Source organism: Apodemus sylvaticus, chromosome 1 (genome assembly GCF_947179515.1).
Source record: "Apodemus sylvaticus chromosome 1, mApoSyl1.1, whole genome shotgun sequence".
Classification (NCBI taxonomy): Eukaryota; Metazoa; Chordata; class Mammalia; order Rodentia; family Muridae; genus Apodemus; species Apodemus sylvaticus.
Window position 1 is genome coordinate 83,053,024 of NC_067472.1, and position 144,179 is coordinate 83,197,202.

The following is a 144,179-nucleotide window of genomic DNA, read 5'->3' on the forward strand; positions in this document are numbered from 1 at the left end:
CTTGACTTAATCAAGATGTCTCCTTATGTTATGGGAGGGTGCTTTGAAAGAAAAGGTTGTAGGATGGGGGTGCTAAGAACCCTGTGGGAGTTTTCTTTCCTGAGATTTGGAGTGAATATGGCCTACCTAGAGACCAAAAACAAACAGACAAACAAACAAATAAAAGCAAAATCTCCACCTTTAACAATCAGTCTGGGGTCATTTGGAGCTTAAGAGCCTTTAGTGACCGACCATGCCTTACACAGAGCCTGACCTCTAGTGGCTCATGGCACCTTAAACCAACCGCCAGGCTCAAGAAAAACAACCTAGTCTGTAAAATTTACTATTTAACAAGATGATGAGAAGTGTGTCCCCTTAGCTATACACTAGCACAGGACTCATGCAATGAGACAAAGTAACTTCTCTCTCAGTTGCTATAACAAAACAACAAAACAAAAAACAAACAAACAAAAAAAAAACAAGGAAATTGCCTACTTCTCTCTCAGGGACAGGACGCTTTCTCTGGGAACTGGCCACCACAATGTTTTTCAATACATTCTTCTATTTCTGTCTTGGTAAATTCTTTTACTGCCAGTGACACCAGACTTCCCATGACATCTTACACAGTCCCTGTGACTTTGTGTTTAATAATACCAGTTACATTTCTGTGACTCTGTCACCAAAGACAGAATTTTTCTAGAAGTTGTCAGGGGAAAAGATTCTATGTAGTTAGTTAGTGGGTAGGTTAGGGTTTGAAGCTTATTAACTTGTTTCTGTTTCTTTAGGGCCATGAGACAGTGGTATACAAGGTCCCTCACAGGTTTGTCTTATTTAATCCTTACATATTCAAGTTAACCTTGTTGAAGGCTGGGCATGTATATGTGTATGTATATGTGTATGTATATGTGTGTGTGCTATGGAATAAAAGTGGTCTTCAATAGCAACAGAAACAACAGAAAACCCACATACACGTGGAAATTGAACAATACTCTACTCAATGACACCTTGGTCAAGGAAGAAATAAAGAAAGAAATTAAAGACTTTTTAGAACACAATGAAAATGAAAACACAACATACCCAAATCTATGGGACACAATGAAAGCAGTGCTAAGAGGAAAACTCATAGCCCTGAGTGCCTCCAAAAAGAAAATGGAGAGAGCATACATTACCAACTTAATGACACACCTGAAAGCCCTAGAACAAAAAGAAGCTATTTCACCCAGGAGGAGTAGAAGGCAGGAAATCATCAAACTCAGGGCCGAAATCAATCAAGTAGAAACAAAGAGAACCATACAAAAAATCAACAAAACCAGGAGCTGGTTCTTTGAGAAAATCAACAAGATAGGTAAACCCTTAGCCAGACTGACCAAAGGGCACAGAGAAAGTATCCAAATTAACAAACTTAGAAATGAAAAGGGAGACATAACAACGGAAACTGAGGAAATCCAAAAAATCATCAGATCCTACTACAAGAGCCTGTACTCAACACAACTGGAGAATCTGGAGGAAATGGACAATTTCCTTGACAGATACCAAATACCAAAATTAAATCAGGACCAACTAGACCATCTAAACAGTCCCATAAAGCCTAAAGAAATAGAAGGAGTCATAGAAAGTCCTCCAACCAAAAAAAGCACAGGACCAGATGGTTTCAGTGCAGAATTCTACCAGACCTTCAAAGAAGAGTTAACACCAATACTCTTCAAACTATTCCACAAAATAGAAACAGAAGGAACACTACCCAATTCCTTCTACGAAGCCACAATTACGCTGATACCAAAGCCACACAAAGATCCAACAAAGAAAGAGAACTTCAGACCAATTTCCCTTATGAACATCGATGCAAAAATACTCAATAAAATTCTTGCCAACCGAATCCAAGAACACATCAAAACGATCATCCACCATGATCAAGTAGGCTTTATCCCGGGAATGCAGGGTTGGTTCAATATACGGAAATCCATCAATACAATCCACTACATAAACAAACTCAAAGAACAAAACCACATGGTCATTTCATTGGATGCTGAAAAAGCATTTGACAAAATTCAGCATCCTTTCATGCTTAAAGTCTTGGAGAGAACAGGAATTCAAGGCCCATACCTAAACATAGTAAAAGCAATATACAGCAAACCGGTAGCCAGCATCAAACTAAACGGAGAGAAACTTGAAGCAATCCCACTGAAATCAGGGACCAGACAAGGCTGCCCCCTTTCTCCTTATCTTTTCAATATTGTACTTGAGGTACTAGCTCGGGCAATTCGACAACATAAGGAGGTCAAAGGGATACAAATTGGAAAGGAGGAAGTCAAACTATCATTATTTGCAGACGACATGATCGTCTACCTAAGTGACCCAAAGAACTCCACTAGAGAGCTCCTACAGCTGATAAACAACTTCAGCAAAGTGGCAGGTTACAAAATCAACTCAAGCAAATCAGTGGCCTTCCTATACTCAAAGGATAAGCAGGCTGAGAAAGAAATTAGGGAAATGACCCCCTTCACAATAGCCACAAACAGTATAAAGTATCTTGGGGTGACTCTTACCAAACATGTGAAAGATCTGTATGACAAGAACTTCAAGACTCTGAAGAAGGAAATGGAAGAAGACCTCAAAAAATGGGAAAACCTCCCATGCTCATGGATCGGTAGAATCAATATAGTTAAAATGGCCATTTTGCCTAAAGCACTATACAGATTCAATGCAATACCCATCAAAATCCCAACTCAATTCTTCACAGAGTTAGAAAGAGCAATTATCAAATTCATCTGGCACAACAAAAAACCCAGGATAGCTAAAACTATTCTCAGCAACAAAAGAAAATCTGGGGGAATCAGTATCCCTGACCTCAAGCAATACTACAGAGCAATAGTGTTAAAAACTGCATGGTATTGGTACAGTGACAGGCAGGAGGATCAATGGAACAGGATTGAAGATCCAGAAATGAACCCACACACCTATGGCCACTTGATCCTCGACAAAGAGGCTGAAAACATCCAATGGAAAAAAGATAGCCTTTTCAACAAATGGTGCTGGTTCAACTGGAGGTCAGCATGCAGAAGAATGCGAATTGATCCATCCTTGTCTCCTTGTACTAAGCTCAAATCCAAATGGATCAAGGACCTCCACATAAAGCCAGACACTCTGAAGCTAATAGAAAAGAAACTGGGGAAGACCCTTGAGGACATCGGTACAGGGAGAAAGTTTCTGAACAGAACACCAATAGCGTATGCTCTAAGAGCAAGAATTGACAAATGGGACCTCATAAGGTTACAGAGTTTCTGTAAGGCAAAGGACACCATCAAGAGGACAGATCGGCAACCAACAAATTGGGAAAAGATCTTCACCAATCCTACATCAGATAGAGGGCTAATATCCAATATATATAAAGAACTCAAGAAGTTAGACTCCAGAAAACCGAACAACCCTATTAAAAAATGGGGTACAGAGTTAAACAAAGAATTCTCACCTGAAGAACTTCGGATGGCGGAGAAGCATCTTAAAAAATGCTCAACTTCATTAGTCATTAGGGAAATGCAAATCAAAACAACCCTAAGATTTCATCTTACACCAGTCAGAATGGCTAAGATTAAAAATTCAGGAGACAGCAGGTGTTGGAGAGGGTGCGGAGAAAGAGGAACACTCCTCCACTGCTGGTGGGGTTGCAAATTGGTACAACCACTCTGGAAAGCAGTCTGGCGGTTCCTCCGAAAACTGGGCACCTCACTTCCAGAAGATCCTGCTATACCACTCCTGGGCATATACCCAGAGGATTCCCCACCATGTAATAAGGATACATGCTCTACTATGTTCATAGCAGCCCTATTTATAATTGCCAGATGCTGGAAAGAACCCAGGTATCCCTCAACAGAAGAGTGGATACAAAAAATGTGGTATATCTACACAATGGAGTACTATTCAGCCATTAGAAACAATGAATTCATGAAATTCTTAGGCAAATGGATGGAGCTAGAGAACATCATACTAAGTGAGGTAACCCAGACTCAAAAGGTGAATCATGGTATGCACTCACTAATAAGTGGTTATTAACCTAGAAAGCTGGAATACCCAAAACATAATCCACACATCAAATGAGATACAAGAAGAAAGCAGGAGTGGTCCCTGGTTCTGGAAAGACTCAGTGAAACAGTATTTGGCAAAACCAGAACGGGGAACTGGGAAGGGGTGGGAGGGAGGACAGGGGAAGAGAAGGGGGCTTACGGGACTTTCGGGGAGTGGGGGGGGCTAGAAAAGGGGAAATCATTTGAAATGTAAATAAATTATATCGAATAAAAAAAAAAAGAAAAAAATATGTGTGTGTGTGTGTGTGAGAGAGAGAGTATTATGTGTATATGTATTTATATCTATTTTCTCTCCTACAAGGGTGAGGAAATTATTTGTTTATTTGTTTATTTATTTATTTATTTATTTTAGACTGCACTGAGAATGATGGGGTACCATCAACCTCAGCTTTTTGGAGTCTTGACAAAAGTTTCAGGACTACAACGGGAAGGGACAAAAGCACGGTGGTCCAAGAGGCATGCACAGTTACACCTTAGTGAACTCATGGTCTGGCTACCAGACTCTGGTTGAATTGATGGCTGACTTAGATCCCGCTGGCTCCAGAGAATGTGTTGCTACAGTAGGGAGCTGGGCTTTCATTACAGGACGATGCTCTCCCCGTATGCAGGTGGCTTCCATTGTTCTTATTGGATGACTTATTGACCCTTCTGGGAAGGTCCCATTCTGCCATGGGACGATTAAATTGCAAAATCCATGGCTCCATAACCGCTCCCCCCAAGTCTCTGGATTACACTCATCTTGATGTGTTCATCTTTAAAGGGAAGAGACGGTCAGCACGGGCCTAATTGGCTTTGTGTTACCAGACGTAAATGGTTAAATGACACCCCTTGAATGATTAGCAAGTCTTGGTTCATAAAGAGTGACTCAGAGTCCAAGGCAGCAAGAGAGGCAGCTGTGGTCCCACAGGCCAGTGCCATGCCCTAATAGCTCCCAGCCCCTCTTATGGCATGGAGAAAGATTCTATTGGTATTATTTTGTAATATACAGGAAAAATATTCCCCCCACCTTCTTAGATTCAACATCTGGGCTCCCCAAATCAAGTTGATAAAAGACAGATGAAAAGAAAAGAGAGGAAGCATGCGATTCTCTACTTACTGTTAGCATTTTAATTTCACATCTTCCTGGAGGAGGACGGAGGACTGTTTCTGGATAGAGAGGAGACAGATGTGACCCATAGGAAAATGGTGATTTATAAAGGTAAAAGAAGAAACCCTGTGTTAGGATGAGGTCTTTCATTTTAATTGGGCATGTTCATTAGGTGAGCTGAGGGGGGCTTTTGATGGCTGAACTTCAATACTGTGATATTGCTGGACCTTGGTAGTCAGCCCCAGGAGGAAGAAGTGGGCAAATAAGAGAACAGACCTTGGTGGCTAGCTTTAGGAATGTAGTTAAATGATTTTTAGCAAGGCAGAGGGAATGGGAGAGAAGGGCAAGGCCTGCCAGAGTCATATTTGCCATTCTCAGGCTGGCTAGAGTTCTTTCACTGAGAGTTTCTGTACTATTAATAAAGAGCAATTCTACTGTGGAAGGGTCCACTGGAAGGTGAGTGTTGCTTCAGTGAAGCTTATGTGTGCAGACTCAAGTTGGTGCCCTCCCCAGAGGCAAGCCAGTGTTTCATCCTGGGACAGAAGAAAGGAGGCTGTTTATGCAGCAATGGAGAAGGCAGCAAACTTTTTCCACCTCAGCTGTGTCTCAGTTTAAAATATTCTTCATGCCGACAAGGCATATTTGCGGTTGGCCTCTGATCCCGTTCAGCATGAGGGTAAATCAAGGCATAGAAAGCCACAGAAATCATGGAGAAAGGACTTGAACAGATCTGTTCTTCAAGTCAGGCATGGTGGGGCTATGGCAGCAGGGGCTGAGCGCTTTGTAACAAGGTAATCAAGGTCATATAGTTAAAAGACTCTACACGCAGGATGCTCAGCTCAAGAGAAACAGCTGCTGCAACGTGGAGGCGAGAAGCCGGCAAAGAAAAGAAGAAGCAGAGGAGAGGACTTGAGTCAAATCAGCAAACTTCTATCAGGGGACCTGAGAGTTAAGACCAGAGGGTTAAAAATCAGAGAGGTGTCAACACCAGAGGAGGGTAAGATGTGTGGCCACAGGGACAGGAAGGGAGGGAAAGAATATAGACTTTTAAGGTCATGCCACCAAGAACTGTTTATGTGGCTGTGGGGGCCGGCTAGGTAAGCCTGAAATCTATGGGGTAGGCTACAAGGAAGAACAGGTGGGTGCTCTTGGGAAGGAATGGGTGTTTCTGCTCACAGGTGGAATCTCTCTCTCCCCCTCCCCCTTCTGTCTCTTCTCCCTCTCCCCCCTCTCTCTAACTTAATATTGACTCTTTATGAGTTTCACATCATGCACCCCAGTCTCACTCATCTCCTTATCCTTCATATCTGCCCTCTGTCCCTGCAACCTTTCCCTTAAAAGAAAATAAAAATAAAAAAGCCAACAAGCCAAAACAAAGCATAAAATAATCTCATCATGGAAACTGTCTGTGTCACAGTGTGTCCCACAGCATACCCATTTGTTCAGACATCTTTACTTGCAAATGTTCACTGAAATGAGCCATTGGTCTGGTTTAAGGCCTCTGTGTTCTGCTATACTATCAATACTGGATTCTCACTTGGGTCTCCTTTTAGAATCTTGTTGTTGCCCTGTGTCATGGAGATCCTGCAGCTTTGGATCTGCAGGTCTGGCTCTTCTACTTGCTCCAGCAGTTCATAGATGTTGGAGAGGACCAACTCAAATCCCTGGGATCTGGGCCTGGGTAGTAGCTAAGTTAGTCAGCCTACCAACTCTCCCATACCTACACCACCAGAGCCAGCCAGCCCTATTTTGCTGCCCAGAAGAGGTGCAGGGTTCATTATCCTGAGTGCTGTAGCAGGTGAGGGGCAGGGACAGTTCTCCTGCTCTCATGACCCTGGGACCAGTTCTTCCAACTACTAAAGGTGTCAAGAGTCAGGGAGGTTATCTCAGGACTGGCTCGCCTGTGCCTGCATCACCAGAGCCAGCTCTACTGTGCCTCCCAGGCAAGGTATAGGGCCCCAGGGCTGTATCAGGTGAGAGATGGAGCCAGCTCTGCAGAGTGCCACAGCCAGTGAGGGGTGGGGCCAGCTCTGCATAGCCCTTGGCCTGTGGTCAATCAGTGTGGTCCCAGCTGGCAGCTCAGACCAGGGACATCCACATCGTAGTTGGTGGTAATCTGAGCCACAGACATCAACACAGGCTCCTGCTGATATATGGTCATGGACCTAGACATGGTCCTCAGAGGCATCAGGGCTGCGATTTCACCATGGCTCCTAGTGGTGGAGCAGGCTACTCACAACAGGCTGTTTCTCTCCACTCTTGTGTCTCCAGCTCCATCTCTTTTCATAAAAGTCAAACTGCTCCACTTTTCTTCCTTTCCCATCTGTTCACATACTTGCACATTGTAGAGGCTTCCACTGCGGTGGGCAACGTGGCCGGAGGGGCTCTGGATGCTCTCCTCTGCCTGTGCCAAGTGGCGTGTCAGCAGACAGGCCTCTGGATGTCTACAGCTCACCCGTGCCTCATGGAAGCAGGCTGGCCTCTGGGTGTCCTTTGCTTGCCCGTGCCCACCACCTACCTACCTGCCTGTCTGTCTGTCTGTCTGCCTGTCTGCCTGTCATCTATCTATCTTCTCTAAAGAGAAGCCTCAGTTAAATGTTTGAATCTTTTCAATGGATCGCAACAGGTCATTGAGCATAATCCCTTTTATTTAAAGCCAACTTTAGAATTAGTCACAGCTGTGAAAATCCTTCCCAGCAACATCTAGATAAAGGTTTGTGTGATTCATTTGGCCCTATAGGTCAGCCAAGTTGTGATGGTTCATCTTGACTGTCAATTTGATGGGATTTAGATCGCTATGGAAACAAACCTTTGAGTATGTCTCTGGGGGAATTTCTAGATGAGATTAATTGAGGTGGGAAGATCCACCCTGAATAGGCAACATCATTCCAAGGGCAGGGTTTCTAAAGAAGAAGGCAAACAACATCAGCTCTCTGCTTCTGTACCATAGTTACAAAGTGCTTCAGGCTCCTGCCACCATGCCTGCACTCACCTTAATGGACTGACCATACATGAGGGCTCAAACTGCAAGCCGAAATAACTCCTTATTTCTTTAAGTTGGTTTCATTATAGCAATGGGTCAAGTTACTAATACATGTACTGAAACATAAGAATCAACCACCACACTGTGGTTGAACTGTATGTTCAACATACAATGTGCCACTATTCTGAGAACTTGGGTTCACTGATTCTTTTACTCTCTCCAACAAACATACAAGGCCAGAACTGCACCTTGTGTTTGAAAACTGTTCTGTGTTCTTACTGGTATTCACTCTCCTCCCTTTCCCAGGCCTGTGGTGGGTTTTATGTTGCTATATACTTCCCATTTGGGATGGCTATGGCTAGAAGCATGTTATAACCTGTCTATCTTTTTGTCTCCTGCACATTCTCCTGAGCCATGTTCAGATGGTAACTTCTATCAGCTGTGGCTTCTGGTGCAGGCAACCAGAGCAAAGCCCAGCTGCTTTTGTTGGGTGCAAGATATGGGTTTTTAGCTACTAGTCTTTAAAGGTTGTTACCAGTTAGAAATTACCTATGTAGGCATCTGTATTGAAGACTTAATTTCCCTGTGAAGCTAGGGGCTTTTAGAAGGATCTTGGACTCATCAATGGGTTAATCTGATGGAATCAAGGCTTGATAGGCCTCATAGAAGAGGGTGGTTCTCATCTCATAGAACTGGGAACTTTAGGGGGTAGAGCCTGGTGGGGGAAGTGGCCACTGTGGATGTGGCCTTGAAAGATATATTTTGTCCCCGCCTCACTGCTGCTTCCTCACCATCCTGTGGGAAAGCAGCATTGCTCTACCGCTGTCATGTTCTGTCTCCCCACCACCACCACCACCTGCCTCCACCTCCCACCCAGGGATGGTAGAGCCAAGTGACCATGGACTGAAGTTCTATGAGTCAAGAGAAACTTTCCCCCTGTGGTGGTTTGAATACGTATGGCCCCCAAAGATCATGTGTTTGAATGCTTGGCCCTGTATAGGGAGTGGCACTATTAGGAGGTGTGGCCTTGCTGGGATAAGTATAGCCTTGTTGGGGGGAGGAAGCGTCATTGTGCGGGCAGGCTTTGAGGTTTCCTGTGCTCAAGCTCTGCCCAGTGTGCTACACAGTCTCCTTCTGCTGCTTGTGGATCAAGATACAGAACTCAGTTCCTTCTCCTGCACCATGTCTGCCTGCATGCTGCCATGGTTCCTGTCATGATTCTAATGGACTAAACCGCTGAAACTGTAAGCCAGGACGGATTAAATGTTTTCCTTTGTAAGAGTTATTTATCATGATGTCTTTTCCCAGCAATAAACTCTAACTAAGGCATTCCCTCTACGTTGGTTCCCCCCGCCCCCAACCCCAGGTATTTTGTTACTGTGATGGAAAGCTAATTCAGGGGTTGTTTATTTCTGTCATATAACACATCATAGCCTGATCATGCCATTTTATGGATGAAGAAACTGAGCCAGAGAGAAATTAAGTGAACTGCGAAGTCACATTACCTGCCCATGTTAAGCGCAGGACTCAAACCAAACCTGTCAGCTTTCTGCACTGAGTGCTGTCATCACTCAGGTTGCCATCTTTCTAAGGTGTAGTGCTTTCGTCTCTTCATCTTTAGACCAGTCAGTGCTGTTCAGCTGGGAGTGACTTCTGCCTCCTCCTTTAGAAAGACATTTGACAATGGCTAAAACAATTGTTGCTTGTCACAAGTTGGTAGGCAAGGAGAGTAGGCACCAGTGGTGGTATGTCATATCCTGCCTTGTACAGGACAGCTTCAAGAGGGTCACCCTGCCGCAAATATCAGTGCTGCTACTGCTATTGGGCAGTTGGGATAGCCTTCCACACTAAATTCCATGTTTCTTAAGTTACCCACTGCGGCACCCCACTACCACCGTCCTGTCTTCCTCTCCTTCCCATCCTGCCACTCTCTCCCACCTATTCTCCTCCTCCTCTGGCTTCCTTCTCTCCTCCTCACAACTCTTCACTCTACCATCTCCTCCCCCTCCTCCTTGCTTCCTCCTCCTCTACTCTCCTTTCACCTCCTCTTTTCACCTCCTCTCTGCCTCCCCTCCCCACCTCTTCCTTCTCCTCTTCAATGTCCTTCTTCCTCCTCTATTCCTTTTCCCCCCTCCTCTTCCCATGCTTATCTTGTCTCTTTATCTGGCCAGGGATCTCAGGCCACAGAAAGGTGCTGCTCTCATTTTGGGGGTGTCTTCTTTTCATCTCAAATAACCCAATCTACAAATTCCCTCACAGATTACGAGAATGAGCTGTCACACTCCAATTTTTGCCTGCTTGCAACCAGTCACATGGCCGGGCTGTCGGAAGTTACTTAGTGGATTGACAACAGCCGATGGATGTCGGTGCTGGGACTGGTCTTAGCTGACATTTGCCTAGCTGATCTGGAGGTGTGAGTGCTGATGGCTCCCCATTTGCAGATGACACTTAACTGTGCCAGGTAGTGAAATGCCAGGCGGCTGCTGCTGAGCCACAGGGAGATCTCAGCAGGCTGTGTGAGTGGGCAGAGGAGTTGCCAGGGATGAGCTTCAGTGTGGGCAAGTGCTAGGTGCCGAGCTTGGCAAAAAATAATCCTATCTATACTTAGAGGTTAGAATGGGAGGGGGAAATTATGAATCAACTGCAGGGACTTCAGCAAGAGACTCCAAGCCTACTTGACTGTGAGATTCACCTGAGCCTTGGCTAGCTCTACAGGTCTCTGGACTCCTGACTCAGGGGTAGTTTCCCAGAAGTCTAGGCTTGGTTTGCTTAGGTCCACTTTGAAATCTCTGCAGGAAAACTGAACTGGGTTTTCTAGATGTCCAGAGTTTTTTGAGAGAAGCCAAATTATCTTGTTTTTGTTTATTTGTTTTGTCAAGTTCCCATTCCCACTTTTAAATAACTTAATTTGATATAAAGTCTATCCACAGGAAATATTTAAGAGACCAGCGAGAGCTCCTATGTGCTCTGTGCCCAGATTCATCACCACTTAACATTTTGACCCTGTTGCTTTCTCTTTTCCATTTGCCAATTTAAAAATAAACATGCCACTGAACAGGCTGATTAAGAATGAATAGACTTTGGCCAAGCTATCAGCTGGTGATTTCTGAAGTCCAGCCCCATTCTGAGGCTATTTAGGAGTGGCTGGGGTGATGGGGAGTGGGACATAACTCAGTCGATAAAGCGTCTACTGCACAAACATAAGGATCTGCATTCAATCACCAGCACTCATAAAACAAAAACAAAAACAAAACAAAACAAGAAACGGGCATAGTGGCATGCTCATAATCCCAGCATTGGGAAGGCAGAGACAGGAAGATCCCTGGGGCTTGCCAGCCAGCTAGCCTAGCACACTTAGTGATTTACAGACCAGTAGGGAATATTGTCTCTAAAGACAAATGGCTAGTACCTAAGAAACAGCACTCCAAGTTGATTTCTGGCCTTCACATGTGTGTGCAACCCTGTGTGCACATGTGTGCCTCTCACCCCAGGAAAACCTCTCACACATAAAAGAGTCACTGGGGTGGAGACTGGATCTTCTTTGTTTTTTAAAAGATGTATTTATCTTTATTTGGTGTGTATGAGTGCTTGTCTGTATATATGTACTACATGACTATCTGGCGCCCAAGGAAGCTGGGAGAAGGTGTTGGACCCTCTAGAACTGAAGTTACAGGCAGCTATGAGCTGCCATATGAGTGCTGGGAATTGAACCTCGGTCCTCTTGAGCCCTGAGCCATCTCTCCAGCCCAAGACCTTTGGTGATGCTCCCAGGTGCAGATGAGGCTCAGAATTACTGGCTGTGCTCCCTTAGAGTAAGTCCACTCCACCAGTTACTGGCTTACAGGTGGAGGCCTGATTCAGCTTGGCCCAGTAAGAACAAGAAAGAGGCAGGTCTCCCAGAGTGATCCTGGGCAAGTTTCCCAATTCAAGAGAGGTGTTCCCTGCTGGATGCTGTCTCTAGATATTATGGGATATCAGCTGTGTGTGATGGGACATATGATATCTGATACATATGGGATGGGATTCTAGCCTGAGGATGTGAATTCGTTACAGAGCTGCTGCTGCGACAGAGTTCCTGACTGAACAGCTTGAGGAAGAAAGGGAGAAGGTGTAGTATATGGTGGGGGCAAAAGCATGGCAGCAGAGACCATGCCAGCCCGCATCCAGTCAGGAAGCAGAGAGAGCTGAGAACTGCTCAGGCTGCTTAGTTCTTTCCATCCAGGCCAGGCTTTTTGGCCTGGGCTTACCCGAGTTTAGCTGAGTCTTTCCACTTCAATTGACGGAGCCTAAAACTTTCTCACAGACACGCCCACCAGTTTTCCTCCCAAGTGATCCTAAATCCTATCAAGTTGTCAATCAATATTAAGCACCATAGAATGAAAATAGGGAAAAGGGAAAGACTCTGGCCCTTGGATTTATTGTTAAGCTGGTGAATTAATTAGCCTTGGGGCTCTTTGTCTATTTTCCCACCCTGGGGAGGGTATACTTTCCTTATTGAAGTTGTATGGCAGAGATGACTGGTCACCTGCCAATGATATGTGCACATGTTAGATGATGTAGTTATTATCCAGAAGCAGCTCTCCGCCAAGGATGCTGTTTTCAGCATCCTTTCCTCTGGACTGTACACAGAGGCACATGCTTGCTCTCATCAGCGGATGGGACATGAAGTTCCTGAAGTACGTAAGCCAAGATGGCGAAGTTTGAGTTCATGATCCTTTGGCTTCTTACCATCTTCTCTTCCTATCTCTTCCCATCTTCCAGGTGACATTTGCCAGTAAGATTCCAGAGTGCAAGACAGCACAGCATTGATGCTGAGTCACTGCTGGGAATGGAGCCACCCAAGGGACCACTTGACCAGAAACACTTGTTCTGGTCTTTGTGGAGTCAAGAAATGAAGGTCTATTGTGATTTTGGTGTTGATTTGCCATGATATAATCTAAGCCTCCCTGATTAGAGGTTAGTGTTGATTTGCCATGATATAATCTAAGTTTCCCTGATTAGTGTAAGCTGGCTAAGCAGAGTGAGGTGTTGACTAGTGCCAAAAGCATTTCACCTCAGGCATCAGAAGTAGGAAGTGATCATGAGGTCCAGACCCCAATCATTTTACACATTTAATTTAACATCTTTTGAGACTGGATCTTGGTGTGTAGCCAGGTGTGGCCTTGAACTTGTGGAGATTCTCTGAATCTGCCTCTGAGTATTGGGATTACAGATAATGCACCACCATGCCCAGTCTAAAGATAAATTTTAGGAATTGAGAAGATAGCTGAGTGCTGGACCACTTGCCAAGAACATGCAAGGCCATGTTACCGATCCTCAGCACTGCTTTCTTGAGGCCCTTTCTAATTTTCTTTTTTTTAAACAACATTTATTTATTTACTTATTTGAGTACACTGTAGCTATCCTCAGACACACCAGAAGAGACCATTGGACCCCTTTCCAGGTGGTTGTGAACCACCATGTGGTTGCTGGAGTTGAACTCTGGACCTCCAGAAGAACAGTTGATGCTCTCAACCACTGAGCCATCTCTCCAGCCCTCTTATTTTCAAAGAAACCATCAGGAGGGCAATGGTTATTTCTCAGGAGTCACTTGCTTTAGCTTGGTGGCTTGGGCCCCTCCACTGTCATTGTGATGTCTTTGATTTCATAGTTGACCAAACCCTCAGACCCTAACATCTGAGTTCCTACATCTCTCTCTGTCTTAGCCCTCTGTGGACTGGGCTGGCTTTGAGGCTGTGTTCTCCTGACTAGATGCTACTCTGGTTGAGCTTCCCAATGTCTTTCAGAGGGACTTAGCTGCCCCAGTAGTGTTGGGTTGTTTTTTAATTCTAGAAACTTGTGGAGATATAAGTCCTGGTCAGTGCTCATTCATTAATTAGTAACAGAGACACAGGTAGGCATTCTCAAAGGTAGGGAGACTGTGAAGGAGTATAAAGCACCCAGGGATTTGAGAACAGACCTTGAGGAATAAGGCAGCAAAGTTTTAGAAACCGAGATTATAGCCGTGGCTCTGATGTCCTCTACAGAGCTTGCATTATACCCTTTCCCTCCCTCCCTCCTTCTGTCCCTCTCTTCCTTTCAGTGTTTGAGATCCATCAGGCATTAGGCATGGAGAATACAGTAGAAAACAAAATAGCCAAGAAACATCCTTGCATGGGAAACTTATAAAGAATTAAGTAAATTAATCACACATTAAAAGATTATATATATATATATATATATATATATATATAATGAACTATCAAGGGAACAAATGTAGGTTATAATATAGAATAATCATGGGCCATTAACCTTAGCTTGTGAAGAATTCCTCTCTTAGGAAGTGACTGGTTAGCTCAGACCAGAAGGCCACAGGTATTTAGAGAGGGGAGATTTCAAGTTGAGGAAGCATCAACTGCAAAGGCAGGAAACTCACTTAGCTTGATCAAGGACTAAAAGACTGGGGTGCAAGTCACAATATGCATGGCATATATGGGAGTAGGCCAGCAGCCTTTTGGAATGCATGATCCTTCTGAACATAGGAAAATGTGGATTTATTTACTTAAGCACCTTTGAAACTTTGTAGGTTGTCATATGCTGTTCACATGGACTGTCTCTTACAAAGACTTATGTGCTTAAGGTCTGTTCCCTGACTGGTGGTCTAATAGTTGAGAGGTAATTGGGTGCCAAGGACTCTAGCCTGTAATCAATCCCTTGGTGGAGTCACAATACAATGGTGTATTGGGAGGTAGTGGTTTGTAGTAGGAGAAGTCTGGCTGGAGGAAGCAGATCACAGAGCACTGGAAAGACAGGCTTTGGCCCCAGCACCGTCTATGTCTCCTTGCTTCCTGGCCATGAGCTGGGCTGCTCTGCTCCACTGCAGTCCCATCACCCCAACATTTTGCCATACTAATGCCTTGGGTATTTTGTCACACAAATGAGAGGCTGTCATTCTCTTTACCATGTGGGTCTTGATCATTTTAACTTGCCCTTGGTCCATAGTTAATGTTTTCCCTTCAGACTCTCCCAAATCCTTTCTGTTCCCTATAGCCAATTAGTTAATATTCCCAGGAAAGATAATTGATTGGTCCATCTTATCTTATGTAGTGAAGCCTTAAGTTCCAGGCCACTGGCCATCCAGTGAATGGCTTTTCTGGCCTTCAGTCAGGCCCAGTCCTCTGACTGATCATCTGTGGATGGGAGCAGAGTCACATCCAGGACATAGTGATATCCACTTACTGTGATGATGCAGTCTATGAGCTAAGCCTGAGCCTGATGGATGGACTCAGATGATGGGGGAAAGGGGTCTTTTCCTGGGATTATCTCTTACCAGACTTCTGGAAATAGACAATGTTCTAGTTTCATGTGTGTGTGTGTATGTGTGTGTGTTGCTGCTCCTCATGATGAGAGGGAAAGGAATGTGGGGTCTTGCATGGGTAATGGGTGCCATAACACATGTGTGTCACAGGGTAATCTGAAGGAGTTGACTCTCTCCTTTTATCCTGTGGGTTCTGGGGAACAAGCTCAGGCCATCAGCTCTGGGAACAAGTACCTTTACCCACACAGACAAATTGTCAGCCCTCTCTCCTTGATCTTTTGAGACAAAGTCTCTCACTGAACCTAGAACTAGATGCATTGGTTAGACTGGCTGCTCAATCAACCTGCTGGATCTGCCTCCCTGTCCTCATGGAGATTCAGACACATTTCACTATCTCTGACTTTCACGTGGATGATCAACTCAGGTCTTCATACTCACAGAGCCAAGTACTCTACCCGGTGTGCCTGCTTAAGCTTCTCAAATGACCTCAGATTACATGAACTCACTCAAGGCATAAAAGCCAACATGCCTGCAAATCCTCATCCCCTGGACCCAGATTCCTGAATCTTTGTTTATTTTTTACTCCCTCCAAACTCCTGCTCTCAAAGTGTTTGCCTTCACCATAGTCCCACCCTTATATTCTGTTCTTCTCCCTGAATAACTAACTCTTAGATCTGAATCTAGCATTACTTTCTTTTCTAGATCACCCCCAAACATGGAAGACAATATATATACACTGGTACACTTGATTTGGTATGTATTCCTGTAATGGAACAGGGCACCATTTTAAACAATGTAGATTGCTATGCTCCCTGAACACTGTCTCCCTCAGCAGACAGACAGTGACGTAGGACAGAGGTCATTTCTGTTGAGATCATGGCTGCTTCTATGATCTAAGTCCTGAAGGAGCTGAATCCAGAGACGACTGAGGAAAGCAATATTTTCCTGGGAACTCTCTTACCAACTTCTGAAAATAGAAAATATGCATTAGAGTTTCTGATGTATCTTGGACTAAAATGTGTGTGTGGTAGGTGGTGGGTGCTTGGTAAATGCTTCTGGTAGGTGGCAAATGCTTGATAAATGCTGGCTGGTGAAATGGCTCAGCAGGTAAGACAACCCAAGACCTATCTGGCCTTGGAACCCACACTAATGGCACAAGCAAGCTGACTCCTGCAAGTTGTTCTACATACCTCCCATGGCAGAGTCCCACCCCCAGTAAAATAAAATAAATAAAAATAAATAAGTTAAATAATACATGCTAGCCACATGAAGGGATGAAGAAGTGCCAGGGATGAAGGCTACAAGAAGTGGAGACTGTGTGGCCAGGGGACTGACTGCAGCAAAGACTTCACAGAAAGTGTGGGGCTTGGGCTTGGTTTGGGTGGGGGAGGTTTGGGGAAAGAGAAGCCGAGATATCAAAAGCAAGGATAAGATTTATTAATAAGGCAAGGAACTGGAAATACGTGTGATATAGCCAAGGTACTTGTTATATAGCCCAAGACTGTCTCATTCTCACAATCCCCCTGCTTCCACCATCTCCATGCTGAGGGCCGAGGTGGAGAATAGTTCATGTGGGTGGTACAATACTTTAATTTCTTTTCCAAGTGATTGATGACTACAAACTCAATCACCCTAAAAAATTGAGACCTATTTTTATTTTATTGTTTGGTCAGTCAGTTAACTGGTTCTAGTGATGGGGATTCAACTCAGGACCTTGTGGGTTCAAACATGGGTAGATACAGCTGCGCAGAGGAGAGCTTGAACACCAGGCCATGCCAGCTTTCTCCTCGAGAAGACACAAAGGATCTATTCTCAAGGTGAGGGAAGAGGACTGCACACTGAAAAATGGCTGAAAAGCCCAGCAGCTCTGGTTTTGAGGTTGGCAGAATGTTGTTGGTCTGGAAATGGTGGGTTGGTAGAGGAGATGGAGTGCCACAGGGTGGAGCCACCGGGAAATCTTAGTGCTTGCTGCTGCATAGACTCTGGGGTCCGGCAGGCATAGGTCATGCTTCTGTGTTGCTGTGTATTTTCTTAGTTCAACTCTATGCAATGGTTTAATAACTCTCAATGGGACAATTCAGTGATGTTTCTAACATGGTGTTTGACATGGAGGACGGAGGACTGGTGCAGAAGAAGAGGTGTGTGTGTGTGTGTGTGTGTGTGTGTATGTGTAAGCACACAGGCACGCATGTGTATTTGCATAGGAATGGGAGAGTTTATGCCCATGTACGTGCATACATGCATAAGTCAGAGAACAACCTCTTATGTTGTTTCTCAGGAGTCATCTTGGGCTATATTGTGTTTTGAGATGGTGTTTCTCACCCACCAGAGGCTTGCCAGTTTGACTAGGCTGCCTGGCTAGTGATCTTCAGGAATCCACTTGTCTCCTGGGCTCATGGGTGAGTGCCTCTGCTCTTGGAGATTTTACCTGTGTTCTGGAGATTGAACTCTGGTGAACAGCGAGCACTTTACCGATTGAGTCATTTCCTCAGCCCCTCTCTTGGGGACTGTGATGTGGAGGATTTACCAGACTACAACCTGGGCATGCTCTTAGTGTAAACTTGATGCTAGGCAGTTGAGCCCCTGGTGCCAAACCTTTGCCAGGAGCAGCCTGTATGGCACGAAGTGTCCTTCCAGGAGTAAGGGACCCATATTTCCTCTCCAGCTCTCTAGCTTTTGCACAATAGCTTTATATTGATGTTCTGAGCCATCACCCAGCTAGTGAACCACTGACCCAGATTCCCCAATCTTGACTAACTCCTGGTCGTAGGGTGGCCTGGAGCTGCTGTTCCCTCCTCACAGTGTGTGTCATTCACTAGATTCTTTCCTCTCCAAGACTGTCTGCAGCCCACATGTAGAGGGAGAAGGTCCTCACCACAGCATGACATCACTAAGTGAGACTCCTTCCTCCTTCTGTTTCCTGTTCCTGTTGATTAAGCCAAGGGAAGAGGCAGCTCCTTACTGCTCCCAGAACTTGGTGATGTGCTTTTGATAAAGAGTAGCTGCAGGGCCAGCAACACATCACTATTATTTTATTTTTCTTGTACGTTTTCCAGTTACTGTTTGCTTATTTGAATTAATTTCACTTTCTAGTAGATAAGCTATATATAATTGCCTCCCAAAATCTGTTTAGGGAAAGAAAAACTGAATATACTCAAAAAATATTAGGCATGTAATTGTTGTGTTATGAGGGTAGGAACCATCTCCTAAAGCTGGTGCTCAGGTGGCTGAGGGTTGAAAACTGCTAGCAGAGAAGGGGATTGTGCCTGGAGACAAATGTGACTCTGCGAACTAGCGCCCAAGATACTTTACACACCTCAAGTCTCTACTTCCTCATGTACTCAAATGGAGAAAATGATTTCTAGAACATGAGGATGTTTTGATGATTAAAAAGATAATTGGAGATGCATGTCAGCTGCATACGACAGCTGCTAAGCATCAAATAAAATTTTTTCCAGCGCTCACTATTTTAAACATTTATTTACTGGGGTGGGGGTGGGGTGCGTGTGCTTATACAAGTTATCTTTTCCTTTTAGGTCCTGGGATCAAACTGGTCACCAGGCTTAGCAGCAAGCACTTTTACCCGCTAAACCATTTCCCCATCTCATCCCACCTACAGTGTTGCGCTTTATAAAAATGACATTCACAGAGTAAGTTCCTACGTTGTTGGGGCTTTGATCACGCCACAGGAAGGAATCTTGGCAAGTCTCTTCCCTCTCTTGCTTTCCTTGCCTCATTGGTCTGTGATGATATGAGTAGTATCATCTTTATGGTGCTCCTGGGAGGACCAACCTTTGTCTTTTTTAACAGGTGTATGACCCCGGGAGGCTGGGCTGCCAAGTATAAGCACTTAGGACATGAGCCTGCCTCCTCTTGGGGCTGCACCCTAAGTGAGCAAGTTCCGTGGAAGTGAGAAGCCCTGGATATGTGCCCCAAACACTCCATGACACCATTATTGGCAGAGGGGATAAACCGTTCCTGCTTTTAAACCTTAAATAGCCATTTAGCTGTGCCGTCACTGTCGGCTCTTAAAGGCCCCAGAGCCTGCATCAGAACCCTTTCCTCCCTTCATATAGAATCACTTCTATTGGCTTTTATAATGTTCTCTCCACTGTGGTGTGCCATGGCCTCTTCAGATTTATTGTTGAAGCCTTAAGTCCCAGGGAGATGAGATAGGAAAGCAAAACCTTAGGAAGATCCGTAGGGTTAATGAGTCATGAGTATGCCCACCCACCCCATGAGGGCATTAGTAGTTCATAAGAATAAAAGATATACCACCTGAAACACACATGAGGGCTCAAGAAGGGAGCTGTCTATAAGCCAGGATGAGGGTTCTTGGCTAGGGCCAAATATACAGACACCTTCACCTTGGATGTCTCAGACTCCGGAGCAGTGATTCTCAACCTTCCTACCACTGTGACCATTTGGTAGTTCCCACCAGTTCCTCATGGTGTGGTGATGCCTGACCGTAAAATTATTTTCATAACTACAACATTGCTTCTGATATAAATCAGAATGCAAATATCTGATATGCAGGGTGTCTGATATGTGACCTCTGTGAAAGGAATGTTTGACTCCCAAAGGGGTTGCGACCCACAGGTTGAGAACCGCTGCTCTAGAGCTATGCGAAAGAAATGCCTGTTGTTTAAACTACTTAGGGCAAGATATATTTTCACACTACCTAGAATCCATATATAAAATAAAATTATATATATCTATATATCTGTATATATCCATCATCTGCCTGTCTAATATCTATCTATCTATCTATCTATCTATCAATCAGCACCACATGCAGACTAAATGTGGTGGTGCATGCCTGTGGTCCCAGAACTTAGGATGTGGAGGCAAGAGACTTAGGAAGTTTAAAGGCATCCTTTGTTATACAGCGGGTTTGAAGCCAGCCTGGCACCATGAGACCCTGTCTCATGATCCTTAAATTACTAATCATTACACAAACAGCCTTTACTCACACCTTACACTTCTACTTCAGATGAGGAGGCTGATGTTTGAAGGTCAGGAGCTTTGAATGTCAGAGTTAGATCTTGGATGGCCAGCACTCCCACACCCTCCTACTATCCCAGGAGCAGCCAGAGGTTCAAGTGGCAGGAAAAGGCTATAGAGAGGATCTCAAGGGCCTCAAGTAAAAGGGGAAATCATTCCTCGTTGCTAGAGAGAGGAAGAGTGTGGTTTCTAAGAGAGACTTGAACCAGGCTAGTGGTGGGAAAGCAGATTTGTGTAGGAAATAATCAGAAAACAAAACCAAACACCCCCAGCTCCATTGGTTACAAGGCGAAAACCTTTAATAACACGAGTGCTTATTACATGAGCTGCTTCGGGGGTACTGACATCTGATTTCTGGTCATGTTTTTCTAACACTTAAAGGTGAAGGCCTCTCTCAGGGCCACCTGTGTGGTGGGTTTCACGGAGAGTTTGTGTGGGTGGACAATGGGAACAGCTATGCATACAACTGACAGGGGATTTAGAAATCCCCCACTGCTATGACTGTACCTTCAACTTCAGTCAAGTCCTTTCCCAAGGAGGGAAGAATGTCGTGGTCCTTCCAGCAAAGAAGGAAGAAAAGAAAACACTAGGCACAAATACACAGAGAGGGGTAACATTAAGGGACCAGCGAGAAAAGTCGGGGGAGGTGGACGGGTTAAGGTCTGAGGAATGAGGGACCACTGTGGGAGGGGGCTGAGTCCATTTGGTTTCGTTCTTTGTAAGAAGTAATACCATCACGAGGACCATGCCATGCAACCTTAGAGACATCTGTGTACACTTCCCCCAAGGCTGTGCTGGGCGGCGGGGCAGAGGTCAGAGGTCAGCTCAGACAGGCGTGGTACGTCTGTTGGCCGGATTGTTATGCAACGACTCTTTGAACTCTTTGGGTGTGGAGTTGTGGAACTGTAGAAAAGCATGGTCCCGGTCAGAGTTGAGAAGGGTCCCCATGGTAAGCTTAGAGGGGTCCCGGGAGAGAGTGAACATGGAGATGTCGGTGGAAGGGATGGTGTGGAAGCCTTTGCTGATGGGAGACAGGTCTCGGGATCTAGGTTCAGTGGAGCGAGAACTTGACCGTCTTCGGAATCTATACCGGTAGGGCGGTAGGCGCGCAAATGTAGACTTCTTCAGGAGCTCTGAATGGGATCTGGCACGCAACTGCTGATGCTTCTCAATATAGATGTGCACGGCGACCACACCCACAATTTCCGCGATGATGAAAGAGAAGGCTCCAAAATAAAAGGACCAGCCGTAGGAGTAGCTCTTTTTAGAGTCCCTCTGCCCAGGGTCTCCAGCATTGGCTGAGATATAAACTATGATGCCGATGATGTTGCTTAGCCCTGAGAGAAAAGGAAAAGAAAACACACATTCCATAAAACCTCTCAGAGGCAATGATCCTTTTTAGCGTTGAGATACTGATAGAACATGTGGAAGAGTAGCAGGGAGAGGAGGCAATGGATTAGGGCCAAGGAATCTCACCGCTGAGCTCTTCCTGCAAAGTCTGTCTTTGGGAAATGAAGAATTCTGATGCTCAATCCTGGGCAGGGCACTGTGAGCTAAAGACTTTGTCTAGTTATAGCAAGTACTGGAGAACCCAGAAAGCACTCATTTCCCTTCAAAATAACCCATTCCATAACCACTTAATCTTGACACTAACTCACAAGAATGGCAAAATGAGCAAGATATGGGTCCCTGACCTTGACTTTCTCACCTGCAGCTAGAGAGACTCACATGGAAATGTAAAGAGAGCATAAAGCAACAAGGACCCCATCAGAGATGCATATGAGATGACTGAGGGAGGAAGGAGGGAGGGATGGAGAGGGGGAGGGAAGGAGGGAGAGAGAAAGAGGGCAGGGGAGAGGAAAGCCTTCCTTTGAAGACCTGGTGGCATCTGACCTGGATCCTGACAGCTTACAGGAGAGGCAAGACTGTGGACCATGAAGTGTGAGAGAAGGGACAGAGAATTACTTGCAAGCCTGGTGACATCCTTTGTGGCAGGGAGGAGCAGCTCGGGAATAGGGCGTGCTAGATATATGGAGTTGGAAATGCTGATGAAAGCCCACTGCACACACACACAGGATGCAGCTGTAGTCTGGAGGTGAATGAACCCCTGGAGGAAGGAAGACCGCTTGAATCTTTTCATGTATGTGTGTGGGGGGAGGGGGCTCAGTGCTATGAATGGAACCCAGAGATTTGTATGGACTAAGCTAATATTCTACCCCTGAGCCATACCTATGACCTCCCAGTCTTTTTCTTTTCTGCACAGAATAAGATACACTTTAGGTCAACTGTTATTGGCACACCAGGAATTAGGGTACACAAAGCTATTAACCCTGAAGACTCATTCCCTCCTCTTGATCATCAACTTGATCATCAGCCCAAATTTTAGTGATGCCATCTAATAGGCTGGCAGGGGTGGGGTGGGGAATGGCGGAGAACCCAGTCAAACACACTTGCAAACTCCACCTCAAGTTACTGTATCTATTGCTGTTGCCATGGTTCCTGGACAGTGGACTTCAGCTTCTTTAGCCTTTCAACATGGACTTAAATCCAGATCTTTCCAGGGAACTTCTAGGCCTTCAGCACAGATTGGGACTATAGAGGCTTCCAGCTCCTTGGACTGAGCAACACAGAGGCTTTCTGCTTTTCCAGCATGCAGATGTTACTGGATTACTTACCTCTCTTGGGTGTAAGCTAACCCAATATTGCCCCATGACACTGTGTTTCTCTAGAGAGCCTTGGCTTATTAATACACCTACTTTCCTCAAGTGGCAAAAGGCTACATTGGGAATAATCATCTGCTCACTTTAGGAGAGGAACTGATTCCCTAGGCAATGGTAGGAAGGAGCAGACCTCAGGTTCCTACTCACTCTCACTTGCCTTACAGTATTGCTCTAAAACATTTTTTTTTTTTGTATCTTTATGTCAAGGGCTCAGGGCTGCTGCCAACAATGACCAAGGGAGTTGGTATACCAGCTGGCATCTCCCTGCATCTAAAATTTCACTACCTGTCAGGTGTCACTGTATGGAGTCTGTTCCTCTTTGCAGGCCTCAGTACCAGGTGATGAATAACCTTTCCTGAAGCCTCTCTGTTGAGTCCTCTCTCCACTCCTCGAATGTCCTGTGCATTTGATATTCCCCAAGGTTGTACAACTAAAGGGTTATCTAAAGCTCTGTCTAGAGGCTACAGAAATGATTTGCTGATCTTTCAGAGGGCTGGAGTTCAGTTCCTAGCACCCATGTCTGGTGGCTTAGAGCTGCCTGTAACTCAGCTCTAGGGGTTCCCCCAAGTATCCTCTTTTGGCCTCTGTGGGCATCCACCCACACACACATAAATAGAAATAAAATAAACCAAGCTTTGCCAAGCAGAGTTTATTCAGTGCCACCATTCTGATTGGCTGGTGCCTATGTGTGAGGTCTTACAAACATTTCGCATATGACTCTGGTCATACTCAATCTAGGACTTGCCCCTAGCAGGGAAAGGTCAAGTTCTACCTCTAACCCATATTCTCTCCTGGCCTTTCCTGGTACAGGCTTTCTCAGGTAGGCAGCAGTTTCTGATCAATGAGATACCCCTGGTACAAGAGATGACAGATCTGGCTCTGTCAGACTGCACTGTCCCTCTCCTACCCCCAGGATAAAAACCGGCTTCTTTCCCCCCAAGTGTCAATTTGCCTGGATGATTAGTGGAAGACACATTCTTTTATATTAAAATGAACGTGGATATAATAAGGAGGAAAAAGCAGAATTCACATGAATTTTTCAGTTAAGTGGGAAACTGACTTCAAAGACTTCAGCTCACTGATGCTTCTGCGGTGATGCTGAGTGCCCAGGGCCAGGATCTCTCTCTCCCCTCTGACAGCAGGGAAATATGTGTGACAAAGTTTAGAAAGTTCTAGAAAAGACAGCTTTGTTGGGGGACAGGGTAGGAAAGTTCATGGAGATGTTCAAATGTCCAACTAGTTTAAAGAAGCAGGAAGCCAACAAGTTATCAGTCACTCATGGGGCATTTATCATAAGTCAGACACTGGGTAGTGTCTTTAGTGACTTGACTTATTTATTGTATGGTGCTGGTGATGGTTCCCAGGGCTTCAGGAGTGCTAGGCCAGTGCAGTACCATTCAGCTACCTGCTCCTAGCTATGAGTCTCTCCTTCACCAGTTCAGTGAATCATTGTATTTTTCCCTTCCATAGATGAGAGGGAATAATATGGATTTGTAAGTTTCCATATCAACACAAACTAGGAAATGATCCAATCAGAATTTGAACCCAAGACTCTTAGCCATGGTAGACTGATATTTCAGTAAAGAGGCTTTTATGGACAAGACACTTGCTCATCACTATTGCTTTAGCTTCCAGCCCAGAGCTTGACCCAAAGCAAGAATACATGGTATGTTTGTTGAATGAATGCGTGAGTGAATGAATACAATTGATGTATACATTAAACTCACAAAGCATATAACAGTTACTTTATGTTGAGCCACACTGAGTGCTAGACACAGTTTTGGGCTCTTTCCCACAGTTTCCCCTTCTGTGTACCAACTCATCAAATCTGTTAAACAGCCTCCAGAGGCAGGATCATTATGACCTGAGCCTTTTAGGTGGGTAAACTGAGGCACAGAGCAGTTAGTGACTTGCCTGATGCTATACAATGAGAATATAGAAGAAGGGAGATTAGCACTGGGTAGCCTGGCTTCAGAGCTCATGCATTTTAGACTTTGTTATCAGTCCCAGGACACAGGAAGTGCTCAATTAAAGCCATAAACTTTAGCTCATAAAGGGCCTTGGGAAGCAAGGGGTCTTCTAATGCTGTCATTTTATAGGTGGAAAATTTGAGGCTTCTGGGGCTCCAGAGGGAGGGGGACTCTAATCCTAGACAAGTATTCCCTCGGGGGCTTTCATAGTCCGCTGCATCTAACCTACCTGTCATCCCTCACAATACTCCCATGCAAAGAAAGTAGCTGATGACACTTTCCCCTAACAATCTCCTGGGGGGACAAAATAATGATCTTATCTTGTTCTTTGTAAACTGTCACATCAGCACAACACTGGTACAGATTCTCCCAGTTGGTCAGTCAGACCAAGGACAGGGCTATCAGTGGGAGGAACATTCCTCAAAAGCAGCTAAGCCTCTGGGTTTTCTAGTTAACGCCTGTCATCACAGAGCATGATCAGAAGCCCTAGCTACCTCCAGATGACCTGTCTCCTGAGTAAAGACAGGACTTTCGCCTTGGTCTGTAACCTGAATGGGTTCTCTAAGGGTGAGAGTGGGGTGTTGTCTGTAGAAGGGGAAACTGTGGGAAAGAACCTGTACAAGGCGCCCTCACCGGGGACCAGGATGCTGAGTTTTGTGCTTGACAATGTCTTGTTGCTGCTTTTCCAATAGTAGAAAACAGCATCGTGAGTCGCACATCCAGTGTCCCTCCAGCAGCTCTGAAATAGGAGTCCTTGCTCTTTGCCGTGTTGGAGGTGAGGAAGCCAGGGTCCCAGCAGGCTGGGGATTGTTCCTAAGGCCACACAGGTGGAGCAAGAACTCAAATTTCAAAATGTCACTTATTTTCAGCCAACTTTGGTTTGGAAATAATACAAGGAAATTTCAGAAAGAAGCAGTTCATATGCTTTAAGTAGCCTTGTTACAGTTTATTATAGTTCTCCTATTTTTTTTTAATATTTATTAAGTTCTTACTGTATCTAAAGTTTATAGTATACTTTCATGGGTGTATTTTTACAGAGTGAATATAGTGCGTATAGGACTTAGCACTATTCTTTGGTTTTAGGATCCAATATGGTCCTTGGAAAGTATCTCTATGGGTAAAAGAGGACCACTGAAGAGCAGTTTGAAGGTCACTGCCAAAGCTGTCTTCCTCTCTGCCTGCTGCAGTGGTTAATAGTAACTGTCAACTTGACAGATTCTAGAATCTTCTAAGGAAAGCCTGAGCATGTCTGTGAGGGACACTTGAAGCTGTAGTGATTAAGCTGGGAAGAGCCACCCTAAATGTGCATGGCATCCGCCTGTGGTCTGGGGCCCTGGAGTGAATACAATGAAGAAAGTAAGGAAGCAAACTGAACATCCGCTCATCTCTGCTTCCCGACCGTGGGCAATGGGACCAGCTCCTATGTTCTTGCTGCTTTCTTCCCCATGACAGACTGTGCTCTTAAACTGGGAGCCAAAAGAAGCCCTTTCTCCCCTAGGAAGCTTTTGTCAGATACTTGGTTGCAACAATGAGAAAAGTGAGGAGTCACCTTTCCTTGTCCTCTGAGTCTGTCATTCCGTTGGCAATGACCTGCCTGGAGCGGGGAGAGGTGAGAAGGGATGACAAAGACATGAAAGGAAACCCAGAAGAAGAAGAGGAAGACGAGGACGTCGGAGCAGGAGGCGTGGTGGTGATGGAGAGAAGGTAGTGAAATAGGACACATTTCTGAAGGTAGTTTATGTTTGGATATGCTTGGACCATGGGAAGTGGCACTATTAGGAGGTGTGGCCTTGCTGGGATAGGTGTGGCCTTGTTGGAGGAAGTGTGTCACTTTCAAGTGTGTAGGAGGGCCACCCAGTGCAGAAGAGACCCCCTCCTGGCTGCCTTCGGATTAAGATATAGAACTCTCAGCTTCTCCAGCTCGGAGTCTGCCTGCATGATGTCATGCTTCTGGACATGACTATAATGGACGGAACCTCAGAAAATGTGAGCCAGCTCCAATGAAATGTTTGCCTTTATAAGAGTTGCCTTGGTCATGGTGTCTCTTCACAGCAATAAAACCCAAATGAAGACAATAGACTCTCATCTCCTGTTCACCCTGTACTTCCTCCTGCTCAGCTGGTGTGGATGGATGACCAGGTCTTCCCCATGGACCTCTGAGAGGGGCTGTTGCCTCTGCCCTCTCTGGAGATGCTTGGGAGGATATGGGGACTTGAGAGCTTGTAAGATTGTGAACAGCAATTGACTGGCAGGCAAGCATCTCAAAGCTCTTCTCAACCCTTCTCCATCCCTGTATCTCATCTCTCCCTCTTCCCTCCTCTCTCTTTCTCTTGTCCCCTCCTGCTTTCCTCCTTCCTTCCCTCTTGAGGGTTTCACTATGTAGCCCAGGCTGGCCTGGAATGGTGACTCAACCTGTCCTTTGGTTAATCTGTGTCCTTATTTCTGTCTTATAGACTCTTGACATCGTGTCTCCTCCTTGTATTGCCTTTGCAGCAGCCTTGTCTAGAGTCTGGGCCTCTTATTGTCTAATGGAATCCTCAGCTGCACACAGGTTGATCGTTCACCATCAGTGCAGCTCTGGCTTTGGTTTGTTGTCAGGTTACATCTCAAGGCAAGACACTCACCTGCAGAGACGAAGAAGATGCCTGCGCTGAGGATAACACTGTGCCTGGTGCGGTGGAACTCACTGGCAGCCACGCAGAGTCCCCCGAAAAACAGCAGAGTGACGCTGAGGATGGGGAAGACACTGGAGGCCCTCACAGCCCCTGTGGAGAGAAGGAGAGAAGCTTCCATCTGTGCTCCAGCCAGTCCAGGACTCACCCCCTGTGGTTGTGGAGTGTCTATGAACAAAACAGTGCAGAACTGGAGAGAAGGCCACACCCATAGAGGTGTGAGACCAGCGCCAGTCACTCAGGGGCCTGTGATCTGGAGGCCCAGTACCTGACAGCTGACCTCTTGACCGTCTAAGCAATTCTACCAGTTGGGTGCATTGTAAATTATGTCTAGGGACTTGGAGCCTGGAGTCACTGGGGACCCCACTTCTGGCTAGCTAGCATCCTCTTAATTCCCCACTTCGCAGACTTCCTGGGGTGGGATGTCAGGCCTGTCCTGCCTCAGTCTACTGCCCAGGTCACCCTTCATTTTTGATGAGGAACTGGGAGTGAACACAGGGAGAGCCGGACTTAGTTGCAAGCCCGAGATCCTTGCATGAGGTTTCAGTTACTCCAGGGTGTCCCAGTGCACAACAGAGGGCAATATTAAAGAGTAATCAACACCAAACAGTGACAGCCTAAACCTGACTGGGATAGGGGCAAGGAGGGTTGATTTAAAGTCTTTTGGGTCTGTATTCTGAGCCTGGAAGCCAGGATCTTCGTTTTCCACCTGGACCTGCATATTGCACAGGCAGTCTTAAATGCAGGGATTCCTGTCAGCCCATTTGCAGCTCATCAAGATGCAGAATCTTAAACACCTGTATTTGCATAGTAAAGAGCCTGGCAATACCCATTCAAAACCCATTTAGTCACAGAATGATTAGATGAATTTATGTATTCACTCAAGAAATATTTATTAAGCGCCTACTAGATGCCAGGCACCCTGCCAGGTGCTAGGGAAGCCGCAGCAAAAACATTTAAGGACTATAAAAGGCACAGTGCTTGTCCTTGGTGTTGGTCAGAGGACCCCTGGGTGCCCTGGTGTGAACCTGGTGGCTTCCTGGATCCTGGAGAGGTCTGAAGTCAGTCAGGGTAGAAGTCAGTATGACCCTAGCCAGAACAAGGGCATATGTGACCTCAACTTCTAAGGGGTTGCACCCTGATGGACCTTAGGACACTGAAAGTGCTATAGATGCAGCAGGCAGTGGATTCAGGAGTCATTTTCTACATAGTTGGGGAGAACCTCACAGCGGCACAGTACACCACAGTGTGGCCATTGTCCTTCAGCCGAAAGGCTATCTGGGAGCCTTGACGGCTGCTGCTATGCATCATGAGAGAATCATTTCACATATTGCTGGCTTAGGACTAAACTCAAATTTGAAATGGGAAGTGGGGCTCAGCTGAGCATGCATTGCTTTCAAAACCACTGTATGGCTTGCAAATCCCAAGATGAAATGCCCCACACCAGGGACTGGCTGTATTTTCTCACATTGGTGGGGGATGGGAGGGCAGTTTGGGGCAGCCTGCATTTCACACTACAGAAAGGAGCAAGCATCTCTGTACTTGTTCTGAGCTTGTGGCTTGTTCTGAGCTAATCTGCATACATGCATTATTAATGGTTTGTTTGTTCTAACTCTTCTGCCCAGGCAGCACCTGGAGGAGTACAGGGAGCGGACTGGTAAGTGCCTAGGTCCACATGTCCAGAAAGATAACTGTGGGAGCACCAGACCCGGGGGACAGGCTTGGATGCTGCTGATGGTCTGCCTCATTCTCAGTGACGTTGCTGGCTTGAGAAGTGTGAAGGAGGGGTGAAGAGTGTTCCCACAGTCTTCTCCGCCCCGGCCCTCCCAGTCCAGTAAGAGGCAGCACAAGCTTTGTGCCAGTCGCATCATGCTCAGGCCTAGATAAAGAACCTGAATGGACTCTGTGCTCATCCATATATTAAAAAAAGCCACAGGGCCCATCCTCATGGCTCTCATGCTTTAGTAGAAACCACCAGTAGGGCCAGCCACATAGTTTGCAGGGCCTTCTGTAAAGGAAAAATATGACGTGTCCCGTTGCAATATTAAAATTTCAAGAAGGTGACAGCAGTGCAGTGATGAGGACTTTCCCCAGGGTTGGGCCCTGAGTGATTGACAGGATTGCAGGGATCCCGATGAGAGTGGGCATGGCTTGGATTAGTGCAGCGGACCATGGAAGGCATTGAATTCAGATGTTTTCTATGTGGAAACAGTAGCTGATGGCTCCACTATGGGCAATGCGGAGATTCATGAGCAACTCCCATGCTTACTCTCAGCATGGAGCGAATGGCACCTTACTGTGGCCCGCCAGAGGAGCAGAATAGGGGCGGGACTAGCAAGAGTATAGCTCATTTTGTCCAAGAGAGGTTCTGAACTCCGGTCACTCACTGTCACGTGACTTAGCTCCACCCACATTCTGCGTTTAGCTCTAAAAGGAAAAACCCTTTCCAAGACTGTGTAACCAGAGGGTGGTAACAAGAGAATGGGGCAGGACACAGTGGAGTGGGTTCTCCTAAGGCAGAGGACATGAGCACATCTGTATTTGTTTTAGGATGTTTCAGCTAGAGCCTGGGCAGTCCATGGTCCTGGATAGCTGTGTCCTTCCCACCCTGCTGCTCCCATTTTAGGAGGAATTTCAAACTGCCTGAAAAACTGGTTGAGAAAAAGAGGCATGGGGGAGGGGATCCTGGGCCCCCGGAAGGACCAGATTAGATCAGTCCCCTCTGAGCTTGTCTGTCAGCCTGCCCTGGCTGTCTTTGGTACTGCCCTGGATTGTGCTTGGGGCTCAGAAAATGAGAACCTGAAAATATAGTAGGGTTTTGTTTTGTTTTGTTTTGACATGCTGAATAATTTGATTTAAAGTAAATGAAAAAGCTTTTAAAAAGCAGTGTCAAGGTCCTTCTGACCTTGGTCACCCTCAGTGTCCCAGCTTCAAGTGCAAGTAGAGCTTTTCTATGAAATTCTCTTATCTGCCCTAAGGCTGGACCCACCTAAGAGGCAGCAATCACTCTAGTCCCTTCCCTGAGTCTCTATTACCTGAACTCATTTCACAGGATGAATGCAGTCTGCCGACACACCTGGACAGACTTCTGTTTGTCACCCATGGCCGCATCTACTTCCATTCCACAGAGAATCACTTACAAGCCATGCGTGTCCCGGGTGTCAGAGTTTGTCACAGGCCATTGCCTGTTTAATAGAGCCATGGGATTTGAGGAGAGCTGTTTACTTTCCCCATTCTCTCCTTTCCCTGTGGAAGAAAGGAGTCTATAGGTTCCTAAGTCATGTTAATCTGCACCCATGCTCTGGTAACCTTCAAACATGATGTGATTTCCTCCCCCCTTTTTTCCCCCAACATTCACACATTTGTAAGCCTCTTCCTCAACTGAGTGTGTTTATTGCTGCTTCATTCCAGTAAAGCGTCAGAAGGTGCAGTTGGGAAGAGTTCCTCTTCACCTCAATACTCTCAGGAAGTAGAGAGGATGCTTATGGTAATTTTGGTCCTCAGGTAGCCTGTGAATCGAGATAAGCTGACTGAGGCATCTGGAGTGTAGGGTGTAGCTTAGTGGGTCTAGCCTTGGGAGCAATTCATCAAATAATTCTTTAAAATGTCCATGTTTGATGCTTGGGTTTTCAAATGGACTCTTGGCCCAAACCCCACAAAAAATTGTGTGTGTTTGGAGGTCAGAGTGTACTTTGTAAAAGTCAGTTCTCTCCTTCTACCATGCCGGTTCTGGGATGGAGCTCGTGGTGTCAGCCTTAGAGGCAGGAACTGTTAATTGAGGGGCCAGGGGTTCTCAAGTCGTGGGTTGCAACACCCCTACCCCCCTTTGGGAGTTGCACATCAGATGTCCTGCGTATCAGATATTTATATTACAATTTGTAACAGAAGCAAAATCACAGTTATGAAGTAGCAGCAGAATAGTTTTCTGGTTGGGGGGTCACTATAACCTGCGGAGCTGTATTAAAGGGGTGGGAATCAGAGTCTGAGCCATTTTGCCTGTCTGTGAATCAACCTTAAAGAGACTATTTGCATTGTGAGTTGTTGGCAGGGTTTGCTTGAATATTCAATGTAATGAGTTTATTTGATTAAAAGAATTTTTTAATTAAAAAAATGATTAACCTTTGAAATATGCCCCAAGGACATTAGAAGTGATAAGGTTGATTATAAAAGTGTGTGTTTAGACTGGCCTGGTAGCATATGCCTGTTATGCATTCTAGCAAGGAGGCTGAAGCAGGAGGAACACAAGTTCAAAGCCTGATTGAGCTACAAGGTTACTTCAAGGCCAGCCAGGGTAAATGAATGAGATCCTGCTAAAAAAGAAAAAAGAGACAAAGGAAAAAGGGAGGGGGTGGAGACAGCTCAGTGACACAGAACTTGTCTGTTGCTGGTTACAAGTGAGGCCCCACCACACACACATACCCCAAAGATGTATCTGTGAGCATGTGTAGAAGAAGGGCTATATCCGAGACCAGAAATAGAGTAGGTCTTCAAAGCCGACCTGGTTCAGAAAGCGTCCCTAAGACAAGGAACTGAGCTTTCTCAGGCAGAAGGATGGATAATGAACTGCTAACTGCAATGCCTCCTGTAAGTCATCTCAGTCTAGGATTACACATTGACCAATCAGCTGTGCCCTCATTTGCATGGTGGAGAATGCAGGGTGGGATTGGGTGATAGTGGTTTCTTACCCCATTCCTATCCAAAAGAATGAGGCCAGCTCCAAAAAGAAGACCCCCATCCCCATCCCAAGCAGTCCAGCATTTTATGCAGGCTTTTGTTCTTCCTGTCTCACCTGCAGCATAGTAAAAAGCTTGTCATTTTCCTTCTCTTGTCTAAAGAGTGGCGAGGCTGTTTCCACCATGGCTCAGTAGCAACTTAGTAACCCTGCTGGGAACCCTCTGCCCAGAAGCAAGATTGAAGCAGGTTCAGCCATCTCCCTCTTCACATCCTCTACCCGAGCTCTCCGGGTGGGGTTGGGGGCTGAGTTCAGGTCTTGAGAGTCAGAGGTAAGCTGATCTGAGTGTAGTTTCATCATTGGCAAGAGTTGGGCTCTGCTGCCCTTCCTGTTATGTTATGGGATACTTCAGTCGATATGATAATTACGCCTTATTAATTAGCCTTCTATGATGCCATGGGTTAACTATGGCCCCCAGAATTCTTATACTGCAGATTTAGTCTAAAAATCTGCTCATGGCATTTGTAGGTGGAATCTTTGGGAGGTAACTGGGATGAGATGACTTCAGAGGGTGGGGCTTTGATGTGGCCATTGGTGGCTTTAAGGAGAGGGAGGGAAACTGGAGATGACACACTTGCTTCTTCCTTCTGTGTGATGTCCTCTGCAACATTACTATGCAGCAAGATAGCCCATGCCATTGGCTGAGCGCCACGCTCACAGGCTTCCCAGCTTCCAAACCTGTCAGCCAAAGAAGCTTCTCTTCTATACGAATTACATGGGCAATACTCCATTGTAGCAGCAGCTGGGGATGGAGCTAAGACGCAGGGGTTTAAACAGCAGTCTACACTCAAAGTCTAAGAGCATAAATGGAGAAGGGCGCGGGCCAACAGCATCAGTTCATCCCCCTCTTATTCTGATTATGGATGTCACATGATCAATTGTCATCACCCCCCTGGGATGGTGGACTGTCAATTGAACTGTGAGCTAAAATAAACCCTTCTTGCCTAAGTTGCTTTTGAATCAGGATATTTCATCACAGCAACGAACAGAAGAGACTAAGACCAAGATTCTAAAATTCCTGGCAAGAAACCGGTGTACTTGCAAAGGCCCAGTGCTGAAATTCTGGGTTCTGTGGCTGTTGGTGAAGCTGCTGTCTGGTGGTGAGGGGGGAGTGAAGGAGCAGAGGACTCTCCCTCCCCAGAAGAAGGGAGTAACAGAGGACTCTCCCTCCCCAGAAGAAGGGAGGAGCAGAGGACTCTCCCTCCTCAGAAGAAGGGAGGAAATGGTCAGAAAAACAATTAAGTTCCCTGGAGAATTTAAAATCAGTTTTGTGGGTTGTGGTTTGGAAACCCAGGGTTCTGCTTAATCTCCAGGAGGGCAGGTATAAAACCGTTTCCTCCAAGCAGGAAAGGAAAGCAAAGATAAACAGTAAGGATTCTGGGAAAATCCCATTGGTATTGACTTCCATTCCAAAAAGCCATTGTTTTTTGAGGGAGTCCTGTTCATGTGCCATCCTCCACATTTCAACCTCCCTCCCTCCCTTCTTCTTTCCCTCCCTCCCTGCCTGCCTGCCTCCCTGCCCGCTTCCCTCCCTCTCTCCCTCCCTCCCTCCTTCCTCCTTCCCTTCCTCCCTTTAGCCCACTCCTTGCTTGCTTTCTATTTCCTTTCATCCTATCTTCTGCTCCCCTTCACCCTGGATTGACCCCAAGCCCATATTCTACCCACTTTGACCCTGAAGTACTTGATCTCTGAGTCACAATACCTTCCAATTTCTTGGAAGTTTATATCCTCAGTATTTTTTTTTTAATCCCCTTAAACCTAATATTCCTAAATAGCAAATTAGGTAATTCATTGGGATTTTCCTACTACTTAAACTTGCCACTTGTTCTTAGTGAAGTGACACTGGCAATCCCAAGCTAAGCTTCCTGTGCCTGGACCCATGTAAGGCCTCCCTGTATCTGACTTTGCTTCTGTAATCCTGTGTGACAGGCCAGCGCTGACATATATACCACCTCGTGTTTAGTACTGCACATTCTCATAAGTATTTTTTGTGACCTTGTCAGATTGTTGACATTATAATTTCCATTTCAAAACAGATGAAGAAAGTTAAGATAGTGAACTATCTTGACCCAGGACCAACCTCACCAGGAGGAAGAAGTCCAACAGGGTCAAAGCTTGGCCTATCACATTCCAGCCCCAAACTGAACTGGTTCCCATGGAAATTTCCTATCCCAGTAGGATTGAAACTGCAGAGATGTCAAAGGAGAGGTGAACTTTGGTTTGTATTTATTGTGCCAGGCCTTGCCCTTGGGGACCCCACCCATTAGCACATCACCCATTAGCACCTCACCCATTAGCACTTTGCCATTAGCGCCTCACATCACCCACTGGGAAAGGTGAAAACTGCGCTGAGTGGAAGAAAGTTCCTTAGATTTTCTTCTAAGGAGACTAAAAAGAACCTTTCAATTCGTTTTTTTCTTTTCTATTTCTAGCTCATCGAAATGAAAGAAACTTCAACATCAGAGCCGTGGGAATATATGTCTACACTTTGAGGGGGATAATGAGGAGCCTCGCACTCACAGTAAGTGGGTGATGGCAGTGGACCCTCTCCTTCCTCCAGGGGAGACTGGAAAGATAACAGAACTTACGTAGAAGATATTCTGCTGTATCCTGTTCATAGTCTGCATCTTCCGGGAAGTGATCGATTTTCTTGCACACGCCTCGGAAAGCTCCTGTGAAAACAGACAGGGCTCTGAGCCAAGGGGAGAGTATACTGGGGCCCAGTCTGGGTCTGCAACTCCATGATGTATATACTTCCCTGCTCATCAGCAGCTGTGCATAGAGGCCCAACAGCTGATTTATGTAGGGTTCAAAAAAGAGACTAGTTGTTGTAGTTTGGATCTTGAGTGTCCTTGGGAGACCCATGCATTAAAAGATAGACCTGGGGCTGGGACTAGAGTTTGGTGGTAGTGTGATTTCTTACTATGTCTAATTTCCAGCAGATATGCAGACACACACAGACACACAGACACAGGCACACACACACACAGACACACAGACACAGACACAGGCACACACACACAGACACACACACACACAGACACACAGACACACACACACACAGACACACACACAGACACACAGACACACACACACAGACACACACACACACACAGACACACACACACACACACACACACACACCTCTACTATTGGTAGGAGGGGTTAGAACTTTTGAGCCCAGAAGGAGGAAGTTAGGTCATTGGGTGCATGCTTTAGAAGGGATTTTAGGAGCTGGGCCCTTTTCTCTCTGCTTCCTAGTCACCATGAAGAAAGCAACATTGTCCTCCCATGCCCTACCCAACACGAACCACTCATGGTTCGTCTCACCCAAATCCCCAAACGGCAGAGCCGACTAACCATGCCCTGAGACCTCAGAATCAATGTCCACCAATACATTTCTTTTCCTTAAGAGTTGATTTATACCGGGCATTGAGGTAAACACCTGTGGTTTCAGCTACCTGGGGTGGGGGAGGCAGGAAACAGTAGGGACGCAGGTTCAAGACCCATCTGGAATACACGACAAGTTCAAAGCCAGCTAGGGAAACTGAGCAAGACCTCCCCTCAAAGTAAGGAGAGGGAGGCAGCTCAGTGGTAGAGAACTTGCTTAGTTTAAGGTCTACACACACACACACACACACACACACACACACACACAGGTTTGTCTCCAGTATTTGTTGGAGTGACCCCTAGCTAACATATCAACTGAGATGATAGCTAATAAACATACGATAAAAACTAAGGCTGAAATACACTGCTTTTCAGATATCTCATGCCATTGCCCTCTTAGAACTAGGACACAGGAGAGTGTGGTGTGAAGGAGCTCTGCCTTGCCTGCCCTCGGTGAGGGAAAAGGGAAACAGAACCGAAGCGTTTGATTTATCTTCCCATTTGACAGATGAATAAATGAGAGTTTTACTTGCAGTCACTCAGGTGAACAAGGAAGCAACATTCCACTCTGGGCACTGGGGAGCATTCTCTTGTCTCCAGCCTGCCAATTCTGACCACAGCTCCCCCCCCCCAAGTCCTCTCTTCCCTCACGCCCCACCCCCCATCCCCACCAGTGTGGGTCCCTCAGAACCACAGAGAAGCCATCAGCATTTTGCTTTCTTTCTTTCTCCAGCATAAACTTGACTCAACCCATTGTGTGTGTTTGTTAATCATTGTGGGTGTTTATTAACTAGCCAATTAACCAATCTCTGGGGCAGTTAATGACTCTGTCAGTTCTTATAAATGACAAACAGTATTCAGAATGTCTCACAGCGAGGAATTATGTCTGTGTTTCCTCTTCCCGGTCTGCGAAGACAGAGGCAGGGAGGTGAGGTGCAGTGCCGTGCAGAGCAGAGCAAGAAGGGGGAGCATCAGACACAGCCAAGCTTGCTTCTCAGAGAGATCACTGTAAGATGACGAAAGGCCATCTATGAAATATATATGCATATGTACTTCTTGTGAAGCTTGGGTGCATAACCGTAATGGCTGCCGCTTATTAAGTGTTTCTGGGGTGGAAAGGTGGCTTCATGGGCAAAGCACTTGCTGCTAAGCATGAGGGTTTAAGATCAGATCCCCACTATCCACTTAAAAAGCCAAGTATGGTGATGCAGATGGCTGCCTGAAATGAGAGGACTGGGAGGTAGAGACAGGAGGACCACCTGAGCAGAGAGTCCAACAGAATTGGTGAACTCTTCGTTTAGTGAGAGACGTTGTCCCAAAACATAAGGTGGAGGGCAGACGGGTGGACACAGTGGGTAAGTATTTTAGCCACACAATTTCGATGGCCTGCATTTAATTTTCAGAACCCACAAAAAGGTGGAAGGAGAGAACAGATTCCACAAAGTTGTCCTTTGACCTCTACAAATGCTTTGTGATATGTGAGTGACACATGCATGTATGTGCGGGCGTGCGTGCATGCATGCGCTCGCGTGTGCACACACACACACACACACACATTAAAAAACAAAGATGGCTGGCATAATGTTCCATGCCTTTAATTTCAGCACTCTGAAATTGAAGACAGGTAGATCGTTGTGAATTTGAGGCCACCTTGGTCTATATTATAAGTTTCAGGCTAGGACAGCTAAAGCTATACAGAAGTATCATGTCTTTAAAAGAGAAAGAGAGAGAGAGAGAGAGAGAGAGAGAGAGAGAGAGGAAAAAACAAAGAAAAAAGAAAGAAAATAAAAGAAATGAAGTGTGGGGGGGTGGTGGCACACACCTTTAATCCTAGCACTTGGGAAGCAGAGGCAGGCAAATTTCTGAGTTCAAGGCCAGCCTGGTCTACAGAGTGAGTTCCAGGACAGCCAGGGCTACACAGAGAAACTCACTCCCCTCCCCCCCCCCCAGAAAAAAGAAATGAAGCAATTGAAGAAGACACTCTGGCCTCACACACATAAACATGTACACACACATATATATACACACACATACCAACTTATACTCCTGTGTACACACACTAAAATAAATGTGTTTCCAATGGGCCAGGCACATGGATGGAATCCACCACCCGTGAGGCAATTCTATTAATATTGACATTTCTGATGAGGCCACCAAGAATCACAGAGGCATCAAAGCCTGAGGCTTCACCATTAGACTCTGAATGCCCATTACTGTTGTGTCTAATATTCTTTTTTATGCAAATATAAAGAGGTTTATTCACTTGTTACTGGTTATAAAACATAACATATAAAAAGCCACTTTCTCTTTAGTGTGAACATCTTGTGCTGTCCGTGTCCACCTTAGGCTTCAAACATAGCGCAGCTGGTGCAAAGCATCTTCTCACCATTGTCGGCATAGTCTGCAAGGCTACACAGCACATAGGCCAAAGCACCACAGCCACAGCAGGTGTGTACACACTGCCCACAAAAGGTCTGCTCATACTTTGTAGCCTTGGCTGTCCTGGAACTCACTCTGTAAACTAGGCTGTCCTGAACTCAGAAATCCGCTTGCCTCTGCCTCCCAAGTGCTGGGATTAAAGGCGTGTGCCACTCCTGCCCGGCTCCTAATTTTGAAAAAGAGATATTGATTTTCCTTGATTGTATCTCAGAGCTTCACTCTCATGATTCCGTTTGTTGGACGTGTCATATCTTAATGAAAGACCCAGGCAGTGATCAGCCTTCAGGGTGATTGAGTCATGGGAGCTCTAAATTTATCAGAGGGTCAATCCTTTGATGGATCATAGCTCAACAGACTGCACAGAGACACCATAGGTGACGGAGGACAGTTGGAGGAAGTGGGTTCTGGAGATTTGCGCACCTGAAGGCTGTATCTTGCCCTCAGCGACACCCTTCTCGTCCTCCTTCTTGTTTGTAGCAATGGCTGTACTGTAAAAAGAGTGGCCTGCTCTGCTGTCACCATGCCTTGCTGCACCCTTACTAACAGTAGTGGTTCCAGCTGACGGCAGCCTGGAGCCTTTGAAACTGTGAGCTAAAAGGAACATGTCCCGAGCATTTTGTCCCAGCAAAGGATAGGGAACTGACGCTGGAGCTAGGGAGATGGCTCAGAGGGTAAAGGGCTTCTTGCACAAGTGCAGAGACCAAGCTTAAGTCTCTCACACCTACAGAAAAATCAGGTATGACATCATGTGTCTGTCACCTCAGTGCTAGCATGAGGGTAGATCCTGGGGCCTTGCTGGGCATTCAGGCTGGCAAGTTCTGGTTCAGCGAGAGTCCCTGCCTCAAAAACAAGGTAGAGTGCAATAAGAGAAGATACCTAAAGTTGATCACTAGCCTCTATACAAGCATGACAATGCAAGTGGGTACACACACACACACACACACACACACAGACAGAGAAAGAGACAAAGAGAGAGAGAGACAGAGAGAGAGAGAGAGAGAGAGAGAGAGAGACAGAGACAGAGAGAGACAGAGACAGAGACAGAGACAGAGAGAGATTGGATAGTGTGTATCTAGCACATTTGCTATGACCCCTGGACCACTTTAAAGCATCTCACACGCTTTATACTCTATAGCTCTCAAAATACATCATTTTTGCGATCTATTTAACAGATTAAAAGACTAAAGGTCAGAAGCTTTACCCATTGACACGGCAAGTGCACCACCACTCTGGTGTACAGTTTTATGAACGACAAAGCTCAAAGTCTAAGGACTGCCATGAGTCTTGACTTCTTCAGTGGTTTTAGAAGTGGGAACCCAGTACTTTCCTAGGTGGCTTGGTGACAGTTTTGTGGTCATCCCTTGCTATCAACAATGGCTGTGGTGCTTACCCTGGTTTTCCCACCTTTCCTATGCTTCTTCTCTGAAACAGGCCAAGGGCCAAGGGGCAGGGCGAGTGTGAGGGTCTTTGAAGAGAGTGGCCTCGCCTCCCTGTGAACTTCTCTAAACATTCTACAGAAGATTTCATAGGAAGAAAAAATTCAGGGGGGCCATGAATATAGACTCTCCTAAAACAGACCAGTGGAGACCACTGTTAGGAGGTGTAGGGATGCCCACATTTGCTCATGGAACAGGGTACTCGACGTGATAAAGGCAGCATGAGACTGGGAGTTAGGATCAGTAAGCATTGGTGGCTCTTAGAAGCACACTAGGCAGATTTGCATTGCGTGTGCTCACTTGTGAGTGCCCACAGGTGAGTACAAGTGGCCCGGCACATGTGTGTTTGTGCATCCTCGGTTGCTGTCCACTTGACAAAGATTTTGTTTTATTTAGAAACCAAATGTATGACATGAGTGCAGGCACCCACAGAAGCCAGGGGTCTTGAACCCAGTAGGAACTGGAAGCCCAGGTGGCTGTGGCTTGCCTGAGTGGGCAACCGAACTCTCCAAGAAAAGTCTGTGCTCTTAACCCCTGAGTCATCTGCCCTGCTCCCACTTCCTGTTGTGTTGCTGTTTTGCTTGAGACAGGGTTTCTCACCGGCTGGGGGTTCAGGATAGGGTAGACTGACAAGCCAGCAAACACCTGGGACCCTCCTGTCTCTAATTCCCAGTGCCTACATTATAAGCATGTGACATCATTGCTTCTGGCTTTTTCATACATGTTCTGGGGATCGAACTCAGATCTTTATACTTGTTCACCAAGTACTCTATCAGCTAAGTAATCTTTTGCTTGTTGTTGTTGTTGTTTTTAATTTTATGCATATGGTGTTTTGCCTACATGTATGTCTGTGTATCACTTATATATCTGGTGACTGAAGAGGCTAGGAGAGGGCATAGCATCCCCTCCAAGACAGGAGTTACTGATGGTTGTGAGCTGCCTGTGGATGCTGGAAATTGAATCTGGCTCTTCTGGAAAAACATCCCTTTCTTGGAACTGCTGAACCGTGTCTCCAGCCCTGGCAGCCAGTTTCTAAAAGGCCCAAAGTGGTCCACGATCTGATTTCCTATGTTTTGTCAGCCAGGAATAGTGTTTGCATATTTAGATGATTGAGAAAAAAAGAATATTATTTTATGGCATGCAGTAAATAAAGTGTTACTAAACAACAGCCATGCCTGTTGTCTACACGGTTCCCATGCTGGCTCTCGTGGTACTATGGCGGCATGAGTACTTGTGACCCACAGTACAGCAGGAAATATTCACTTTCTGTCTCTCTAAGAGTCTGCTGAGCTCTCCACGGTCCAGTAAGTTCTGCTGTCTAATGGAAAAAGTGGAAATTTAAAAGGAATTTGAACTTTTACAGGGTATAGTGTGTGTGTGTGTGGGGGGGGCTGGAGCCAGGCTGGAGGCCAGCAAGTCCCAGTGACCTCCCTGAATCTGCTGTCTCCTCAGCACTGATAACAGGGGCATGTGGCCACACTGCCCTTTGTGTATACCAGGGATTCAATCGGGGGTCCTTGGACTGGTGCAGAAGGCACTCTCACCTGCTGGCCCAGCTCCCCAACCCAGCAGGTGAAACCCAGCAAAACTCTGTCTTGCTTTGGATTTCTGTTCACTTGTTTTTCTTTATACCTGCATCTTTAATTGCATATTGTACTTTATTAAAAAGTTAAATGTTTACTGCAATTTAAAATTCAGTGTATTTACCATGAAAGTCAGATATTCAGGGTTTCTTTTAAAAAAGTAAGGAGTTCATTGTCACTTCTGTGTGACAACCAATCCATGTAGCCAGACATTAGCACTGTTCTTTAGTCTGTGCATGAGTTTACTAGTTGGTCACAATCCCCAACTATCCTGATGGAACCCCTATGTTCCTGCAGACGGATAACTCTGCTGTCTCTGAATGAAGCATACTGAGTAAGAGGCCTCTTTTTGGAGCCATATCTTGGTTTCAACCTAGGTCCAATCACTCACTCACTAGTCTTGGGACTCAGTGAATTACCTCTCTAGCCTTGGGGAGATGATAGTGGTGATGTCATGGAGTTGTCCTGAGGTTGAACTGGTGCAGCTGCAGTATTTTCAGCACTGGTTCTGCTCTCTGCAGCCTCCTCACACAACTTCCAATCAGGTAAACACATAAAGCATTTGGTGCAGTTCCTGGCACACAGTAAGAACTCAATACATCAGACCAACAACGATCACTGGTTTTGGTAAATATTTTAGGATGAGAAGACACGGAGTGGTGACACTGAGGTGTGATTTTTTAAAAGCAAAGCATCCTGAAACCGAAGGCTGTCAAGGATTTTCCCAAGGTAGACTCCACACTGCTCATGAAGCTGTTGGCACCCCAAGTCAAATGCTTGTCGTAAAGTGAACTTTGCCATTCGTATACTAAGCATATTGCTAGCTCCCAGAAATAACATATCTCTTCTGTGTTTTTTTCCCTCCTGGTCCTCCACACAAGATGATCTAGTCAGGCTGGGATCATACACTCTTCTTTACTTACATTTTCTTATGAATAGTTCCCCATACCAGTACAATTTTTTGAGACTGTTTCACCATGTAGTCAGGCTGACTTTGAACTTGTGATTCTCCTGCCTCAGACTTCTGAATGCTAGAATTACAGGTATGTGCTTTTAAAACCATTTTTGTCAAAATAAAGACATTTCAAGGTGAGGGCCTGGTATCCCTCCCTTTAGTTATGAGACTGTTGAGACAATGGACCCCAAGGAAGTGGAATTTCCCCAGGAGTCTCCCACTGGAAGAAGGACAAGGCTTGGCTTTGGTATCAGCCAGAGGAGGAGCTTGTTTCCTTAAAGAGACTTTGTCTAGTTCTGGCAACTTGTCAGAATTCCTGACAGGAGAAAATGGAGGTGGCACAAGGATAGGCCAATGGTGATAGGGAGCATGCTTTGACCAGGACCATTTAGATAGGCAGATCTCTGACCTTCCATTTAAACCTCGTCCGAACCCCAGAGACAGACTAGGGACGGCCAGTGGACTCCTTGCTTTGTTCTTCTTCCTAGTGTACACACTGACTAGATCTCTATCTGCTTTACACTATTATTTGTCTCTTTAATGGCCTACTGAGGACAGCTGGCTGAGCCTAGCTTGTTATAACTGCTTGTGCCCAGGCTCCGACTTTTAGCAACTCTGGTAACATCACCATGCACAGATTTATTAATAAATCTTTTAAAAAGGAAGAAAAAGGATGAGTGTGATTTACCTACATGCTACAAACAAATGGAACCTAGAGAGCTATTGAAAACATTCAGATGGTAAGGATCAAGTCAGGATACAAACACCACCGTGACTCAGCTTCAAGCTGAGGCTCCGAGGCAGAGATGCTGCAAAGAGAGTGATGGGAACCAAGAAGAGGACCCTGGGCATTGGTCTGGCACTGACCAGATGGCTAAGGGTAAGAGGTAAGGGGACTCCAGTACTAAGGCAGCTGGTAAACCTGGGCTGTGAGATTCAGCAGATCATAGGATCGTGGGAAGAACTTTGGAACAGAAGAGAGCAACTTATTGAGCTGTTGAGGTCTCATTGCAGAGACTGATTTTTATGGTGGTTAAAGTTTCGTTCTGGGGAGAGATTATTCCAGTAGCTTGACTTTGACTGAGACACTGGAATATTTCCTTCCTAGGAGAAAGAGTGTGTTCTCAGATCACCATGCTTCCTAAAGGGCAGGTTCCTGAAGCAGTCCCCCTGAAATCAAGACTAGGGGGAAAATGCTTGTGATCATCTCTGTTAGTTCCCATGACTCCGCGGCTCCACTCAGCATGAGGACTGAGCTACGAGCAACGTGGGGCGATAGAATAAAGGCAGCATTTCCCAGGTGACAGAATTAGTCTGTGAGGGAGGCTGAAAGCAATTTTCTCAGAAAACAAAGTTAGAACAAACTGAAGGATTCAGAAAGGTATTTTTTAAAACAAGATATTAAGCCATAAACAACACTATAATAATTAAGTCCTTGTGGTACTCACATTAAGAATTTATTAGAATAATTCTTAAATGCATAAAACATCCTAAAGATAAGCAACCTATTATCTCATATTTGGATAAGTGCTGTTAAATTAAAAGAACATAGGTGACATATGGTTCAAACAGTATAGAAAGGATTCAGAGGAAAGCAATCTCACACACACACACCAAAAATTATCACCCTGGTAACTCAGGAAGATGATTCCTGCTAAAGGAATGCTGAGTGAAATCATGTCTAAGTTGAGATTTGAAGGTTAATTAGAAGCTAATCAGAGGAGGTGGTTTCTTCAAGCAGAGGGGGATCTGGTGTTATGACGACAGAATCCAAGAGGGAAAACTTGTTTAGGAGTTCAGAGTCTCTGCAGGTGTTACGTGCAGAGTCAGTGGAGGTGACCCTGCAGAATAGACCCAAAGTGTATGTATGGGTAAGAGGGGATGAGAGAGGTGGGAGATCTGGGCAGGAACTGTGTGTAAGAACTGGGCTATCAAGACTGGTTTTAGGTTCTGGAGATTCCCTGCTGGTCACGACAAAGAGGATGCTTGCTCTCTGACCTGAGATCCTTACTGAGAATCTAGACCAGTTATTTAGTGAACACGATAACTGTATTTTGATGTGTGGGCATTTGTCCTTCTACATGTAGATCTGTGCAGAGTTCAAGCTGCCTCAGAGAGGCTTTTCATTGCAGTGGACAGTAGTTAATGCTGAGACCCACTAGTCAAAGTGCATTGTCACCCTCCTCCTTTCTCCTTTTTATCCAGTGGTCCCTTTCCTTCTCCCAAACAAGAACAGATGCTGACCTGAGAGGACGTGTGCCATTTGTCTTTCCGAGTCTGGCTTATTTTGCTTAACACAGTAGTGTCTAGTTCCATACATGTCTCAGGGCTACTATTGCTATGATGGAATACCATGACCAAAGCAACCTGGGGCGGAAAGGGCTTATTTGGCTTATACTTCCATATCAGTGTTCATCACTGAAAAAGTCAGGGCAGGAACCTGGAAGCAGAGGCTATGGAGGTGTGCTTCTTGCTGGCTTGCTCCCCATGGCTTGCTCAGCCTACATTTTTATAGAGCCCAGGACCACCATCTGAATGATGGCATTGCCCACCATGGGCTAAGCCTTCCCTCATCAATTACTAATTCTAAGACAGATCTTATGGAGGCATTTTCTCAATTATGGTTTTGTGTGTGTGTGTGTTTCTGGGAATCAAACCCAGTCTTGTGCACACAAGGCAGGTGTTCTACCACTATATACATCTTTGATATAATAGTAGTTTGTATTTAGTGGGGCAGTTAGTGGTGGCTCTAGGTAGGGAGGTAGAGGAGGATTTGAACTTGGGTCTAAATGAAGATGAAGGCAGCTATCCAAAGATTCAGAAAACATTTTCCAGCTAAGGGACTACAAAGGCAGAGGCTGAGAGGTACATTGAACTCTAGTTTGAGAAGGAAGGACAGTGTGGACAAAGGACTACGGTGTCAGCTTCACTGGGCTCATCAACTGCCCTTCCAGCTGTTACACTGTTATTGATCTCTGGATACCTGGGAGGCTGGGTTGCACATGACTATCAACTATAGTCAACTCTAGATTTTCCTTAGGGCTAGGAGCACCTAGAAGAGGTGTCCTAAAAGGTGTGTACAAACCCGGGTGGCTTCCAAACATTCCAGTCTGGGAAGTAGCCTGGAAGATTAGGCATTTGTGTTTTCATGTCCTAAAGATCTTGTCGACTATCTCCAAAGAAAATATTGGTTCAAATCACTTGGGTTTAACATGGGGATCAGAGTCTGCATTCTGAGTTTTCTTTCAGATTCCAGCAAGGTTGTCTCAGCCTGAACCTAGGAAATAACCATCAACAGTCATAAAGAGAGTATAAGACACTCAACTGGAATTGTAGAAACAAGTCAGGTTCTTATAGGCTGAAGGAAACAATGGCTCCTTATTCAACTCCCCCCCCCTTTTTTTTTTACCTCTGGGGAGGGTTATGGAGCAAAAGGAACACAAGCTTCAGCACTCTCAGATGCCTTCACTTACAAACTCACAAGTTACATGTTCTTATACAGTCCACTGAACGCTTGTGTTTCCTCCAAATTCCTATGTCAAAATTTTCATCTCCAGAATGATGTTACGAGGAGTCAGAGTCTTAGATTGATGGAATCAGGAGGATGGAGTCTTCATGAATGGGATTAGCACCCATATAAAGGGGCTTTGTGTAGAGAACAATGAGAAAGCAGCCCTGGGTAGCCTGGGACCATCCAGAACTGTGAGCAATCTCGATTGTATAAGCCACCTGGAATGTCATCACTTCTCAACCTCTGAGTCAAAAGGGGCTTGCCCTTTGGGGGTCAAATGACCCTTTCACAGGGGTTGCCTAAAACCAGAAAACATAGATATTTATATTATGATTCAGAACACTAGCAAAATTACAGTTATGAAGTAACAACAAAAGAGTTTATGGTTGGGGATCACCACAGCCTGAGGAGCTGTATTAAAGGGTCAGAGCATTAAGGAGATTGGGAACCACTGTGATATATAGTACTCTGTTACAGCAACACAGGCCTACTAAGGACATTGTCATGGTTCGTACTGTTTGTCTACTTGACAAAATCACCTAGGAGACAAGCCTGTGGTCATGTCTATGAAGAAGTTTCTAGATTGGGTTAACTGAGCTGGAAAGATTCACCTTAAACTGGCAGCACCATTTTTGAGCTGAGGTCACAGAAAAGTATTCTTTCTTTCCCGTGGGTGCAATGTGACTACAATGTGACTAGGGATTTTACATTTCTGCTGCCATGTCTTCCCTACAGTGAGGCAAATCCTCAAAGCTGCAGGCTAACATAAATCTGTCCTAAGTTTCTTTGCATCAGGTGGTATGTCATAGTACCAAGCAACAGGCACCAACACCTTAGTTGAACTATTCCATGATGCTTTATCTCTTCATTTGAAGTCTTATAGTCTTCTGACTAGGGGATGTTTCAAAAAAAAATAATTGAAGTTGGAGCTGAATAGATTATTGCATCAATCCAACAAAGTACTTGCTGTGCATGCCCGAGGGACTGAGTTTGACCACCAGAGTCCTTATAAAAAGACTGGAATCCCAGCATTGAGGAGACCGACAGGAAGATCCCTAAGCTCATGGCCAGCCTGCTTAGCTGACTCAGTGAGTTAAATGAAGAGGATCCCCAAAGTTGACCTCCATTTTCCACATACACATGTACTCCCCTGTGCCCCAGAGAACTCACAGAAGCTTCCACTCTTATGGAGACATGATCTGAGGTACCCGGTGAATGTTCTCACAACCTTGCCTAAAAAACATTACACTAGGTCACACAAGGAAGTAAGAAGAGTGGTAGGTGAGGCCAGGATGTCTGGGTTTGGATCTTGGCTCTGCTACACACCAGATGTAGGTTATCTTATACCCATCTCAGTTTCTCCCTACATCAGCTGAGAACGTTAGTACCAGTTATTGAGAACTTTACTGTGAAGTCAATATTTGCCAAGTACTTCATTCATCCCATTTATTTTTGAGACAGATCTCATGTATTCCAGGCCAGCCTCAAATATTCTCAAGCTAAGGACAGCCTTATCCATAGATGAACTTCTGCTATTTCTGCTTTGTTTCAGGAGTAGAATTAGGGGAGGAGCTAAGATTACAGGTGTGCACCACCACATCTAGTTTTTGTGATTCTGGAGTCAAATCTAAGGCCTTGTGAATACTAGAGAACATTTTACTTACCTAGCTGCATCTCCACTCCTTGTCAAACACTTTACAACAAGCCTTAGTACTTGGGATTGCACAAGTAGGTCCTAATTCAACAAATGCATTTCAAGGCAGAGGAAAAGACATACAATTAAGATCTGATTAATCCCAGAACTCAGCTCTTAGTAAAATTCTCTTAATCCACAACACTGGGCACTGAGTACAGAGAGGACAACAGCTGCTAATACCGTTATCTTTATTTTGGGCCTAGAAAGGAAACCAGAATTTTCTTCCATCCTCATAGAGATGCATGGATATTTATGCAGATCTCTATGTGTGGGTGCATGCATGCATATGCATGTACTGTGTGGAGTTAACTTAGGCAGGGAGCCCAAGGAACTTGTCACCCTCTAGAGAGATTGGCCTGAACCATCTGCTCTGTCAAGTTTGATGGAGGACTATAGAGTTTTGTTTTTGTTTTTATGTTTGTTTTTTGGAAGGGGGGAAGTCTTGAAAATTGCTCTTGTGTGTGTGTGTGTGTGTTTGAGTGTATGGGTGTACATGCACATAGCTGGCTAGTCAGCCCCAGGGGTCCTCATATCTTTGACTCCCTCTTCTTCTGCCAACACTGGGATTATTTCCTTGATTAACTTTTTATGTGGGTGCTGGGTGGGGATCTGAACTCAGGTCTTCACTCTTGCACAGCCAACATTTGGGCCATCCATCCCCTTAGCCCCAGTGCTTGTGGTCTCAAGTCAAGGAATTATTTGATCTAGAACAGATAGGACTGGGAAAGCAAGACTGTCATTCAAGTCTTAACTTTCTAGGCTCATGGTCCTGAAGAAGTCAGGGTTAACTGCAGCTATGACAAATAACCTGAGAAAAATCAGTGTTACAGGAAGAAAGCGTTTTTTTTTTTTTGGCTCATGCTTCCAGAGGTGATGGTGTATGGACAGATTGCTCTGTTGTCTCTGGGCCGTGGTGAGGAGACAAGGAACGCATGGCAGTGTGAAGATGTCCAGGAAGTAGGTAAGGAGAGAGGAAGAGAGAGGAGATGAGATGCACAAAGACTGTTTCCTCAACTGGGCTCCACTTCCCATAGTTTCCAACTACCCAAGGGTTCATACAATCATGAATCCATCAGTTGATCAATTCCTAATAATATCAGAGCTCTTATGATGACACTGAACCTCTGAACACTGCTGCATGGGGGACCACAATGCCTTAAGTGCAGATGTCTTTGGGAAATACTTCCTAACCAAACCTTGGCACAAGGGCAGTTTCCCCTCCAGCAGAAGTAGAAGACGCCAAGGCCTTTGATTCATCTTTAGACATGCTCATTCCCATCTATCTCCTCTGGACTGTCAGCACCTACCCTGATGCTCCTCAGACAGGCTTTACAAGGCTGTGGTTTCATACAACTTAATAAAGGGTCATGGTGGCAAACAAGCTCTGGTAGACACCTTGTGTTCAGAATGAAGATAGGTGCCTCACCAGTCTACGTAGCCAAGCTCCATGCTCAGAACCTGGTCCAGTCCACAAACAGAACCAATACAGTAACTGAAGCTTGCTTAGCACCCCAGCCACAAATCCAGCTAGTGTTCTCAAATTCCAGACCCTCAAGGCCCAGTTTAGAACACAGGCTAAGGCTGTGGAGAAACCAGCGTTCTGGGTCCAGCAATGCAAGTCTTTGGTTGCATCCCCATTGTACTGGCGTCTTTGTCTTGAGAGATGAGGACGAGCAAAGGCCATGTGCTTCAGGAGCACTTGGGCTAAGAAGGCAAAGTAAGCCCTTGTCCGTAGGAATGCTTCTGTTAGAGCGCATCTATATTGTCCAAAGAGTGGGGGATGAAATCCACCTGCCAAGGTTTTTACCTAATGACATTGGGACACACAGAGTTTCTGAGCGGCTCTAACTGTAGCCAGGTCAAGAGGCATGGCCCTCAGGGAAGCCGTGGGAAGATACTCCCTTCTCAGGAAACAATGAAGGGCAAAAGATGGGCTTGCTGCCAATTCCATCTTAAACTTGAAATGACGTATGCAAAGGTTTGTTTCATCTGATCTTTTCTGAGTATGTACTGGGATGAGCAATGACAAAAAAAAAAAAAAAAAAAAAAAGAAAAGAAAAAAAAGGCAGCGCGTTGATTTTGGGGGTGGGTGGAGAGACCTCATTTTTCTGATAAAGTTGCAACGATGGTCCGAGATGAAATCCCTTAAGACAGGATTGTAAAGTTTGATTTTCACAGCAGAATCATAAAGTGGGTCAATTTTGTGAAAAAGTATGTTAGCTCGTCATCAGTTTTCCCAAGGGCCTCTGTTAATCTTTTGATATTCAAATCATGGGATGCCTATCACAGCCTCACCCTTGTCAGTCCTCCTCCCCTCGTTAGCTGTGTCCTGAGGCAGGCTCTCCTTCCCCTCAGTTGGCACATTACATCCCAACCTCCTATTTGCTTTGTACTGTCACATGTTGACAGAGCTGGCAATCAGAGAGAAAGCTGCCAGAGACCGAGCATCAGAGAGTGTTAGAGGGGAGGGGTAGAGCCTGTGAGTAGAGGCTGCCTCTGTAAGTGGTTGGGTCATTAATGCACATATTCATACTAAGACAGAGTTCACTTGCCTGTCCATATGCACGATTTAAGATAATGAATTCCTGGATAATGAGGACCCTGAACTAAACTTGGTCTCTTTGAGCAAGATGAAGCACTTGGGGTATGGCAATTATGAATTACTGCTTCTAATAAGGGAAATCAGAAGACCGAAAAAGTTAATGAGAAATAAATATTAACAGAGATGTTTATTGCCTCTGGTGCACACCCTGAGCCACTCTTTTGTTTCGCAGATGTCCTTGGAGGCACCCACATTCCAGGAGGAATGGCTCTGACACTTGGAGTTTATCAGTGACTGAAAGCAATTGTTTTCTGTAATAAATGCTGCAGAAGGAGTACTGGGATGGGTCGCTGAAGGATGAACATGAAGTTGGGTAGACCAGGGAGGATTCTATGGAAAGTAACTTAATGACAAAAGGAAGCCGTGCCTAGGAAGATATGAAGAAAGCGTCTTCCATGCAGAAGAGAAGAAGCCCCACAGAATATCCTATCTTTGGCCTTAGATGAGGAATTTGGTGAGAGAGGATGGGCTATCTCTGCCAATTGTCCTCTGCACACAAAGAAGCATCTTGTTTTATTTTTAAAAAGCCTGGTATTAAGTTTTTGGCTCATCAGTCAATTGGGTGGGTTTAGAAGCTTTGGAGTAAACAGTTTTCTCTTGCCCTTAATTAGGTGGAGAATTGAAGGGACAACTAAATAACTAGCTTATCTCAGAGGCCAGGATCTAAAGATTCCCAGACACAAAGCCAAGAGGCCAGCCCTCCCACAGTCTAGGTCTGGTTAGGGTCCAGGTTCATTTTACCTGTGCACCCTGCCTCCCAACACAGTACCCATGATTCCATGGGCTCCAATGCTTGGCTAACCAATGAGGCAGCAGAATCATTTGTCTGGAGTATGAACCAAGTAGGTGTGTGGAGAAAGAATGACAATTGGAAGTTATTTGACTGTTAATATTTGTATGAGATTCACCTGGACTATTGCTTAAAATATGAACTATGTTCTTGGGCCTCCCTTGGTTAAGGTCTCTGAGAACCTATGCTTTGAAACAACTCCCTGTAGGGTTCTGTTGCATATTAGCATCTAAGAACAAGGCTCTGACCTCAGGAACACGCTTCTTCGATAGTCCCTGGCACATCGCCACATCTGCAAAGAACTGTACCTCAAGTATCTGAGAAGTTGACTGGAGGATGCACAGGTGGATGTGTTAGTTACTTGTGACAAAGTTCTTCACAGGAAGTGACTTAAGGAAGGAAAAGTTTGTTCTGCCACAGTTCGTGGGGAAACAGTCTACCATGGCAAAAAAGGCATAGAGGTGTGAGTAGGAGGCCAGTTGGCCACACCCACAACCAGAAATCAAAAAGTGAACAGGAAATGGGGGCAAGATACAAAACCTCAAAGCACATCTCCCAGTGACCCACTTCCTCCAGCAGAGAGGCTCCTAAAATTTCCGTAACATTCCCAAATAGTGCTACCACCTGGGAACCAAGTGCCCAAACACACAGCCTATAGGGACTATCTCCCGTTTGAACCACAAATGATGGGTTTGGAGGCTTGATGGGAAGAGTGTGACCCTTTTTCAAGATTTGAGGCAGAGGCCACTCACAACTTGTGCTGATGTTCAAATGAGTCCCGCATAGTTCACATGGTGGAAATTTCAGCCTCAGATCAAGGGTGGAGAAGTGGGACCTTAAGGGGTCACTGGAATCTAAGGACTCTGTCCTCAAGAGTGGATTAGTGCTGTTGCCATAAGCCTGGGAAAGTTATACTGTCCTAATATCCTAATACAGGCATGAGTACAGTCTCTCTCTCTCTCTCTCTCTCTCTCTCTCTCTGTTTGTCTCTCCGTCTCTCTGTCTCTGTCTCTGTCTCTGTCTCTGTCTCTCTCTCTCTCTCTCTCTCACACACACACACACCATCTAAAACCACCACCACTACCACCACCATTTCAGCCATGGCATGAAGGTCCTCAACAGAGGTGGCTCTTTGACCTTCAACTTCCTAGCCTCTAGCTGTAAGAACTAAGTCACCATTCTTTAGAAGTTTCTAAGCCTCAGGTATTCTTCCAGCAGCATAAAACAAGTTAAGATGACTCTAATCTTCCCACTATGAAATACCACAGTCAAGGAGAGTCCTGAGTCCTGCACCCCTGATGCTAGCTTTCTCATCCTGTGGAACCCTGTCTTCATGTTCACTGTCTGGTCAGCAAGCTCCTCCTGCCCCTGTCTCTCCAATGCTGAGGTTATAGGCTCTGCCGTGTCCTGCTTTTTACAGGGGACCTGGGAACCTGAACTCCTGTCCTCAGACTTACCTAGCAAGCACTTTACCGACTGAGCCACTCCTCCCGCTCCCCCGCCTTCCACCTCTTATAAGTAGCACACATATGGCCCAATGACAATCTGGCATGTGGAGGCTTGGGGTTCAAAAATAGTATTTTTAAACCCCAATTTGACACTTTCTTCATTAAAAAAACTCCAGAAGAATCTTTTAAGTGCTGTTTCTTAATTCCTGAGTGATGTGCGCTTGGATTGCCACCCCTGCGAGTTCTATAAACATGTGCAGAATTAAACCCCCAAACCGGAGCTTGTGTTTAGCTGTGTATAAAGAGTCACACTTTTTTCTTTTTTTAAACATTTTGTGCCGTTCTGGTCATGCTAAACTGAGAAAATGAACTGAGTCTCCCGGATTAATCTCCAGCTACCCTGGGCTGCTCATTTCAACCTTCGCTGGCCAGCTCTCTCCAGTGCTAACAGACCGGCTCGCCAGCACATCCACTGGGGCCTGACATTTACCCGGCATCTTTTACTCTCTTCTATTCATTAAGCATGGGTGGTTGCCACAGCAACCATTAACTGCACCTGACATCCAGGAATAGTTCTGTCGTTTTTTAAGCAAACACCACACCAGGGTTTCATTCAGTGATATGAAGACCTGATTGTCTTCCCTCTGACCTGCGTGGACACCCTGGGGACTCTCCCTGGAGCCTGAACTTCCCAGTAGGCATTTTTGCTGGATTCAGGGTCTGGGGCAGGAGAAAGAAGATGGGATCTTTCCTCTAAAATCCCTGTCTCCTTGCCGATTTGTTCTTTATGTTTTAGACAGGGTCTTGCAATATGTTCCGGACTGGCTTCAAAAGTCAATCCTCTTGCCTCAGCTTCTGGAGTGATATAGGTATGCATGGGTGTGTGCATATATATTTATGTAAATGTAGAGGTCAAAGGTCAAAATCAGGTATCTTCTTCAATAATCCTCTGCCTTAGTTTCTGAGATAGAGTGTCTCACTGAACTTGAAGCACACTGATTCAGCTGGACTGGCTGACTAGCAAGATCCAAGGTTTCTCCTCCTTCTGTCATAGGCACAGCAAGCATGCCTGGCTTTTTGTGTCGCTGCTGGGGGAAATGAGCTCAGTGCTCATACTTGGGTGGCAAGCCCTTTGCCAGCAAAGCCATCTCCTTGGTTGCTTCTCCTTCCCCTGAATTTTTATTGGCACTGAGGAGGGGTGCAGACTGACTGCCCTGAGTGGGATGTGTTCAGGAAAGGGGACATGTTGGTGACAAGATGTGGACAGGGTAGAAGAGGTCCCCAGAGTTATCAGAGGTGGATGCAAATATATTTTGGGAATTCAGGCACTGCGATGACATGATATTCGTGTGTACATATGGCTGTGTTATAATGAACACATCTATGGCTTCTAGTCCTTTGCATATCTCTACCTGGGCCACTGTATCCTGCTCTTCATGAAGCATTGAGGTGTTGCTACCCCTTAAGCATGTCTAGCGACTTCCTCTCCAGAGCTTGCCATCCCTAGTGAGAATGTTAACCATTTGCATTTCCTGCCTTTTATGCTGTAACTTCTTCGCTACCTTAAGCCCCTCTGGGTCTTAAACACCTTGGCACGGAGTGGTGACTTTATGAGTATTTACTGTCTAGCAGGTGCATGTGCCAGAGGGAATTTGGGACAAGAAGACTCTTTGTTGAGGAATAATGAGAATCCCTGGCCTATCAGGGCATCTGTGACCTATTCCCTGAGCATTTCAGATCTGCCTTACCAATGCCACAGCCTGTGTTCCTCTCACATGTTCAGAGCCCTTGCACTCATGTCTGCCCGCAGCTTCCCTCCCGTCAATTAATCCTCCATTCAATTAATTTCTATGTGTACTAAGATCTCGCCATGATATTCTCGGGCTGGTAGTGTTTGATTATTTGTTCCCAGAGTACCCAATGCTTCTCTTCCAAGAGTATATCATAAATAATTAATTATGGTTTCATTATGTCTGTTGATTCCACTTAGTGTAAATTTCAAAAGAACATCTCTATCTTGATCACTGCCATCTTCCTGGTGCCTGGTATGTAGTAGGTTGCTAAATAACAAGTTGGCACTGGTAGATGCATCAGTATGGAGTGTTCCTTACAAGTCCAGGTCCATCTTTAAGCCTGTCTTCACTGCCCAAGACTCTTGTTTTATCCATAAATCTTTCTGAGCCTGGCTTTTCAGCTCAATTTTTTTTTTTTTTTTTTGCCTCTTCCCTCTCTGAGCAGTGGATTTTGGCATGGTAGTGCTTAAACCCTGCTTTCTCCTTAGATTTTATCTTTTATTTTGAGTGAAGAGAAGGCTCAAAATCACAGCGGGCGCACCACTGTCCCACTCAGTTGCCAGGGTAGCCAGTCTCCTTGCCGAGACTAACCGACCTCTGCTTCTGGATGGCCTGTAGCCTGGAACTTGCAGGTCATTAGCTGGGTTGACTGTAGGTCAACAGAGAGAATGGGGATAAATTACTCTATGGTGGCCAGTGGCCTGAGGCTATTATCAGTGAAATCTGCCTTACCTGTCTGAGGGTTTCTCACTTTCCTTCACAGTGACAAATGCTACCATCACCTCACAGTAGGGAATGGCATCTCTCTCTCTCTCTCTCTCTCTCTCTCTCTGTGTGTGTGTGTGTGTGTGTTTGTGTGTGTGTGTGTGTGTGTGTAGGGGTGGCCCAGTTATCACTTTTAGGCAACCTTGAGCATATGGAGACAAGAATACTAGTGTCTTTATGACAGATTTCATTGTTTTTATTTGACACTTTGAGAAGAGAATAAAAGACAAACAGAACGCAGCATGTGTTAGGGGGCTGAATACATGCTAGGTGCGGAATGAAAGCCACCTTTCCTTTGCGCTTTTCCAGGGAAAGGCAATACATCCACGAATGTATGAACATTGGTTTATTGAGGAACTTGACACAGAGTTTCTGAGATCCCCTTATTATCGAATGCTTCACTTAAACATAGGCTAGAGTGACTAAGCCTGAGCCTAACCCTAACCCTAACACTAACCCTAACCCTAACCCTAAACCATAACCCTAAACCCTAACCCTAAACCCTAACACTAAACCCTAACCCTAACCCTAACCCTAAACCATAACTCTAATTCCTAACCCTAACCCTAACCCTAACCCTAACCCCTAACTCTAACCCTAACCCTAACTCCTAACCCTAACCCTAACCCTTAAATGTAACCCTAAACCTAAATTTACCCCTAACCCTAACTCCTAACCCCTAACCCTAACCCCTAACCCTAACCTTAACAATAACCCCTAAACCTAACCCCTAACCCCAACCCTAACCCCTAACCCTAACCCTAACCCCTAACCCTAACCCTAACCCCTAACCCTAACCCCTAACCCTAACCCCTAACCCTAACCCTAACCCCTAACCACTAACCCTAACACCTAACTCTAACCCTAACTCTAACCCCTAACTCTAATCCCTAACCCTAACCCCTAACCCTAAGCCTAAACTTAACCCTAATCCTAACCCCTAAACCTAACCCTAACCCTAATGCTAGCCCCAATCCTAACCCCTAACCCTAACCCCTAAACCTAAGCCTAACCCTAACTCCTAACCCTAACCCCTAACCATAACCCTAACCCTAACCCTAATCCTAACCCCTAACCCTACCCTAACCCTAACCCCAGGGCTGTGTCCAGGACCTGTTGCTTACTGGCTGCACATGCTGATGAGGTTGCTTACCCCTCCCTGAGCACTTACATACTTTGCTTAAGATGAACACATTGTCAATATTAAATAACAGTTCCAGGGGACTGGAGAGATGGCTCAGTGGTTAAGAGCACTGTCTGCTCTTCCAGGGGTCCTGGGCTCAATTCCCAGCAACACATGGTGGGTAATAAGTACATGTGAGCTCCAGATCCAGGGGGATCCTATGCCTTCTTCTGGTTTCCACAGGCATGAGGTATGTATGTGGTACACAGACATACATGCAGGCAAAACACTGGTACAATAGTTATAGCTCTATATAGAAGTACCATACAGAAGTCCCATTTGTCAGCCAAGAAAAATTTGTGCATAATGCAGTTTTGGGGAATGGTTGCCTCAGGAACTGACAGTTTCTCTGGATAGCCCTGGCTGTCCTGGAACTCACTCTGTAGACCAGGCTGGCCTCGAACTCAGAAATCCACCTGCCTCTGCATCCCAGATCTGTGAGTTCTAAGAACAGCGTGGTCTACATAATGTGACAAGTCTTGCTGAGAACGTATCTGATTCCGGGTTTTTATATTCAATAAAATGCAACCACAAGGAAGAAAGGGGCCATAGAGAGCCTAGTGCTAGATGAGGAGGTCAAAGGTAACACACTGTGAAGCAGCTCCTGCTCTGTACTGGGGTGACCAGGATGTGCTGAGGTTCATATGACATCACATTGTTTTTCTTGGGCTCTGGCTGGACAGTGCCCACAGGGGCACCAGAAACACTGTTATTTCTGCCTTATTTTGTGTTGCTAATGTGAGAGTATCCAAGCACCAAGTGGGTCTCCAACAGGGTATGGGCAGGCTCGGCGTGCTGGTTGTGAGCTGCTGGCCACCACCATACTTTCTTTCCACCTGCCTGGCTTCTGCCATCTCCAGCATGGTGCCAGCTGTGGAAACTTGACATGGATGATGGCCAATTGCCAACTTGATGGACTTTAGAATAACCACAAAAACAAACTCCCAGGCATGTCTGTGAGGGGCTATCAGGATAGGTTAATGATATGGGACGACTCATGTAAGTTTGGTTAGCTTTATTCCGAGGAGTGACAGCCCACATGGAAGAGGAACAGGAGCCAAACGGTAATCTTCATTGTTTCTGATTGCGAGTGCCTCAGGCTCCCGGGGGTCGAGACCTCCCTCCACAGCAGGCTATGTTCTTTTCAAAATTGTGAGGAATCCCACTTCCTTTCTCTGTGTATTTATGGTGTGTATTTTTAGTGTTTATCTTCCATTTCCCTTTAAGTCAACTCAATTTCTGTTTTAACTTAAATTTATTTCCAATGGAAACTTTATATCTTGACTGTAAATGGAAAGCCAGTACCTGCGGCCATAAATAGAGGCTACTGTAAAAATAAACACAATAAAACTGCAACCATATTATGATATTCGGGCTCATTGCTGGGAATTGAAAAGGAGATATCGTGCTCTCTGTGCAATGTGATGTTATTGAACGGCAGGCCGGGAGGCTGCGCATGAGCTACAGTGGATGCTACAGCAGCTAGGCGGTCGGGTAGCTGGCCTGGTGGAAGGAGGGTGTTGCTCAGTTTTCTCATCTCATCCATCTAGGGCTCCGGACAGTGACTTTCCGTGCATCATCTGACTTCTCCCACACGGTTAGGACAGGTGGCCTATGTCCAAAATCACCCACACTCCCCTGACCCTTAGTGACTCCACATTCTTCCCCCATGCCCTCCCTACCTCCCAGCAGGGAACCTCTTCCTGAGCTCTAAGATCCTTGGGCCAGTGTTTCTGGGAGACTTGTCCTTCAGGATGCTACAGTGTAGCCAAGAGCTATGAGCCTGGCAATTAGTGTTGGCAGGAAGGACCACAGAATACTGTGGTCTGGGTGCTGGGTGGGAGAAACATCAGAGGCAAGGTACTGAGTGGGAAGGAGGACATCAGAAGTCAGGTACTGAGTGGGAAGGAGGACATCAGAGGTCAGGTACTGAGTGGGAAGGGGGACCTCGTAGGTCAGGTACTGAGTGGGAAGGGGGATCTCAGAGGCTGGGTACTGAGTGGGAAGGGGGATCTCAGAGGCGGGGAACTGAGTGGGAAGGGAACCTCAAAGCAGAAAGCTCATATTGATTCATTTGCTCATTAAAGATACAACTAAGTATTAATGATGAGTATTCGCTACACGCTGAGTGCTATACTATGCTCTAGCAAAGCAGAGGGTATTAGAGAAAGAACAGCACTGTCCCTGCCTGGGATGGATCCTGCGAGGAAGCCAACAAAGGGACAATAGGAGGACACAGATGACTTTCAGAAAAGGGCATCTGAGCTGAGACCTGATGCTGAACATGAGCAGCTACACTAAGAACAGGAGGGAAGCATCCAGACAGCCAGATGCAGGAGTCTCATCCCAGGAGCCTTGTACTGCATTGTGTTTCTCAAACTCCTGTGGGGCAGAGTCCCTCGGAGGGTTTGTCCAGGCACAGCTCCCTGGGCCAGACCTTTAGAGCTGGGATTTAACAGAGCTAGGGGGTGGTTGGAGGTTCTGTATTTCTGAGGAACCATGATGCACCCAGGACACCTTCAACAGAGGCAACTCAGAGCCTCCAAAACTGCAAGCTAAGTCAAACCTTTCCTGATTTATAAAGAAACCAGTCTTGGATATTTTGTTAGAGCCACAGAAAATGGACAAGTACAAAAGCTATCTACAATAATAGCAAAGATGTCATTATTCAAGTAGAGGAGTAGTTTTGCCCCCCCCTGTCCACAGGGTGGTGCCATTTCTGGTGCAAATATGCCAGAGAAAACCTGGGATCTGAGCAGCATGGGGAGACTCCATTTTTTCAGAACTACGGATTTGGGCTTCAGATAGTAGTTACTCAGACCGGTGTCCCACCTGTCCTTTGTGGACCTGAGCACCTTTATATTCTCCCTCTGGCTCCTGAGCAGGAAGAACACACTTCCACAGCTTCTCTCTAGCCATCCAAGTTGCTATCATTCATTTCCTCTATGGTACCTGGATGCCCCATGGCCTTGGACACAGTGGCCTGGTTGGAAAACTTGCTGGCTCTGCAATCATCCCCCCCTTATCTATGTAACCTGGTTTTAATCTCTCGGCATCCCAAAGCCTGCCTTTCTTCATCTGAAAAACTAGATAACACAACTGAATAAAGCAAACCACCTGAGACAGACGACATGGGCAGCGGCGGGGTGATGGCTCTTTGCAGCCTAGTGGTTTACACGTGGAACTCCTCCACATACAGGACGTTCCTACCTCCAGCCAGCGGCTGGCGCCATCATGCCAGCATTGTAGGCTGTTCCATTGCTGCCCAATTGAATGCACATATTTTCCTTTATATTTCACTGGTAAGGGCAAAGGAGCTCACAGACATGAAGCCACCTAAGATGGCCCGGCCAGGCAGCTGTGCTGGAGTTTGCACCAGATTTGAAATGTGCTCTGCATCTGGAATTTGAGCTGTCTGTCTCCCTCTCCTCCACGCAGTGCACTGTGTTAGAACCTTGGTGGATGCCAGGCAAGGGAGCTGAGTCATTTGCTCCCAGGAGCTGAGGACTGATAAGGTACCGTCTCCATCAGGAGTGCATATGGCTGGGGAGAGGACCTGGCCTTCGGGAGGTGGAGCGGAGTTGCAGGTGTCTCAGCGAGAAGGTTGGGAAGGCAGCCAGAGTGCAGGGAAGCCACAGATGGATTGATTAGGAGATGCCTCAGTGAACAGCGTGGGTCCCACGCCAAGCCAGCTCTGTTGGGGGGGGGGGACACAGAATGAGGGCATGACCTTCCCCCAGGATCTGTATCTCACCAGGGACAGAGATCACGGGTTCCAAAGAGGAAATCCCACGTTTGAGCAGACAGAGAGCAGGTTGAGGACTGGGGTTTGGGGCTGGGGCTGGAAGGAAAGGCCGAGTAGAGCAGTTTTCAGGGTTGACGCAGACTGGGCTGACAGGAAAAGTTCTTGCTGGGGGCTGGAGGAGGAGATGAGACATCAAGACCATGCCTGCTCTTAAGAGCCTCCAAGTGGGGGTGACAGAGGTCATTGCTACAGCCTGGCTCCCAGGGCAAGTTACACCCACCCCCTGACCCCCAATTTCTTCTTCAGCAAGACAGAGATAATAGTCTGCTTTTCCAGGCATGCTGTAAGATGAGCTGACACAGCATGGCTCACGCGTGAAGCTCACGCATGGAGCTCAGGTATATCCACCATATAGATAGATACATCCCTGGTTCCCACTGACTCCCCAGGGGGAATGTGGTAGCATTATTCTGAAAACTGGCAAAACTGTGCAGGGACTGTCGCCTCCTCCTCTCTCCTCTGTGCCTTCTCTCGCTCATGCTCATGTCTTCCTGGACACCCACGCAGTCAGGCAAAGGGAAAGTGAGAAATAGGATCTCTGTGACCAAATTACCCAGGATACATAGTGTGTGAGAGGTACTTTAGGATGGGGGTGGGGACAGGGACCGGGATGGTGGGCACAATGATACAACTGGACAGAGTAAGACGATGCTGTCCTGGTTGCTAAGGAGGAGCCTAGGAGAGTCCAGTATCCTTTCCTGATGTTTGGATCTTTCCTGCAAAAATAAAATGTCTGGGCAAGATGCTGCTGTGGTGTATGAGATGATTCCCACAGGTGTGTGTGTTTGAACATGTTTCCTAGCTGGTAGTGCTACTTAGAAAGATGATAGAGATGGTAGACCCTTTGGGGTAGTAAGCATGGCTGGCAGAAGCAGATACTTGGAGATGGGGTAGGCTGTAACCAACCCATCAGCCTCAGGTCCCTTTCTCTGCTTCCTGGCCATTATGTGATCAGGGTCCATTATGTGACCTGTGACCTGTTGCTTCAGACTCTTACTGACATTCTCAGCAGTCATAATGGATTCAAATCTCCTGAAACTCAGAGACAAAGTAAATCCTTCCTGCCTTACCTTGCTTCTGTCTGGTCACAACAAAAAGAAACGTAATGAATACAGATACCTAGATTGGGAGAAATATATGAAGGAAATTTTGCAAGTATGACGGTTATTCTTGGTTGTCAACATGACTTCATCTGGAATTTTCTGAAACCCAAGCAGCTGGGTATGCCTGTGAGGGATTCTTTTTTCTGATTAAATCATTCGAAGTAGAAAGACCTATTTCTAATCTGGATCTTGGGGTAGGAAGGTCCACCTTTAATCCAGGCCACACTTTCTGCTGGCAGCCTCTTTAAAGGACACAGAAGAAGGAAGCTTGCTCTCTCTTTGCCTGCTTGTTCTCTTGCTAGTGAGTCCATCCCTTCACTGGCATTAAAGCCGGCTTCTTCGGGATTCTGGCATATACTAAAGAGCAGCTGAGATGGCCAGCTTTATGGAATAAAGTACGACCTACTGGATTCCAGAGCTTCTGTTGGTAGACAGCCATTGTTGGACTAGCTGGACCACAGCCTGTAAGCCATTCTAATAAATATCACACACACACACACACACACACACACACACACACACACACACACACCATATAAATTCTGTTCTCCTAGAGAACCCTAACTAACACAAGGCAGAGTAGAGCCTCAGTACAGTTCAGTGAATACATGTTGAATTACAGATTTTCAGTACTGCTTCTGAGAGACACCGAGAGGGGCAGATGCTGCTGTGGGAGAGGCAGTGGCTCAGAGGCCCACTCCTTACACTATTGGGTGGGCGAGGCCATTCCTGCCTTCCCAGTTTCACGAGCTTCCCCAAGAGCCTGGACTCTAGAGTTGGAGGCAGAACTGAATCCGCAACTCCTATGTTCTATCCTTTGAGTGTGTGCCTACCTAGGTTTATGAAAATGAGAGAGTGGGTGAGGAAGGGAGGAGGAAGGGAGAAAGGAAAGGAGGAGGAGGGAAAGGAGGAGGGAGAGGAGGAGGAGGCGAGAGCCCTTGGAGAATTTTGCCAGGTTTCAGAATGAAGCTGCCACATGCCTGCAGGGGAGTCGGAGGGAACACAGGGACATATATATATTTATCCTGCGAGGGCTGCGGTATTCCTCCCCACAGCGTCTTGGTGGCTAATGAAGCCAAGAGGACAAGAGTTAGTCTTTTACTCAGATATGCAGGGACCAGGGAAGAGTCTCTGGTCTAGAGTGATGATTTTGTACCGATTTTGTACCCTGGTACCCTGGCTCACAAGGTCAAGGCTGATCTTGCCCCTCAGGCTACAACCTTAGAGTTTGAAGCTCCACTCAAACGAAGCCAGTGGGTGGGCTGAAGACACAACACCTCATTGTTTCTGCTTCGTGGTAGGGTCCAGGGGACTAGAACCAGAGTGGCTCATAAAGGACCTGTCACTTCACTTAATGCTCCTTTCTAGCTTAAAATTCTTAGTGTTTTTCTGCACAAGGTATTTATTATTTTTGTGTTGTACTAGACTCCATGCAATGCAAGGATTGGCTCCAAAGCCCCATAGGGTCCCCGAATTTGCACATGCTATATAAAAAGGTATGGCTAGAACTTACATGTAACCTACCCCATCCTCCTGTATACCATATTTAAAACTTTTCCATTTTAAATGTGTGTTGCACTTGTATATGCTGCTTGCACGCGCCTGAGCACACATATTTGTGAGTGTGTACACATTGTCAGAAACTATGCTGGGTTTTCTGTTTTTTTTTTTTTTTTGTGGTTGTTTTTGTTTGTTGTTGTTTTTTTAACTTGACACAAACTGGAGTTATTTGGAAAGAAGGAAGTTCAGCTGAGGAATTTCCTCCATTAAACTGGCCTATAGGCAAGTCTAGGGGAGAATTTTTTGATTAATGATTGGCGTGAGAGTGCCCACTCCACTGTGGCAAGTTTTAACCCTGGGCAGGTGGTCCTAGATGGTATAAGGAAGCAGGCTGAGCAAACCACAGAGGGTTAGCCAGTAAGCGGCACGCCTTTCTCTATGACTTCTTTTTTTTTTTTTTTCCAAATAGTTTTCCAAAGTGGCAGTACTGTTTATACTCTGTCTTAGTTAAGGTTTCTTTCTTTCTTTTTTTTTTTAATTTTCTATATTCTCTGTTTATATTCCAAAAGCTTTCCCCTTTCCCAGTCTCCCCCCCCCCCATATGTCCCATAAGTCCTCTTCTCTCCATCCATTCTCCTGTCTTTCCCCCTCCCTTTTCTCTGTCCTGGTACTCCCCTACAATGCTGGATCAAGTCTTTCCAGGATTAGGGCCCTCTTGTCTCCATATTTCTGTCTTGAGTTCCTGCCCTGGCTCCTCCCCATGATGGGCTCTAACCTGTAAGATGTAATTGACCCTTTTCTCTCTCCAGGTTGTTTTTGGTCTTGGTGTTTATCATACCAACAGACAGCAAAGTAGGACTAGAATTACCCACCTTATTTGTGTATTCATTCATTCATTCATTCATTCATTCATTCATTCATTCTTTCAGAGATGGGGTTTTTCTGTGTAGCTCCAGCTGTCCTGGAACTGACTGTAGACTAGGCTGGCCTCAAAGTCTCTGAGGTCCGCCTGCCTCAGGCTCCTGAGTGCTGGGGTTAAAGGCGTTCTCAGCTGATGGCCACCTCTGCCTATCACCGTATTCTTTCAGGGATGTGTCTTTTAACAAACCCAGAGCTTTTCCCAGTGTGACCAGCCAGTTTGCTCTGGGGATTCCCTGTCTCTTACTTTCCTTGGGCTGGAATTATAGTCAGGGGACCATGCCAACTCAGCATGGGTCTTGGGGATTAGCATTCTGGTCCTCAAACTTGTGAGGCAAGTGATTTAGCAGAGGCACCATCTTTCCGGCCCCTTGCGTGTCCTAAAGTCCTCTTTATACCACACAGCTCCTAATTCACTAGCCAGTGACAGCTCTGTGGCACTGCTGGGGGAAATGAACGCCTGCACATGTGCAGAGATGGAGATGGCTTCAATCCCCTGGCTGGGCTTGCAGATCCAGAGCCCAGGTCTGCAGAGGAAGAGAGCATGCTGGTGAATTGTGAGCTGGAGGAAGAAGGAGCCGTGTAAGAAATTGATAGTGACATTTGAGCAAAGTCCCTCAGAAGCCCTCCCAGCAGGGAAAGGGCTCCAGGCAGGGGAGACAGCAAATACAGCAGCCCTGGTGTAGGTGCTGGCTCTCTACGCTGGCATTATCCCTAGACCATGGATGTCTTCTCTGGGGCACCTGAAGCACTATTGGGAGATGTCTCTGTCCAGGTTCTTCTATATATGGATGCTAAACAATGTAGAAAAGTATTGAGGTGTAAAATGTAAAAGGGATTTGTGGGTTAGTTTAGTGTAGGAATTGTGAGCCTCCTGCCTGGGGCTAAAGTAACTGAGTTCAAGACCTGTTACCATTTCAAGCTGTGTGACCTAGGATAAGACGCTTTACCCTTCTGAGCCTCCTTTTCTTCTGAACATGGGAGGTAATAGGATTATCACCGAGGACTTGTCATGAAACACAAAGGAAAAAGTTTTAGAATGATGAATAGTTTAATAAATATGCTTTTTTGGAAACAACATTTTTTCTTACACGTATTGGTTGGTGGGGGCAGGAGGCAAATGCCTTCTCCACAGTGTGTGTGTGTGTGTGTGTGTGTGTGTGTGTGTGTGTAGAGGTCAAAGAACAACTTGTGGATGTTAGTTCTCTGACCTTTACAGAGTTCTGGGGATTAAATGCAGGCGTGCAGGCAGCTACCTTTTACCTGCTGAGCCATCTTACCAGCTACCCTTCTGTTACTTGTTAAAAACAAGCATCTCTCAGCTTGAAGGCTTGCTCAGCCTTGCTAGATGGCAGAGATGCGCCTTCAATAGCTCTCACTGCAGCAGCATGAGACGTCCATTGTCACCCCGCTGCTTTCTTTTTACAGATGAAAAACAGCAACAGAGAGGTCAAGACACTTATCCAAAAGAAACACAGCTAACAAGTGGCAGGGCTGGGCTTGGAACCCTGGAGTCTGGCCCCAGAAAAATTATACCCATCTCATTCTCAGTCAGAGGGTTGGCGCCTTGCTGGAGGAGGGCCAAGTGGAGCTGGAAACGGTGGGTGTGGCAGGTTGGCGTGGACATGGTCAGTGAGACCAATGATACTTGGTAGGAGCAGTACTTCCTCATGGCTTGGTTTGATTGAGCCCAGACGCAAAGGCTCGGCTCCATCCTTTCCTCCTGCCAATGCTGGTTTGCTGATTAGCATCTTTCCATCCACCCAGAACAGTCATGTGCAGAGAGAGGCAGGCGTGGCACAATCAAGGTCACAGAGAGCTAGGTGTGCGCACTGCAGGCCTGGCTTGGCCCAGCACTGTGTCTCCCTGTTCCCATCTCATTTCCTTATTGAGAATTTAAACATCTCCTGGAAGAGGGAGGAGCTAGGGGAAGGGGGACATCTGTACCAAGGGTGTACACTTTCTTCTTACCATTTCCTCAACAGTATGTTTACACAGTGTTCTGAACATCCAACACATGTTCAGAAAGTGCTTAGATCTGACCAAATATAGCTCCTTGGGGTACTAACCTGGTCCCCACAGTGCAGATGGGGGTCAAGGATCAGGTCTTATCTTTGTTCCTAACTTTTGTTAGATGTGAAACTGTGGCCACAGTAGGTAGGTCTTGTGCTGAAGATGGGCTTCCTGTTTTCCCACAAGGGAAGGAACTCCCTGGAGAATACCTTAACACCCCCAACCATTTGCCCAGAAAGCAAGGCCCTTTGGATTTATCCGTTTTGTTGCCTGTAGGGACAGTGTCAGGATTGTGTCCTGGGAGAATGCCCCAACCTGATTTGACCTCTATTGTCCATAGGGGAGTCACTCAACTGGGCTGATACAGGTGTGCTGACTATTCAATGCCCAGGGCAGGATGTGGGGCCTTGGGAAGCCTCCTGCATTGCGAATGCTCCTCATGGTGGGATGAGTGTGTCTAGTACATACGCTCTGGAGCCGCTGCCAAAGTTCACATTCCAGCACCATCATTTGCTAGCTGCATGGTCTTGACTGAGTTAGTGCCTTCCCTTTCCCTGTCTGTAAAATGGGGATAAGAAAAGCATCTATCTCACAGGGGTTTGTGAGGTAATATGGGTTAAGTGATAAGAACACAGAGGAGACAGTGTCTAAACAATAGCTGCTTTTATTGACGGGTCTTCCCCTACTCAGAAAAGTCCCATTCTCTTTCCCCTCTCCTCCTCTTCTTCCTCCCCCTTCTTCCATTTCCTTCCCGTTTCCTTATCCTCTCCTCTTCTTTTTCCCTCCTTCTCTTTTTTTAAAATTGAAACTTTCAGTTTTGAAGCAGGTTCTTACTATGTAAGCAACTGGCTTTGACCTCACATTCTTCCTGCCTTAGCCCTGGACGCTGCCTTCTCTTCCCTGGGTGGAGACTGTCACCTTTATAATTGCCCTGCCCTCCTCATACTGATTTTCCTCCCTGGTAATATTTGTTCAAGAATCTTACTTTCCATGGTTCCCCTTACTTAAGCTCTCTGGTGGCTTCTTGTCACATTTAAAACCACACCTGATATCCTTGGCAGAAGCTGCAATGTCCTTTCTGATTGGACCCATCTACTTTCCAGCTCTGCCTCTGAACATTTACACCCTGGGCAGTTGTGCCCTGTGGTCCAACCATGCCAGCACAACCATGCCAAGCTCTTTGCTGCCCCAGGCCCACAGCACATAGGCCTTTTGTCCAGAATACAGCTCTTCTACACATCACGTGGCTTTGTGTTACACTCAGCTCAAATGCCACCTCCCCAGGGAGGCCCTTCCTGCTGTCCCATGGCAGACCATGATCTGATTCACTCTGTAAGAAGACAATTCTTTTGCCCTGTGGATAAATCATTTCCCACACAGCATGCTCTTACAGTGTTTCTACCAAGTCCCACCAGGCGTCAGGCACCCCTGCAGGAGCCTACGTGAGCTGTAATTCATCTGTTCACTCAACAGACATTGTTCTGGGAAATGTGTTGCAAAAACAACAGACAAGCCCTGGGAGAGCCTACTAGGAGCTTACGGAGCAAGCAGGGAGGCCTATTTGCGATTTTTTCTCATGCTGAAAAACAAATTTCCTGGACCATGGCTAAAGTTTCTCTCATAAGTGTCAAGACTGTGTAGCCAGCTGGTGGGGTCTTTAAGGGGTTGGGTCCAGTTCTAAACAAGTCATTTCCACTAATATCTCTAGGCTCTGGAACATGGTGGAAGAAAGGGCAGGAAGTATGTATGAGCTGAAAGATTGAGTGAAAGGCTCCAGAACACCACGCTCTAGATCTGATTCATCTATTGTCATGATACATTCACAACTATGGCTGCTTTCCCTGGGTCCAGATAAGACCAGCCCTATCAACAGTCAGTTGAGGAAGCGGGAGGAGCTCAGGGGGCCCCACCTCTTACCAATTGGTTATTGGCAGATTCTGAGAGCGGGGAGGGACCACTGTCTTTAGCTGTAGACCCATTGCTGAGCCAATCAAACTCCATATTCATAGTGTAATGACCCTTGCTAATCTCAGTGGTCCATAAAAATAAATGGATAGACAATGAATCTGAGAGAGAGACTTGTAGGGAGTGAGTAGGGAGCACCGGGATGATGGGGAGGTGAAAGTGGTCCGTCTGCAAGGTGTAAAACTGTAAATAAAAAAAGAACATAGAGAAAAGAGGTGTGGTCTTTAAGAGGCGGGGCTTCAGAACACCCCATCTGGGGGGGGGATGCCACAAACCCAGTAAGTATAGCCATGTGACAGAAATGACAGGTTCTAATAAAGGACCAACAGGACCCTTCCCTGACTCTATGCTCTTCCTTATCATTTTCTCATGTGTGGCCATGGTCACATGTAACCCTCCCAATAAGAGCTCAGAGAAGCAGGAAGGCTGGGCTCGATGGTCCTCATCCGCACGCTGGGTGCTGAGGTAGATAAGAAGTGGGTATCACTTTTACAGCACGGGTGTTTAGAGGTCATGGGTGCTGCCTTACATTGTATTCCCGTGGACATACTGGGTGAATATTGCAGGGTAGCAGTTCTTTGGGCTGAGCCTCTGGGAGGAGCCCCCATGGGAGAGGTGCTAAGGGGAGCAGGGCAGACCACTGGGGGAAGTGGGACTGTGTCAGAGTTGTGAGAGATACCCAGTCCATGCAGAAATGGAGCTGAGATAGCCTTTAGAGATGTGTTAGCTAAAGATTAGAGAGTTGAGCCTGCTCCTATCTCACCCGGATACTTCTGGGAAGGAGGTGGCACCAGAGTTGTACCAGCTCTCCCATGCTAAGAAATATTCCCAGAGATGGGCTTAGCCATGGGTAAGCTGTACTGGCCGGACCACCCCAACAGGATGAGGGTGCTAGTGCTCCCATGCTGGCTACCTGTGCCAAGAAGGCTGACAGGCTAAGAGTCTTTGGCTAGGTCAACTTCCTGTAGTCTCATTTGCCCATCTGTCAAACAATGGCAAGGAAGGGAAGGGTGTCATGGGGTGGCAGGGGCTGTGTAGGTTACTGCAGTGAGGCTTGTGATGGGAATATTCAGGGCTATGACAGGTTATCATCATTGTCTGTGATAGCACAGATAGTTATATGCACTATATGTGTGTGTGATTGTGTGTATATGTACTAGAGTATATGTGAGCACATGTGGGTATGTGAATACAAGTAAGCAATGAGTAGGTACATGTGTGTGAGTGTGGTGTATACATGTGTGTGAATGTGTGAGCATGTACATGCATGTGAGTGCCTTGTGAGTGCAGAAGTATGTATATGACTGAGTGAGTGTATAATCACATGGAAGTGTGTATAAATGACTGTGCAAGTGTGAGTGCAGACTATGTGTGCATGTGTGTCTATGCATGCATGTGCTTATGAGTATATGTGCACATCCATGAGTGCATGCATATGACTGTGTGTTAGTGTGTGTGCACATGTGTGTATACATACATACATATATATATATATATGTGACTGTGTACACATAGTGTGTGCATATGTGAATGCATTAATGTGTATGTGCATATTTGTATACATACATGAGCATGTGTATAAATGTACTCATGTATGTGTGGGTGAGTTGAAGAGTATATGTACATGTATGAGTGTGTGTGCATGCATGTTCGGATAAGTGTGTGCATGTGTTAGTGTGTGTGTGTATATGTGTCAATGGCATGTGTGTATGTTTGGATAAGTGTGTGCATGTGTTAGTGTGTATGTATGTGTCAATGCATGCATGAGTGTATGCATGAGTATATACATATGTGAGCATGTGTGTTCACATGTGTATATATGTGTGAATGAAGGCAAGAGTACATGTGCATGTGTATGTGCACATATGAGTATGTGCATGTATGATTATGTGCATATTTATGTACATGAATGCACCTGTGTGTGTGTATGGATATATACACATCTCCATATATACATGTATGAGTACATGAGTGCTTGTGTGTGTGTGTGTGTGTATGTTGGGAGTTGGGGTGGACAGGATCTGGAGAGTGGGGAAGGCATGGCTAGGACATGGAGATAGGAGCTCTCTGAGGCAGCCATACCCTGGTTGGAACTTACATGAATGGCGTGAGGGAGGTGCAGAATAAACAGAAGGAACCTGGCCATCTCATGCTCTCCACAGTCTACTAGGTGTTCCTTGTAGTGCCACTTACGCTCTGTCCAGGGCAGAACCCTGTTCTTTCTCTGCTCCACCCTCACATGGCTAAGGAGATTTCCATATCTGTAGTTGCCATTCAGCTATTGCCTTGGCCAGCATCTGTGCTTCATCTGCAAACAGGGAGATGAGGAAGGAAGAAGAGGAAGCCAGCTGCTAGGAATGGGTGGGGGTTGGGGGGTAGCGGGTGGGGTAAGTGGAGGTGGTAAAATGTAAGATTATCTAAACTAAAACATCCCCAAAGAGCTGGTACCAAGAGACGCCCACAAGTGGCATGGACCCCCTCACACATCAAGAACTACAGTGCATATGAATGACAGAGGACAGGCACAAGGAGAGCCGACCTGGCCACTCCCACCCAAAGCCTTCTCTAGACCTTGAAAGGCACCAGACTATGGTTATCTACGGGCCCAGGGATGGGTGAGACTTGTTGCCCTTAGACTTTGAGCAGTTTTAGGTCATAGCGAAATGGAGTGGGCTAGTGATTCCCCAGAGGCTTGCCTCACTCATGATCAACATCTCCACCACAGTGTCCTAACTGCGGGCCCTGCACGATGAGTGCAAGGTCATGCTATGGTTCCATCACGTGTTAGTGGCTCCCACTTAACAGCTGAGCCTTTGGGAGATTGGATTTCCCAGAGGCCATGTGCATGGGGATGATGGGAAGAAGGGAATTTATGCACTGATCACTTGGCTTCATTTACAGAGGACTCACCAGCTTGTTTTTGTAAGGCATTGGGCTAGTTGCTTTTTTTAAAGGACACTGTGTTGGACTAATGCTTAAAAACTCCCAGCTTAATTCCATCTGTGTCTGTTTCAGGATGCAGGGCTTCCAACAAAATGAATGAGCCAATATTTCAGGGGCTCAGCCAGCTCCACCTTCCCCTGAGCACTGACTACAACAGCCTTTGCTAGAATTCACTTAGTCACATGTGTGTGATGTGTACAACCCTCTGCACTCACGCTATACAGTAAGGCTAGACAGCTTAGTTGATAGGGTGTTTGCCTAGCATGTAGGAGGTCCTGGGTACCATTCCCAAGACTATATAGAAAACCTGGCCCATGGCAGTATGAACCTGTCAACCTAGGGCAGAGCAGAAAAATGTCAGATCAAAAGTTTGGTACATCTTTGGTACAGAGCAAGTCTGAGGCTATTCCAGGTCTGTCTCAGAAAAATGAAACAAAACAAAACAAACAAACAAACAAACAAACAAAAAAGCAAGGCTAGGAAACAAGGCTTGTAAGTTCTAAGTACCAAGAAGGAGTTGTGACCACTAATGTTACTTGTCTGCCTGATAGGATAGGATCTAGAATCACCCGAGGGACAGGTTTCTAGGTATACCTGGGCTGAAGGCAGTTATGTTAATTGAGATGGAGAAACCTGTCTACTGTGGGTAGCTCCACTCCCTGGCTGGAATTCTGGACCTCACAGATGAAGAAAGGAAGCTGAGTACCAGTCATCCCTCTCTGACCTCTGACTGTGTGTGCAGTGTGCCCAGCTGCTTCAAGCTCCTGTCACCTTCTCCTCCCCATGAGGGTATTTACCCTTGAACTGTGAGCGTTCTCTGCCTTACCCTTGAAGAAGCCCTTTTTCCCACAAGTTTCCTTTGTCAGAGAATTATAACACAATAAAAAAAAAAAAAACTAAGACAATAGTATATCCTTTCCTGTGCTTAATTTTAAAATCCACTACCCTTAACATATTTAAAAAATATAAAACAGTCCAATAAATTCATTTTGCCATGATGACTAATTTAAATCAAACCTCATTGGAAAAGCATCCCCCCCCCACTGCCTGACACAGGTTCTTACCCAATGCCTGTGGCTCAGTTTGGGCTATTAAACAATCCTCAGAAGGTCTCTGTCTTTCTGGAACTGAAATGCAATGAAGGAAAATAGATATTCCACAAACAGACATCCAGGCACAAGTTTACTGCAGGAAGCATTGGATTCTAGGGAGAGGACTGAATGCGGACACAGAGCTGTCAGGGGGCAGATAGGTAGGGATGGTTCTCTGAGGTGACATTTAAAATAATTGCAAAAAGGGAACCATGGGGTCCCAGGTGGCAGCACACAAAGGTTTGGACTAAGAGCTTCCTGGACAGTGAAGAGAAGGTTGGTGTGAAGGTTGGAGATGTGACTTGGTTGGGAGAGTGCTTGCCGGGCAAGCACAAAGCACTACTGCACAAAGCAGCGATGGTGGCACACGCCTATGATCCCAGCACTCAGGAATCAGAGACAACAGGACCAGAAGTTCAAGCTCCAGGTCAGCCTGCGATAACAAGACTGTATTTCAATCAATCAGTCTGTAAGTCATCAATCAATTAATCAATCAATGAATCAATTGGCTGGTGGCACTAGCGTCCAAAAGAGGAAGAGGGTGTTGGGATTGAAACTGGAGAAGTGAACAAAGAACCCAGTGGACATTGCATCTGCTTTAACCCCTTGCAATGTATAATCATCTAGAGAACTTAAAACGGTTCCAGCGCCAGGGACCTACTGTGACCGGATGGAGCCCAGGCATCCATGTCCGTGTGCGCTTTTTTAAAACAAAAGCCAGGAGATTAACTGTGCTACCATTGAGGACCACTGACATGGATCTGAAAGCCTACAGTTTCCTAAATGCTTTTCATGCCCAAATCCCCAGGAGACTTTGTGGGAAAATGCAGATTCTGATTCAGCTGGGTGGAGTCAGTTTCATCTCTTTCAGCCCCCACAGGAGGCTGACGCTCCTAGTCCAAGGACCACATTTGGAGAAACAAGGTTTTTGTCGGTGATAAGGAGGCTTATTTTTACAGACTGGTAGGAAGCCACTGGAGAATATTAAGCAGGAAGGCTAGCACGACCTTACGGATGTTTTCACAAGATTACAGAGGCTACAATGTGGAAAATAGATTGCAGAGGGAAAATGGGAAGCTGGAGGCTAAGTGATGAGGAATGAAGAGAGAGGCCACACCGACTGTCTTTCTATGCAGCTCCAGGGACACTGGGCTTGGGGAGGGAGATGAGACTTGTACAATATTCAAAGCCTCAATCTAGAACCCTGCATCCATCTCCCCACTAGACCCTCAGCGCCACTGCCAGAGAAGTGACTCTTACATGGGAAAGACTCCCAGGCCCAGATCTATCTATTTCCCAGCCATAGTACAGGGATGTCTGGTAGCAGGTTCAGATAGAGTACAGATGCTCAGAATCTAGAGCTATTAACTGGAGTGCATGGTCTTTAATGTCCCAAAGACTTCAAATGCCTTTGTTGTCTCAAAGCCTTTGTCACTGGTGCATAGTACCCTCTTGGGTGAGAGAATCTGGGATGTATGCCAAGATGAATGAATGAAGTATGGTTTTCATTTGGAAGTTTGCTACTGCCAGATGGATAATAATTCCCCCAGCCCTATTCCCTGCTTTGGATGGGGGTCTTCGAGTCAACTCCCAGTTCCAAGAAAAAAACTCATGCCTCAGAAAGTCAAAGGAAACAGTGAGATGTTGAGGCAGGGCATGAGGGATGTATGGTTGGTGGCAGGTCAGTGCCTGCCCTGCCTGCATAGCCTTTGAGAGCGGAGGGACACAGCACCCTCTTCCTAGCACTGTGCAGAAGGCTGGGTTGACTTGTGGTTTTCTACCTCTGCTGGGTTGCTAAGCTTTCATGTTAATTCATTATATTCTGAAGATTAAGATTTCAACTTGTTCAGAAACTCATTAGTTCAGGAAATACAGGTTGGGAGGAAGAGCGAGGAAAGGAGAGAGATTGGAAGGGGGTTGGGAAAGAAGAGGAATGGGCTGGGGAGAGACGTGTATGGAAGGGGAAGAAAGAAGAGGAGAAAAAGGAGGAGGGAGGGAGGGAGGAAGCGAAGGAGGGCAGGAAATGAATTTGGAGAGCTGGAGTGCTTTGGCAGACAAAATGACATGAGTTACTTCTGGTATACTGACCCGCACTTGAGTGTTATAAGATGTCTGTGGATTACCGCCTAAGTGGGCTGTTCTGTGTCAATCAGTAAGAGAATGAATGCACTAAAATACAAACTTCTGGTCCTTCCAGAGGATCTATAACAAAGGCGAATGACTGTAGCCAACAACTACAAGCTGTAGGAGTTCACAGAAGAATTCAGATTTCTGATTCTGCAATGGGTCTGTGAACTTTTAACAGGCTTGGAGTTTGCTATATGGTCTATACTCCCAGTCCCCTTTCTTCTATTTTCTGATGGTGTTGGAGATTGGACCCAGGGCCCTGGGCAAGCCCTCTACCAGTGAAGTATGCCTTTGCTTCTCCTTTATTCCCTATGCAACCTTTCTGGTCTTTCTAGATACCCGAGGTTATGGCCTTGAATACAGATTCAAGAGCCTATTGCTTGCCTCATGAGTCTATGAGCTACTGTTGGGAACAAAAGATCAGCTCTTTATCTGGGTTGGAAAGGCAGTTTGGAAGCAGTTCAGATCAAAAGGCCTTAGTCATAGCTCAAAAGAAGATTCTACAAAGTGAGAAATAAACATAGAAATAGCTTCAGCTTCCCATCTGGAGCTCTTTGATATTCATGGTCTCTGGTCTTCAGAGTGGGTGAGCTGTGCGGTCAAGGCTTGTGGGTTTTGATCTCTTGAAGCTAAAAGGACTCCAAGCCCCAGGGGAAATGAGAACCTAGGATATACCCTCCTCTCCTCTCCTCTCCTCTCCTCTCCTCTCCTCTCCTCTCCTCTCCTCTCCTCTCCTCTCCTCTCCTATTTTTCTCCCTTCCCCTCTCCTTCCCCCTCTCTCTTTCCTTCCTCTGCCTTCCCCTCCCTTGCCCTCCTCTCCCATCCTCTCCCCTTTCCTCTCTTTTCCTCCCCTCCCCTGTCCTTCCCCTCCCTTCTCTTTTCCCCTTCCCTTCTTCTCTCTTCCACTCCCCTTTCTTTACCTTTCCCCAAACTGATTAACTCTTAATCCACAGCAAAACTCTCTATCCCCACTCACCAAAACCAAACCACATAAAACTAAAACTTCAATCTCAATATGGCAATATGAAGCAAAAGCTTCTAAACTATAACTGCCTCCAGTGAAGGAGATGTTGGGAATGAGCTATGTGAGACTGGATTCAAACTTAAGGCATCAGTCTGAAGCCTTGTTTAGCTTAAAATAAATACAGACAGAAAATAACCAGAGCCAATTAAAAATGTGTCTTCGTATATGAAAGAGTGTGCACACATACATTCCCAAGCTCTGTCCCCTGAAAGGACCTGGAAGCAATAGCAGTTCAGCAGCTGGGGCATATCCAGGACCAAGGCCATGGTTTCTAACACCTTTCCGAAGCTTGAAAGAACATGGAATCCTTGGGGAAATGATTATTTCCATGGCCTAAAAAGAGAATGAGCATTTTAAAGGAAATATTCAGAATAGGAACTGTGAAAGTGTGTGCATGTGGCAGTGACCAACAGCAGGAACTGCTGCTACAGTTTGAATCTGCATCAAACGCTTACTCTTCAGCCATGATGCTCCTTCAAGAGACAGGATCCAGCTAGAGGCAGATCCTTGGTTGCATCTCATCCCTGGTCTCTTCCTGTCTCCAGCTACTTAGTTGTTTCCTCTCCATGATGGGGTTAACAGTTTCACAACACACATTTCCACAACCAAGGTATTCTGCCTGGGTTTGAAGGGCTAAAGCAAGCATGGACTGAACTCTCTAAAACCACGTGCCAGAACAAATCCTTCAGTTTCTGTCAGGCATTTTGTAATAGCACTGAGAAAAAAGGCACTGGTTCAACCACTCATGCCAATGTGGGACAACTGGAACAACAAAATAAGGTAGTGGTAGATTGTGACCCAAAGTATAAAATAAATATGTGTGCACCTGCGCCATCTAAGTAAGTTGAGGAATAAATAACTAAATGTGCGAGAGTAATGCTCTCATGTAGAAGAATTCCCAGTAATTTATGTAGCTGTAGCCCCCTCAAGGAAGCAGAACCCATTCTTGCTGCTGAAGTGTGGGCTGTGAATAATGACTGCATCCCAAAGTGCACAGTAAGGAAAGGGAGAGGGAAGAGTCACTGCGGCGAGAAACTGACAAACACCAATTCAGCCGTGGTCAAGGTTGTCAGCAGGGCTAAGTTACGTTGATAAAATGTGTTCTTGAATGATGTGATAGGAAAGACAACTTACCATTGTGATTTTTCCCTCAACCCCATAACTCCTCAAGTGGTTATGAGAAAAGCCATAGGCAAGACAGACTGAGAACATTTCATGGAATGCTGGTCAATACTTCTCAAGAACTGTCAAGGTCATCAGCAAAGATAGTAAAGTTTGCCTAACTGTTCATAGCCTAGAGCAGCCTACGGAGGCACGACGAGTAAGCATGATGGAGTTCAGGATCAGAGAGAGGATGTTGCGTGAGGGATGAGGAGATGGTGAAAAGTGTAGGGCTCAGCCGATGAGAACCTTTCAGTGTTGGCTCATAGCTAGGAACAAGTGTGTGATACGTGTGGCGCATGTGGTGCATGTGGCGTGCTAGCATGTCTCATGGAGAAAAAAGTAGGAGCTCTCCATGATGTCATGGTATTCTGTGTAAACCTGAAACTAGTCTGCAATCAGGTTTATTTGAATATTTGATACATTTGGACTCAATAATTGCAGTTCTAGACATTTTATAAGGAAATTGTTATGAGGGCATATAAAAACTCATTTACATGTGTGTGTGTGTGTGTGTGTGTAAATTAGTGGTTTGTAAAGTCAACAAATTCCCAATAATGGGATTAACTAAGTAAACTATGGTATATCATATAGTGAAATACTGGCGTAATGATGCAGTAACATGTCTGTTGATGAAGAAAATCTGCTCACCATATCTTAATGAATGAAAATGTACATTACAAAAGTATAGTCTCACTTTGGTTAAAAATAGACGATAATATAATGATATGATGGAACACACCTGTAATCTCAGCCCTTGGGAGGTTGTGAGTTCCAGGTTTCCCTGGGCTAAACAGTCAGACAATGCCTCAAAAATATAACAATTATGTACCCAATGGAGCTTAATTTTGGACTAAGAGAATAGAAGGATAATTATTTCTTGTTACTTTCAAACTTTCTTATGCTGGGATTTTTATAGTATAGTCTTTTATGCTGATTTATTATGCTGAGTTACTGCTACAGTAAAAAAGAATGTATGCCCATATGCATGAATATATAATTCTTATTTTTTAAAGGAAAGGCAGGGTTCTAAGGCCAGGCATTGAGCCTTCACTCAGTTTACTGGGACCAGCTGTTTGGGGGGTAGGACCTGGTATTTCCTCTTTCTCAATATCACCAGAGAAACACAGGGGCAACACTTTTCTATTCGAGGAATCTTGCCAACCATATTGGTAAAACAAAAAACAAATTGGCTCACACGTGGTAGGAGGATTCTGAAACTTCATAGAGAACTCCCCATGACTCACCCCTGTCCCCTGTCCGTCATTTGGCATTTCTTTCCTCAGACAGATCTCAGAGATCTTAGCCTCAGAGACTATTACAGGTCAGAGATAGCTAGCTAAATCCCAGCCCCTTGGACTGCTTGACTGTTGAATCTAGAGGATAACTTCTGCAGCACATAATAGGTTAAACAAATATCTGCTGAGTGGATAGGTGGGTAGATATATGGATACAAGTATATGGATGGCAGATGATTGGATGTGTGGATGGATAGAAAGAAATGAGGGAATAGATGGATGGAAGTGAGTCAGTGGATGGATGATGTAAGGACAAACAAATGGAAGGAAACGAGTAGATGCATGGAGAGATGGACAGAAGGACAAATGGATAGATGGGAGGAACTAGGTGGATGGATGGAGGGATGGACACAAATATCTGGTTGGACAGATGGTTGGTTGAATTGATAGAAAGATATGACTGATGCTGGGCAGTGGTGGCGCACGCCTTTAATCCCAGCACTTGGGAGGCAGAGGCAGGCGGATTTCTGAGTTCGAGGCCAGCCTGGTCTACAGAGTGAGTTCCAGGACAGCCAGGGCTACACAGAGAAACCCTGTCTCGAAAAACCAAAAAAAAAAAAAAAAAAAAAAAAAAAAGATATGACTGAGTGAATAGATGGATGGGTTGATGCATGGATGAGTGAGCATATACACAGAAGGAATCATGGGGATGGACAGATGAGGGTTGGAAGGACAGATGGATGGACAGAAGGAAGTGACTGAGTGGATAATAGGTAGATAGATGGCTAGATAGACGGACATGCCCTCTGCTCAATTTGTAGTGTGTCCTTTCTTGTTTCCAGTTCTAGGTTCAAAGGGTTTGGTTTGGGTTTTTCAGAGACTCTTCATTCTGAATCATCACAGTTCTTACCCCCTTTGCCTCTTTGAATTCCCTGTACTAGTTCAAACCCAACCATCATACCAGAATCTAGTTGAGGTAGATTTGGAGTGGAAGGTAAAACTAACTTCGGTATTACTCGATACTTCCCAGACCCACTGCCTTGAGTTGCTCTCTCAGCTTCCACGCCTGTTGGAAAGGCAATGGCAGCTCAGCATCATTTGCAGACCTCACCTGACTAGCACAATCTGAATGGACTACCTAGAGCATCACCTTTTCAGCACGTCTGTGACTCAGAAACGCATCAGGAACTCTCTCCTCCCTTTGATGGTATTTCAGGAATAGCAAGTTTCTAATAGGTAACTGATTGAATTATTCAGACACATTACTGACTTCACTGTATACTAAAGCAGACGGAGGGGTAATTTTTGAATATCTTCACTTAGGAGGAGGAGGAGCAGGAGGAGGAGGAGGAGGAGCAGGAGGAGGAGGAGGAGGAAGAGGAGGAGGAGGAGGAGCAGGAGGAGGAGGAGGAGGAGGAGTGGCATCATGTGAAACCTGAAGACCTTGAAATCTGTACAGGCTGAGGGCCCATCCTGCTAAACCTATGCCTCCCTCTATGAAGGATGCTTCAGGAGTGCCTTCTGAGATAGCAACAGCATCGCTTCAGCCCCCCAGCTGCCTTTTTTGCAGCTCTTATCACAACTGTAATTGATTAATTTTTTTTTTTTTTTGTGCACAGTTGGGAATCTGGTGAGGAAGCGGTTTGATTTTTATTTTTGCAAGGTCTGGAAAAACTGCAAGTACGGAAAAACACATTCACAGAAAAACCACAATGTGAAGTTGTAGAAACCTATTAGAGAAACTGAGTCTAATGGTGTGTGAGGTAGATAGAAGGAACCTTAGATGCAGACCATGCAGAGGATGGAAAAAAGACAGGACCAGGAGCCAAATCATTGAGAGGGAACTATAATGGTGGCCTGAAGGATGGCAGGAGATCTGGACCTTGTCTTATCAGGGAAGATGCAATCTTGAAATTACAGATTTCCATGTCTTATGATGTGATTCGGCACCTTACCAAGATCTTCTTCTTTAGAGACAGTAGGGCACAGTCATTAAAGTTGATGACTTAGTTCAAATCCCAGCTTTTGAACTTCTTTGCTATAAGAGGCTTCTTTAACCTCTTGACGCCTTGGTTTCCTCATCTATAAATTGGAGATGATCCTAACACCTCCCAGAGTTGTAAGGATTCAATGGGTTAACGTGTGACACACGCACCATAATGAACCTAGAATGTTCTGCTCTCACATTGATGCAGGTCGACGTGCCTGCAGGCTGGGCTGAGGTCTGACTTCTCAGGATGTCCTAGCCCATAAATCACATGCTCACTCACCAAAGATCAGCAGTTTTTACTGCTCACAAAATCACAGAAGCCTGGGTGGAAACCACACATCTCTGGAGGCCCAGCTCTAGCTGGCACCAGCAACACGAGTAGTAAACTGAGGATCTATTTGGGGTTTCCTCACACTAGCAGCCACACCAGGAGCTAGAACATAGAGTGGAGGCTCATCCTGAAGTTGTTTCTGGCATGTAAGACATATTATAGCTTCTAGGGAGCACATCTGGATAGCCTGTGGAGAACACACCAGGACTTCGGTTTCAGACTACAAGCCCAGGGAAGTTTGGACTGGGCCATTTGGACCTGACACAGTAGGTGTCAGGAGACTTAGCAAGAGATGAGAGCAAGGTGAGACAGGATCTCCTGTTAAAATGATAGGTTATCTTGTACAGGGCTTGGCCTCTGGAGAAAACACAGTCCAGCACATTCTGCCTTAGACCTGTGCTTCCCGTGTGCCTGCCTAGATCCATTTCATCCTCTGGGTATAGCACTGGGTGTCTTATCAATAGGATGAATGAAGGCAGACATGGATGCATGGATGCTCACGCGCATAGGGACATTGACTGTGCCTGCCTGGCATTACATTATTCTCTGTGCACCAGGTACCAGGGAGCACTGGGTATCTACTGGTAAAATGGATGGATGAAGAAGTGCCATTCAGTCTTCAAGTCCTTTTGTGATTACTCTCTCATTCCATTCTCCTATGGCCCCTTGCAGTATTTTTCTAACACTGCCAGATAAATTATCAACAGACCCTTAGAGCTGCCAAGATTCTGCATCTATCCCCTTCAGTTCTCCTTGTTTTGTCTATGGTACCACAGTGCTTCCAGAAATCCTTTTGTTTTGCTAGGAGTCGAGGACATACGGTCCCATTGCCATCATCTGCTTACACTTTTTGGAGTGTCAGTCACTTGACCCCCTACCCCTTGCCAAGTGGCCCCTGGCTAAAAAGACAATTATCTCCTTCAGTGCCCTGGAACCTGGACCTTCTGCCCAACAGAACAGACAGCTTTTCCTCTGCCTGTGGGCAGCATTAATAAACAGTGGATGGGAGCCCCAGGGCTTTGGCATAGTCAGCTCTGTGTCCCTTGGCGTTGGCTGATGCAGGGGATTTCTTACTTCCAAGCTGAGGCGATGCTGGCCCCACTGCTGGTGGGGAGCCTTCCAATGCCTTTGCCCAAAAGTCTTTGCAGAGATAAGAGTTTTCAGATAAGGAAAAGGAAACAGAATCAATCTTCCTCGAGGCAGGGGAATGTTCTCAGAAAGAAGAGGGAAGGGCAGTTTTCTTTGAAAAGCCATTCCCGAAGCCAACAGGAGGCTGGAGGAAGAGGGTGGTCAGTGATATGATGAGCAAGGGGATCCAAAGGGCAGCCACTGGGGTGTCTGTCCGGAGTATTGAAGGTGTGTGCCCTCCACGACTCACGATGTTGCTAGTGTGACTACGTGTGCAGGGCACTGAGCAAGAGCTAACATGTCCTCTCTAGCTCTCTCTGGCACATCTCAATGCTCCTGAGGAACAGGCTGACAAATGTTGAGCAAAGACTTTGCCTCTCTGGTCCTCAGCTCTCTGCAGTGGAAGCTGACATGAAACCTTATCATTGCAACAACCAAACCTATCCCAGAGTACTCCCTTGTTGGTTGCAGGAGTCACAAGCATCTCAGTGCCACCCACAGTGTAGTTTTTGAAGCATGCAAGAGAAGCATCTTTTGGAGGGAGATGTGGAGTCCCATCCTATAACCCAGGATGGCCTCGAACTTGAGACCAACCTGCTTCTACCTCTCTAATGCCATGTTTGCAGGCCTGTACCCTTATGCCTGCCTGGCCTTGGGTGATGGGTTTCTTACCTTCACTAGTGTATGAAGGGAACCTTGAGTAACTTGGATGCATTTCGATATATGTTCTTAGATGGGGGGTCGGGAGTTCTGTAAACAACCCTGTTGTCACCCACTCTGTAGGTAAGAAAGCTAATGGTTCTGAGAGTTCAAAGCAGTTGAAAGTATTCAAAATAAATTCACATGGTTGCAAGACAGATGTAAGATTCAGAGTGGTTCCAAGGTCTGTGCTTACCAGGGTATCAGACAGAGCAGCATGGCTAAGGAGACTGGGTACTTCCTCCCATTCAATAAGGAAAGACACTGAGTCTATAGTGCAATGGTATAGCCGTTGTCTAGGATGTGCAAGGTCTTGGGTTTAATTCCCAAGAATGAGGTTGGGGGGTACCTAGGTAGACGTGTGGTGAGTTAGGATGGCTCAGTGGGTAGAAGGTACTTCTTATGCAGGCCTAAGAACATGGATGTGATCCCTAGAACCCACACTGAAGTTTAGGGAGAGAATGGACTCCATATGGTTGTGCTCTGTCCTCCATACTTGTGTCACAGAATGCAGGCTCCACCCTAACACATCATATACACACATTAATAATGATGATGATGTTGTTGTTGTTGTTGATGATGATGATGATGGTGATAAAATGAAAATCAAATAAAGAAACAGCCCCGCCAAGGACAAGGTTATTTCAGGATCTACCACCAGAGGCAGAGCTGACACTGGAGCTGTTAGAGCCCAGGATACTTAAATCCAAGGGACAACAACCTCCTTGGACTTGAAGATTTCTATGTTGTTTCCCTTGCAGAGCTGTGATCAACTTACCTGATGTAGACAGCTCACAAGGGAAAAGGATTCCTGCACAGTTTGGAGGCTTGGTCTGTCACAACAAAGAAGGCATCTGTCTCATGGCTGCTCAGTCCACACCACGGTGGCCAGGCAAAGTCTGGCTCTTCACTCCCTGGCTCCATTTCCCTTTTTATGTCATAGATGCCTCCATCCCAGACATGCCACCCACATTCATGGTGGGTCCTCCTCCTCAGTTACAGCACCCTCAGAGGTCGGGTTCACCTCCCATGGTGGCTCTAAATTCAGTTACGCTGAAAATGAAGACTGACAATCACAGCAGGGGAACCAAGTCCAAGTAGCCAAGATCTGGATGACATGTCTACATGCATAATTATCCAGATGTTCCTAAGAGCCAGATGTTTGCTCTGCAATTGGCTGGGCATCCTAACAACTGAATACACATTGTCTCTGACAGGACTTCCTGTCAAGCCCCTGAGCGGTTTGATCCTCAACAGGCAATGCTTCATCCCCTCTCTTCTTGCACATTCCACTCTACCTGAGGGAGATTTGGTTCTTTTTCCTACTTCCTTTTATTTTTTTCTCAGCATTATTATTAATTTTTTGTTCATTCCAGCTTAGATTTTACTCAAATTTCTTAGGACTGACTCAAAGGAAAAAAAGCATTTTGTTAAAATAGCTGTGTTGCTTTTAAACAATTTGTCCTCCTACTCTCCTTTTCTTTTTGGAAGACAGAAACCGAATATAGATTTGTGGGAGAGAGATAAAGAGGGAGCCATAGGAGAGAAGGGGAGGGGAGAGTAGGAGAGGGGAGGGGAGGGGAGAGGGGATGGGAGGGGAGAGGAGGGGAGGGGAGAGGAGGAGAGGAGAGGGGAGAAGGAGGGGAGGGGAGAAAGAGGAGAGGGGAGGGGAGAAGGAGGGGATGGAAGGGGAGAAGAGAAGGAGGGGAGGGAAGAAGGAGAAGAAGGGGAGGAGGGGAGGGTAGAAGGAAGGGAGGGGAGAAGGAGGGAAGGGGAGGGGAGGGGAAGGGAGAAGAAGGAGAGAAGGAGGGGAGAGGAGGGGAGAAGGAGAGGAGGGGAGGGGAGAGGGAGGGGAGGGGAGAGGGAGGGGAGGGGAGGGGAGAAGGAGGGGGGAGGAGAACAGGGGAGCACTGGGAGTAGAGATGGTGAAGATGAAGAAGAGGCAGGGGTGGGGGGGCGGACCTGTGGAATCTGAGCTCCAAGGCCCAATGGCGACAGAGCCCTTTCTGCTTCTGTTGCCTGTAATATGTTGCAGAAACTCAGACTATCTCTGCATGTGGACATTTGGTTTATTACTATTGTTAATGGCTTTTAAAGCATATATATTGTACATAATGACGGATTTCACAAAGACATTTCTGTCAAGTACATGATCCATTCTGATTGTTTTAACTACCATTCTCTCCTTCCTGCTACTCCTCTTTCTATTAGTCCACTTCTTTCTACTTTTATGCCACAGATACACACATGATCACACACACACACACACACACACACACACACACACGATTCACACATGATGAAATGAAAGCAGTATTAACCTTTCTGAGCTTGGTTTATCTGACTTAATATGACAGTAGTGTCAAAAAGGAATCAATGTCAGCTCCCTGCAAGATCCTACGTTCTGATTAGTTGCAGTTAACAAGGAGAAAGCCAGTATCCAGTTCCTGAGGAACCAGCATAGTCAGGAATTTCTGCTGCTGCTTCCCCTGGAGGGCCTGCTGGAAACTGGGCATTGTGGACAAGACATGCGTATTCGAAGTCCTCCCTCCAAGCATTAAATTACTTGCCACCTAGCTCAGCTCTAGAGTCTCCCTCTGCCTTCTTGGCCTTGATCCATTCTACCTGTCCTCAGGAGTGCATCCTGTCTGCTGTGAGAGTCCTTACCTGGTCAATATCCTTTCATCATGTGCCTCAGTCTCTCTGTGCACTGGCTTATTCTAAAACCAATTCTCCTTGTTTGACCCTCTTTCAAAACCACATCATCCTTAGCAATCAGCTCCTTTCGCCCCCATCGTACTGTCAACTTCTTTCCTCCTATTAGCTGAGTGAGATAAAGAGCGAGCAGGCTGTCTTTAGCTTGTGCACTGGTCAATGCATCTCCCTGGTAGCAAATCACTTCATCTCTGCTACAGCAATGCCACGGTATGATATTCTGTTGTATGTTTCTCTCTTTCAAGATTATATTTTTAGATGTATGTATGTATGTATGTATGTATGTATGTATGTATGTATGTGCATGTTGCCTGTGGAGTCTAGAAGAGAGCATTGGATTCTCTGATGACTAGAGATAGCTGTGAACTGCGTACGTGGGTGTTCACAATACAATTGGAGTCCTCTGGAAGTACATACATGCTCTTACCTGCTGATTAGTGTAGCCTATATCTGGGCCACCGATCCAACCAACTGTAGACAGAAAGAGAATTCATGTGGGAAAATGCATCTATACTAAGCGTAGATAGACTTTTCTTACCTCATTCCCTAAACAACACAGTGTAGCAACTATTTACATCTCATTACACACTACAAATTACCTAGGGATGGTTTATATGTACAGCCGGATGTACCTGCACCATAGGCAACATACAGACACTACATCTCACATGAAGGAGATGTATTGGAATGCTTGATGCTTGCATGGACTTTAGGTGTGTAGTCACACGGTCATCAGAAGTATGGCTAAGATGCAGGCAAGTGCTGCAATGTGTTGTGTCTGCGACTGGCCCATCTGCATGCCGTCAGAGCAGTGACAAAGTTTCACAGAAGAATTGCACACAGCTCTGAGAACTGACTACATGCCCACAGTATGCCATCATCAGTTATAACTTCCACTGTAAGTCTGTGAGGAACCACTAGGTTTTGAATGTCAGTGATGACAAAAGAGTCCTAGGAAAGTGAAGCCAGCATGCCTAAGTTACCCAGCTATGGAGGGCCAGACTCAGGACTCGCCCATGCTTCTGAGCATTATCTCTTGTTGCTGGGAGGATTTCCCACCAACCCCCACTGGGAGACACAATGTTTTGTTATGTGACGTGTCATCTACTAAGGAAGTGAAATGTTCCTGTCTGATCATGGTACCAAGAGAAATTGTGCTGTTCTAAATTTCATTTATTTTAGGCACTATTTATTGAGCAGTAGCTAAGTGGCTGAGGTTGTGATCAATACCCTCCACAATGATTGTTTCATTGTATCTTCAAAATAATTCCATGGTTACAATTATTATCACTAGTAGAGGAAAAAAACCACACCAACAAGATCTTATGATCTAAGTAACTTGCCCAGGGATGAGCTATGGATGAGGTCTGCCTGATAGCCTAAGCCAAGTTTAGGCATAGTTCTGGAAAAATACCTGATTCTACTATTTATAAACTAGGTGACCAACTTAAGGTACTTACATTTCCATCCCTCAGTTTCTTTATCTATGAAATGAGAATAATGGGGACTGAGTTAATTCTTCTAAAGTGATCAGTACTCTAAGTGTAAAGTTGATGAGAGTCCTTTAGTTACAGGACTGCTGAGAGACTCAGTTCGTAACTCATCTTGTTAGCTGCCCTTACCAGAAACACACACACACACCAGGTCTGCATCTTTAGATTCGTTTTGCCTGTGTTCTGTTCCATTCTTCTTCAGTACAATTTCATTGCATAGCTAGAAAGCCTCTCCATCTTTCTCTCCATCTTTTCTGAAGCAAGATGAGTGTAACTTGGCAAATATACAAAAGGGTAAGTAATTTTGATTCAAGCCAAGCTGACTACACATAGTAGGTTTTTGTTCCAACCCTCTCCCTCCCATCCTCAGGTTACAAGCCTACATTTTTATCCAAGACTGGGTATCCCACTGTTCTTAGCTACTACCCCACATATTTCCTCCAAGTTGAGCTTTCCTTGTCTGTGAATGATAGCCAATATTATGCCATTCTCTCCAGACTTTTAGTACTGTTTGAAAAGATCTTATATAAATCATTATTCTTTATTTCACAGATAAGGAAACTGAGGCACGGAAGAATTAAATAGCTTAGCTATTGTCTTAAAGTTTATAGAGAGTAGAACTGGATGTCTGTAAATCCAGGCAGTCTAGTCCCACAGTTTAAAACCACTAGTCCACGTTACCAGCAGCTAGGAGTTCAGCAGGATAGCCTTCCCGAAGAAGCCACAGATATCTCCCAAAGTAGTTGTCTCCCTGTTAGTAGCTGGAAGGGAGGCCAGAGTCCTGGGGATGAAGCCCTCTCTGCAAGTGGGTGGACCCGCATACATTGGACCCTGGAGTGGGTGGACCCGCACACATTGGACCCTGGAGTGGGTGGACCCGCACACATTGGACCCTGGAGTGGGTGGACCCACACACCTTGGACCCTGGAGTCCTGTGAGTTTTGAGGCTCCACCTTCTGTCCAGCAGCTCCAGCTCTGGAGATCTTGGTCTCCACCTGCCAACTTGAAAGTCTTAGCATCTCAGCTGAATTACCAAAGCCCACAAAATGCTAAGGTGCTTTTTTTAGTTTTTTTTTTTTTTTTTTTTAACGTGTCTTTTCTACCATCACACAACAATCCAAAGGAAAAATTTCAGGTTCTTTGCCAAATGTGTATTTTTAAAGATTGCATTTGGCCAAAGACCAGAGATGGAACGTCAGAAAGGACTGTGGGGGTTTCTGAGGTACTTCCACGAGGGCCAGGAACAGCAGGAGGACAGCTCTTTCTGTAGAGCTCTGGGCTGCCTGGGGTGCAGTGGCGGTTTAAGTTGGTTCTAGCTCCCTTACCACATTTCATAACACTGACAAAGTTATTTACTTAAAACATTAACACTTAACCCAGAGGGTGGCCCAGAGGATTTAGGGCTCTATATGAATATCTTTGCATGGCCTGGACAACAATTATCAATTGGCTCTTTGATGCACAGTCTCTATATGTGTTGTTGTTGGTGGTGGTGGTGGTGGTGCTGGTGTGTGTGTGTGTGTGTGTGTGTGTGTGTGAGAGAGAGAGAGAGAGAGAGAGAGACAGGCTCCCACCAGTGTGAACTGGCGCAGTCATCCTTTTGTAGCACTTCCGTTTGGGACTGCAAACACCCACCAACAAATAGGAGCCTTGCTTTCTAACGAGCTGGGGATGTGTGGAAAATAGAATCACTCACAGAAGCAGTGAGCCACAGATGTTCCATGGTGACAGCAGGCTGTGCCAAGCACAGACAGTATGTGTGGCCATAAGACAGGAAGTGTTGTCCAAGAGCCCGGGAGACAAGGGAGATGGGAACAGCTGGAGATGGAGCCTGACTTCTTTTCCCCAGGGCCCGGCCTTCTGCATAGCTGTATGATACCCAGTTTGGAAGTGGTCCAGGAAGCTGAATGCTTAGCTTTGAATAACTGCCATGAAAGTCTTCACCTCCAAAGCAAGGGGAAGAAATGTTTATAAGAAATCAGAAAGACCCTGGTTCAAATCCAAGCTCCAGTGCTAGCTAATGGGATGTCCTTGTCAAGTCAATTAACCACATTTTTAAAAACCCTTTAAAACAGGAAAATAAAAGGACCTACTTGTAAGGTTGTTGCATGTATTGAAAGAGACAGTACAAAGACCTTACCATAGTGACCGCTCATGGGAAATTCTTGATAAATAATGGCCATCACCATCACTAGCACCAACAGCCTCCATCTTCTTCCGCACCATAGTCCTGATGCCCTACTAAGCAGTCTTGACTTTGCTAAATTCCACTTCTTCCCTTTCCACAGTAGGATTGGAATAATTATGACTAGTTCACAGAATTCATGTTTATAAAGTTCTAGGACAGGACCTAACACGTAACCCTCAAGACACACAAATCTATTCCTTTCTTCCCCTTAAGTTAAATTTCCTTTAAAGTGTGGTTGAATTTGATCATCAAGTTTCCCAACTTTCTTTGAAAATGTGGTTGGATTTAATTATCAAGAAGCAGAATCTGGCTAATGTTAAAAGGCTGAGCTGAGGGCCCAAAGTCAAGAGGGCAGAAGCAATGGCTTGTCTGGAGGAGATGCCGCTGTGTCAGGGACACGATGGTGCTGAGGATGCTATGAGACTGAGTCTCCCAGAGCCATTGCTTAAGGTGAACAAGTCGATGCTGTAACCCAGGTCATTCTGACTCCATTGACAAGCAACGGTGGTATAAACCTTATTCAGCTCCATAAAGCATTACAGACATGTATTCAGAGAGAGAGAAGCAAGTGGAAAGCCAATATCTACAGAATGTTATAATTTTTAAAGATCTGTTTTATTTCTGTGTAGGTATGTGTGTGGCTATCCACAAAAGCCATAAGACAGTGTTATGGTGAGGAGCTCCCTGGTATGGGTGCTGTGACCTCTGGGGTCCTCTGGAGTCCTCTGCAAGAACAGTATGAGCTAGCTCTTTTCTTTTTATTAAAGATTTATTTATTGTTATATCTAAGTACACTGTAGCTGTCTTCAAATGCACCAGAAGACGGCATCAGATTTCATTGCAGATGGTTGTGAGCCACCATGTGGTTGCTGGGATTTGAACCTTCCAAAGAGCAGTCGGTGTTCTTAACTGCTGAGACATGTCTCCAGCCCCATGAGCTAGGTCTTAACTGCTGAGTCATCTCTCTAGACATGCACTTCAATTTTTAAAAGCTAACAATGTCCCTGCACATATGTGTGTGTGTGCATGAGTGAGTTTCAAGACTCACTCACGTTGAGTCACATGTTCATTATATCACGTTACTATGACAAATATCCCAGAGACTTCATTAACCATGGAGAGGTTATACCCTCATGTTTAAGAGCTCTCAGCCTAGGGTCAGTTCCATTGCTTTGGGTCTGAGGTGAAGCAGAATCCTGATGGTGGGTTTATGTGTCAAAGGAGGCTTCGCATCTCATAGTGGCCAGAAAGCAGACAGCCTGAACTGACCTTCTTCCTCCTACTCTGTTCCACCTAGTCCTCATTTATTGGACAGTGCCATCCACATTTAGGATGGGGTTTCCCCTGCAGTTGCTGCCTATTATGGGCACTGGGGTCTGGACTGGGGTCCATGCCAATCATCTCTGGAAATGTCCTCATGATCAACCCCAGAAGTGTGTTCTAACAGTCTTCTAGGCATGTATCAATCTAATTGAGTTGGCCATCATGATGAACTATTACATAGAGGTAAAGAAGCTGGTGGTGGAAACAGACTTCATTGTTCATGCTGCTGACTTTGGAATGGGAAGAGAGGGCGGGTCTAGAACAAGGTCTGTTAATACTGATTTTCTATCTTTAGATAGTTTTGCTGGTTGTTGTAGACCTATTACTCTTATAATATCATAAAATGGACTTTGGACAATTATTCTTCACACATTTTAAAATGAGACATGTAATTTGATACAGGAGATCACACAGCTAATGTGGTGGCTTGAATGGAAAGGTCCTGCATAGGTTCATAGGGAATGGCACTATTAGGAGGTGTGGCCTTGTTGGTGTAGGTGTGGCCTTGTTGGAGGAAGTGTGTCCCTGGAGGTGGAGGTGGGGGTAGGGGGTGGGATTTGATGTTTCAGATGTTGAAGCCAGGCCCAGTGTGTCTCTCTCTCCGTGCTTTCTGCTGAGCAGAATGTAGAACTCTTTACAGCAATAGAAACCTTAGCTAAGCCACCTAAGAAAGGATTTTTTCCCTACTGAGTCTGTGAGAGCAATGACTGCATATAAGACCAACACAGAGTCTAAAACAGAGTAAATCCCATAGAATAACAAAACAAAGTGTGTGTGTGTGTGTGTGTGTGTGTGTGTGTGTGTGTAAGAGAGAGAGAGAGAGAGAGGGAGAGAGAGAGAGAGGGAGGGAGAGAGAGAGAGAGACTAAATCAGTGCTAGAGTTGTGGGTCTTCCATTGGCCAGTGAACTGGGAGTGAGTTCACACCCAGGAGCATCTTCCAGTGGTGACTGTGCTTAGCTAAATCTCTGTCTAGAGCTATGTCCTTGAACTTTCCCTGTTCCATGGTTTCATCAATGACTTGGTAAGCACAGGCATAGCTGGAGAGTCAGCCACTTGGGCAGATGTCACTTACCTGAGGGGGGTTAGGGCTTTTCTGGGTATGGGCTAGGATCCCCAAATGGGCCTCTTCATGTTAAAACATGTCAACTTCAAAAGGATGAAAGTTTAAATCTGGGTTAAAAAAATCCCAGGAGCAAAAAAGTTATTGCTGGAAATGGCATTTGGCTAGCTGCCTTCAAATAGCTCTTCTCAGCTTCTTAAAAAATACATTAAAAACTCAGAGACAGAAACCTCAAAGCCTGGAAATTGAAGACTGAAAGACAACTTAATGGCACAATCTTGGAAGAAATGACACCAATTATAAGTGCACTTGGAGACAAAATGAGAAAATAGAGAAGGAAAAAGACAGAGTTGGAAGAAAATAAATGGTAAACAATCTCACAGTTCAGCTCCCCACAAAAACATTTATACATTTCTATGAAGTAAATGATGTTCTAGGAAACACAAGTGACTCCAGAAAAAGGGCCAGATATTGACAACTAAGACAGGAAAGAAAGGTCAAAGAACTTCTTTCCAAAAGGCCCTGGGCTCAAAGGGTTGTATGTGAAAATCATTCTACGCAGAGTCCAGAGAATAATTTGACCAAGACACTACAGTTCTGATTTTAAAACTAGAAAATGAACACACATGAAGGACAAGCTATATGAGAACTTCATTAGCAAATACACCAGAAAAATTTGTATCAGATAATCTATTTCAATGTTGTGTAGTAAAGAGATAAAATTCAAAAATGGAAAACACTCTTCTCATAAGCAAGGGATTAGCACAAGTTAACCTACTAATAAACAAGAGGGGAAACCTGATGGTTTCAATAGAGATAAAAGTATATGAACTTCCCCATTGAATTAACATTGTCACCTGGGTAAATATTACTACAAATCTCAATACTATGATGAAGAACACTTCTCTAAGGTACTAGCAAATATCCTACTTTTATTTATTATACTCAGGAAGGATTGCTCACTTTGCAGGGGCAAGGCAAGAATCACCTTAGGAGTCAGGTAAGATGCAGATCACTGGGCCTAGCAGAGATACACAGCCAGGCCTATAACCATGCCCTGACAAGAACTGTTGTCAAGCATCTCTGTTACAGTTAGAAGAAAGGTAGGGTGGTCTTGGGACACTACTATTACTTAATGGTTGTCTAAGGCTCAGAGAAAGGGAAAGGTTGTGGGAAGAGTGTTCTCATTTGTAGATGATATGGAAGGGGAAACTAGAAACAGAAAGGACATTAACTGCAATGCAATTGGCACTAGCAAGAAAGTTCACACACTCACAGATGGCATGTATATAGTTATAGGTCAGTAATAGCTTCTCCCTCTTAATGGCTAGCCCAGTGCTATTTTAGAAAATACTCTGGAGGGCACAACCCATTTTCAGGAGTTACCCAAAACATAGAGAGTGTCTCAACCACATGCTCCCCTCACCATGCCTTCAATCATGGTCCCGAATCAACCCCCCAAGCTTGTTTTGTCAGATACTCTGCACACCAACAATGAAAGTCTCTAAAAAAGAAAGACACAAGACATTGAGAGGATGAAAGGTACATCTTAATGTAAAATGCAAATGTTTTAAAGATGATGATTGTACTCAAGTCTATAGATTAAACTTATCCATATCCAAATGTTTCTGGCAACATGAAAGAATGGTGGGGAAATCCAATTATAGAAGCCAGCGTTAGACCAAGAATCATCCTGTACAATTATACTATGAGAGAATCTTTGAGATATAAATATATGTAAAACCACAGTAGCTGTTAATAAATTAACCTGTTCATGCATGTGTGTGTGTGTGTGTGTGTGTGTATGTGTGTGTACATGTGGACAGTGCATGTTTGTAACTTGAGTGAGATAAATTTAGTAGGGAGGCGCTGATTTGTAAGTAGGTCAATGTGCAGCTTTAAGTCTCAGGGTAATTTTTGGGCTGAAGTTCCTTGGGTCCACAGCTCTGCTCATCTCAAGTCCAGAAAGTCATGGGAGGCAGCATGGTGGGGAAGTCTTCAGCTGAGGCTGTGATGAGACAGGAGGAGCTCCAAGCCAGTGCTGCTTACTAAGCATTACAAAAAACCCAGGATAGCTAAAACTATTCTCAACAGTAAAAGAACTTCTGGGGATCAGTATCCCAGACCTCAAGCAATACTACAGAGCAATAGTGTTAACAACTGCATGGTATTGGTACAGTGACAGGCAGGTAGATCAATGGAATTGGATTGAAGACCCAGAAATGAACCCACAAACCTATGGTCACTTGATCTTTGAAGAAGGAGCTGAAACCATCCAGTGGAAAAAAGATAGCCTTTTTAACAAATGGTACTGGCTCAACTGGAGGTCAGCAAGCAGAAGAATGTGAATCGGTCCATTCTTATCTCCTTGTACTAAGCTTGAATCCAAGCAGATCAAGGACCTCCACATAAAACCAGACACTCTGAAACTAATATAAAAGAATCTGGGGAAGACCCTTGAGGGCATGGGCACAGGGGAAAAGTTCCTGAACAGAACACCAATAGCGTATGCTCTATGATCAAGAACTGACAAATGGGACCTCATAAAATTACAAAGTTTCTGTAAGGCAAAGTACACTGTCAAACAGACAAAACAGCAAGCAACAAATTGGGAAAGGATCTTCACCAACCCTACATCCTACAGAGGGCTAATATCCAATATATACAAAGAACTCAAGAAGTTAGACCCCAGAGAGCCAAATATCCCTATTAAAAATGGGGTACAGAGCTAAAAAAAGAATTTTCAACTGAAGAACTTCGAATGGCTCAGAAGCACCTTAAAAAATGTTCAGCATCATTAGTCATTAGGGAAATGCAAATCAAAACAACCCTGAGATTTAACCTTACACCAGTCAGAATGGCTAAGATTAAAAACTCAGGAGACAGCAGGTTTTGGTGAGGATGTGGAGAAAGAGGAACACTCCTCCACTGCTGGTGGGAATACAAGTTGGTACAACCACTCTGGAAATCAGTATGGCGGTTCCTCAGAAAACTGGGCATAACACTTCCGGAGGACCCTGCAATGCTACTCCTGGGCATATACTCAGAGGATTCCCTGGCATGCAATAAGGACACATGCTCCACTATGTTCATAGCAGCCCTATTTATAATAGCCAGAAGCTGGAAAGAACCCAGATGTCCCTCAATGGATAAATGGATACAGAAATTGTGGTATATTTACACAACATAGTACTATTCAGCTACTAAAAACAATGAATTCATGAAATTTTTAGGCAAATGGTTGGATCTGGAAAATATCATCCTAAGTGAGATAACCCAATCACAAAATAACACACATGGAATGCAATCACCAATAAGTGGATATTGGCTCAGAAGCTCTGAGTACCCAAGACACAATTCACATATCAAATGACTCCCAAGAAGGAAGGAGAGGTCCCTGGTCCTGGAAAGTCTTGATCCAGCATTGTAGGGGAATACCAGGGCAGAGAAGTAGGAGGGGGTAGATCAGAGAATAGGCGGAGGGAAGAGGGCTTATGGGACTTTTGGGTAGGGGAGGACCGGGAAAGGGAAAATCATTTGGAATGTAAACAAAGACTATAGAAAAAAAAAAAAAAAAAAAAAACAAAACCCTCACCCTGTGTCACAGCAGCGACAGAAGGGACCCTAGTCTCTTGTTCAACTCTTTCTTTGGTCTTTGACCTCAATGGAACTAAATTTCAATTTCCCCCTTGTAAAATGAGAGTAATGTGTTTGGGTCATATCTCATTCAGAAAGTTGTGATGAAAAAGAAAAAAAAACCAGTCACATCTGAAATCTCTTTGTGTTTGTTATCTTTGCATTGCTGTGGCCCAAGTACCTGACACAAATAAGGTAAGGGAGAAAAAGGTTACTTTAACTCAAGGTTTCAGTCCATCATGGCTGGAAAAGCAAGGCAGGATTCCTGATGGTGGGAACGCGCCTTGGTGTCTCCTCACAGCACGACTGAACAGGAAGCAGGTTACACAGGCCAGAACCATTAGCAACCATCACCTTCAAAGGGCTATCCTTAGTAGTCTCCTTCCACCACCTCCTAAGGACCTCGTAGTCTTCAAATAGTGCCACAAACTAAGGATCAAGTGCAAGAAAGATGAGGCCATGAGGAACATGCCAGATCCAACCACAACACCAACACCAGAGTGGATATGGTAGAGTAACATCCGTCAGATTAGTCCTAGGCAAGGTGGCTTTATAATACAGGGTTAAGAACCCATGCTCTGGGGAGAGGCTGCCTCAGTCTGTAGGCTACTCTACTGACTACCTGTGGGCCTTTGGAAAGGCTTCCTGGCAATTGACTTTATCTCATTATATGTCTCCCCCTCCCCCCTGCCTCCGCCCGCCCACCTGCCCGCCCCATTATTAAAATGGTGGTGATGATAGTATCTCCTTTGGAGGGTTGTTATAATGAGCAGGTTAGGAAAAGGATGCATCTTTCCTAGAACACTCCAATAGTACCCACTGCTGGTCATTACCACCACCTCGGGGTAGTGGTTTATTTTCCTTCTCCAAGGCTGACACATGTGATCCAGGCCTCGGCCAATCAGCCCTTTGAGACTCCTTGTCTGAGGCTCTTTGTTGGTAATGGGTAAGTAAACTAATCAAAGTCAATGATTGCTTGCTGGGAATGAAATTCACACTCAGCGCTGGATTTAAGGATAGATAATCAGTGCCCTGAGAGCCACGGTTAACCATCATATATTCCCAAGTCTGCTGTACATTGCTTCAAAATGGATTCAGCAGAGAAGATGATGGGAAGAGAAATGTTGCTTTTGGTCATTTGATTCCTGCTTCAAACCATACTTCTGCTATTAAGCCAATATGGTACCTTCTCAGCCTCTTTTCTGAATACATGTGTTATAGCTGGGTATGCACCTGTGTGTAAAGGCCAGAGGTCAGTGAGGTTAGCTGTCTTCCCCTATCACTCTCTAAGCTACTTTTTGAGACAGGATCTCTCACCACAGCCAAAGCCTGGTGACTGGATGGATCCTCCTGCCTCTGTGTCCCCAGCAGGGACTGCAGGCAAATACTGCCAGACATTGTTTTTCATGTGGATGGTACAGATCTGAACTCATGTCCTCGGACTTGTGCGATAAGTATTTTACCACATGACCCATTCCCTCAGACCTCCCTCTTTATTCTTAATACAATTACTTTGCAACAGTGAATTCATGAGACTATGATAGTATGATTACATTATTATGGCCGCCAACAAAAGGCTCCCCAATTCTCCAGAACAGATCAGGTCTGATCCTGTTATTAACATTTTATTTCCAGTCTCAAACAGAGAGTAGTCATATGATTATGAGTGATGAACCTTCATCTGAATGATGGGCACATTACGAGTGCAGACAACACTGCCCTTTTCCAAATTACACTTGAGAGCATGGGGTGAGAGACGAGTCAAGAGCTTCAAGCCCATGACCTTCAAGTAGTAGCCCCCAGGCTGGAATGGAAATTAGCTAGAAACCATCATTTCAAATTTCAAAAGGTCAACATCTATGAAAGGGTTCCTTGATGCTTGCCCAGAACCAGATGATAAGTCAGACAGAGAGGAAAACGACGGTTCCACACAACTTGCTTTGGCGTGACCCAGGAAACCCTATCTGTGCCCAGTGAGACTACAGGGACCTGAGGTGGCTTCCAGACTTTTAGCATCGGTTAACTTGTCACATGGAATCTCTTCTAATGGCTTCTCATCTGGTCCTTTCCATTAGGAGAGGTTGGGATACACAGGCTTGGCTGACTTCTGGTCAGTAAGGCTGTTATTTGTGCAAGTAATTAGACAGGTCACCATGCTCCCCGGTAGCACACCCGGTGGCCCTCTCTGCACCCCATCTTGACTGTTAAATGGGAAGTGATAAATTCAATGTGTTTAGAACCCAACTTATTGTCTCTCACCCTCACTAAGCTTCTTGTCACTCAAGGGTGTCACTGTCAATTCGAAAACTAAAGGGAGAAAATCCAGAGTGCTTTGACCTTGTTCACCTTCACCCTCTGCTATGACAACCAGGAAGTTCTGTCTTGAAGCATCTTCTCAGCATATGGCCAATGGCCCATTAGCACTGCTCTCTTCGTACGACAGGATCCAATCACTGTTGCTGGTCTATTGGGTTAAGGACTGCTTTTCACCTTTTCTATTTGTATGTATGCAATGCACATGTTTGTATATGTGCCTACTTGCATGTGTGCGTGCACATGTGTGCATGTTTATGGGCATTTGTGAATGTGGAAGCCCAGGACTCATGTCTGGAATAATCTTCACTCACTCTTCCATCCTATTCAACGGGGATGCAAGGCTCTGTCAGTGAAGCCCAGAGCACACAGGTGTGGGAGTCTTACTGGCCAGGGTGCTCTGGTGAATCTCCTATCTTCCTTGGCATTATAGACAGGTCACCACACTTCTCCAGGCACATATATATGGGTTTCTGGGATCAAAATTCTGATCCTTATGTTTGCCTGGTCAGGACTTCAATAGATCCATCGCCATAGCTCCCAGTAAGAGGTCTCTTACTCAGTCTTCCAATGTGACTTTTTCCTCCCTGCTCTGCTCATACTCCAGACAGAACTTCAAAAATCAAAATATAACAATGTCAGATTTTTAAAAACCTGTGTGTGTGTGTGTGTGTGTACATGTAGGTATGGGTGCCTATGAAGGCCAGAAGATGAGGCTGGAGTTAGAGGAGGTTGTGAACTACCAGATGTGGGTGCTGGGAACTGAATCTTGGTCCTCTGCAGGAGAAACAGGTGAGCTACTTTTCATCCCCAAACCATCATTTCAAACTTTCCATAGTGTTTCTGCTGCCCCTAGAATGATGTGAAACTAGGTATATCTTCCAAGGTATAACTTCTTCAACCTTGACAGTTTCTGCACCCATCCCACCTAGGGATGCACACCTAACCAAGCCATTCCTGACTATTTGGGGTTCTCTCCTGTTCTTCCTTCAGCTGCCAGATCTACATACATGCTGCTTCCTCTTTTCAGAACACACACTGCATCTCTCATCTCTCTAATACTCATACTTCGGTTCCTGTACGAGTTGTAATTCTTCTTTTGGGTGATTCTTTTTAGTCTAAAGCATGCCAGAGTCCTGCTATCTGAGTGTAGACTCTGTCCTGAGGAACGGTTGTGTGTGTGAGAAATGCTCCCCTTCCTCAGGCTGTGCCTGGGTTTTTCCTTTTGTTACATAGAGATAATGAGAGTAATTAACAGGCTCAAATGTGAGGATGTAGATTACTTAGCATGGATGTTGGCAGATAGACCTCAGTGTTGTATGTGTTTATCAGTGTTTTACCTGCCGGCATGGTTGATCTTCACTGTCAACTTGACTAAATTTAGAATCACCTAGGAAACACATCTCTAAAAGCATCTGTCAGGGTACTTCCAGAGAGGTTACACAAAGTGATTCTCATCTATGCCCACACCTTTGCCCTGTGCCACTGGTAGTTCCCAAATGTGGATTTGGAGATCATATTTGCTATCAACATTCTAGAGTTTGAGTTTTTCCAGTTACGACTCAGCTTATTTCTACACATAGCCCTAAGCTGATTTTACATGGCTTCCAAATTATTTTAAAAGCATGGATTCAAAACTCAGTGGCATATCTGTCATCCTAGAACCCAGGAGGCTGAGACAGGAGCATAGTGAGTTCAAGCCTAGCTTGGGCAACATAATGAGAAAACCAGAGCACCAAAACCAAAAGGAAGAGGAGGTGAGATGTGAGCTCATCCGATCACAAATGAGCAGAAGCAGCGCAGACCCCAGCCACCCTTTCTACTCACAAGGCTGTAAAAAGTGAGATCATAAGACCATAGGGGTGGGGAGATGGAGAGGGAGAGAGAGGGGAGAAAGAGGGGGGACAGGGAAGAGGAAGAGAAAAAGAGGAGAGAAAGAGAAGAGAGAGGGGACAGGGAAGGAGAGGGAGAGGAGAGGAGAGAGAGGAAAGAAAGGGAGCGAGAAAAAGAGGGGAGAGGGAGAGAGGGAGAGAAAGAGGGAAGAGGGAGAGGGAGGAAGGGAGAGAAGAGAGAGGAAAAAGGAAAGAAAGGAGAAAGAAGAGAGGAGAGGAGAAATAGGAGAGAGGAAAGAGGAGAGAGAAAGGAGAGGAGAGGAGAGAGGAGAGGGAAGGAGGGAAAGAGGGGGGAGGGAGGGAGAGAAAGCGGGGGAGGGAGGGTGAGAGAAAGAGGGGGGAGGAGAGAGGAGACAGGAGAGGAGAGAGAAAGAAGGGGAGAGAAAGGGGAGAGGGAGAGAGAAAGGAGAGGGGAGATAGAAAGATACAGAAAGACAGACAGAGAGAGAGAGAGAGAGAGAGAGAGAGAGAGAGCACTCTGGTGTTTCTGTGTACTACAGGGGTGTTAGCTACTGTCTTGCTGCTGTGACAGAATACCTGACAACTTGAGACAGGATGGGTTTATTTTGGTACAGTTCGAGGATACTGTCCACTTGAGGCAGCAGGAGGCAGCAGGAGGCAGCAGGGGGCAGCAGGAGGCAGCAGGGGGCAGCAGGAGGCAGCAGGAGGCAGCAGGGGGCAGCAGGGGGCAGCAGGGGGCAGCAGGGGGCAGCAGGGGGCAGCAGGAGGCAGCAGGGGGCAGCAGGGGGCAGCAGGGGGCAGCAGGGGGCAGCAGGGGGCAGCAGGGGGCAGCAGGGGGCAGCAGGGGGCAGCAGGAGGCAGCAGGAGGCAGCTGGTCACTTTGTATCTGCAGTGGAGAAGCAGTGGGGCAGATGCTGGTGTTCAGCAGCAGGAAGACTAGCCAAGAGGGCGGATTACAGAATGGTCAGTTATAAGTTTAAGCCCCATGCCCGAGGATGCTCCGCTCCTTCTCCCTGTGTTTTGCTTCATCTCGCAGGGGAGTTGTGTCTTCATAGATCTCTGCTCCCTATAGAGTCACAGCTTTGCTTTGTCGGCATTCCCTAACAAAGCCACGAGACTGACAGATACGAATCCTCCAGGACCCATCAAACGTTACCTCTGCAGGGTTGCGTTTTAATCAAAGCCACCTCTTCCAGGACTCACTGAAACCTCGCATTGCCTCTTACATCCCAGAGATGGCAGAACAACGGCTCAGCCTACCTGCAACTAAAGAGGATTCGGAGATAGAGGCCACGGCTGCCAGGGGAGTGTTTCATCTCCCACTAGAGAGAAAGCAAAGCAAGCGAGAGAGAAACACTGACGACTGTGTTTCTCGTCTTCATTTCTCTCTTCAGTACTTTCAAGTTTGTCAACAGAATGAAAACAGAACAGAGGAAAGGCTTGCAGATCTAGTCTTGAGAGTCCACATACCTTCATATCATCATTCTTTTGCTGGTGTGCATGATATCAATTTGATATTTCTTGTGGCTCACATAGGGTAAATGCTTATCTTAAAACTCACAGGAAAGTGGCGGTAGATCCAATTGCATGTTAACATAATACATTTATTTGAAAATGTCTGTTTTCCAGAATGAAAGCGGGGAATGAGAAGGGTGGTGTTTCTTTTGCACTTATTGGGCGAGTCTTTCACTTTTCAAAGTGTTTGTTTAGTGTGCATGTCTCTGTGTGTGTATACACTCAGGCCACTGTGCGTATGCAGAGGTCAGAGGGCGCCTCGTAGGAGCTGGCTCTCTCCTTCTCCCTGGGGTCCTGGGGATTGAACTGACCAGGCTGGGCAGCAGGCATCCACACACTGAGCCAGCTCCCTGGCAAACTTCTTTAAAGCATGGTTTCCGTTTGCTCCTGCATCTGATCTGCAGTCAGATGTTTGGATAAGAGTACATGAAGAAGCCGGGTGGTGGTGGCGGCGCATGCCTGTAATCCCAGCACTCTGGGAGGCAGAGGCAGGCGAATTTCTGAGTTCGAGGCCAGCCTGGTCTACAGAGTGAGTTCCAGGACAGCCAGTGCTATACAGAGAAACCCTGTCTCGGAAAAAAAAAAAAGAGTACATGAAGAAACCCCAACTTTATAGAAATATATGATTGGAAAAGATCAAACTGCTTGAATGGCCTCTGGAAATAATCGTGGCTATTTGTTTAATGTCGCACCAAGCTCAGCAGCTTCTTAAAGGCTTCCTCCTAGTGTAAACCACGGACCTGTGTTGACTTCATGTCTTAGCATGTGAGGACCCTGCCCCTTATGCTACCTTGCTGCTGTATGCCTGCTTAGAGCGATATTTTGTGCTGTTTTTGAGACAGGGTCTCAGTATGTGGCATCAGCTGACCTCTTATACAGACCAGGCTATTCTGAAACTCACAGACATCCACCTGCCTCTGCCTTCCGAAGTGCTGTTATTAATGGCGCTCACTGTCCTGCCTTGCTATTTGAGCATAATTTTGTTAACAGCAGACATTTGGTCATTTGGAAAAGACTGATTCATTGAATTATGCAGGTCTTTTAAATTGGGCACATTTCATCACACAATATTAGGGAATAAAAAAAGAACATCAAACTGGCTCCCGGAGCCAAATACAAGTTTTCCAAAATTGCAGTTTTCACTTGAAACCTTGAATTTTATCCTTGGCAACAAATACAGTTGGTTGCCTTTTTTTTTTTTTTTAAGAAAATGTCTGCCAAAGACCTAAACCTGAATAACCATAATTTTCCAGTCAGTCAGTCATTTTTTTTCCCAAAAATATGGCATCTCATGGAGAGAAAAGCAGGTAGTTTAGCTCACAACTCAGTAGCACAGAGCTTTCTCTGGAGATACCTGGTGGGTATATGCTTACAGTGGAAATATGTACTTCTTATATTTTTAGGATACCAAAATAACTTCTATAACCTGAGAATTAACAAAATATATCTTTTCTAAAATCATCATCATCGTCATCGCCGTCATCATCTTCATCATCAACTTCATTTAGGGTATTTTAAAGTACATCTAACATTTTCTTTCACTATGTGTGGGTGGTGCTCGTGGTGATAGTGGAGAACTGTCCTGACTGGTCCTTGGACTTCAGTGGGGTTGCACCTGTAGTGTGCACACCATTGTGGCTGTGTAGCCGTCACCGCAGTAGAAAAGACGTGTCTGCTCTTATCTCTCTTATTGATTCGATATCATTTTGAAGTTACTAACATGATCTATGTGGGTTGGCCTGACCCTGCCTGACCTCCATGCTGTGAGAACACTGGCTCTGGCTTTAAGATGAGAGACCCTGGTTTTCAGATTTAGACCACCTGAGTTTGGATCTCACTGGCTCTGGTGTGAGCCGGGGCCTCTCTGAGTCCCAGGTGTTCATCTGTTAAGTGGTGATAACACCCTGAAGGGTCTTACAGGACTAAGAAGAGGCGTGGAAGCAAGCACTCAGCATACACAGGCTGCTGTTCTTACTAGGTGCTACCAGTTCCCCAGTGTAGTTCATCTGAAGATGTTCTAGAACATGGAGTTCATAGAATCCGGACCATCCGTATGAGAAGAATCAGATCCAGGATCTGTCACCAAAGGCTGTGAGTCTGATTTACTGGTACTACTTTCATATGTTAAATTATTGGTTCGACTTCAGTCTTCTTTGAGTCTCTTGAAGATTCTTAGTGACAAAGAAAACAGTACTTATCACAGTCTAGAAGATTCTCTCCTGTTGGCTGGACAGTGCCGAAGAGTGGATTGTGTCTAGTCTGTACTGTGCGAACGGAAATAACCAATATTTGTTTACTCTGTGCACTTTTCTAAGCTCTGTACAGGTATTAATTAGTCACACAATGCTGGAATCAGCTACACTGACAACCCTCATTTTATAGCTGTGTTAACTGGGATTTAGAGAAGTTAAGTAATATGTTCGGAGTCACTTGATCATATTGGTTGAACTTGGATTTGACCCCAAGTCATGTTGTAGCACAAGTCTGTATTAGTTACTTTTGCGTTCTTGTGACAGAAACAACTTAAAGACAAAGCTATATTTGGGCTCACAGTTTCAGAGGGTTCAGCCTAGCATTTCAGAGACAGTGTAGTGGGGTAGTACAGTTCTTATCACATAGGTCAGGAAGTAACAGGAAATTGTCAGGGGTAGTGTGACCTCGAGGATCCACCCCCAGGGACCTGCTTCCTCCAGTTAGGCCACACCTCCTGAAATTTTCATGAACAGTGCTATCGCCTGGGAACCAAGTATCCCAAATGTCAGTCTATGTCAGACAGTTTGGATCCAAATGAGCCTGTGGGGGACAGTGCGGATCCAAACCATAATTGACTGAATTCTTTTTTTGTTTCCTTTGATCTTCTTTTTCAAGTTTTTGTTTGTTTGTTTGTTTGAGACAAGATCTTCCTATGTAGCCTTGGCTGGCCCAGAACTCACTATATAGCCCATGCTGGCCTCCAACTTTCTGCTGTCATCCCGACTCTGCTGTTGGGATTACAGGTATGCACCACCATACCTATGTAAGGTTGAATTCTTAGGTTCTGGGTGATATTGAGGAAGCAGGACAAAGGGAATGTAGTGGTTTTCTCAGGCCTGAGTATTGAAGTTTACCTGTTCTAAAATTCAAAGAAAACTTTGAATCAACCAGAAAATATGGATGGACATTGTACCAGAAAGCCCAAGTGCAGGTGTAAAGGTACGCAGAGTGATTTTGAGAAATAAGCTGAGTGTTGGGAGATGTTTTTCTCTGAGTGACTTGGAGACTGTGTCTTGGAAACCACAAAGAGAAGAAGATAGCCTTAGAAAGCAACTTGGCTTTGAGCTGGACATGGTCTACAATCACAGCTGTGGTAACTTGTGTTGTTTTTCAAACTTTGACTCTGTTGCTGGAACACGGAAGATGCTGGTCTCTTTACAGACCTACTTGCTAACGGGGTGCATGCTGGGATGTTTTATTTGCAGAGCTGGAGCCTATGGCCACGTGCATGCCAGGCAAGTTACTCTGCCTATGAGCCACCCTTTTTCTCTTCTGACCCTTTTTCTTAGTTATACTTTAACTTTTTCTTTGACAATTTCATATACATTTTCAACATGTCTTGATCATGTGTCTATCCATTCTCCCACCTCCTGCCTGATTGAAGAGACCCAGGACAGGCTACAATGCTGAGACTAAGTGATTAGACTATGCTCACTCAGAGTTCAGGGATCATTGTAAAAGAGGGGGGCAGAGTGAATGAAGGTTGGGGAGGGTGTTCCGAGACACTGTCTTCTGGTCACGACATGGCCACTGCACTCACTGATGCATGGCAGCTGTGGCGACCTACACAAGATCTACACAAGGTCAAGTTAGAATGAATCTCAATGATGAAAAAGTAACAATACAATTGACAGACGTGGTGGGTGGAGATGAGGAATCTGGACATTTTCATTCTGTAAAGTGGGAAGCTAAGACATTCTGCCCAACTGCAGATGGGAAAGAAATGAAGATTTGTGTTGTTTTTAAAAATTAGAGAGCTAATCAATACAGAGACCGGAGTGAGCTGGATAAATCCTTACCTATCATGGCAGGAAGTCAATAGATTATAAATCAAGAAATAGAGAGATGAACATATGATTTAGAGATATGGGAATAAACACAGGGACTAACAAATCAGAAATGGCTTTTTTAAAAATCCATTTCTGTGGCTCTGAGGGTTGAGTCTCACAGAAATTGTCAAATTGTAATGACAAAGGATTGTCATTACAAACCTTTCTTTATATTGGGTTTTAAATTTTGATGGAGATTAAGTGTCTTAATAAGTTGAAAGATGTCTTATTACTCTCCTATTGCTGTGATATGACACTATGACCAAGGCAACTTAAAGAAAAAAAGAATTTATTGGGGCTTCTGGTTTCAGAGGGTTAGAGTCTGTGGCCATCATGGCTGGGAGCACGGCATCTAGGTGCTAGAGCAGTCACTGAGAGCTCACATTTCAATCCACAAGCAGAAGAAAGAGAAAGTGAAATGGAAATGCTGTGAGCTTTGGAAGCCTCAAAGCCCACTCCCAGGACACACCTCCTCCAACAAGGCCACACCTGCTAATCCTTCCCAAACAGCTGGGGACCAAGTATTCAAATATATGAGCCTATGGTGGGTATTCTCAGTCAAACCATCACATAAGACCAATCTCAGAAGGTTTTTGAGTAAATTAAGAACAACATGAACTTAAAGAGAAAAAATATTCTTTCTGTTTAAGTGCTGACAAATGACTCAGTAAAGCAGCAAATCAGAGAAATGCTATTAGCTATTTAACAAAGTATGAACAGGAATCATTTGAGCAAAAGGACAGGGGAGAGATTGTTGGCTGGTCTTGTTTTATACTAGGGTCTGTTTTTGTGTTAAGTTTACATCTTTCAAAGTGTTTTAAGAAAAATATAAAGGCTATGGAAATAGTTTGGTGGTAGAGAACACCTTGAGTTTAATTCCAAGCACTGCAGGACAAGATCAAAGGCACATACCAGGGAAAATTCTACTCAAAAGAACAGAAGAAAAACCTACTATCTAGGATTTTGATAGTTTAACCATGAAAAAGAGGAACTGGATATGGCTATGTACAACTACAATCCCAAAACTTGGGAAACTAAGGCAGGAAGATCTCAAGTTTGGAGCCAGCCTAGGCTGTAAAGTCAAGGCCAACTAGAGATAGAGTGTGACTCTGCTGTAAACAATGAAGTGCACACAGACACACACACACACATACACACACTCACACATACGCACATACACATACACACATACATACACATATACATACATACATACACACATACACATTTACACACAGTCACATATACACATATACATACACACATACATACACATATATATACACACATACACACATACACACATAGACACATGCATACACACATACACACATGTATATACACAAATGTACACACACATATACACACAAATATACACACATACATATACACACATACATATACATACATGTATACACACATGTATACACACATATACATATACACACATACATACTCATACATACATGTATACATACACTTATACATACACACATATACACACATACATATACATACACACAGATACACACATACACACAGGTATGCATGCACATGAATGTATGCATACATACACACATATACATACACATACACACACCCACACACACACACACATACACAGGCATGCATGAATGCACACACCCACACACACACAGGCACCCTTGGCATGTTTTCCTGGGGAAGATGCTGCTTTCCTGTTCTCACTGCCCTCTGCTTAGCTGTAAGAACTCCAGAGCTCTGATCATTTACGTCTCCAGCCAGCACTGGACAGGCCGGTACTCTGTGCACTCTATACAGTTCTTTTTGTGTACTTGGCATATGTGGTTTGAGCACCTAGTGAGGCCACTTTGAAGACTCACAGCCCTAAGAACATTTCCATGACAACCTGACATTGACTAATCCAGGAACTCCTCCTCTTAGCAGCAGGAGCTCCACCCACTGCTTGCCTGTTCAGCAGCATCTTCTCCACACAGCTGTGAGCAAAGACGAGAGCCTGGCCTGATTCATGCTCTGCTGCATGCATCCTCTGGACATGGCTTGGTGTCTAGCACACTGTGGCAGCTTGCTAAGCGTGCGCAGAGCAAGGAGCCCAGGCTAAGGGTCCCTCTGCTGGAAACCACTCAGCTTGCATCTCTTGTTGGATTTCTAGGCTGAGCAGGGAACCTGCATGGGAGGAGAAGCCGGTTGGAGCTAGACAGGACCAGGGGCTCAGCGGAGAGAATCTATGGGTTAGGAAGAAATTACTCTGTGGCAAGAATGATTCTAAGCACTTTGAGAGGTTCGCTAAGTACTCAAAGTTTCTCATTGATGTTACTTGTATGATTTCCCTCAAATAAGAAATAAAGTGCTGAAAATAAGGGACCAAAGGCTTGTCTTTGGAGGAAGGGAAGAAGGAGGACAGTTCTCAGATGTTATTCTGTTGTGCCTGTCAAAGAGAAGAGTCGGGGATGCAGGACAGGCAACCATTTTGAAGACTAGACTTAGCATTCATGTCTAACAAAAATCCAGAGAGACCCTGGGGCAATGTGCAATAAATGATGCCGCTGAGAAGATGCAGAGCATGTACGAGGACCTGGGTTCAATTCCCAGTACCTGGAGTAGGAGGGAGAGGGAGGGAAATGAGCAGGAGAGAGGAAGAAGTGGGTTGAAAGGGGAGGAGGGAGGAGACAGAGAGAAAAAGGAAGGGGAGGAGGGAGAGGAGGGGAGGAGAGAGGAAAAGGAAGTAAAAAGAAGTGAAAGGAGGAGGGAGAAGGGGAAGGAGGGCTAAAGAGGAGTGGGGAGGAGGGGGAGAGAAGATGAGAGGCAAGAGCGGGTGGGAGGAACAGGGAGGAGGACGGTGATGGTACAAGCATTCCACTCCTTCCTAGGCTCTGAATCCAGGCCCTGTGTGAGCTACACTCCAACACCTCAAAGTAATCTGCTTCCCTCCTCCTCATCCCCCCTCAGCCTCACGGGACTTCTGGAGCATCAGGCACAGATCCCCCTCAGCCTTTGCAGTGGCTGTTCCTTCCACCTGGGATGCCATTCCTCACAGACCACTTGCCTAGTTTCCTCACCGCCTTTCCACTTTGAACTCCATGTCACCTTCTCAGTGAAGTCCACCTTGACCACAGTCTACAAAACTTCCCACACACAAGCCAACGGCACTCTAGCACCCTTCCCTGGCATGCCTTCCCTATGTTAGGACTGGATTTTTTCTTTCTTAAGCCAACCAGGTGTCCTTACAATAGATCCCCATGACTATAACTGAAAATTCATCTTTGGTGTTCCTGCCAGGGGCATCAGAGCTGATTTATGTAGTTTCAGACTTTATTATTGTAGGCCTGCCGTCTCTGTCTCTCTCTGCTCAGTAGTGAAGCTATCAGGAAAGAGAGAGGGGGGAGGGAGGGACAGAAGGGAGGGAGGGAGAGTGGTGGGTAAGGGAGGGGGAGGGAGGGACAGAGGGAGGGAGGGAAGGAGAGAGGGAGGGAGGGAGGTGGGAAAGGGAGGGGAGGGAGGGATAGAGGGAGGGAGGAAGGAAGAGAGGTGGGGAAGGGAGGGGGAGGGAGGAAGAGAGGTGGGGAAGAGAGGGAGGGAGGGAGAGAGAGAGAAGGAGAGGGAAAGGGAGAGGGGGAGAGGGAGAGGGGGAGAGGAAGAGGGAGAGAGGAAGAGGGAGAGAGAGAGGACGCAGAAAGGGGCTATCACAGCCCCACACAGCACACCTTTAACTCTGGCTAACACCATTACCTCTTGATATAGTTTTTTCTTTTTTGCTTAAGACTTAGGGCATTTTGACCACAAACAGATTTCTCTTTGGTAAGAAGTAACACTCTGGAAAGAAAGAAGTAAGAACTACGTTATAATACAAATGTCAAAGCATTGTCCACTAATAAACAGCTTTTAGGTTCTGTGTCCTGCACTTTTCAAGGTGTGAGGATCTGTTTAAATGCGTATCTACAGTGACTCCTCTGAGCTACCGTCCATGAGGGACAGGAGAGGTTTTGTAATGGATGAGGTAGTGGGAAGTCCCTCCATAGCTACCTGTGATTTCTGGAATATTACTTTAATAAGTACGTATCATTGTATTTCTAGGACAGCAATGCACAACTCCAAACAGCATATGCTACAGAATGCAGAGTGGCAGCGGTGCCAGCCCCTCCATGTGCAGGGAACAAATACATCGAGAGACTCAGGCACGGGGGACAGAAACAGTGTATGTCTATGCGATATGTCCATACAGCATGGATTTATTTTTCTTTTTTCCTTCCCCAAGTTTGCACCCAGAGTATTGAGAGAGCTCGAAGAGGGGACTGTGGGGGAGCCATGTTACACCCCAGGACAACCTAGAGGACGGCAGACAACGACATCGAGATCACAGAGACAGGAGAGCCATGCTTTCAGACTGTGGGCTCTGGGACTGTGAGATCTCACAGCTGCGGTTCTACATGTTCTCTTAAGAGGGAAGTTCATAGGCACTTAAGAATCAAACATTTAGGGCCGAGGAGACAGCAAAACGGGCAAAGTGCTTTCCACGCAAGCAATAGGACCTGTGTTCAGACCCCCGCAGCGGCCGCATAGAATCGGATCACAGTGGTGTGTGCCCGTAACACTAACACTGATCGTGGGGAGTGGAATGGGCAGGAGGATTCTGGAGCTTGCTGGCCAGCCAGTCTAACGAAACTGTTCAGTCACTGTTGGGATTAGCATAGGCACACTAGAAGCTTAAGCTAATCAAATTACCCTCCAGCCTTCAATGAACTTAATACATTTTTCATGTGCATATACTACATGCTGGGCTCTGGGGCTAAGCTGGTGGTTCCTTGGAATGGGTGGCCAGAGTTCTTGGCTGATGTTTCTTCTAATGTTCAAATTAAATGCTAAAATGATGATATTATGACTTGCCTACCCTTTGTTTTATCCCAGCTGCCCGTTTTTGGCTCACTCTTGCCCCAAATCAGGAAGAATAGAGTTTGGTTGGTATATTGGTCTTCAGTCTAGTGTTCTAAGATGGCCCAGCCCCTCTAGTGCTTTGTAGAAGCTGGCCAAAAACTGATTTCTGCCTGACACTGCATTTAAAGCTCAAAGGAGTCAAATCAGTGATGTGCTCAAAGTTTAATCCTCAGTAAAGGGAACAGGCATGAATCTAATAGTATCCCCAATTTAGCAAGTCTCAAGCTCCAGTGTGGAGGCAATGCGAGGACGCTCACAGCTTGTGCCCCCTGTATCAGGTCAGCCTCCTTGTGCTTCCTACTTCCAAATGCTCCATGTTTCCCTCTAAGGGGAAATGGCATTGGATCTGTGGAGGGAATGTTTCTTCACAGCCCACTGCTATTGTGTTGAAACCCTGTTGGATTTTTACCTTTTCTTTTTCTTTTTTTTTTATTCGATATAATTTATTTACATTTCAAATGATTTCCCCTTTTCTAGCCCCCCCACTCCCCGACCTTTTCTTTTTCTTGATGTTGCCTTCTGGATTTACAATCAAAATTGGTTGTTGTTATGTTTATATGTGGCACATGTGTATATGCTCACATGTGTGCACACTCACACAGATGTGTGGATGTGGTGGCCAGAGGTTGATGTCAAGGTGTCCTGCTTTATCACTTTTTCTCCCATTTGTTTTGGAAGCAGGGTCTCTCATGGACCCTGGGTCTCACTAACTCAGCAAGACTAGCTGACCCGTGAGCTGCAGGACTTTCCTGTCTCTACTTCCCCAACACTGGTATTACTGGTTTGCACCACCACTCATAGCTTTGTTATGTGGTGCTGTGGGATCCAAACCCAGGTTCTCAGGCTTCAGCATCAGGCACTTTGCTGACCGGGCCACATCCCCATCCCCAGCATTAAGACTTTTCATGATATGTGCAGCTATTGAATGGCTGTGTGCTAGTGACCGACGTTAGCCTTTCCCTGACAAAGCAGGTGGAATGAAACCCTTCCTGCCAGGTCTGAGCTTTTAACTGGGGGCAGACAGTGCAGGGGTTTGGGTGGGATTGTGACTTGTATCCCTACCAGATCCCAGGGCTGTGGTTCTGTTGAGCCTCCAGTCTCCTTGCTGTTGGCATAGAAAGGCTATTGGTAGACTGGCTTTTAGGATAATCAGCTGATCTTGTTTATACTCAGTATCCAAGTGCCTGGTGCATAATTAATGAGAGACAGCAGATGGGAGGACTTGAATCCCAGCACTGTATGGAAATCTAGAAAACGTGGATAACGGTAATATCTATTTTCTGAAGAAGTCCTGAGAAGAACCAAGTGATACTTGTTAAATGCTTGAGTCGAACAGTGCTCAAATACTGCATGTCTGCTGTTAAACAGATAAACAAACAAGCACTCAGGGGATGGCTGAGAAAATGAGCACGCAGCCTGACACAATAATAGTAACTTGGCATATGGAAGGTGATTGCTCAGTGTCGGCTGCTGTTGGTGCTGCTTTCTTGTGACTGCCTTCAAGGATTGCCATAGTTCATTCTTCGGCTCCTTTCTTGGAAGCACGTGGATCCCACAGGCCTGCCACCCAATTACCAATATCAGGAAGAAGGAGCATGTGTTCCTTGGAGGCAGGCCACTTCGTGTGACCCGGGATATAGGACTACAGGTAAATCTGCCTTGCAGAGCCGTCTAGGGGTGGAGAGCTTCTAGATACAGCTGGTCATGTGCATGATTTGAGGGTAAATGCTGGTCAACCCTTGAATTTTCCTTCATCTGCATATATTTTTAAACTTCCAGTGGTTCCCACTTTTGAGGGAGCAGTAGAGCCTTGCTTCCCAATGGCAGCAACCCCCATGCCCTTTAAGGAACCATGTCTAGAGCACTAAGAGAGGAGAGACCAATACTTCTACTTAGTTAATTGTTGTCACTGCTTGTCCAGCTAATGCTTCAGTTGGCTTTCTTAAGAAGGTACAGGCATCTATTGGAGGGCCTTAGGGTCTCTTCCCAGTACCATGCTTCCTCGATGTGAGATGACTATCTTTGGATTGTGTTTGCCCATCTCACCGTGGCTCCTACCACTGAATAAGCCCCATACTGCTGAGACTTCAGTTGCCAACCCAGTACCCTGTAACTTTTTTAAGATTATTTTTTGGGGGATTTATTTAATTTATGTATGTGAGTACACTGTTGTTCTTTTCAGACATACCAGAAGAGGGCATAGGACCCCACTGCAGATGGTTGTGAGCTACCATGTGGTTGCTGGGAATTGAACTCAGGACCTTTGGAAGAGCAGTCAGTGCTCTTAACAGTTGAGCCATTTCTCCAGCCCCCCTGTAACTATTTTCAAAGCCTCTTCTTCTAGTAGATAGATTCAGGTCTGCATGAAGCTGCACGACTGGTGATAGAATTGGGGGCTAATATACAATCCCTGTTGGACCCCAAGTCAAGAGAATTCAGGGAATGTGACTTCTTCAAAGCCTCGTGTAGATGGGCCAAGGGCTCTTCGGCTTATGGGCAACTTTCTCCAGTAAGATGCCCAAGCTTCCTTCAACTTACAGAACTTCATTATCCCAAACAGGTTGTCCCATGGTCATGCACTCTTTCAATATAGTTGTTTCCTCACGACCTCCTTGCTGAGGTCAACACATGTACAAATGTGTGGCCATGCTGCCTAAAACATAATCAAACCAGAGGTGAAGTACTAGCCTCTCTTTTCCCTACATGTCCTTGTATGTTGTCAATGATTCTTCTTGGTCCCAAGGGAAACTCATTGAAGGACCACACGCCCTGGAAGGAAGGGACCCTGCCCCAAGAAAGCCAACTCGCTATCTTAAAGCAAATTCATTCTCTCTGACATGAATGAATCAGGAACTAATGGCCAACATATTATTGACAGAACCACAGAGACTGCAAAGGAAGAGGAAAAGGGCTTGCCAGTTTTGGCAGGCAGGTGCCACACTTTGAATCTGAAATGCCTCTGAACAGATTCTAAGTGTTTGCTCCACAGCAGGACACACCATTTGGTGAGTCCTCCGCGTGTTTAGACCTCTGATTGGCAGATCTAGTTCACTAGAGGAGGTCTTTGAAGGTGATCACTACTTCCTGGTTTCTGCCATGTTATTTCCTGTCTGCTACGATGTGCACAGCTCTTCTCTGCCATTTGTTTTCACTGCCCCAATGTCCCTCCCAAATGTCCGAGGACAAGCAATGACTGACAGTTCGAATGCTCTGAAACCACATTCCGAAAATAAGTCTTTTCTTAAGTTGCTTCTGTTTGGCATTATTTTGGAGATAGCATTTTAACAGTAACACACCCAGTAAGGAGACAACCAGAGGTTCAGCCATCCCCAAGATTCCACACCCACTGGAAGATGGGACCCAGGTAAGACCCCTGACCTTGGCTGTTGCACCACACTCTTGGAGCTTTTGCTAAAGATGAGATTGTTTCTATAGTAGAACAATGTGCCTCTTAGAGTGTTCAGGACAGAGGAAAAGAAATCAACCCTGAGATTTTTTTTTTTTTTTTTTTTTTTTTGGATTTGGTTTTTTTCGAGACAGTTTCTCTGTGTGGTCCTGGCTGTCCTGGAACTCACTCTGTAGACCAGACTGGCCTTGAACTCAGAAATCCGCCTTCCTCTGCCTCCCAGAGTGCTGGAATTACAGGCGTGTGCCACCACTGCCTGAGATTTTTTTTTAAAGCTTCTCTTAAAACAGTTTTCATTTGGAAGCGCTTCCATATTGCGAGGCATAACTTTCAAACTATTAAAAGCACATTTCTCCTAACTTCCATAGTTGGCTGATGTCAAGTTTTATTCAACTCAACAGTAAGAACTCAATTCAACCAGCAGAATCATAAAACTGATTTATGGAGGAGGTAATATTTTTTCCAATAACAAAATTCTGAAATAAGATTGTAAAGTTAAATGTAAAAACTGACCAAAATGTTGGAGAGCTCAAGCCACAGTATTTCGCGTTATCTTTTTCTACTGACCAGGAATCGTTTTCACTGCTCTTGAATAAACATTTAGATTCATTTCCCCAATTTTTGAATTAAATAAACATACGGTTACTGGATCTGAGTGCATTTCTCAGCACACAGTACCAATAATTCCAGTCTTGGAATGTGGATGAGCAGCCTTGTACGCGAGAACATAGAATTTCAAGGGATGAAACCAAGAGAGGGATTTCCCCGGTATTTACTGTCAGTGATGGAACCACAGAACAAGGAAGCTGAAAGCTGTTGGAGGTAGGAAGACGATGCCTGAGGGCTTTGCTCCAAGGAGGGCACATCTGGGACTGCAATGTTAATCAATGAAGTGAGCACAAGACCAGCCTACAAAATGGACAGCTTCCGTGGTTGGAGCAGGGTCATGGCCCAAGGTGGAGAGTGGAAGTGTAGGGGTCAGGTGCATCCTACTTTCTATCTGGATACCATTTACTAACTGTGGAAGTGACTGGGCATCTGAGTTATCAACTACATTAGTTACTTCTGTACTGTGGCAACCAAAATACCCAACAGGCTTTACTCTTTACGTCATGGATTTCAGGAAGTCGTGGGCGGTTTCAGGAATGGGTGGGGTGTCTTCAGCAGTGATGGGGAGCTTAGGCTCCTGTTCTGACATCTACCACCTCCCCAATCCTACCTCAACCCACAGCTACAGCTGAGGACACTTGCTCTCATTGTGCCTTATGACTCTGGCCCACTTTCTTCTTGGGTTTTTGGGTGAGAAGGAAGAATGAAAAGGACCAGAAAGGCCATGAGTAGAAAGACAGGAAGAGCTCTAGCTTGTTCTGTGCTATGGATTAGATAAGATGACATGTGAGATTGTTGTCTCTAAGCTCTAAGGGCATGAAGAGTGTAAGACCCCAGTACCTACAGAGGTTTCATTCTGTCAGGCAACGTAAGAGAAAAAGTGCGCATTGACATATCTGAAGGTGTCTAGCACAGGGCTTGGCACAAAGGACATAGTCAATAATCCCCCTCCTTTGTCCTCTTCCTCAACTGCATCTTTGCAGCTTCCCTGAAGGATTCCCTGAAAGATTATTCATAAATAAAGCTGGAACCCCATCTGGCTGAAAAAATCAGCCATCTGCAGATTTGGAAATATGGGGGAACTTCTAATGGCTGGCTAATTTTTTTTTCAGTTTTCAGCCAGATGTTTGGTGTCATTCAGGCCCATCTGCAGTAGAAACAGCAGTTTATTGAACTTCCCTTCCTCGATTTGAAGTTCCCTAAGTTATAATCCTGAGTAAGCTTTCTTAATATCCAAAGCCTTTTAAATGAGTTATACAGAGTAATTCGTGAACTGAATTGAAAATAGAAATTTGCTTTCAAAGGCCATTTATGCAATGTTTAGGGTTCGAAACTGGCAACCTATGGACAAAGTTAAGCTACAATGTAAGTAGTTTGGGTGAGTCCATGTTTTGAAAAGGTGAACTATTAGCTTGTATTTTAAAATTCAAATGATTTTAATGCTTGATTTTTCCTTGATCTTTTTTCTTTATATATTTATTCATATGGTGAATATGGATGTTTGCACCTATGACTATGTGTGTGTGCATGTGTGTGCATGTGTGTGCGTGTGTGTGTGTGTGTGTGTGTGTGTGTGTGTACACAAGTATGTATGTGCACACATGGAGACCAGAGTCTGTAGTTGGGTATCTTCTTTGGTTTCTCTCCGCCCTATATGTTGAGTCAGGGTCTCTCTCCTGAACCTCAAGCTTCCTAACTCAGCAAATCTAATTATCCAGACTGCTCAGGATCTGTGTTTGCCAGGGTCACAGGTGGTCTGCCATAATGACTTAGCACTTACATGGTGGAGGGATCGCAACCTTGTGTGTGTTGAGATACATTTGTGTAACAAGCATTTAACCTATTTAGCCATTCCCCTGCCCCATGCTTGGCTCTTCTTTACCTGACTTCTTGTTCAGACTGTTGTCCTCCTTCAGACCTCAGTTTACTCAATTCTAAGGTAAGAACTTTAGATTGATACACATTTCCCCAGAGTCACACTCAATTCAAGTCAAATAACAGTTGTTCTTTAGATGGTCTCTCCAGCTTGGTACAGTCCTCACTACCATCGACCGCCTGATGGTAAAATCATTGAGACCAAAGTCTGGGCATCATGTATTTCCCCAAATGTACTGTTGTTGTCTACCATACAACAGAGGTAAAAGAGTATGAAATGCTTTCTTCATACTTTGCATGACCTGGCTAGGCCACACGAACTTATGACTCCTTAGCCTCATCTAAAGTTTTATCTTAGAGCTGATTAAACTGAGGTCCAAGGGAGAGAAGCAGGACGAACAGTTTACACGACTATTTGGAACAAAAATGGGATGAGCACCCAGGCTTCTTTGTTGCTAAGCTAGTGACCCCTCCACCATCTTCATGCATTGCTTTGCTTGGATCTAGGTCTTTGTTTTATTTTATTTTTTAATGAGAGAGAAGCCTACTGAACACATTCTCATTCAAATTCACACACTGCCTTTGAGAACATGCAGCAGGTTGGGACTTTGTGAATGCCTTGCCTGCCTTCCAGATAATGAGTCAGGCAACCGCTTGGGTTTCTCACTGTGGGTGTCTCTGCCCAGGTTGATTGGTTTCTCATTCAAAGTGTATCTTTTGCTGCTCTGAGGTTGTTCTTGTCTGGTGGCTCCTGCATCCCTTCCATCGATGTACAGATAAGCTGAATGTTTTCAGATCTGAGACTTCGGAATGGAAAAAAACCATGTGCCTGGGCATCCTCACAAGTCAATGTTTGTACCGGCAGCAAATCAGCTGCTAGTACATGAACCAGGCTCTCTAGCAATGATCTGAGAAGCTGCAAGTCTTAGGCTACACACAACTTGGGAAGTTGAGGTGCATGACCTTGGGCAAATTCGGGAACTTCTCCCAGCCTCAGTTTCCCAATCTATAAGGTGAGGGTAATGACAGTCCCTGCAGCTCTGAGCTCCTCTGAAGATGAAAAACCCAATTGTTCAAAAATCAAAGCCAGTATTACAACATAACAAGGGCTGAGTATAAAGGACACTCTGATGGGTCATAGGGTGACGAGACAGAAGTAAGCATGTCTTGTGAGTGCTGTGGTCCTCATGAGCATGCACAGTCATCCCCAGGGCCACTGTAAACATTTGTTACAAACAAACATGTTGGCTCTAACATCATACTTTCTTGAAGGACTTTTAAAAGATATAGATTTCAGGAATGCACCATATACCTGTGGAGGCCTGGATGTAGTTGTGGAGTCTGATAATCTATTTTTAAAAACCTATTTATGAGATTCCAGTGACTAGCCAAGTTTGGGGACAGTTGATATTATTATTATTATTATTACTTATTTTTTTTTTTTTAGATTGGAATACTTCTGCTGTTAGGGGACTCATTATTGTTGGAAGCTTCTTACCCCACACTGGTTAGTTATTTATATTTAGGTAAAACACCAACCCCTTGAGGCCACAAAGAACATTTTAAATCTCTCTTCCAAATGACAGCCTTTCGTAGGTTTGCATACAGCTGTCATGTCCCTCCTGAGTATTTCCTTATTTGGGACAAAATAGTCATATTTTCTCGTGGCTCTTAAAGTATGAAAAAAGAACCCTCCTTCTAAATTATGTGTAAGAAAAAAACTGATTTAAAATACTCCCTACACAGGTCCCTTGATATTTAAAGAACCAGAAGATGAGAATGTTGCTGTTCTGAGACAGACAGGGGCTTGTGAATGGAGAGGACTATTTATCTTCAAGCTCACAGAGGATGGAAATCCTAGAACATATGCTGTCTGCTGCATGTGTCTTACCATGCAGAAAACAGAGGCTCATGTAAATTTCTTGAGCACTTGATGTATTCAGTCCATTAAGAAGAATGTTGGCTTCAGATTTTAGCCAGGCCCATCTAGATGATAAAAACTTTTCAGGTTCATAATGGTTTATGTTTCTTATTGAACGGAATACTTCAAAATGTAAGATTTAGCTGAGAAAAACTATAGGAAAGCCCCAATAAGTTTTCTCAAAAGAACTGACTAGCCCACGAACACATCTTCAGTCCCTCTAATTCTTCCCCAGTTTCCTCTCTCAGTCTCCCCACCAAAGCTATGGAACACTCAGTTTGGGGCTTTGGTCCCATGCATGAACTGTAGGCACAGAGCAGCATGTTGAAAAGAAGAGGAAATTATCTTTATGAGGGTTTGAGGGTAGGTTCAGAAAATGTAGGCCCTGATTTTATCCTGACAGACTTTTAAATAAAGAAGGAAGGATGAAGAATGTCAGTCTCAGTGTTTAATTTTACATTTCCAGATTATTTCCAAGAGGCAGAATGACTGAACCTGATATACTTCTGTATGGTTTTGGCTGGGGAAGAATCTGGTTTTTTTGTTTGTTTGTTTGTTTGTTTGTTTGTTTGTTTTTAATGCCACCTATGTGGGCATTGTCATATATACCAATCACAAATTGCAAAACTGATTTGATTCATAATTGCCAACACAGCAAAGAAAATGGTGGAATTTCTCCAAGGTGAATGACCTCATGCTACCCAACTGCAAATGGTCAGAAGTAACCACATTTTAGAATTTCTGTCAGTATATTGGTTACAGTGTAAGCTTGAGTAGTCCTAACTCAAGACTATTGATTACAAATCAGTCATTTCTTGGGTTAACCGGGAGTTAAAAAGGACAAATACCTTAGCTAAAAGTATAGAGACCATTTGTAGTATTACTTGGTGTTTTCTGACTTCACATGAAGTAGCCCTTTCCCTCCTGGGTTTCCCACCAGTTGCAAATCTATGTTGGAAACAGGATCAACTGTAGTGGCGCTATAGTCAGGAGAGTTCAGAGCATCAGGACATGGGAAGGAGGCCAGAGAATGATGCAATATTACACTAGCAAGTGATGTCATAGCATTATTTCCAAAGTCATTTACATAAATGCGAGTTCCCAAGAAACCCTGAGAAATGCCACAGAGAATACAGGGGGAGGAACCAAGGGAGATTGAGGGGAGGGGAGGAAGCCTGTATTTTCCTGACTATCACTGTGATATAAACTTCACCGACTTCCTGAAAGCCAGAGAAATAGCAAAAAACAATCAAGCACATAAATAAAATCCCTTCTTAGTGGTTCTTTAATCTGGTGGCTCCCTTAGGTAACAGGTTCACAAAGCTTTGATTTTCTCGTTATATTTTCACCCCTCATTATACTAAGGTATTGTCCACAGAAACTGACAGTCACTCTTCAAGTGGTGAAGCAAGTTTAGTAGTGACATAGCTACCTAAGAGCTCCACCATCTAAAAATGGCCTGCCTGCCTCATTATAATTTAGAACAAATCGTCTAATTTTTAAAATTAGAAGCAATGAGATGCAATTCTTAGAGTCAGTCTCGTCTAAATGTCAAGGAAATACATTTGCTGGTGATGGGCGTGATTTATGAATGAAATCAGGTGGATGGCAAACACCAAGACTTCAGTTTTATTTTGAGCCTAAATAATGAAACACTTATTCATAAAGACATTTTTCTTTAGAGGCAGGGGTGGGAGTTGGGGTTTACATATTGTTCCCTAGTATAAGTTAACAAAGGGCAATGTCTAGTTGGACCAAACTCAAAAGGAGCTGGTATGCTTTTATTGTTTAAAAAGAAAGAAGGAAAAGAAAAAACCAGATCAGAGTACCCCAGGTCGGATTAGTTCCTCAGTACCTTCCTGCCTTCTCTCCTTCCATTTCTTAATAATTCCCATTCACCAAAATGTAATTAAACAAATCCAAAGTCTCCTTCTCTAGACAGAGATCCAAGCAGTGCACAACATACCTAGAGATTCGGGATTAGCCGCTTTCTCAACTGCAGAAGGTGCTTAAGAGTCTTACAAAATCACATCACATTCAGCTTAGACCAAAAACAATCAGCAAGACCCAACCATTCCATCCACACAGTACCAGCCTCAGTGGAGGCATAGTCTGGACACTCAGACATTTCAAACAACAATTTAAACTATTTTTCTTCCCCTCCATTGCCTCTATTTCCCCCCAACACACGCCAGGACATCAGAAGCAGATCCTTCTGAGCCAGAGAGAGGAATTCGTAAGTACCTTCCAAGCAGCAGGTCCTCCACAACCCGGAGTGGGTCATTACTTCTTCATTCTTCCTGCTGGTTTCATTGTCACTTGTAGATTTAGTCCTGCACACACCTCTGGAATATAGCCAGTAGTCCGTGCCCACTGCAATGGTCATTAAACTAAAAGCTGCGAAGGCTCCTACGGTGGTGATCAACATCTGGATACCTCTGTCACACATCCTCATAATTCTTCATGGTACTCTGAACGGCTGGGGGTTGGAGGGGTAGATTCAGTGACAGACGGGAGAATCACTCTGCAGCTGGGTAACCTAGGACGGCCTCTTCCAAAAATCCAGATCTCCTTTTGTCAGCATCCACGGGGACTTTGGGAAAGCTGGGATTTCCTGTCTTGAGCTCTCTCCAGTTCCCCGAGTCCTCTATGGCCCTCGGGAGGGTGCGGGCTCCAGGGGGTTGGTCCACATCACTGCCGCCGCGGTCAGAGGATTCCTGGGTTGCTTTCATTCCTCAGGAGCTTGGTGAGGACTAGCGTTTGTGCAGGGCATGGCTTCGGAGCCTGGAGCTGCCAGCTTGGTTTGAGATGCGCCTGGTTTCTCACAGCCCCGGGAGACTCAAGGCAAAAGAAACCCAGAGAGGTCTGGTGTGTGAATGTGAGTGTGTGCGTGTGTGTATGTGTGTATGTCTGTGCGTGTGTATGTGTGTGTGTGTGCGCGTGTGTATGTGTGTGAGAGTGTGTGTTTGTGTGTGTGTGCGCGCGTGCGTGCGTGTGTGCGAGCGCGTGTGCTGGGGGTGAGGGCGGATGGCAAAAAATAGCTCTGCTGGGAGGCGAGTCGCTGAGAAGAGTGTTCACTGCTTCCCCAGCCTCCCAGGAAAGCTCTCCGCCTGCTCTCCACACCCCCGCGCAAACTGGAGAAAAGGGAGAGTCCTGGGGCGGGGGCCGGCCACTTGCGTCCAAGGGCTGAGGTCCGTGGTTCCGAACGGACAGCTCTCCTCCTGTTGCCCAGCCTCCCACTTCTCAACGCCGGGTCGTTGGAGATCTGTGGTGCTGAAGGGACAGCTCCCTCTTGCCGCTGCAAGGTTCCTCGTGGAGCTCCCAGGCTAGGAGCCTGGGTACTGAAGGGTCCCTCCCCTAACACTCTCCTGGTGCGTTCTTAGAGCCAGCCAGCCAGCTCAGCTCTGCGTACTCAAGCCCACAACCAAGCAAAGTTTCGGGAGCCCACGGCAGTCAGCATCAGGGCTCCAGGGCACTGCAGCACGGCAGATCCGGCTCCTCAGAGGGAAGGGTTAAGGACAAGGGCCCACAGCGCACTCTGGCGCGAGCCTGTTATCTCAGCGCCCACCCCACGCAGCATTCTCTAATCAACCCTCCTCCTCATCCCTGAGCCCAATGAACCAGGCAACTTTGCTGTTTGCTGCAGGAGTCCACTAGGGAGAGAGAAGCAGGGAAAGATCTAATCTTTTTAAAGGGATGGGAGACTCTGGTGGCTCACTTGGGTGGGCAAAATGTTGCCTGTGTATATCTGTCTCAATTTCCTTCCTCAAAAAACAAACCAATATGTCTATTCTCCTGTCTTCAGAGCTCAGGTTTACACAGGAGACAGTGTGCTTACATCAGACTCAGAAACATTCATATGTATATATGAACATATATCTCTAAAGGGCTGAAGGGACTAAATGTACCTAAATGGTTGTTCACATATCAGGGACCTTGAATGAAGGGATGTAAGGGCTTGGTCTCTGAATACACTTCTTAAATATTTTCACACTTTTACATTTGTGGTGAATTCAGGATGAGAGCGCATTGAAAAAACACCAGCTTCTTTCCAAAGGCCCTGGTGCTGTTCGTTTGTTAACATCTTCTAAGTCAGACCAGGAAGCAGGTGTAATTAGGTCTAGGTTGCCTTGCTTGCCCAAAGCACTAATGTCATCACACACCTGTGAATTCTTTCCCTCAGAAATAGCAAATGCTGAAAAGAACCGGCACAGACCAGCTTCCAGGCTCCATATGTTCTGGCATATAGATAAGGACACACACTAAGTTGCCTTCAGGCATTCCACCAAATTGCTCTGACCACTTATTTTTCTGTGGGATGACAGGTAGTAACACCCATTTGGGTGCTTGGAACTGAGGCTGCATGGGCTGTTTCTACAGTCCATGAGATGTGCCCACAGCTAGCTGTCATATTTGAGTGTTATTTAACCAGACAAACATATAATGGAAGGGAATGCTAGACATATCCATTCCCTAGGATGCTATTCCAGGCTGTATAAGAGCTTCTTTTCAGGTAACTAAGTAGAGGCAATATACTGAAGAAGTCTCAGACTTGACTCACAACCTTTTTGTGACTTTGATTTTTTTTATGTTAATGTCATTTGAATATTTGGTTCTTGGTGTTCTATACACATACATGTGCATGTAGGCTCATTTGTGTAGTTGTGTTTATGTCTAGATGAGTCTATGGCCAATTTTGTCATGATTTCTGAATGCCTATGAATTTGTTGCAGACATAAAATAGATATGTGAATAATAGATATGTGAATAGATATGCATGTCTACACCTGCATAGTGCAGTTTGTAGGGTCGTGTGATCATGCTTTAGATAAATACACAGCTGAATCTATGCATGTGTGTGTGAATATGCAGATACAATGTGGACTTGTCTGTTTATGTGTGTTGAGTTATATATATGTATGTCACCATTTATACTGACAATTTAACATATAACAAAATGAAATCTGTTTCTTGGTTATTATTATTTATATTCCTGATCACTATTATTTTTGTTATTAATAAAAATAATATTGATTGTTAACTTTCTTTTTTTTTTAAATGGTCTTAGTTTAGGCTGATCTTAAACTTGCTAGAAAATCTAGGCTGGCCTTGAACTATTTATTCTTCCTTCATCTGTGCCTTATAGCTGGGATTACAGGTATAGTTCTCACACACAGCTTGACTGATAACTATTAATTTAAAAGGCCACTTAGTTACATGAAGGTGAAGTTGCTCTTTCCTGGGAGGTGTTATAAGGTAGGTGAATATTTTCTTCTCACTCTCAGAAGTTTAAATAATATGAAATAATTAATAACAATCAAACAGACATTCCTTGATCTGTTTTATTTTCTCACTCCAGCAGAGGTGGAAAATGTGCTCTCGGTAGCAAGGCAGTGATGGTGGGAGGGCTTTGGACTTAGAGATAGTGTGCACCATGACTCCATTCACCAGATGCATACCAAAGCAACAGCAGCCCCAGATCCACACCCTCAGATTTGTAACAGAATGCCACACATAGTGGGTGTCCAGCTGGTCATAGCAGGTGTCCAGCTGATAGAATCAAGGACCCAGGTAGACTACTGAGAAGCACCGCCAAGTACCTGGGTGGACAAGGAGGACAATCATAGTCAGGAAGCAGAAGAGAAATGGCTGCAATGCCCACGAATAAAGCTTTGTGCTGTATCTTGGTGACACAGATCATCCTTGGTAACTTTTGTCCAAAGCCAAAGCTAATTTGAATGTGGGGGCATCTGAAACATGTCAGAGCGCCTGACTGAAGTGAGAGCCAGTGGCAGGAAGCCCATCACTTAGAGCCTAATCCTAATCCTCAGTCCTTTCATTCATTAAGACCTGTAGGTGTACACAGGGGTGTGTGGAATCTGTTGCTGGGCCTAGAGAGAATCACTCATTCCCACCACTAGAGGGCTCTTTCACCAGTTCAATCGCAATTCAAAGCATCCTCTTAAGGAAATAGAGCCAGAGGCTTCCTCCTAGTTTGCCAAAGATCCTTTCTGATCCTGCTCATCTGGCAGGAGACTCAGAGGCATCCCGGCAGCTTTAAACCTGTGTGTCTTTCTCTATTGAGAGGTTTTTTTCTTCCATTGAATTCTTAGCTTGCAATTAACAGCCATAGTATATTTATTTGTGCCTTTTATAATCTGTTAGGGTTCCACTTATGAAAATATTGTTAAGAGCTAATTCAATTGCATAATTTTTTGAGTGCCCACCATGCATAAGCCAGCCAGCTCTGCACTTGGGACAATGACATAAGTCTCATTCTCCAAGGAGCAGGAGAAGTGTATTGGTGAGTGCGTTTTGTCTACAAGTGCCAGGAATGCACTGGAGCTCACTTGAGAAAGTGGGGAGTGTAGCATAGAAGTATGGGGGATGCTTTGAGGAACCAAAAGCCAAAAATGAAATTAGAATTGGAATCAGAATCAGAATCTTGAAGTAAAGGCCACTGAGAGCCTTAATGGCTTCTGCTGTATCTCCTTTTACATTCCTAGAAACAAGGCTTTATCTTCTGTGTTGCACTCTCATTGCTAATAGCTCCAGACCTAAGCAGCTGGCAGGGCCGTCCGTGGTGGTGTGTCATCTATTGGCTCCTGGGTTCAGAGGTCTCAATCTATCATACAGAGAGAGTGTGCTAGATCAGGGCAGCTCACACTGTGGCAGACAGGAGGTAGAGAGGGAGGAAAGGAGCGGAGCAGGAAGGAAGCACTTATCCAGGAAGGAGGAAAGGAGGAGAGGAGGGAGAGGGAAGGAGGGAGGATGAGTGCTCTCGGCCCATGGACTGCCTGAGAGCAGATCTTCCTCTTTAGGTTAATGTCTCTGGAAATGACCTCACAGATACACCCAGTGACAGGGTTTTCTAATCTCACAGGTATTTCTCTAGCCAATCAATTTGATAATCAAACTCAACTCTCACACCTTCTCTCTAATTTGATCTTCAAGATGGGAGCTAGATTGAGCTCCAATTTAGAATATGCAGAATTGACAACCTAACTGGTTGAGCTTGTGTTATGTTATTAAACTGCTACCAATCATTTCAGCTCAGAGGGAGGGGATCCTATGATACAATCTGGCTAAGAAGTCCATGCCCTGTAAGCTGGGGAAGCAGGGTAAAATTCAGTATCCTGACACTACTGATAGAAGCCAAGGCACATACATAGCTTTGGCTCAAGGAAGCAGATATAGAATTTGAGCATCTTGTAAAAATGGCAAAGATGGGGACTAGAAAGATGGCTCAGCAGTTAAGAGTACTGACTGCTCTTCAAAGGTTCAATTCCCGGAAAACCCAAATGGCAGTTCACAACCATCTGTAACTCCACTCCCAGGGAATCTGATGCTCTCTTCTGGCCTCTAAGGCCACCAGGCACACACATGGTACACAGACATACATACAGGTAAACATTAAATAAGTAAGTAAATATTTAAATGTCAAAGACAGAATTGACATTATTCAATTACCATATCTAAAGCAGAAGAAGGGGTAGGGTGGGGTCAACTAAAAGACAAACATGAGTGCCTGCGTACCCTGGTGCAGAAAGACCAGGGGGTCTAGGGTAGCTGGATTTTTATCTCAGGTCCTCTATCCTAATTGGTTTAAAATCTTATGCAAGCATATTTTGGTAAATGTTTAAAGTTAATTAAAAACTGAATGCAAACAAGAGGCAGCAAGCCACCCATCCACTGCTCTCGGACACCTCTCCCTGTGTCAGCACAGAAATTCCTGGGCTTCTCCTCCCTGAAATATCCTATCCACTGAAATTTTCAGGGTGTGTGTAGTGCTGCCTAGCTAGACGGTTCAGCAGGTAAAGATACTTGCTGCCAAGCCCGATGACCTGAGTTTGGTCTCTGGGACTCACACGGAAGAGGAAGGATCATCTTGCAAGTTGCCTTCTTATTTCCACATCCATGTCTTGGTAGGCATGTGCTGGATGTACATATACACATAAGTAAATAAATGTAATAAAAAAGTAAGTTTTAATTTACACAAATTAAAATAGATATCTTGTGCTGAGCTCAAAAAAAAATATGTCACAATCTCAAAGCATCCTTCCCTAACGGAGCTGTCTAAAGTATCACCCCACATTTCTCTCTCCCCTCTCACTCCAGGGTGTGTTTTGATACATCATTTATCATCCCTGAGCACACAAACATTCGGATGCACAGATGTGCGGTTTTGTTTGTCCACATCTTCCTGGTGAGGATGCTGCTCCCTCTTGTTTACATCTCTATTTCCTGACCTCAGACTGGTGCCCCGGATTTAGTAGCTACTCAGAGAGCATTTGTTTAACCTATTATTTGTGTAAGTAATGACTCAGCTTCACACCTGCAGCAGGCACTATTGACTCAAGCAACAGGCATCTTGTTCTTGATCACCTGGAACTTCAGTCTAGAGGAGTGAACAGTCCTAACTAGGAAAGTAAGAACACCTGTGGCGGATGTGGTTGGATCCGTGCCCTTCACCCAATTGGGATGCTTATGTAATCCTTATCTTGAGCCACAAACCACAGCTGCGTCTCTAGGGGCAGCTTTTCTAGCTTATGGAAGCTGCCTTGCCCAAGGAATGGCATGTCCCTCAGGGACAGCCTGCAACCAGAGGGCAGAACATTCAGGAATGTAAAGCCATCTTGCCAGAAGGAGGAACTGTGTGTGTTCCATAGTCATTCATGGACCATGCTAAGATTCAGATGTCACCCAGACCACATCCTTGTTTGCCTTTAACCACTTTTCCTGTGGTTCTTAGACTATAGAGTGCATTAAATCACCTACAGTGGGGCTAGGGATGTAAGCTCAGTTGGTATAGTGCTTGCCTAGCAGGTAGGAAGTCCTGGGTTCAATTCCCAACATCCATGCACTGGGCATGATACTACACACCTGTAATCCAGCACTCTGGTAGTAGAAGAGGAAAGATTAGAAGTTCAAAGTCATCCTCAGCTATCCAGTTTCTTTTACATTTTGTCAGCTTGACACAAATCTAGAGTTATCTGGAAAGAGGAACTTTACTGAGCATACTCCCGTCAGGTTAGCCTGTGGGGGCATTTTCCTGATTAATGATCATTGTGGGAGGGTTTAGCTCACTGTGGGTAGTGCCACCCTTGGGCAGGTGGTCCTGGATTGCACAAGAAGCAGGCTGAGCAAGGGGAATGGACTTACACTGAAAGTGTAAAATGAAACAAGCCCTTCCCTCCCTGTGGTGGTTTGAGAGAGAATGACCCCATAAGCTCATATATTTGAAAGTTTGGTTCCCAATTGGTGGACATTTTAGGAAGGATTAGGAGATATGGCCTTATTGGAGGAAGTGTATCACTGGAGGTGTGCTTTGAGTTTTCAAAAACCCATACCAATCCCTGCCTTGTCCTCTCTCTGTGGACAGCTTGTAGATCAGATGTGCTTGGGTCAAGGCTCCAATGACGTGTCTGCCTACCTGCCACCATGCTCCCCTCCATGATGATCATGAGCAAACCCTCTAAAATTGTAAGCAAGCACCAATTAAATGCTTCTTTTTATATGTTGCCTCGATCATGATGTCGCTTCTCATCAGTAGTAACCCTAACTAAGACATTCCTGCGGGTGGCACTACCCATAGTGAGTGGGACCCTCCCACAATAATCATTAATCAAGAAAATGTCCATACAGGCTTGCTTACAGGCCAATCTGATGGGAATATTCTTCTTGGTTAAGGTTCCTCTTTCCAGATAACTCTACCTTTGTGTCATTCATGTATTATTGTACAATAGATTCCTGATAAAGGGGATGATGCTTATTAACAAGGCTAATTTCTGCCAAGTTCTCATGTGTTCTTATTGCTGCTCTCCAGAGAACCACAGTCTCAGGCTTACCATTCTTTATTATACCATTTCCCATGGTCCCTTGCTTTTTTCACCTTAAATAAATTAAATGCATCAGAACCCCTGCCTCAGGCTCTGCTTCTAGGGAATTCAACCTACGCAATCAAGGAGAGCTGATAGAGGAATGCCCTCAAGGGCAATTGAGGACACTTTACAGAAGACACTCTACAGAAACAGAACCCTTGAGGATGGGCAAATAAGCAAAGATTAGGTCAATAGTTGCAGGGAGTTAGACTAACAGTGGAAGGCCCACTCTGCAATGGGCTTGAGGGACAGAAAGAACAAGACACCAATCATGATCTGGATCCTGTTTCTATAGTTGAAATCAAATTTGATATATTTTTTTTAAAAAATTAATTCCTTAAATAGAAAAGCCCTATCATACAACTCTGATCAATAAAATGTAATTAAAAGATTCTGTATGGAAATAGCCAGAGGGTGAGAATAATGTGTGTATTCATCTGCTATTGGGCAGATAACCACAATGCGGCACACACATACCAAAGAATATTATTTAACCATGAAGAGGTCTGAGGTTGACCACATGCTATATATGCTATACTATATATATGAACAAACCTTGATGATGTCATTATGCTGACCCAAAAGACTCCGCTTCTTTGAGCCTCTTAAATCAGGCAGACATATAGAGGCAGTGGATTGAAGTCATAGGGCTGCAGAGCAAGGGTAACAGGAAGCTTTTCACCACCACTATAAAACTTTTGCAAGAGTTACTAAAAATAGTTTAGTAAAAATGGTAAAGATTATACTGTATTGTAAATGTGATTAATGCTCTTGAGTCATATACTTTAAATTATTGAAATGTCAAGTTTGAGGCTGGAGAGATGGCTCTGAGGTTAAGAGAGCACTGGCCACTCTTGCAGAGTTCCTTTGAAAGTGTACTGGCTGGTTTTGTGTGTCAACTTGACATAAGCTGGAGTTATCATAGAAAAAGGAACCCTCCTTGTGGAAATGCCTCCATGAGATCCATATGTAAGGCATTTTCTTCATTAGTAATCAAGGGTGGGAGGGCCCATGGTGGGTGATGTCATCCCTGGGCTAGTTGTCCTGGATTCTATAAGAAAGCAAGCTTAGCAAGCCAAGGGAAGCAAGCCAGTAAGTAACATCCCTCCATGGCCTCTGTATCAGCTCCTGCTTCCTGACCTGCTTGAGTTCCAGTCCTGACCTCCTTTAGTGATGAACAGCAACATGGAAGTGTAAGCTGAATAAACCCTTCCCTCCCCAACTTGTTTCTTGGTCATGATGTTTGTGCAGGAATAGAAACCCTGACTAAGATAAGTTTCCACCACCTACAAAGTAGCTCACAACCTTTTGTAACTCTGGCTCAAGTGATCCATTGCTCTCGTCTGGACTTCATGGGTACTACATGTATGTAGTTCACAAACATACATGCAAGCAATTATACATATATATATATATATAATAAAAATAAAATCTTAGCCAGGTGTGGTAGTGTATTGCTGTAATCCCAGCACTCAGGAGGCAGAGGCAGGTGGATCTCTGTGAGTTCAAGGCCAGCCTGGTCTACAGGGCAAGTTCCAGGACAGCCAGGACAACAGTGATACAGAGAAACCCTGTTTTGAAAAACAAAAACAAAAATAGAATAAAATCCTTTTTAAATGTCAAATTTTGATATATATTTTTATCACGGTAAAAAGGTGGGAAAATGTTTTGTGGGTTTTCTGTTACATACATACATACATACATGTCTCCTGAGAATCATTTGACTTTTTGGCTGAGTGACATGACTTTGTTTTGCCATTTCTTCCTTCCTGAAGCCAGGACCTGGTGACTTATCAGCAACCTCTCACTCTGTAGTCACAAACTCTGGTTTACATTAGTTGAAAATAAAAGAGATGATGCTATGTCCCTTATACTATTAGCCATCATCAGAGGCCAGGGTTATCTGTCTTCAAAACTTCTATTATACAGCAAAACCCAGACTCATTAGGTGATTTAACTGATTTTTTCAAGTTTAAGATGAACATAAGCACTAATGTATACAGACAGGGCGGAATGAAATTAGAGGGGTGACTTAGTGGTCAAAACACGCTTAGTCCCATCTGCCCGAAAGACAACTCGAAGTGGATAAATAAACAAATTCAGGAGTTGGTGTCTGTGAAACTTTAAGGGTTCAGCACGGAATAGCTGCAGCCAGAACTCCCAGGAATGTGGGGTCTGTCTCGCTCCCACTCAGCCCAGCCTTGCGATGCTGGCTCAGTGCTCAGTGTGGCTCCTCTCAAGAAGCCTGAGCTCCTGGCTCACATCCTACCTACAACCCCACAGGGAGCAGAGCTCCACCCACAGCTGCAGCATATTCTTAGAGCTGGCTTCTCATTGGTCCGTTTCCACCAGACCGTGACCATGGTAAGCAGGAAATAGCTTCCATCCTCAGATGCATGGATGTACGGAGATGATCAGCCTCATCTTAATCCTTGTGGACTGAGGATAGGTGAAGCGTGATTCTTAGAAGAAACTCAGGGTGGGGATGCCAGAAGGACAGGGACAAGGCAGGAAGTAAAACACCGAAGACACAGTGTGCTGCAGTCATGGAGGGCCACTTACCTGCTAGGCCATTCGAATTAAAAATACTTAAGGAGCTGGAGAGGACCCAAGAAGTCTTTACCATGGCTGTTGGAGCCATTTAGGATCCGAATGGTAGCCTGCGGGTAGTCACACACACCTTGAAGAAAATGAAATTGGGTAACATGACCAGTGTTGGCAGTGAAAGGGTCACTTTAGGCAACATGGTCAGTTAGGGGGGACATTCTGAGAAGGTGACCTCTGCCTGAAAAAAAGCCTGGGCGGGAGGAGGAGCCTAAGGCACCGGGGGGGTGGGAGGGGGACCGTGTCCAGCACAAAGGCAGTGCCCCTGGCTTATGGCGGTCAAGAGACAAGCTTTGTGGGCGTTTTCATGGACAAGGAGATAAATGGAAGATGAGGTCAGAAAGCGAACTAGAGCCAGACTGTGTAGTCCTAGCAAGGCAGGGGAGACAAGCGTGGTGGTTCTTTCTCTGTGAGCATTACTCCTCCCTAAAGTAAAGATGTATAGCCAAGTTGTGGGGGGAGGGGCTTGAATGATGCCATTTGGAGATTGGACTCTGGTCATGGAGTGGGTAATGAAGGTACAGGATCCACTTTAGGGAGCTGTGTTATTAATCAGGCTACAGGCATTGGTGTTTAGGACAGTAAGGCATGTACATTTCCTGGGAACTGAAGGGAACACGCCATGGGCTGAATTGGGGGATGATCTGGTCAGGCTTGTGGTTCTCTGGCTGTGCAGCGGTGCTTTGGTAATGCTCCCTGGAGCAGAAATTAGAGCAGAGGGTAGCAATATAGCAGACTTCTTCAGCCCCAAGATTCCCCATGAAAACTACTGTCCTTCTGTCCTCTAGGTTGAAATGACACGGGAGACAGGAGAATGGAATTTGCCTCCATCCAAAATCTGACTCCAGGGAACTGGACTTAGAATAAAGAACCTCGATTAGTGTCAGTGGGAGAACTAGGGGAGAGAATCTCTGTTCAGCACTAGTCCAGAGCGGATCTGGGGATAAAAGCTTGTATCTGTGAAGTCAAATGCTGTACTTCATGCACAGCAGGCAGTAGACAGTAAAGGTAGATGATCAGGTTTGGGGAATGTGCATCTCCTGTGTGACCTTGAAAAAGTAAATTAACCTTATATGTCCCTCTTCCCCCGCCCCCCCAAATAAAACCAGGACCATATTAAGACCTGTCCCTTTAGCTAATAGGACCTTCGTTACTGCAGAATGCAGATTACATAGGATAATACTTGCAGCACAGTGCCCGGCATGTATCAAGCGCTCAATAGATGTCAGCTGCACTATAAATAAGATGATGATGCCAAAGAAGCTGGCTCTCTTAATGAGATCTGTTCTAATCTGCCACCTTTGGAATAACAAATGGCTGACATTATGGGCTTAGTTTCCTTGAGATGTATACGCCAGGAAAATGTAGAGACCCAGGAGGCAGCTAGAGACTCAAGGGGTGTTTAGAGAAGAGATAAAGATCCCAGGAGATAGCTATGAGGTCTAAAGCCACCTCGGAAACCCCTGCAGATCAATGAACTAGGGTCCATTTGGGATTTACTCCTGACAGCCTAGAATGTTAACCAAAGCCTCACTCCTGAGAGTTACAGGCAGGGAACCAAGTGTGGTAGCATTCCTCTGCAAACCAGGCACTTTGGAGGCAGGAGCTCAGGGCCTGTGTGGGTGCGTCCAAGACCCTGTCTCAAAGGTAAGAAAGAAAGAAAGGAAGAAAGAAAACAGCAGCAGCGGCAACAACAACAATAACAATAACAACCAGTGCACCAGATGTGAAATTAGAAAGGGATCCTGAAAGGGGACGAAGAGATCTTTAGTGGGGGAGGAGTTGGATATATGTGCAATCTATCTATCTATCTATCTATCTATCTATCTATCTATCTATCTATCTATCTATATCTATATATATATATATCAGGGCTATTTGAGAAAAGTAAGGGAACTCTTCCCGAACTTTAAGTATCTTAAGTCCTAACAAAAAAGTTCTGTGCCCATTGCTGCTGCAGAAATCACGAACTTGCCCCACTTGTGTAGTCTCCCACCCCAGCCCTGGTCCTCAGTGCTGAAATATCCTGTTATGTGGTGTTTTCCACATTGGGCTCCAAGTGCCTACAAATGAACCCAAACTAAAATGGAGGTAATGCACTGAAATGGACAGAAGACCCTGTGATCCTCGCGCTGTTCATCATTGTGGTCCAAAACATGCAGCTGCAGGGCGGCAGAGAATATTCAGACTATTCTGACCTGTGGTACTGTGGTACTGTGGATTGAACTTGGGGCCTTGGAGACCAGGCAAGCTCTCTTCCAGTGCTCTATCTCAAGTTCTCGCTTTACTTAATATTTTCTCTCGTATTTATTTACTTATTTTGTGTGTGCATGGGATGCTTTGGGGAGACATGCATGACACAGCTCATGTGCAGAGGTCAGAAGCCTTTTGTGAACTGGTTCTCTCCTTCCACCATACAGATCCCCAAGACTGAATTAGGCCATTACCCTTGACAGCAATGTCTTTTACCACCTTGCTTACAAGGTCTTACTAAACTGCCCAGACTGGACCTGAACTCAGTTTTTAATCTGGGCAGGCCTTGAACTCATTTTGTAGTGTGATGTGTTTTCTAGATTGGGCTCCAAGTGCCTTGAACTCCCACCTCAACCTCTTCTGTAGCTGGGGTTGCAGGCCTGTGCGATAAGGCTTGGCTGGGTTTTCTGTTTGACTGGCTGCTCTTGCTTCATACTTTATAATAGCACCTGCCACAAGTTGGGTAATGGATAAGTATTTATTGACTGGAAAGCCTAGCGAATAAATGGTTGTTCACAATAGTTTACCATTTCTTTACCATTACCTAGAAGTGTTCAGCCTGACACAAAAGACAAAATATTTTATGATTCTCAGCTTGACACGATATTAACTTAAAGTTATTGATCAAAATGACCTACCTGGATGGGCTGACTGGGGAATGATATCTTCTAATAAAGACCTTTGGGAGTGACTCTGGACCATGGTGGAGGGTTCTGTACCAGCCAGTTCTGCTATGGCAGTAAGTTATGGTAAAAGTACTTGCTAGGAGACTGGAACTGTTTGCTGGACCTTGCAGCCAAGTTAATAATACAATTCAAGGTTACTTACAATGTACGTCTGCTATCTTACTGTGCACTCAGCCAATTTAACCTGCCTTTAAGAAACAATGTAATACCAGGTGTAGTGGCAAACACCTTTAATCCCAGGACTCAGAGGGCAAAGGCTGGAGGATCTCTGTGAATTCAAGGACTGCCTGGTCTACATGGTTAGTTCTAGGATAGTTGTGGGTACATAGAGATTCCATCTCAAAAACAAAACAAAACAAGCAAAGAGAACAATGTAATAGCCACCCTTACTTGTCTTGGATTTCCCATGTGATAAACTAAGCTAATACATAGCTGTCGTCTTAAATTATATACTCTTCCATGGCCCTGCCCCAGAGAGCAATGCATGTCTTATGATAATCCCATACTGAAAACAACAAGTATAAGCTGAAAGCAGTCTCACAAAATGAATATCCTCTATAAATGTTTAATGTATCATACAGGTACTGCTTGATATGAGGTTTGTAACACTGTTATCTAGGTCAGTTGGAGTCAGTGACTTAATCCCTTATAAAACTCTGTTCAAGGTTTCTATAAAATAGCCTTTGTTCCTTCAACATGTGATGACTTCTGTGATACTCGCTAAATACAGAGCAAAGAAAGCACTTTGTTAGGGACTGACACACCGACGAAGACACTGGGACAAGTTTCACAAGACAGCCTTCAGGCAGGCACAGATTCAGAGTCATGCAGCAGACAGGGTAGGCAACCTTTGCTGGGAGAACAGAAGAGGCAGGAAGAGTATAATGCATTCATATCTGGGCTTGGGCTTGGGTTTGGTTAAATGATGCCTAGGGGAAGTGCTTTGATTTATTCCCTTGTTATGACACTGATACATTATTGGCAAGTTTATTATTAATGGGTTCTTACAGATGGTGTTCCACACTTTTCTCATCTTCAGGAGAACTTGCAGAATGGTAGGCATGGCTTTTTTTTGCTTTGCTAGTGTTTGGCTGCCTTACTTCCTCTTCCAAAACTTACACCAAACTGGATTAATTCAGGGGAGGCCCACACTGACTTGTTCTTCGGCCACTGTCAGAGGAGAGCAGCCTCTGGCACATTCTATAAGCTTTGCTGCCGCCTCCAGTCTGCCCTTCGGTCTAGCAGCTAAGTAAGCCTGCCACTTTCATGGCTCCCATAGGATCCTGGCTGTCTCGTGGATGGCCCATGCGCGAGGAGAGACCCACAGCTTCCATCCATTTGCACAAGCACCGTATGATGTCATCCATGAAGTTACCTGGGCCCAGTACCATTCTTTGACTCACTTTTCAGATTTTTCTTGTAGATTTTTAAATTCTTTTTGGAATAGACTTTTGGCCATAAATGTTTTCTTCAAATCCATTTCACCTTTCTCTAGTGTATCAGCATGAATGTCTATATGGAACTTCTTCCAGATGTAATTCCTATCTATAATTCTAATTTTACTCTTATTTTGCTCGTGGTTTCCTCAGTGGATAACAACTGATTTTTTTTTATTACTGATACTCCAATACCTATAAAATATCTGTTTCTGAACTTTAACTCACCCATACCAAATGGAACATATTTCAATGTTTTAATTATATGGATACCAGCCTTCCATATAACCTTATGTCTGACCCCCCTCTTCCTCTTCCTCTTCATCTCTCTATTTATTTGGTAGCTTCCTCTCATTTGTGAAAGATAAATTCCAAGGCCCCCAGTAGATGCCTGATTCCATGTAGTTCCAGACTCTAACATGTGACTCCACCTGGAATCACCCAGGAAGAGAGTCTAAGTATGGGATTGTCTCCATTGGTTGACCTGTGCATATGTATATAGATGATTATCTTAATAAGTTAACGGTTGTAGGAAGATTTATCCCAGTGTGGGTGGCATCATTCCCTAGGCAGAGGGTCCTAGCCTATATAAGAGTGGAGAAATGGGGCTGAGCACAGGCAAAAACATGGACAAGTTTGCATTTATTTTTCACTGCTCTTGACCCTGGATGTGATGTAACCATCCATTTGAAGTTTCTGCCTTGACTCTCCCACAATGATGCCCTATGACCCGGAACTATAATCTGAAAGAAATCTCTCCTTCTGCCAGAGCATTTTATCACTGCATCAGAAAGGAAACGAGACACATGGGTATAATAAATTTTAATTTTTTTTGAATTAAGCATGGTAAGAGATGAACAACAACCGCTAACAATAAAATCACAATTACCAATAGTTCTAAAACATACTGGAATAAAAGTTATGTGAATGTGGTCTCTTTTTTAAATGTAATTCAATCTTGTAGAACAGGGGATGGATCCTGGAGCCTCACATATGCTCTATCACATGCTCCAGACCCTCAAAATCTTTTACTGTGATATGATCATCCTTGAAGTGACATGAAATGATCTGATGGGTTCCTGAAACTACAGAAAGCAAAACCATCGGCTCAGGGAGGCTACTCTCATGGGTGTGCCCTGTTTATTATATATATATATATACACATATATATATATATACACATATATATACATACATTTACACCTTAAGTATATTTATATCACATATAGTTACACATATTTACACACATGTGGTTCAATTGAATTTTAGTGATTATTTTCCAGGAAATGGATTTTAACATCTTCATATCATACATATGTTTATTATCTCATATATGGTTTGTTTATATATGATATAATTTGTGTGTGTGTGTGTGTGTGTTTGTGTATGCTTGTGTATGCCTCATGTTAATGTTGAGAATCATCTTAATTTTCCACCTATTCATTACGGCAAGGTCTCTTGATCAAACCCAGAGTTCATCTATATGGCCAGTCTCACCAGCCAGGTTGCTCTGAAGACCCTGTCTCTGTCTTTCCAGGTTGGAATTAGAGGTGTGCCTCCACATCCACCTGCCTTTACATGGATTGGGGGTATTTGAACTTGGGTCCTTGTGTTTGTGCTGCTGCCTTAACCACTGAGCATCTCCAGTGTCCCTAAGTACATATTTAATATAAGGGAATTGGGGAATTGGATGTTAGATTTCAGTAATGACGTGATAAGTTGCCAGAACTTTGTCAAGATTGTTTATTACTTTGAATTAACTTTTAAATTACTTTATACTCTTTAATCAATCTGGAATCGACATTGACGTACACCATGAGATGAGGATTTAATTTTGTTTTATTTATTACCTCTAATATTAATCAATCATCTCAGGGTCATTTATTGAATATTTCTTCTTCCTCCAAGAGTTGTACTGTCACTTTTATTATCAAATAAAGCCAGGTACCTGAAAGATTGTCTTGAAGCTTTCTATCCTATTCTATCAACTATGTTACGATTATTGTGACATAAATCACATTAATCTATGCTGTAACATTTATGTTCTATGCTATTTTAATCTTTGAAACATTATAGACCATTTTAACATGTGTAGTGAACGTCCTACAAATTATGTTTTCAGTTTTAGTTGCTCTTAGCTCTTAACCATTCATTCTTCTAGTTGAATTTGAAAGTCGCTTTGTCAACCCCTCTCCCTTCTCACCAAAGCGAAGACAAACACAACAAAATGAAAGTATTTGTTCGGCAACGTTTTTTAGAGTCATATCAAACCCATCTATTTATTTAGAAAGGCATGACATTCTTAGATGCTCACCGTCTTACTGAGTTTTTCTGATTTTATTTTAAATTCACTCGCTGGCCTTTTATCCTTCCTCTGTGTCCATTCCACACAGTTCACATCACATTTGTAGCTAGACGGGGTGCTTGTTTATTCTAGAAGTATGGAAGTTGAGTGTCACCCAACTTCACACTGGTGGTGCCTGGAATCGGATCCACACCCTTCCAGTTGCACAGCCTGCTCTCTGAACCGTGATGCTACTTTATTTAAGATTAGATCATGCCTCAAATAAATGCAAGTCATTATTTTCTAGGAAAAAAATGCCTTCATTAAGATTTTCTGGCTCGCCAGCTGAGCTACTCTTTACTTGGGTTCTATGCTCTCGACATTTAATTTCCTCCCTTTTCTTGTGAATGGAGAACAGGATGGCTGCCCCGTCCTTCCCACAGTCCTTCCCACTCTCCCTGATCCAGGGCCTTGCCTTTCTGATTCTTGTTCACACTGCACCGTTCACTGTGCGATGGTGGAGTAGGAAGCTGATCACTCCTGGGCAGACACTACTCTGACCAGACACAGCAGTTCCAATTACACATCTGGAAAGTTACATGCTCAGCTTAGTTTACGAGTTAACCAAGTGAGCTCTGGGTGTGGAGTCTCCCAATCTCTCAAAGAACAGTCAGAAATGACCAGACCACGGGATTACCGGATTTAAAAATAGTTTCTCAAGGTTCTTATTTTTATGCTCCTATAGTTGCACTCTCTCTCTCTCTCTCTCTCTCTCTCTCTCTCTCTCTTTCTCTCTCTCTCTGTGTGTGTGTGTGTGTGTGGTGTATGCTATGTCATACATGTGGAGGGTCAGAGGACATCTTTGTGGGGTTGGTTCTTCCATCTTTACTTGGGTTGTGGTGATCAGAATCAGGACACCGGAATTGCACAGCAAGCCTCTTTTCCTAGGAGCCATATCACTAGTCCTCCTATGTTTTCTCTTTTTGAGATAGGATCTCATGGAGCCCAGGCTAACCTCCAACTTGCTATATAACTATGGATGTCTTTAACTCCTGAACTTTCCCCCTCCACCTCCTGAGTGCAGGGATTACATGTGTGTGCCACCATACCTGATTTATGCAGTGTTGAGGATGGAGCCCAGGACTTCATACATGCTAGGCGGGCACTCTGCCAACTTAACTGGATCCACCCAGTTTCACATTGTTGGCAATTCATTTGGCCAATTCCATAGTTTCAGTCTTTAGTGTTTTCCTTAGGCCCACTGTGTTGATAGTTTGGTCAGCCATGGCTGAAAGATAGTAGACTCTTTAAGTGGTAGGACCTAGGAAGAGGAAGTTTGATCATTGCAGGGTGCTTTTGAAGGTGATATAAGGGACAACCAGATATTGTTCCCTTGCTTTCTGGTGACTACATGGTGAGCTTTCTCTATTACACACTGCCCACCATGACATTCTTGCCCTGTGAGGTCCCAAAATGATGGAAGTATCTACCGTGGACTAAAAGCCCAAGGCCAGGAGCCAAGCGAAACTTTCCTCATTTTGGCCTGTTTGGCTCTTAGATGTGTTGCTATAACAAACTGATCTAGCCAACAGGGCCCTGCACAGCCTGTCCAAGGCTCATCTCTTTACCCAGTCTCAGACCCGTTCTGTATTGTGTCCATGCCTGGGTCATTCTGCTTTTCTCCCTTTGTCCTAAGTGCCAAGCCCTTTCTACACCTCTCAGTTTCTTCTCAAGGCTTTTGCTCCAAGAAGCAGTCTTCTCTTGGATCACGTGGTACACAGCTCAAACTGTGTTCCTCATGGTCTGTTTCTTTAGGGAGGCCTAGCCAGCCATCAGACTGAAAAGAAGTCCCTAATTGCCATGAATGTTGTCACTAGTTTAATTGCTATGATGAGCATAATCAGTGGTGTTTACTGCTATGCTCTGTGTGTTTATGTCTCCAAAGTTTATATGAACCAGACCTGATCCCCAAATATGATCAGGTGGATGGAGGTGGGGACTTTGGGAGGAAGTCAGTGGCTTTGGAAGAAGACAAAAAGGAAGAGAGATAAGCATCTTCTTTCTCTTTTTTGGTCAGGTAAAGGTATGCTGGGTAGATGGATGTCTACAAGCTAGGTGGCAGGTTCTCACTGGTACGCTGATCTTCAACCTGCAGAACTACTTGACATACATTTTTTTTTGTTTGTTTAAGCCACTCATGATATGGCATTTAATTATAGCATCTAGAGTACATGGAAACATCCATTTAGTTATTATAATATCTATCTTATTTTAAATTATGTGTGTGTGCCTGTGCCTGTGCCTGTGCGTGTGCGTGTGCGTGTGCGTGTGCGTGTGTGTGTGTGTGTGTGTGTGTGTGTGTGTGGTACCTATGAAAGCCAAGACGGTCAGATATGCTGGAGCTGGAGTTACTGGTAGTTTTGAACTGCCCGATGTGGGTGCTGGGAACTAAACTAGGGTCCTCTGGAAGCTCTCACCTGCTGATCCATCTGTCAGGACTCCCTTGTTTGCTTCCTACTGATTTGTCTGTCACATGGAAATTTAGGTGCAAAACCCTCATTTGTTTTTTAGGACCTGACACAGTGATTGGCACCCCATAAATACATAGTAGTGAATCAGTGAAAATTCTGCCCTCGGTAGTCATCATGAGTCAACGCCATTGTGACTTCTACAAAAGCTCCATCAGAAAGTTGGGGGGGGGGGGTGATAGACAGGATGAAGCACAAAGCTTTGTAGCCAGAGAGCCCATTCAGTTCAGACTCAACTCATACAAGCCGAGCAGGTCATTTTTAACTTAAGTGTGTGTGTGTGTGTGTGTGTGTGTGTGTGTGTGACACATACACAGAGAGAGAGAGCGAGAAAGAGAGAGAGCGCGCACATGGCTTGGCCATTTGTTACAGGAACTAATCTACACTAACTTCCCAAGCACAGTCAGGGATTGTCATTTCTCGCAGTTCTAGGAAGTGACTAGGAAGAACTGTGGTTCTTGCTCTGAGCTCTCCCCTTGTTTTACTTAGATGGTGGGGGAGGTAGGTCACCTCAATGTGTTCTCCATTCATGTCTGGTGGAGGGCTCCCCACTCAAATGTCTGGTGGCTAATGTGGCTGTGGGGTGGGATCGTCATAGTGATTACAGCAGGAAACACCTGCCCACGCGTACAGCCTGCTAATGGCTCAACCAAGACTCAGTACTCCAAGGCATGGAGCTAGATGTAAGGACCATAGATTTTTTTCATCTGACCTTGTTCAGGGAGAAATGAAGTTAAGCTTTATCCTCCCCCGCCCCCACCTCTGGTAAGACAGTCTCACATAGTCTAGTCTAGCCTTAAATTTACTCTGTTGTCAAGGATGACCTTGAACTATGGATTCCCCTGTTTCTACTTCCCTAGTCCTGGGACTATAGATGTGTAGCACTATGAATGGTTTTATGCAGTGCTGGGGACTGAACCAAGGGCTTTCATGTATGCAGGAAAACGTCCTATTAACTAAGCCACATTCCTAGTCCAAGTCTCTACCTCTTAATGAGAGTGGCTCAGAACATTACACTAGCTCATCACTGTGTTCCGACTCCTGGTGAGCACCGCAGTGTGTGATTAAATAAACTCGGGCTGAGCGAGGTTCCAACTGACTCTGTTATCTATTAGTCTTTATATCATAATTTAAATAAGACATGTCCCCTAAAAGAGGCTGTATTGAGTTGATGCTGCTGTTTTGGAAGGTTCTGGAAACTTCAGGAGATAATGCCTATATCTGGACAAAGTTGATCATTGGGAACTTGTTCTTGAGCCCAGGATCTTATCTGAGCTCTCTCTCTCTCTCTCTCTCTCTCTCTCTCTCTCTCTCTCTTTCTCTCTCTCTCTCTCTCCACCCCCATCCCTCCCTCCCTCCTCCCTCTCTCTCTCCATGGGGTGGAAGACATCATCTCTCTCACTATGAGGTGAGAAGCATCCTCTGTTACTTGAGTCTACCACCATGGTACTCTTTTTAAGTACTGGAACCAAGTCACTCTGGACTGAACTGTCTGAAGCTGGGAGTCAAGATATGTCTTCATTCCTTTGAACTGCTTGTGCGGGATTATTTCTGTCACAACTCTAAAACACTTAGCTGTCATTGTGACTAGTTTTGACCTTACAACCTTTCCTTCTTTGTGAAGTGGGTATCACACGAGGAGTAGCAGTGTGTGGGGACTTTGCCATGGCCAGTGATGAGTGACAGACGTTCCTCCCTCAGCCTCTTTGCTGATGCAGTCTCTCAAGCACAACGGAGACATTTCTAGCGGAAGAGAATGGGTAGCCATCAAAAGCACATTGCTCTCACTTGAGCCACCAGTGACACTCGCCTTCCAAGCTCCCCAGAGTGCAGAGAGCTTTCTGCCCAGCCCCTCCAAAGGCTGCCTTCCAGGATGCTGGGGTGGGTGGGCATGGCAACAGCCCCATCGCAGCCGGCGCGTGGCCAGACACTCAGATTTACCAGTGTGGGCGCAAACACTCTCTCCCCAGAAAAGCTGCTTGAAGGCATAGACGAGGGGAAGGAAAGATTAAAAATAAAGAGTGGTCATGTTCAGTTTGGAGATTAAAGGAGAGCCATGGACTCAGAGGCCCTCCAGTTCTCCTACTTTGGGAGGGAGGATGGGATGGCTGGATGAGATGGAAGGGAGGCTACCCCATGGCTTCCTCTCCCTAAAACTCTAATCCTGTGAATATGTCATGCTTATTTTGTTTGTACTCATAGGGAGCCTGATTTTGAAAGTTTGAATTGGACACTGGCTCTGCAGCAGCCCCCGGCACGCTCTGTTATCTGTGTCTGGGTTTTTCATCATCCACATCAAAGACAGCCTTGGCTTCAACACTCGGGTTAGATCTGTGTCCACCTTGCTTTGTGCCTCTCCTGTTGTCAGGATTGGTCGGCTGTCCTCTTGCTGTCCTCTAAGAAACTCTCCAAGGGAGACTGCTCTATTCCATAGGGGAGGTGAAAAGTGGGGCCTTATTGGCTTTACCCAAAATGCCATGACTTGCCAACATAGAGCTGTTTTGTGGATGCCCAGGGTCAACTAGGTATTTGTTCAGTTGCGAAAGACAGAAAATGCTCTTCATTTGGGTTTAATACCAGGGTTGGGGAGACTGATTAATTGATTACTATAGATGAAAATTGAGGCATGTTTGGCTCCAGGGCTGTGGCTGCATCTCTCAGCTCTTTTTTCCTCAGTTTTGTACCATTTTTAGGCCTGTCTGTGCTGGCAGGATGGCTTTGGTACCTTCCAGTCAGAAAGGAAGGAGAATGTTTTCTTTTCCAATACCTTAAGCTTTTCCTTTTACAACATACACACATAATGCACTGTGTATATAATGTGTGTATTTGCGTAGATCTATGCACATATATGTATATGGTGTGTGCATGTGTATACATCTATGTGCATTTGTGTGTGCCCATGAAGTGACACTCGGGAGGCAACTGTTGACATTGGGCATTTTCTTTTAATCACTTTTCCATTTTGTATTTTGGGGTAGACTTGCTATGCCATTTCAGTTAGATTGACTGGTCAACCAGCTATTGGGATTTACCTGTCTCTGTGGTCTCTACCTCCTGGAGTGTTGGGGTTACAGGTATAAGCAGTCCATCTTTTTTTGTTTGAGTGCTGGTAACATGAACTCAGATCCTCGTGCTTGTTTGTCAAGTGAGTTACCCACTGAGCAATCTTCCCAGACCCTCCATTACATTTTAAAATGTATTCTTCAGTGCCCTGGGCCTGATGACTCTGGCAATGACTGAACCACATGATCATCTCACAACAGTCACTGTGGCCAGAAAGTAGCTTAGGCTATACAGCTTTACTCTTGAAGCCTTCAATTAGTTAGTCCTGTTCTAACCATGGTGCCTAGAAAGGGAATGGATAGAATCACAGACAAAAGTGGATGTGCAATTCCCAGAAGGGAAATGCCCACTACACAGGTCAGCAAAATTGCACTGCCTGCTGCAGGCTGAGTATGTCTTCTACAGATTCAACTGCTAGAATCTGAACCCTTGAATCCATAGGTTAATGGCGTTCAGAGATGGAGACTTGGAGAAAGAGGATAGGGTTAGATAAGACTAGGAGAGTGGGTCCCCAATGATAACATTAGTTGCTTTATATGAGGAAGAGCATGCTGGCTTTTCTTATCCATGTTCTAATGCAGCACAATGTCCTTAGCCAATGCTAAGCAGACACAGGCCCATGCTGTTGAACCTTACAACCTCCAGAGCCAGGAGCCAAATAAATTTCTCTACAAATTAACTGGTTTGGGATATTTTGTTATAGCAGTAGAAAATGGACCAAAGCATTGCCATTGGGTACCATCAACCCCAATAAGTAATACATTAAACGATGCTAAAGTCTTAGCTTCTAGAGAGGGTGGACCCTACTCACTGACTCTTAGAAGACACCTGTCGTGGTCTTCCCAGTTCTAACTTCTCTCTTCTTTAACTATGCTGCTCTATGTTGGAAGAGCAATTGTGATGTGTGATTCAAAGTGACTATCTCTTTCTTCTATCCTACTCCAGGGTAGGGTAGGACCCAAGTGTGGTAACTCTGATGTTTATCTCTCTACCCCTGCCCTACCCAGACTAAGGTGATTAAGTGGCAGATGGAAATTCAAGCCAGGGTAGCAGGACTCAGTCTCAGAGCTTCCATTGGCACTGTTAGAATAAGTTGTCCTTTATTGGTACCACTAAGTTCTAGGAAGTGCCAGGAATTCATGAAGACAGTTAAGTATAGAAGAAGCTGGGTAAAGGAGGGGGAACAGGCTTCTGATATTGCCCCAGGATCTATTTGTGCCTGGGACTAGATAATCCAAGGCTTTTTAGTTACCTAAATAAGCAAACTCCACCTTGAGGGGCATCATACAGTTAGCCAGAGATAAGAGAGGCATGCCATGTTCCCCTCTCGAGGTGTTTGAGGGCTGGAGGCTGTGGGGGTGTCATGAAACCTTGACCCCCCCACCAGGCACTGTCTAGTCATGTGATTGGTTTGAACACTTTCTGAAAGTTGACTCAGTGTCTGAGTAGCTGTTAGTATCTAATCTCACTTCTTCAATCCTCCCTTAGCATAAATTATTCTGAATGTCTGGAAGGCAGAACCCTGGAACTTAAATTCTTTTCCAGTTCTTGGGCTTGACCTTAGACCTCACATAAGTTAAGGAAGTGTTTATCATGAAGCCACATCCCAGCCTCTTTGGGGTCTCAGTTGCTTAGGCTGGCCTTGAATTCAAGGTTGGCTTTGATTGTGCACAATCCTCCTGCCTCAGTCACTCAGTAGCAGGAAGGACAGGCTTGTGCTGTCAGGTCCATTATCCTGTTCACAGGAGACATAAACATATAAGCTTTAGGGTCTGCTAGAGCTGCATTCTCACCATGGCTTGGCAACTGCCCACTGGATGGCTTTATAGTTAAGTGACTTTGTATTTCCTAGATTCATCTTCCAGATATGTAAAGTGGGTTCAATAATAACATTCACCTTTGACCTCTCCATTTGCAGTTTTATCTTCTGCTCCTGGGCTTTGTTACAGTGTGTCTGAGCTAGGTTATGAACGAAGTTATGAACAAAGTATAAACTGGGAAGTCTGTTTAGAGTCAGACCCTGATCTCTTAGTAGCCATGTAAACTTGGACAAATAGTTCTTCCTCTTTGGAACTCTATTTCCACGTACAATGAAGATGACAGAAATAGTGCCTCATCTCACAGACATTAAATTAGCATTTGCATTGTGTTTAAACAGTGAATGATTGGGGCCAGCAAGATGGACCAGCAAGTAAAGGTGTTCACCACCTAGCTTAAGGATTTGAGGTGGGTTCCTGGGACCCACATGGTGGAAGGGTTTCCCTACAAGTTGGTCTTCTGAATCTGTGCCCTGGTACATGAGTACCTACGCATACATACAATAAATAAAAATGTGATCAGAACTTGAAGACATTGGATGGCACCAGGTGCTAGCTACTGTTCTACTCCATAGATTGTGGAGTCACGGCCATTTGGAGCAGCACTGTCAGGTGTAGGTGGGACAGTTTTTTGATGAGCTTTGATAACAGGGGCTCTGGCATGGTCCTGCTAACTTCAGCATCCATCAGCAACGCACACCTTTTGCATGTACGCTCTGATGACAGCTCTGGCTCTGTTGATACAGTGTGCATTGAACGTTGATTAGGGCCTTTTAAAGGTGATGCTTTGCATGCAAAGTCTGACTCCTCCATCGGCTGTTATGTCTCCAAGAAGTTATTTAACCACAACTGCAGGCTGGAGTGAGGGTTAACTGTGTCACTAGGGCAAAGCCCTAAGAATAGAGCGCGACATCCCAAACACTAAGTTATTTGGTTATAAATAATAATGTCCAGTGAATACATTGTACAAATGGAATGACCAATATGCCCTTAGAATCTCCTTAAAATACAGACGATCATCAATCTTGCCACTATGCATTTCAAATCTGTAGCCCACCTGACAGATCCATCCAACAGACATATTTCACTTGTGCAGCCTAGGGCTTCAGGAATTAGAATTTACAGTCTAGATTTCATAGTCAGAACAACCCAGGGGTGGGTGATCTTTTTTCCCCCAGCTTCTCTTGAGGAAGGGGATGATGACATCATTGGGCTCCACTCTGCAGTCAGTGCTCGAAGTGATCATTCTTTAAATAGACAATAACTTCCCAGGTCAAGAACTTGGGTTCCATTACTCACTTTCTCAGTCAGAGAGTGCTTTATGCCTTCATCTTACCTGCTGGGTCAGTTGGTTAGAATAACATCCCTCTAACACACCAAATATCCAGCTCAGCTCAGCTTCTGCAGCAGCCCTAAAGGAGCAACTGCTGACCTTGCACAAGGGTGAACGGACAGGGAGGGGCCATAGGATTCCCCAGGGCTATGCATCTGGTGCATGGTGGAGCTGGGATTCCAACACTCCGGAGTGCACTTCCTAACCCCTTTGTTCCCA

At 45.1% G+C, this 144,179-nt stretch overlaps 1 protein-coding gene across 1 annotated transcript; it reads right to left on the reverse strand.

Annotated features, from left to right (window-relative positions):
* Nucleotides 1-20,748: 20,748 nt before the first annotated feature.
* On the reverse strand, nucleotides 20,749-119,082 carry Cacng3 (calcium voltage-gated channel auxiliary subunit gamma 3). Its single transcript, XM_052174816.1, has 4 exons — nucleotides 118,320-119,082; nucleotides 35,115-35,198; nucleotides 27,747-27,887; nucleotides 20,749-21,769 (listed from the first exon to the last, which is right to left on the reverse strand). Exons 1-4 carry the CDS (start codon nucleotides 118,528-118,530, stop codon nucleotides 21,258-21,260), a joined length of 948 nt encoding a protein of 315 aa, XP_052030776.1. The 5' UTR covers nucleotides 118,531-119,082; the 3' UTR covers nucleotides 20,749-21,257.
* Between the last annotated feature and the right edge of the window lie 25,097 nt (nucleotides 119,083-144,179).

What these genes read in the sequence shown, in the direction of transcription:
- Cacng3 (XM_052174816.1), bottom strand. Translation starts at nt 118,530, where the DNA reads ATGAGGATGTGTGACAGAGGTATCCAGATGTTGATCACCACCGTAGGA. An exon ending in GAGGACCTGCTGCTTGGAAG is followed by an intron (nt 35,199 to 118,319) that starts GTACTTACGAAT and finishes CTGTTTTCACAG; the next exon opens with GAGCTTTCCGAGGCGTGTGC. An exon ending in CATCTTCTTCGTCTCTGCAG is followed by an intron (nt 21,770 to 27,746) that starts GTGAGTGTCTTG and finishes CTTTTCTCTCAG; the next exon opens with GGCTAAGCAACATCATCGGC.